Source organism: Hemiscyllium ocellatum, chromosome 13 (assembly GCF_020745735.1).
Source record: "Hemiscyllium ocellatum isolate sHemOce1 chromosome 13, sHemOce1.pat.X.cur, whole genome shotgun sequence".
Classification (NCBI taxonomy): domain Eukaryota; kingdom Metazoa; phylum Chordata; class Chondrichthyes; order Orectolobiformes; family Hemiscylliidae; genus Hemiscyllium; species Hemiscyllium ocellatum.
The window spans coordinates 3,971,883-4,101,784 of record NC_083413.1 but is presented as its reverse complement, the minus strand read 5'-3'; the positions used below and the strand labels follow the sequence as shown (position 1 = coordinate 4,101,784).

At 44.2% G+C, this 129,902-nt stretch overlaps 1 protein-coding gene across 3 annotated transcripts; it reads right to left on the bottom strand.

Moving 5' to 3' along the window:
• Window positions 1–10,302: 10,302 nt before the first annotated feature.
• On the bottom strand, window positions 10,303–98,683 carry LOC132821751 (transmembrane protein 255B). 3 transcript variants are annotated; one of them, XM_060834479.1, is made up of 9 exons: window positions 98,391–98,683; window positions 94,058–94,200; window positions 69,563–69,625; window positions 21,925–22,014; window positions 21,338–21,418; window positions 17,202–17,287; window positions 16,748–16,907; window positions 15,018–15,164; window positions 10,303–13,772 (listed from the first exon to the last, which is right to left on the bottom strand). In XM_060834479.1, the coding sequence occupies exons 1-9, from the start codon at window positions 98,422–98,424 to the stop codon at window positions 13,626–13,628; spliced, it is 951 nt and encodes a 316-aa protein (XP_060690462.1). In that variant the 5' UTR covers window positions 98,425–98,683; the 3' UTR covers window positions 10,303–13,625. The 3 variants fall into 3 exon arrangements, with proteins under 3 accessions (XP_060690462.1, XP_060690463.1, XP_060690461.1); XM_060834480.1 differs by lacking the exon at window positions 98,391–98,683 and adding an exon at window positions 97,616–97,844 and having other exon boundaries at window positions 15,018–15,167; XM_060834478.1 differs by having other exon boundaries at window positions 10,304–13,772; window positions 15,018–15,167.
• Window positions 98,684–129,902: the final 31,219 nt, after the last annotated feature.

Genomic DNA, 129,902 nt, shown 5'->3' with positions numbered 1-129,902 from the left:
ACGTCGGTGGTGGGCAAGTTGTTGGAGGGAATCCTGAGGGATAGGATGTACATGTATTTGGAAAGGCAAGGACTGATTAGGGATAGTCAACATGGCTTTGTGCGTGGGAAATCATGTCTCACAAAACTTGATTGAGTTTTTTGAAGAAGTGACAAAGAAGATTGATGAAGGCAGAGCAGTAGATGTGATCTATATGGACTTCAGTGAGGCGTTCAACAAGGTTCCCCATGGGAGACTGATTAGCAAGGTTAGATCTCATGGAATACAGGGAGAACTAGCAATTTGAATATAGAACTGACTCAAAGGTAGAAGACAAGAGGGTGGTGGAGGAGGGTTGTTTTTCAGACTGGAGACCTGTGACCAATGGAGTGCCACAAGGATCGGTGCTGGGTCCAGTATTTTTCATCATTTTATATAAATGATTTGGATGTGAGCATAAAAGATTTAGTTAGTAAGATGGCACCAAAATTTGAGGTGTCATGGACAGTGAAGAAGGTTACCTTAGATTTCAACGTGATCTTGATCAGATGGACCAATGGGCTGAGAAGTGGCAGATGGAGTTTAATTCAGATAAATGCAAGATGCTGCATTTTGGGAAAGCAAATCTTAGCAGGACTTATACACTTAATGGTAAGGTCCTAGGGAGTGTTGCTGAACGAAGAGACCTTGGAGTGCTGGTTCATAGCTCCTTGAAAGTGGAGTCGCAGGTAGATAGGATAGTGAAGGCAGTGTTTGGTATGCGTTCCTTTATTGGTCAGAGTATTGAGTACAGGAGTTGGGAGATCATGTTGTGGCTGTACAGGACATTGGTTAGGCCACTGTTGGAATATTGTGTGCAATTCAGGTTTTCTTCCTATTGAAAAGATGTTGTGAAACTTGAAAGGATTCAGAAAAGATTTACAAGGATGTTGCCAGAGTTGGAGGATTTGAGCTACCGGGAAAGGCTGAATAGGCTGGGGCTGTTCTTATACAGGTTTATAAAATCATGAGGGACATGGATAGGATAAATAGACAAAGTCTTTTCCCTGCGGTGGGGGAGTCCAGAATCAGAGGCATAGGTTTAGGGTGAGAGGGGAAAGATATAAGAGAGACCTAAGGGGCAACGTTTTCACTCAGAGGGTGGTACGTGTATGGAATGAGCTGCTAGAGGATGTGGTGGAGGCTGGTACAGTTGCAACATTTAAAAGGCGTCTGGATGAGTATATGAATAGGAAGGGTTTGGAGGGATATGGGCTGGGTGCTGGCAGGTGGGACTAGATTGGGTTGGGATATCTGGTCAGTATGGACGAGTCGGACCGAAGGGTCTGGTTCCAAGCTGTATATCTCTATGACTTTATGAATATGCTGTTCCAATAAGACACTTATTAAAATTACATCAACTTAATTTCAAAACCACACAGTCACTGCCTTCTTCTGTGTCTTCCCTCTTCTGGCTGCTTATTTCCCTGGTTCGTCATCTTTCTTACTACTGTGGGTATATTTCACATGAAAAGATACATTTGATAGAGTGTTTTCTAATTTCTTGGATCTGCGTTGATAGTTGCTCTCCAGTTTTCAAAATGCCTGTCTTTTTACATCCCCAACGTCGGATCACCTCATTGGTTCAATGTTGGCAAAACAATAATTCAAACTCCATTGGGTTTTAGGCATAATTCAGACTGGTTAAATTTGAATTGTTGTCAAAACGGCAACCAAAACTCAGATATCCATTTCTGAGCCAAATGTTACATACTTTCAGTTTTCGGGTACGTTCTGGGACTGCCATGTAATCATATATATAGGTGCTTGTAATCTCTCAGCTCAGAACAACATTCTAGCTCTCTCAAAGGTACAGTATACACTTTCGACTTCATAACAGCAGAAATTAGGCCATTCAGCCCATCGAGTCTGCTCTGCCATTCAATCATGGCTAATAAGTTTCTCAACCCTATGCTCCTGCTTTTTACCCATAACCCTTGATCCCCTTTGATACTCAACAACCTATCTACCTCTGTCCTAAATATACTCAATGACCTGGCCTCCACTGCCTTCTGTGCCAATGAATTCCACAGATTCCCCACTCTCTGGCTAAAGACGTTTCTCCTTATCTCTGTTCTAAAAGGGTCTTCCCTTTACTGTAAGGCTGTGCTCTCAGATCCCAGTCTCTCCTACCAATGGAAACATCTACCCAACATCCATTCTGTCCAAGCCAATCAGAAATTATTATTTTTTTAAATTAGATCCCCCCTCCTTCTAAATTCCATTGAGTATAGACCCAGAATCCTCAAACAGTCCTCATATGTTAAGCTTTTCTTTCTGGGATCATTCTCATGAACCTCCTCTGGACACGTTCCAAGGCCAGTACATCCTTCCTGAGATATGGGGCCCAAAACGGTGCACAGTACTCCAAATGTGATCTTACCAGAGCTTCAGAAGTACATCCCTGCTTTTATATCCAAGACCTCTCAAAGTAACTGCCATTATTGCATTTGCCTTCCTAACGTCTGGCTCAACCTGCAAGGTTACCTTGAGAGAATCCTGGACTCGAATTCCCAAGTCTCTCTGCACTCCAGATTTCTGAATTTTCTCCCCATTTAGAAAACAGTCCATGACTCTAATTTTCTGACCAAAGTGCATGGCCTCTCACTTTCCCATATTAGACTACATCTGCCACTTCTTTGCCCATTCTCCTAACCTGCTCAAATCCTTCTGCAGCATCCCTACGCCCTCAATGCTACCTGTCCCTCCACCTATCTTTGTATTATCAGCAAACCTAGCCAGAATGCCCTCAGTTCCTTCATCTAGATTGTTAATGTATAAAATGAAAAGTGTGATCCCAACACTGAGCCTTGAGGAACTCCACTTGTCACCAGCTGCCATCCTGAGAAGGACCCTTTTATCCCCACTCTCTGCTTTCAGCCAGACAACCAAGCTTCAATCCATGGTAGCACCTTGCCTCTGACACCATGGGCCCTTAATATATTCAGCAGCCTCCTGTGCAGCACCTTATCAAAGACCTTTCTGAAGTCCAGGTAGATAACATCCATTGACTGTCCTTGGTTTAACCTGCTTGTTACTTCCTCAAAGAATTCTAGCAGATTTGTCAGGCATGACCTCCCCTGGGTGAAACCATGGTGACTTTGCCCTGTTTTACCATACACCTCCAAGTTTCAGAATCTCATCCTTCACAATGGATTCCAGGATCTTACCACAGCCGAAGTTAGGCTAATCGGTCTATAATTTTATGTCTTTTGCCTGTCTTCCTTTTTAAACAGGGGTGTCACGTTAGCGATTTTCTAGTCCTCTGGGACCCTCCCTGATTCTAGCAATTCCTGAAAGATCACCATTAGTGCCTCCATTCTTCAGCTATCTCCCTTAGAACTCTGGGGTGTAGTCTATCTGGTCCAGGTGATTTATCCACCTTCAGGCCATTGAGTTTTGCTAGCACCTTCCCCTTGGTGATGGCTACCATACTCAGCTCTATCCCTTACTCACTTGAATTTTTGGGATATTACTCCTATCTTCCACCATAAAAACTGACATGAAGTAATTAGTCAGTTCCTCAGTCATTTCCTTCTTCCTCAATACGATCTCTCCAGCGTCATTTTCCAGGGGCCCAATGTCCTCTTTTACCCTTTATGTAGCTAAAGAAACTCTTACAGTCTTCCTTTATATTACTGGCTAGCTTACCCTCATATTTAATCTTCTCCCTCCTTATTTCTTTTCTTGTTTGTTGGTATTTGTGAGCTTCCCAATCCTCTAGTTTCCCACTGCCCTTCACCACATTATATGCTTTCTCTTTTGTTTTTATGCTATCCCTGACTTCCCTAATCACCCATGGTTGCTTCACCCTCCCTGTACCAGGCTTCTTTCTCCTTGGGATGAATCTCTGCTGTGTCTCCTGAATTACTCCCAGAAACCCCTGTCATTGCTGTTCTACTGTCTTTCCTGTGACACTCCTCTCTGTCCAGCTCCTCCCTTCTGCCTCTGTAGTTGCTTTTATTCAGCTGTAATACCGTTACCTCTATTTCTATCTTCTCCCTCCCAAATTGCAGAGTAAATGCAATCATACGATGATCACTGCCTCCTAAGGGTTCCTTCACCTTCAGCTCTCTTATCAAGTCTGCCTTATTGCACAACACTCAATCCAGTATTGCCTGTTCCCTCACCACAAGCTGCTCCAAAAGGCCATCTCATAGACATTCCACACATTTCTTCAAATCCACTACCAACCTGATTTTCCCAGTCCACCTGCATATTGAAATCCCCCATGATCACTACCTTTGCCTTTCATACACCTGGAGATAGAAAGGGTGTGTATCTTCTGCCCCAGCTCCTGACTACAATTTGGAGGCAACTTTTTAAAATCTTTTGTGGTTCCTCAATTCTGCCCACACAGCTCCTACACCATCTGACCCTAGTTTGTTTCTTATTATAGATCTAATTTCATTTCTTACTAATAAAGCAACTCCACCCCCTCTGCCACCTGTCAGTCTTTTTGATAGGATATATATCCTTGGATATTCAGCTCCCAATCCTGATCCCCTTACAGCCATGTCTCCGCGATGCCCACCTCAGCATACCTGCCAATTTTGATCTGTGCCACAAGCTCATTTACCTTATTCCTTATACTGCGTGTATTCAGATATAATACCCTCAGTCCTGTATTAACCGTACCTCTTCTCGTTGTTATTCATATGACCAGTGTACTTGAAGTTTGATTGCTAACCCTTTCCATACGCTGTCCTATTTGTGTCTGTGCTGGAGATTTTAATAACCACTTCCTGAGTTCTACACTCTTACCATCTTGGATTTTCGAATATCTCCATACCTGAACCCTCCCCCCTCATTTAGTTTCGAGCTCTGTCTTCAGCCCTAGTTATGTGATTTGCTAGATCTTTGATCCCAGCACAGTTCAGATGAAGACCGTCCCATCGGAACAGGTCCTTTTTCCCCCAGTACTGGTGTGCTAATGTCCCCTGAATACAAACCCATTTCTCCCACACCAATCTTTGAGTCACGCATTTAACTGCTTAAACTTATTGACCCTGTGCCAATTAGCTCATGACTCAGGGAGTAATCCAGAAATTATTACTTTTTTGGTTCAACTTTTTAATTTAGCTCCTAGCTGTTCATACTCCCTTCAAACCTCTGCCCTGGTTTTATATATGTTGTTGTTGATACCTCTGTGGTGAACGACCACTGGATCTTGACCCTCCCACTCCAACTTCATCTGCAGCCCCAATCCTGAACCCGAGCACCAGGCAGGCAACACTACCTTTGGGACTCTGTCCTGATTACAGAGAATTGTGTCTATGCCTCTAACCATACTATCCCCAATTACAACAACATTCCCCCCTCCCAACCACCACCACATGAATGGCTCCCTGCACCATGGTGCTGCGGCCAGTCGGCTCATCCTCCCTGCAGTCCCCATTCCCGTCCACACAGAGAGTAAAACTCTTGAACCTGTTGGACAAGAACAGCGGCTGGGGATCCTGCATCTCTACCTCCTGGATCCCTCTACCTGTGTCAGTCACAGCCACACCCTCCTGTCCCTGACCACTGGCTGAATTTGTGTTAGTCTAAGGGGTGTGACTGTCTCCTGAAACACAGCGTCCAGGTATCTCTTCCCCCTCCCCGATGTGGTGCATTGTTTGAAGCTCAGACTCCAGCTCATCGACACTAAGCCAGAGTGTTTCAGCAACCGACGTAAACTTTAGACGTGGTCACTGGGAACTACAATGGGGTTCACCAGCTCACACATCATGCAGGAACAACACATCACCTGATCCTCCATCCTTATTTAATTCAGTAAACCATGTAGTGGGCATAGCAACAGCATAGAGGGTGATGCAGTGTAAGTGGATACAAATGCTCAAATCGCTGTTGCATTTAGATTGAGCATGAAAAAAGTACTACAAGGAATTATGTAAAAAAAAACTTGTGATCAACAAGTAAATTATCTTCCAGTCGATGTTGTAATGTTTTACTGTGCATTAAATTTTGGCTTCCCTGTGTGGTTTCATTGAGTACGATTAAAATGTGGAGCTGGCTTTGCTTATACATGGAAATTGTGTGCACTGAGATCTGTTGGATATTATATGTATTTTGTTTCAGTGAGTGTACTAACAATTATTTTCCAGCATTGGGTTTTATTTTTTCCCCCCTCGCAGGCGAAAAGCCCAATAAGTGAAGGCTGTGTACCCATTCTACAAGAGGGAAGTCAGGAGATAGATTCAGGGAGGTAACAATGTCCATAGTGTTAAGGCTTTGAGAGAAAATAATAATGCAGAAAATGCTGCCAAGAGCCAGGTTTAATTTATATTTAAAAATTATAAATTACAAACTCTGTTATCAAGGCGAAATACTGTGGATGCTGGAAATCTGAAATAAATCAGAAGAAAAATCAGACCTGATTGAAAACATTAAACTCTGATTCTCTCTCCACATATTTTACCAGACCTGCTGAGTTTCTTCAGCATTTTCCACATTTTTCTCAGTTATAAACTGCTGTGTTCCCATCTAATCCTAGGTAATACGATGAGCCAAAGGCCTCTTCTGTGCGACGGGACAGTACGATTGAATTCTCTAACTTGCCTCAGTTATAAAACTGGTTTTGCGAATTGGGAACCTGTAATCTGTGAGAAAGTGAGCAATGCAGATGCTGGAGATCAAAGAGTGTGGTGCTGGAAAAGCCCAGCAGGTCAGGCAGCCTCTGAGAAGTAGGATAAGCTCTTCATCAGGAATGAGGCTTGTGGGCCATGGGGTTGAGAGAGAAATGGGAGGGGGATTGGACGCCTACTTGCGGAATGCTTCAAAGAACATCTCTGGGATACATGCAAGAAACAAACCAACCGTCCCATGGAACACTTTAACTACCCCTCCCATTCTGCCAAGGACATGCAGGTCCTGGACGGCCTCCACTGCCAAACCCATACCATCCGACGCCTGGAGGAAGAACGCCTCATCTTCTGCCTTGGGATCCTCCAACCACACGGGCTCAATGTGATTTCACCAGTTTCCTTATTTCCCCTCTGTTCTTCCCCCCCCCCCCCCCATCTTATCCCAGATCCAACCTTCCAACTCGGCACTGTCCTACCTGTCCCACCTATCTGCTCCACCCTCCTCTCTGATCTATCATTTTCACCCTCCCCTTCATCTACCTATCACATTCCCAGGTACCTTCTCCTCAGCCCCAACCCCCTCCCGTTTATCTCTCAGCCCCCATGTACCACAAGCTTCATTCCTGATGAAGGGCTTCTGCTCGAAATGCCGATTCTCCTTCTCTTCAGATGCTGCCTGACCTGCTGCGCGTGTCCAGCGCCACTCTCTCAAATCTTGTCATCTGTGTTCCATGGAAGTCAATAAAAATGAAAATTAGTCTTCCAATTGACAGTTAATTAGTCAGCAATGTTAGTTTTACATGCAGATTGCAAATCACTTTGAAAGTTTTGGAAGCACTTCTATTTGAAACCTATTTTGTTTCATTGCAGAAGAATTTCCAGATCTTAGGAAAGGTGTGATTGAAGGTGTGACTGCCAATGAGGCAGCGATAATCATTGCAGTTTCCATAAGACTTGAGTTCATTACCGATAATTGTTTGAATACGCAGAACATGAGTATGGCTGAGAAAAAAACATTTTTTTTTTCAAAATCTTTCATCTTGCACTCATCAGGACCATTTGCAAGAATACCAATAACATTTACACTATACAAGAGGGAGAATGCTGATTGGTTTGCAAATGGATTCTAATTGGTAGAGTGTTCTCATGGAGCATACATCCATTAGATGATGACTGACAGTTAACCGCCAAGATTTGTTTAAATTTTAATGCAGGCGGGTTGCCTCTGATTGGTCAAGCTGAGAAATGAATCAACTGTAACCTATTTTATTGAGTTGAAGGAGGTGCAGTGTGTGAACAATCTTATCAGAAAAGAACTGCAATTAGAAACTGTGTGCATCTGGAGAGGGCAGAGCACGCTGTTTGAACTTACATTGCTTCCTGTTCTCTTAAGTTTGCCACATTATGATCCAGACAGATTTCATCTGGTTGCAGACACACATCTATTTTTGGTCACTGTGTTTTGAAGTAAGATTAGTAGTTTGCCTTTGAAGAACTGAAGTTATCTGCCATTTGATACAATCCACCAATCTTTGGGATGTACAGCCCACGTGTATTGCAGCAGCCATGAAATCCATGTGCAACATTAATCATTTTTGTGATAGGTCACATGTTGGTTTGGTTTAAAAATAAGGGGAGCCCATTCAAAACTGAGATGAGGAAGCTTTTTTCTCCGAGGGTTGAGAGTCTTTCAAATCCCTTTCCTCAAAACACAATAAGTACAAAATCTTTACGTGTTTCCAAGGCAGAGGTTGATAAGGTTCTTGATGATCAACAGTTATGGATTGTCAGGATATGCAGGAATGTACATTTGAGGTTAAGGTCGGATCAGGTGTGATCTTATTGAATGGTTGAGTAAGCTGAATGGCCGATTGATGTGACTTGTCATACTCCTATATTGTTTTAATGGTACTGTCCCATTTGTAGCGAGCACCGCTCCTGTTCCCAGTGCACAGAGCCAGTGTGAACCTTTGCTCAAACATTCAAGATATTTTCCCCTTCCACACTCTCCTCATTCCTGAAGAAGGGCTCATGCCCGAAACATCGATTCTTCTGTTCCTTGGATGCTGCCTGACGTGCTGCGCTTTTCCAGCAACACATTTTTCAGCTCTGATCTCCAGCATCTGCAGTCCTCACTTTCTCCCAACCAATGTGGAGTCCTTGGAATCCTAACGTGTATATTGACGTCATTTTTCAGGGGTTTCAGTGCTCACAATTCCAAATATGTAGGCCATACATCCCAGGCACTGGCAGGTTATAATAAAGCAAAGAACTGCACATGCTGGACATCTGAACACACACAATTAGAAATTGCTGGAGAAGCCGAGCAGGTCTGACAGTATCTGTGGAGACAGAAATCGGGTTCATGTTTTGAGCCCAGTGACCCTCCTTCAGAACTGGCAGATCACATCAAGGTGCTGACCATACCCAAACAGCTTGGAAATCTTAAAGCAGTGCCCAACATTTTGAGGTGATACAGCATTTGCTCAATAATCTTAGGTGCATGAAGAATTATGCTGAAAGCCAATTTAAGATTGTCATTTTCACTCGCAGTGTGACAGAGAGAACACGCTGCGCATGTTTCAACTCAACATGATAGGTGACCGCCATTCTCTGGTTCATTTCTTAGCCAATCAGAGTCAACACTGCCTGTTTTTAAAATTCAGCAAAGCTTCTCTTTATGTCATAGAGTCATATAGAATGGAAGTGGCCAAATGGAAGCAGACCCTTTGGTCTAACCAGTCCAATTTCAAACTAAACTGTTCCCACCTGCTTGTACCAGGCCCCGTTCCCTTCAAATCTTTCTTATTCAAATGTCTTTTAAACATGGTGATGGTACCTGCATCCACCATTTCCTTTGGAAATTCAGTCCACACACCAAACCACTCTCTGTATAAAAAAAAGTTCCCCCTCGGGACCTCCTTGAATCTTTCTCCTCTCACCTTAAAAATATGCCCCTTAAAAATAGTCTTCAAATCCTCCACCTTAAGAAAAAGAGACCTGCCATTCACCTTATCTAGATCTCTTATGATTTTATAAGCCACTATAGGGCACACCTCAACCTCCTACGCTCTAGTGAAAGAAGTTCCAGCCTCTCCTTGTAGCTCAAACCATCCATTCCCATCAATCATCCCGGTAAATCTTTTCTGAACTCTCTCCAGTTTAATAATAACCTGTTGATATCATTTCACTGGTGCATTTTCCATGGCAGTGATATGCCAATCAGAGTGTACTTGCCAACCAATTAGCACTTTCCTCTTGTACAGTATCAATGTTCCTTTTCCTTTACATTGGTAGTTCCTGTGAATTGTCCAAATGAATGTAACACAGAAGGTTTTGACATTGTTTTTTTAGCATTGCTCAACTACAGAACAATCACGATTATCCAAATGAGACGGGCAGGGAGTATTTTGTTCGGATAACTGAGAGTTCAGATATGAGATTGTTTGGATAATGGATAACGTTTTTACTGGACCTTGAGATCTCGTTCAGATATTCCAGAATTTGGATAATTGATATTCAGACAATCGAGGTTGTTCTGTATACAGAACTTGGCATTAATTCGAGTATGTAATGATCTTCTCGCTATAAGAATTGGTCACTCAATTTCTGAGGTGTAATAAAATGAAAATTTCAAAAAACGTGGTAAGTTTTATTTTAAAATTTTAATAGTCTGTATTAATTAACATCACAATATGCTAGATCTCTTTCATACACTTTCAAGATGTATATGTATTAAAGTAGCAAATTCAGCATTATTTTCTGAATAGTTTGCTGAGATGTAGATCTGAAAAAGTGTTGCTGGAAAAGCACAGCAGGTCAGGCAGCATCCAAGGAGCAGGAGAATCGACGTTTCGGGCATGAGCCCTTCTTCAGGAATCGTGCTCCTTGGATGCTGCCTGACCTGCTGCACTTTTCCAGCAACACATTTTTCAGCTCTGATCTCCAGTATCTGCAATCCTCACTTTCTCCGCTGAGATGTAGGTGTAGAGTGAGGGCTTACACTTGGTAACACAAAACAGATGTTGAAGTAATTACTTTCGGAACATGAGTCACTTGATCCACAGAAGGTGCTGCACTCTCCACTTCCTGTTAGTCTCACATGAAGTTGATGTCAGATTGTTTTAAGATAAAGAGCTAGGATTCGACGTGAGGTGCAAAGTATTTATTTTCACATCCTGAGAGATCAGATCGTCAGGTCACAGCAGGAAACGGGGCGGTGTTGGGTCATTTCCCAGACTGGAGGCATGTGACCAGCAGTGTTCCACAGGGATTGGTGCAGGGCCCACTCTCTGTCATTTATATAAATGATTTGGATGAGAATATAGGGCAGCCCCTGTTTCCATGGAGTTGTTTTCTGAGGTTTCAGTTAGCTGCGGTTTGCTGCAGCCCAAACATATTATAGGGAACCTTCCAGAACCAAGGACCAGGAGGCTGCTGGGAAGGTAAATTTCCCATTTAAATGAATGGGGTCGTTCCTATCTGTGGTTTTTGGGTTCTGCAGTCGGTCTTGGAGCATATCCCCCACGGTACGGGAGGCATGGTTAGTAAGTTGGTGGATGATACCAAAACACGTGATGTAGTAGACAGTGAAGAAGGTTTTCTAAGATAGCAAAGGGATCCTGACCAAATGGGTCAATGGGCTGAAAAATGGCAGATGGAGTTCAATCTGGATAAAAGCGAGGTATTGCATTTGATAAAACAGACAAAAGAAGAGCTTATACAGTTAATGGTAGGGTCTTGGGTAGTGTTGTAGAACAGAGGGACTGAGGGATACAGGAACATAATTCTTTCAAGTTTGTGTCACATGTAGATAGAGTGTTAAAAAGGCATTTGATACGCTTGTCTTCATCACTCAGTCCTTTGGAGTGTAGGAGTTGGAGACATCATGTTCAGGTTGTACACGACATTGGTGAGGTGTCTTCTGGAATACAGTGTCTAGTTCTGGTTGCCTAGTTCTAGGAAGAATATTATTAAGCTGGAGAGGATTCAGAAGTGATTTACCAGGATGTTGGCGCATATGAAGGCTTGAGTTATAAGGAAAGGCTGGGACATTTTTCACTGGAGTGTAAGAGATTGAGAGGTGACCTTATAGGAGTTTATAAAATAATGAGGGATATAGATAGAGTTACTGGTGGGTGTCTTTTCCATGGATGGAAGAGTTCAAGACTGGGGGGGGGGGCACATTTAAAGTGAGAGGAGAGAGATTTTAAAAAAGACATAGGGCAAATGTTTTACAGAGGGTGGTTCATGTTTGGAATGAACTTCCTGAGAAAGTGTAGATGTGGGCCCAATTGCAACACTTAAAAGACATTTGGATAGGTATGTGAATAGGAAAGGTTTGGAGGGATATGGACCAGGAATAGCCAGGAGGGATTAGTTTAGTTTGGGACTATGTTCGGCATGGACTGGCTGGACACATAGTCTGTTTCTGTGCCGTATGACTCAGAGAAAAAGAGCAAGTAGGAGATAGGAAATTTATATAAATCAGCATCCAACCTTAATTGGATATTGTGTCTGGTTCACACTTTCGGAATTATGCATAACAGACAATGCATAAAATATTCAAAAGAATTATTCCAGGGCTGAAGAGGTTCAATTGCAGAGATAAATCGGGAAATTCAGAAGAGTTTGCTCTTGAAAGGGGAATTGAGAGGAAGGTTCGAGGAGGGGTTCAAGATTGTGAAGGGTCTGAACAGAGGGGACATGGAGAAACTGTTTGCAGCAGTGAAATGCTCAGGAACCAAAGGGAACAGATTGAAGGTCATTGACAAAAAATGGAATGACAACATGAGGAAAAACTTTCATGCAGGGACTGCTGAGGGTCTGGAATGCATTGTCGAACAGCACCTTCTCCCTATTCAGTTGCACATTCTTCTTCCTTCAATAATAATCCAATTCTCTTTTTAAAGCCTTGAATGAACCTGCCTCCACAACTGAATAAGGAGAAGGTGAGATAATGCCACTCGATGTATTGCTGACTGAGAAAGCCAAGGTCCATCACAGCTGATCTAGTTGTCTCCTTGTTTGCGGTCACCAATCTGTAATTCTGATTGGATATTATTGCAAAGGAAAGGGAGCATTGGAGCAAGACTCTTCAGAGTGCAGTCTCAACAGTATGGCCAGCAATTTGAGGGGAAGTAATTAGGAGATGCACAAAAAGATAGAGTTGAGGAACACTGTGAGTTAGAGGGCTATAGGGCTGAAGGAGATTATGGCGATAGGGAAGTGGCGTTGGAGCCAATACACATGAATAGAGGCAGCGGGGAGTGGGTGAACAGGACTTAGTGTGATTTCAGATATAAGCAATCATGTTTTATAGGCTCAGGTTTAAGCAGGATTCAGGAGGACAAGAGAACATGCAAGTTTAACCCTGAAGCACACAGTCCATTCAAGCCAGTGCAATGAGCGTGATGGTGCTTCAGAAACTGGAGTCCTGTTTATCTATATGATTCTTTTGCACCGTTCCTAATGGATTGAATCGGATTAGCTACAGATGATAACTGCGTATAGGAGTAGGAATGTTGTCCCATTCTGCAGTATTATAGGTACTTTCTTTATAAATGGATTCTATTAAACAGCTAATAGTTTGAAAATACCGTTTGCATGATATAAATATTTACAATGGTTTAACAGAGAGCCAATACTTAATATTATCTACATCATATGTACGACATACTGATGACACAATGACTAAATAAATCTATAGGGTAAATTTTAATCTTTTAATTCATTCAAAGAGATTTTGTGGAATTATGTTGCTGGGTGAAGCAGGAGAAGATGGTTTTGTTCAAACAGGCAATTCCAAGTCAGTAGCTATTAAACATTGAAATCAATAAAAATTGAAGACAAAGGTAATAGAAATCTGGAAGGATTTAGAACTTGCTGCTAACTCATTATCACCAGTTTCATATCCCTCAAAATCATTTCTTTGGTCTAATCTTTTTAAGCCTCAGATCTGAAGGCTCGACTTTTACTGCTGGAGCTGTTCACTTTACAACAGAAGCCGGTAATCACTGATCATATCGGATATCCCAGAGGTTTTTCTGGCAGAAAGTTATACAGTGGAGCAAATGGTGGAGGGTTGTTATCCATCTTCGTGTGGCTATGATTATAGCAAGGTAAAGATGTAGCTGCTGGCATTGACATGTAACAAACAGAGGGTCTCTGAGAGGAGAGAGGACAACAGTATTAATCCATATTTGTGTTTTTTAAAGTGCTATTATCCAAAATTCTATAAATGTTAATTGCAATGATCATAAACTCATCTTCTAACCAAAGTTACACTTTGATTATAGAAATGTATCTTCATCAGTGAGCTTTTATCACAGTCGTTATGAGCTAGAGACAGAGGAGTGTTTGAAAATGATTCTGTAAATTTGTCTTACGAAGGTACAAAGCCCAGTTCCTTACAAGGAGGCTACAGTATGAACATTTGGATTCCTGACCCATTTACACTGAAACAATGAAATCTCCAGCTGGGATTACAAGTTCAGAGACAGGATGACCCTCATGGGGCCAGTTAAGTTTGTAGGTTTTTAGCTCAAACACAGAGAAGTGAGATGAGAGGGACAATCCTGGACTTTTTTAAAATACAGGATGAGGGTATTGCTGTCATCAGACAGATAAGAGTCAACCACATTGCTGTGGGTCTGGAGTCATATGTAGGCCAGGTCAGGTAAGGATGATTCTTCTGTGAAGGACATTGGTGAACCAGATGGGATTTTCTGACAATCAACAATGGTTTCATGGTTATCATTAGACTTCTTATTCCTGATTTTGACTGAATTCAAATTCCACCATCAGGATCCAAACCCAGGTTCCCAGAACATTCCCTGGATTTCTGGATTAACAGTCCGGCAATAATACCACTAGGCCATTGCTTCCCCTGTATCAAGGTACCATTTGACTGGGACCTAATGGAGGTGTCTCAGATTATGAGGGCCATGCACAGGGTGAATACAACACAGCTGGTCCCAGTGGTTGAAGGGTCAATAACAAGGGGGGATAATTTTACATGGAAAGGAAGGATATTTAGAAGGAAACTGAGGAAAAGCTTTTTTCATTAAGAGGGTGGTGTGGGCTTGGAATGTACTGCATGGGAGGGGAGTTGAGAAGGGAAACCTTGTATTCTTTAAAAGGTATTTGGACAAGCACTTGAAAGGTGATAACATTCAAGGCGATTTTAAATTGATGTCAGTCCTTGAATGGAAAAAGAAAATATTTTTTCTTCACTGACTATTCCCAGATGTAGTGAAGTGTTACTGAATTCAACTAATCCATCATGAAGGGGAGACTTCAAGAGAAATAGGTTAAATGGTAAATTGTTTCCAACTTGCAGCAGATCTCAGGTGGAGACACTTAGGAATAATATGCAAACTTATAAACGTACAAATCAGAAAGGCAACATACCTGCTGTGCTATGTCGACACCTTGTTCTTGAAGAAGGAGAGGTGCTGAGGGAGATGTGCTGGGCTGGCTCTGTGTCTCCTCTTTAGCATTACACCTGGAATTGTGAAAGTTGAAGAGCTGGACACTAACATCAGGTGCAATGAGAGACTCCTCGAAAAAGCACAAGCAGAAGGTTTCAAAGCAAACAGTATCTTTATTGGTGAGGTAAGCACACAGTAGTTAATGTGCTGTCTTAAAACATATTCTTCCTATATTGCAAAGAGGTTGACAGTACAATGTTGCAATTAATTTTTAAAAATGCAATCAACTTCAAGAAAATGAATATGAAATGGAAAAAAATTTGGCACTCACAATGTATATTAGTTATATCTGCTAAATATTACAATAAGTACCACCATCCCACTGAAAATGATACACCACTCATGTAACTTTTCTGCTCCATAAAGTACAACCATTTTTATATCCCTTTAAATTATTGTGATTAAGCTTTATCATCTGTTAATACATCTGTTTTCAGTGGAGTTTTTTTCCACTGTACTTCCAATGCTTTAAAATGTAACTTATTTACTGAAACTTTAGCTTTGAACATTGTCCAGCATGGAATGTGACTAGTTTATTGGATAATTTAATAACCTTGTTCCTGTTTGGCTCCTAAAATAAACCATTCAGTTTACAAACCTCCTAAACTGGGATTAATTCCTACCATCAACACTAACGGTTTCTAGTCTTCACCAGTTGATTTACCCAATCAACGTCAGTTGTTAAATCTTCAGGGAATAACGGAAGAAATTTCAATGACAAATGCAACATACTGCTGCGTGGCAAGGCACTGATGTCGATATTGCCCAGTAGAATAGAATAGTCATAAAGTATAAGAAAGGTGACATGATGTGAACTGGACGACAATTATTAACTAGGGATATTTTTTAATATCATTTCACAGGATCTGGTTCTGCTGACTAGGCCAGCATTTATATCCCATCATTAATGTCCCTGGAGAAGTCAGTGGTGAACCACCATTGTCCCAATCATGTAGTAGACACGCTGTTTCGGTGTTCAAGGATTGTGACCCAGCAATACTGAAGGAATGGCAATATATTTCCAAGTCAGGATGGTAAGTGGCTTGGTGGGGGAAGTTTTGAAGGTTTTAGTGTTCCCATATATCATCTGCCCTTGAGCTTCTCAATGGTAGTAGTTGTGAGTTTGGAAAGTGATCAAGAGGGTTACTTTGTCATGAATGGTTTTGAGCTTCTTGAGTGTTGATGTTTGATTATAGCTTTACTGTATTGCATGCTGTATTCACCGGTAAGCATGTGTATGTTCCTGTTTTGTATCTTTACCAGGTTTCTATCCTTTTGCTAGTCCAGGTGCTGCTCTGGGCATGTCCTGCTGCACTTTCATTGAATCTGGACTGGAGCCCTGGCAGAGTGAGGGATGCTGGGCTGTGAAGTTATAGACTGTGGGTAAATACAATGCTGTTAATGGCTCTCAGTCCTCTGTGGGTGCCCAGTGTTGAGCAACTGCAGCTGTTTTGAATCCACCACAGCTGGCATGGCCGGAGTGTTATACAGCAGGCAGGAGGGGATAAATAAGCTATTTAAATGAGTAAAATATGCTACAAAACTGTAAGATCTTTCTCATAAGTGCTTTATGTAATCGTACAGCTGTACAGCACACAATAAAAACACTGACTGCTAACTGAAAGAAAGAATTATCTTTCCTCGTCTTACCGTGTTTTTAAAGTTCCCGAGAATAGCGGAGGTGGCAATTCCCAAAATGAAAGCAGATATGTTGAGTGTGGTTACCAGCCAAATCATGATGTATAAAGATTGAATCTCCTGGCAACTCTTCACTCCAACAAACTCAAAGTAATTCTTCAAATAATCACCACTGCAAAACAGAAAGAATAGTTTTCTACCACACACAAGTTGATGGAGTGATTTCTTACAGCAGGTTGTGAAGGAGCTTTTCTGATACAAATTTGATGGAACAGTTAGTCACTCGTTCACTGGGCTTCTTTCGCAAAATCTCACTGATCGAGGTCATTAAGGCAAGAGTTATCGGTCATCGGAAACAGTGTTTTTATAGAGACATCGAGTTACGCAGCACAGAAACAGACCCTTCTCATTCTCCACCGAAATAAGCGTGACCAATCAGTGCGGTACTGAGAGTTAAAATACTCACTTTGCACAATTGTACAATTCGCAGCAATAACAAGTGTTACTTCGCACTTTCAGGTTGCACGACTCTGTGAAAGTCTGGCAAGGCACCTGCTCCCAACAGAAAAAACAGGCAGATGTGAAACAATTTCCATCCATGGGTCATAGAAAACCTGAAAATACATGTTTAAAAAAAAACAAAATGAAGAAGGATCACTGAACCCAAAACATTAACTCTGATTTCTCTCCACGGCTGCTGCCAGATCTGCTGAGCTTTTCCAGCAATTTCTGTTTTTGTTTCTGAAAATAATTGTTGTTGATGATCATCATTATCTGATTCTGTTCGGGTATTGCAAAAAAGCACATCACAGCCAGCAGCTTCTGCATTGTACCTCGGAGCTGGAGTTACTCAACATCCTGGTGCGGTCACCGACTTGGCCAAGTCTCTCATGGTATTAGACGTGACAATGTTTCTCACATTCAAGATATAACTGAAATAGGAGGGTCCTGAGGTACAGTGTTGTTGACCTTAGCTCTGGGCCAGAAGCTCCAGGCTCAGGTTGAACTTCAGGATTTGATGGCCATGGAAAGTGGATCATCATGTGGCCAAGTGTGAATGAATTTCTGACATATGTCAGGCTTCACACATACATGTTTTAGGCAAATAATTAAAGCAGTTCCAATCTGCTGTTGACATCATATGGTGCTATCGGTAATAACTCTTTGTGTTTATTCGCTATAACGCTACACCTTCGTCCGAATGTTGTGTAGGCTTTTATTGACCATTGGACTTTTACACACAGAAGGAGACCATTCAGCCCATCATGTCAGCACTGATTAACAAAGCTCTAACTGCAGTATTCTCATTTTCCAGATCTTGCTCCATAGACCTGGAGGCTATGGAAATGCAAGTGAATATCTAAAAACAGCTCAAATATAATGAGAGTTTCTGACTCAACCATCCTTCCCGGCAATGAATCTCAATTTCCCACCACCCTCTGGGTGAAAGAGTTTCTCCTCAAATCTCCCCTTAGCTTTCTACTTCTTACCTTAAACCTCTGTCTCCTGGCTATTGACCTCTGTATTAGTGGATAAAGTAGGAGAAAGTGAGACAGGAGTCAAAGAGAGTGGTACTGGAAAAGCACAGTCGGTCAGGCAGCATCCTAGGAGCAGGAGAGTTGACGTTTTGAGCATAAGCCCTTCATCAGGAATGTGGGAGTGGAGCGGGGGCGCCCAAGGAGGCTGAAAGATAAATGGGAGGGAGGGGGAAGGTAGCTGGGAATACGACAGGTAGGTGAAGGTGGGGAAGGTGATAGGTCAGAGCAGAGGATGAAGCGGGTAGATGGGAAATAAGATGAAGTTCAAGAGAGCGGTGCCAAGTTGGAGGGTTGGATCTGGGATGAGGTGGAGGAAGGGGAGATAGGGAAACTGGTGAAATCAACATTGATCCTGTGTGGTTGGAGGGTCCCAAGGTGGAAGATGAGGCATTCTTCCTCCAGGCGTCAGGTGGCTAGGATTTGGTGGTGGAGGAGGCCCAGGATTTGCATGTCCTTGGGGGAGGGGGAGGGGGTGGTAAAGTGTTCAGTCACAGGGCAGTGGGGTTGTTTGGTGCATGTGTCCCAGAGGTGATCTCTGAAACATTCTGCAAGTTGGCGTCCTGTTTCCCCAATGTAGAGGAGACTACACCCTAACCCTAACCCTAATTCTCCCTGCACCTCTACACACGACCTCTACTGTGTCCATTGCTCCCGCTATGGTCTCCTCTACACTGGGGAGACAGGGAGCCAACTTGTGGATCATTTCAGACAGCATCTCTGGGACACATGCACCAACCAGCCCCACCGCCCCTAGGTGAACACTTCAACTCCTCCCCCACTCCGCCTTGAACATGCAAATCCTGGGCCACCTCCCTCGCCAAATTCTAGCCACCCAACGCCTGAAGGAAGAATGCCTCATCGTCAGCCTTGGAGCCTCCAACCATACAGGATCAAAGTTGGTTTCTCCAGTTTCCCTATCTCTTCTACCCCCACCTTATCCTGGATCCAACCCTCCAACTCAGCACCACCGTCATGATTTGTCCCACCTGTCCATCTTCCTTTCCACCTATCCGCTCTAGCCTCCTCTCTGACCATTCACCTTCGCCCCTACTTTCACCTACCTATCACATTCCCAGCTACCTTCCCCCCAGCCTCACCTACACCCTCCCATTTATTCTCTCAGCTGCCTTGGGCCCCTCCCCTTATTCCTGATGAAGAGCTTATGCTTGAAATATCAAATCTCCTGCTCCTCTGATGTTGCTTGACCTGCTGTGCTTTTCCAGTAGCACACTTTTTGACTCTTCATGGAAAAAATGCCTTCCTATCCACCGTCTCTATGCCCCTCATAATCTTAGATACCTCCACCAGATCCTCTCTTAACCCTAGACTATCCAATCTTTCCTCCCAGCTGAGACCCTCTCGCAAGACAACATCCTGCTAAATCTCCTCTGTACCCTCTCTACCATAATGCCATTCTCCTATAACGTAATGTCCAGAACTGCATGTAGTACTCCAGTTGTGAATGAATCAGTGTTTTATTCCACATGCTTTTTGTTTAGAGAATATAAACAAAAAATCCCATTCACTTCTGGGACATGGGTGTCACTGGCTGGGCCATTATTTATTTGCCCATCCCTAGTTGCCCCCCTCTGAAGTGTTCAGAGCCTTCTAGATGGCTCTGAATAAACTTAAGGATGATATGATAGATAATAACTTGGGCGGGATTAATTTCCCAAAGCTTTCTCCACATGTAAAAGCAGGAGAAAATCAGGCAAATGTTGTGGCAGATAAGGAATATCTGGAATGGTCGAAGAGAATAGAACCATAAAACTTATCCAAAGACAAATGAGGCTAGTATTGAGGGAGCTTGGGCAGCATGGTAGGCATAAGGGTTTTAACAGGTGGTTGAAGATGTCTGCAAAAAGGAAAAGTGAAAGATAGTGAACAAAAAGACTAAGGTGTGGGAAATACAAGAGAAATTCCTGACAACACTGGACATCCTTCATCACTACCTTGGGCGGCAGGGTGGCACAGTGGTTAGCACTGCTACCTCACAGCACCTGAGACCCGGGTTCAGTTCCCGACTCAGGTGACTGACTGTGTGGAGTTTGCACATTCTCCCCGTGTCTGCGTGGGTTTCCTCCGGGTGCTCCGGTTTCCTCCCACAGTCCAAAGATGCGCGGGTCAGGTGAATTGGCCATGCTAAATTGCCCATAGTGTTAGGTAAGGGGTAAATGTAGGGGTATGAGTGGGTTTCGCTTCGGTGGGTCAGTGTGGACTTGTTGGGCCGAAGGGCCTGTTTCCACACTGTAAGTCTAATCTAATACCTCCTACAGATTAATTAGGGAAGGACAATAAATACTGGCTGAACCAGTAAACCCAATTTCCCATGAGCAGAAAGAAATAAAATGGCTTTGTGTTTGGACATAGGCATTACACAGTCCAGTGCAAAAATTCACCAAAGATCCTCAGACAGCACCTTCCAAACCTACAACCACTTCCATCTAGAAGGACAAGGGAACGCTACCACTTACAAATTGGGACACATGCACCAAACAATCCCACTGCCCTGTGACTGAACACTTTAACACCCCCTCCCCCTCCCACTCTGTCAAGGACATGCAAGTCCTGGGCCTCCTCCACCACCAAATCCTAGCCACCTGGCGCCTGGAGGAAGAACGCCTCATCTTCCGCCTTGGGACCCTCCAACCACACAGGATCAATGTTGATTTCACCAGTTTCCCTATCTCCCCTTCCTCCACTCACAATCTCGACTTGGAAGTCTGTTACCACTCCTTCAGTGTCGTTGGGTCAAAATCTTGGCATTCCCTCCCTCAGGGCATTGTGAATCAACCTATACCACATCTGCTGCTCACGTTAATTTCTTGCATTTCCACGTCTTAGAATGTATTGTTACAGATATTCAACTTTGTAACTATAAAAATATTGAATTATTTTTGTTTTATGTTTTTATATATTTTGGTTCCCTTCATTCTGCAAATGAAATCCATCTCTGCCTTTAAATCAACCTACAATAAGACAAAACTTTGCCTCAATTTTCAGACAAAATTAAAGTTACAAACAGTTTCTGATTATTGCTTATTCATAAATTACTCCCACTTACAGTTGCCAGGTAATTGTCATAAATAAAGTTCTGTCCACTGGTGTAATACTGGCATCTCCCTGCACGCAATGGTCTTAAATCCTAGGAACAAAACATGCTTTTAAAAAAAAATCAATAATGTCATCATTCAATAAATTTCAAAAACAATCCAAACCAACATCTTCATCAAGAGAGTTTTGTCAACAGATTACTAACAAAAGTTGTTCCCATTCCCTATCACTGATCTTATCACACACCCTGTATCTGACGTGCACCCACGCCCACATTCCCTGAGGATTGATTTAAAAAATCCCATTTCTGCTTTACGGCCTGTTCTACACAGAGTTGTTGATTTGTCCCAACTCTCAGCCTCTGTTTCTGACCTCCAACTAAAGGGTCACAGAGAGATCCCTCTGTTTTACAAAAGTTCTCTGAAAGATTGGATTAAGTAGTTGGTGCCTCAATCTAACACCTGATTTAAAGATCAGGAATAATGCTGCAAAGTTTAAGGTGAGATGAGTGCTGCAAGAGAGACACACATCCACCTGCTTGTTGAGGACCGGTATTTTTGTAACATGCTGCTCGATTGAAAGATAAATGTGACTCACAATGCTGACAGCTGTGAAGACACCATCCACAATGACACAGATGAAAGCTCCAATAATTCCAAAACTGAGGAAGGTGATGGCTGCAATCAGCTGTCGTGTGAAAAAGGAAACAAATGCAAATTAAAAAGTGAACTGTTTCATTATTTTAGTATGAAACTCAAAAGGCACTTTCCTTTTATGAATAAATGCTTAATGCTGAGCAATGATGGGTGTTACAGTTTCTGACAGTACAACTTGTGACTGATTTATTGTAGTGATGTGTAATGAGATACAGTGAAATATGTTGTTTTGTGTGCTCTACTGGGAGACTGTACCCTACAAAGTGCCTCAGGGTTGCAGGACCAAGTGGTACAGCCACAGAGAAGGTGCACAGAGAGAGAGAGAGATCAGAATTAACATTTGAGAGGTCTATTCAAAAGTCTGACAATAGAGGGCAAGAAGCTGCAGTTGAATCTGTTGGTACGTGTTTTCAAACTTATATATCTTCTGCCCGATGGAAGAGAATGGAAGAGAGTATAACCGGGGTGGGAGGGGTCTTTGATGACATTGGTTGCTTTCCCAAGACAGCAGGAAGTGTAGATGGAGTCAATGGATGGAAGGTGGGTTTGTCTGATGGACTGGGCTGTGTTCGCAACACTCTGTGGTCTTGGGCAGAGCAGTTGCCAAGCAGTAATGCAGCTGGACAGGATGCTTTCTATGGTATATCTATACAAATTGTAAGAATCTTAGTGGACATGCTGAAGCTCCTGAGGACGCAGAGACATTGTTGTGGTTTCTTGACCATGATGTCAACGTGGGTAGACCAGGACAGATGGCTGGTGATTGTCATTCCCGGGAAAGTGACGCTGTCAATCATTTCTACCTCGGCCCCGTTGATAGGGACAGGGGTGTGCCCTCCACTCTGTTTCCTGAAGTTAACAATCAGCTCCTTCGTTTTGTTGATATTAATGGAGAGATTGTTGTCTTGACACCATGCTACTCTCAATCTCCTTCCTGGTCTCTGCCTTGTCATTGTTTGAGATCCAACCTACAACAATGGTGTCGCTAGCAGACTTGTAAATGGAGTTAGAGCTGAATTTGACCACACACTTGTGAATGCATAAGGAGTATATTAAGGGGCTAAGAACGCAGTCTTGTGGGAGACCAGTATTGATGATTATGGTGGAGGAGATGCTGTTGCCTATTGTTCCTAGTTGTTGCATTCCATGGATCAGGAAGTTGAGGATCCAGTTACAGAGGGAGAGATGAGTCCTAGGCCTGAGAGTTTGGAAGTCAGTTTGTTTGGAATGATGGTGTTGAAGGTGGAGCTGTAGTCAGTAAGTAGGAGCCTGACGTAGGTATCCTTGTTATCCAGATGTTCCAGGGATGAATGTAGGGCCAGGGAGATGGTGTCTGCTGTGGACCTGTTGCAGTGGTAGGCAAATTGCAAAGGATCAAGGTAATCTGGTAGGCTGGAGTTGATGTGGGCTATGACTAATCTCGCAAAGCACTTCATAATAATAGAGGCCAGAGCCACCAGGTAGGAGTCATTGAGGCACACTGCCTGATTTTTCATTGGTACAGGGATGATGGTGGTCTTCTTGAAGCAGGTGGGGATTTCAGATTGTAGTAAGGAGAGGTTAAAGGTGTCTGCAACTACTCCCACCAGCTGGTCCACACAGGATCAATGTGCACAGCTTGGGATTCCACCCAGACCAGTCACTTCCCATGGGTTCGTTCCTATCTAACATCTGCGGTAGTGACCACGGGTGCAGGTCCATCCTGGGCTGTTGGGATAGGTAACAGCATTTCACTGATCTTCTGTTCAAGGTGAGTGCTTATCTTTATTTATATTGTGTCTTTAATGCAGTGAACAGGAGTATGATGGCATTTGGTGCAAGTTTGGACCCTAGCGGGAGAGTTTTAGATCACCTCAGATGGGAGTGTGTCAGAATAGTCAAGTCTAAAGGCGATGATGGCATGAGTGAGGGTTCAGCAGCACCTGAATGTAATGTCATGAAGGTTGCTTTAGTAATGGTGCTAATAGTTAACTACAATATCAAGACTGCAGACAGTCAAGCTGAACCTGGGACAATTGCCATGGAGTGGGAGTTGGTGGCTAGGGAACTGAATTTGCGTTGGGCAAATTGAATGGTTTTGGTTTCCAAGTATTTAGTTGGAGTAAATTTCGGATCATCCAGAACTGGCAGCTGGACAAGCAGCATGCAAAGAACTCCAAGGCACTGGGTGGGTTGAGAGAAGCTGTTGTGCCGGTGTCATCAGCATACGTGTAAAAACGTGTTTGGGTGGTGTGGCTGAGGGGAAGACTGCCATGAGGAGGAAGTAGATCGTGATCCTTAGGGTCACCAGAGTGAAGGATACAGGACTGGGAAGAGAAACCTCTTGTTATTGCATGTCACTCGCTACAGTAATTAGCATGTGGATGTTTGTGGAGTGGGTCGTTTGCACTAAGTACAGCTGATGATGAGTGAACTGTGTTTCTTGAAGGTAGAAAGCTCCTCAGTCTGATTTGTACCTGCTTCCTCCAACTTTCCATCCTCCTGTGACATCTCATCTTTTAAAAAGGCACGTGCTCATTCTGAGATTCTTACAACACCATTCAAGTTTGCATTGTAAGGTTATCTTGTGAATTAAATTTTTAATAGTAGTTACGAATCTCACTCACATCGTTTCTCCCAGTCAGGGACGTTTCGCAGTTAAATCTGTTTGCCATTCTGTGAGGGTTGAAAGCATGATGGTTGCTTTCAGAATGATGGGATATAGCAACTGTAAACTTCCACTTCCTCCAGCCCCACTGTCTGTCCTGACAGTGAAGACAGCAGCAATCACGTTAAGAAAGGCACTAAAGGTGAGCAGTTTCCACCCACACAGAATCTCATTCAGGGAGGTCCCACTCAATGATGAGAAGATTAAGTGAAGACTCTACGGGGACTGACCACTTTGACTGAATTGCTTTGCACAGAAGTCCTGCCCCTGCATTACCAATGTTGGATGTGAAGGGGCTGAGATCTGCTGAATTGTGGCCCTATGCTGTTTGTTTGTGCTAGCCCTGGGTTTTGTGTCGAGGTTACATCAAGGGCAGGACTTGTTCCAAGCTGCCCCACTGCTGAAAACCTACTTGGGAGATTCTGTAAATAAATTCTTTAGCATCCTAGACAAACAAGTCCCACTTAGTGCAGTGTCATTTTGGAATATATTACAAAGTTCAAGCAGAACAAGACTGAACAGTACAGTAAACACAGACAGTTTAATGGTGAACTCGACCTCCGACTCAATAAATAGATGTCTCCTTCTCCCGAAAGTCCAGACAGTTGTGTGTAATTTTAGCAGATGATATTGCTAGCTATTTTCTTTGTCATTTCTGCAATGTAAGTATTCTACAAAATTATGAGAGGCATAGATATGGTGGATAGTCAGAAGCTTTTTCTCAGGGTTGAAGTTTCAACTACAGGGGAGCGCAGGTTCAAGGGGAGAGGGGGAAATTTTAAGAGAGATGTCCGAGGGAAGGTTTTCATACAGATAGTGGTAGGAGCCTGGAACACATTGCCTGAGGAGGTAGGGAAAGCAGGCACATTGGTGACATTTAAGAGGTATCTGGATGGTTACATGATTAGGGAGGGAATAGCGGGATATGGACTGAATAAGGGCAGAAGGTTTGATTTTTAGTTTAGTTAGGGCAAGATGATTGGCACAGGCTTGGAGGGCTGGAGGGCCTGTTCCTGTGCTGGACTTTGTTCTTTTTGTTCGGCATCTCTATGTCTTGCTGAATTTTACCACATTCTCATGTTTTACTGGATCAGGTTTATGGTGCCCACATGACTATTCTTAGAATCTAACGTTAAAGGAGTTCAGCTCTGGTATTCGCTTTAGCTAAGCTTGGTGCTTGTTATTGTTTCCCCAAGTTATCTTAAGTCCCAGACAATATCTTATTCACATAGCTTTCATTCGGAGCATTACATTGAGTTGATATTTCTCTACTTTGAAACATCAAACTCTTTAGCTGCATTGGATAGATTTTCCCAGAGTGCTTTTCATCCAAAGCTAATGCTTCTCTGCTGGCAACCAAAATAAAACAGAATATAAAATATGGGAAGTGTAATTAATAGCCAGGACAATTTGAGAAATAAAGGAGAAATCGAGAACGTTAACTTGGAGGAAATCAGAGGTTATGTGAAAAGATTAGCAGAAAGCATTGAACCCTAAAACCATTAATTTTAAAACTCTGATCTTTTTACATTCTCAATGACCTTGCACCTTTATTAACTCTATTACTGCCTCCAGAACCACAATTCTGGATTCCAATAATTCTGGCTAGTTATAAATTTCTGATTTTAATTGTTTTCAGCTGCCTGGACTCAAAGCCTTGGAAGTTAATCTCGATCCCTGTCTACCTCGACCTCATTTTCCTCCTTTTTTTGTTTTGGATATTTTTTATTCAGAAAAGAAAATTTTTAAAAGTTTTTTTTTACAAAATTACAAAAGTAATACCAACAAGTATAAACACCAATATGAAATTAAATAAGAAAAAAAGAAAAAGAAATAAATAATAACCGAAACAACAAAAAAAAAGAGAAAAACCCAACTAACTACTAATCAATTCTATAAACAACCAAAACATAAAATAGGATATCATACATTACTAGTGATATACAACAAAATAATTAAATAACTTGGTACAGGCTCAAAATAGATTTATCTCAAGTCATAATAAAACCCATATTTATACGGGATTCCTCCTCCCGGGGGTTCCTGAACCAGCCAGAACCATTACCACAGCTAGACAAAAGCCCTCGACAGTGTGACCAAAATATCCGTGTCGATATAGTTCAAAACGTGAGGAAGTCAAGGGGGATATATTCCATGATTAACCTGTGCCAGTTCAAAGGTCCTGGAGGGCCTTCAGCTGACCAATTCACTAAAATATTCTTCCTTGCACAAAAGGAGAGAAAGGTAAATAATCTCCTCTCGTGCACATCCAGGGAGGGAAAATCTGAAGAGCCCAAAAGTAGGGACACTGGACCCAATCTAATCTCAAGATCTGTGTCAGGGCATTCGCTACTCTATCCCAATACCTGCGGATCTTATGGCATGTCCATAGACAATGCGTGAGAGTGACAACTTCTGTTTTTACATTTAGGACATATTGGGGACTCTCCTACCTTGAATTTTGTGAGTCGTTCAGGTGCCACATGAGCCCTGTAGAGTATCTTTAATTGAATAGCCTGAGTTCTATTACAAATAGAGATCTTTTTGGCATTTTCCCAGATGTCCTCCGACATTTCTAAAGAGATTTCAAACACTAATTCTTGATTCCAGGCTTTAAATAATCGTTCCATGTTCTTCGATACCTTATATAATGAGTGATAAAGAATACTGACCGAGGGCGGCCCCATCAGCCATAGCACTCTCCTTTCTCTATCCAATTTGTAGGGATTAACTATCAGTGTGGTCTTCTTTAGTATATAGGCTCGTGTTTGGCAATACCAAAAAAAGTCCCTGTTAGACAGACCAAACTTCTGCAGCAACTGCTCAAAGGGTCGGTGTTTGTACAATGTGTGCAGGAGGGTTTCCTGACACAATATGTCGACAGGCCAACAAGAGGGGAGGCTATATTGGATTTGGTTCTAGGTAATGAACCAGGCCAGGTGTTAGATTTGGAGGTAGGTGAGCACTTCGGGGACAGTGACCACAACTCGGTGACTTTTACTTTAGTGATGGAGAGGGATAATCGTGCGCCACAGGGCAAGAGCTATAGCTGGGGCAGGGAAATTATGATGCTGTGAGGCATGACTTAGGATGTGTGGATTGGAAAAACAGGCTTCAAGAGAAGAACACTAATGAGATGTGGGGATTGTTCAAGGAGCAGCTACTGCGTGTCCTCGATAGGTATGTACCAGTCAGGCATGGTGTAAAGGGCCTTGTGAGGCAGCCGTGGTTTAGTAAGGAATTGGAGTCCCTTGTGAAAGGGAAGAAGGCGGCATATGTAAAGATGAGGCGTGAAGGTTCAGTAGGGGCGATTGAGAGTTATAAGGTAGCCAGGAAGGAGCTAAAGAGGGAGCTAAGAGAAGCGAGAAGGGGACATGAAAAGTCTTTAGCTGGTAGGATTAGGGAAAACCCAAAGGCTTTCTATAGGTATGTCAAGAATAATAGGATGACTAGGGTAGGTATCGGTCCAGTCAAGGATAGTAGTGGGAAGTTGTGTGTGGAGGCGGAGGAGATTGGAGAAACATTAAATCAGTACTTTTCATCAGTATTCACTCAGGAACAGGACACTGTTGCTGATGTGAATATGGAATCACAAATAATTAGAATGGATGCCCTGGAAATATGCAGGGAAGAGGTTTTGGGAATATTGGAAAGGATGAATATAGATAAGTCTCCTGGGCCTGATGGCATTTACCCCAGGATCCTATGGGAAGCTAGGGAGGAGATAGCAGAGCCATTGGCCTGGATTTTTATGTCGTCATTGTCAACGGGAATAGTACCAGAGGACTGGAGGATAGCTAATGTGGTCCCATTGTTCAAGAAAGGGAGTAGGGATAGCCCTAGTAACTATAGGCCAGTGAGTCTGACTTCAGTGGTGGGCAAAGTCTTAGAGAAAATGGTAAGGGATAAGATTTATGAACATCTGGGTAGGAATAACGTGATCAGGGATAGCCAGCATGGTTTTGTGAAGGGCAGGTCGTGCCTCACAAACCTTATTGAGTTCTTTGAGAAGGTGACTAAGGAAGTGGATGAGGGTAAAGCAGTAGATGTTGTGTATATGGATTTTAGTAAGGCGTTCGATAAGGTTCCCCATGGTAGGCTAATGCTAAAACTACGGAGGTATGGCATTGAGGATACATTAGAGGTTTGGATTAGGAATTGGCTGGCTGGAAGGAGACAGAGGGTAGTAGTTGATGGATTATGTTCATCTTGGAGCGCAGTTACTAGCGGTGTACCACAAGGATCTGTTTTGGGACCATTGCTTTTTGTTATCCTTATAAATGATCTAGAGGAAGGACTTGAAAGCTGGGTAAGCAAGTTTGCGGATGACACAAAAGTCGGTGGAGTTGTGGATAGTGAGGAAGGAAGTGGTAGGTTACAGCGGGATATAGATAAGTTGCAGAGCTGGGCGGAAATGTGGCAAATGGAATTCAATGTAGCTAAGTGCGAAGTCGTTCACTTTGGTAGGAATAACAAGATGATGGATTACTGGGCTAATGGTAGACTGCTTGGTAGTGTGGATGAGCAGAGGGATCTTGGTGTCCATGTACACAGATCTCTGAAAGTTGCCACCCAGGTAAATAGTGCTGTGAGGAAGGCATATGGTGTACTGGGCTTTATTGGCAGAGGAATTGAGTTCCGAAGTCCTGAGGTCATGTTGCAGTTGTATAAGACTCTGGTGAGGCCTCATCTGGAGTATTGTGTGCAGTTTTGGTCGCCATACTATAGGAAGGATGTGGAAGCTTTAGAACGAGTGCAGAGGAGGTTTACCAGGATGTTGCCTGGAATGGTAGGAAAATCTTATGAGGAAAGGCTGAGGCACTTGGGGCTGTTCTCATTGGAGAAGAGAAGGTTTAGGGGAGATCTGATAGAAGTGTATAAGATGATTAGGGGTTTAGATAGGGTAGATACTAAGAACCTTTTACCGCTAATGGAGTCAGGTGTTACTAGGGGACATAGCTTTAAATTAAGGGGTGGTAGGTATAGGACAGATGTTAGGGGTAGATTCTTCACACAGCGGGTTGTGAGTTCATGGAATGCCCTGCCCGTATCAGTGGTGAACTCTCCTTCTTTATGGTCATTTAAGCGAGCATTGGATAGGCATTTGGAAGTTATTGGGCTAGTATAGGTTAGGTAGGATTCGGTTGGCGCAACATCGAGGGCCGAAGGGCCTGTACTGCGCTGTATCCTTCTATGTTCTATGTTCTATGACATCATAACCTCCCCATCGAACAGGTCTCCCAAGCAGGAGATACCTCTGGGCTTCCAAGTTTTAAATGCAGCATCTGTCAGCCCTGGCTGAAATCCTGATGCTCCCACTATAGGAGTATAAGGGGAGGTTTTTTGCAGGTTACCCTCATCTTGTCGCATTATCCTCCAGGCTTTAATTGTATTTAATGCAATAAATAGTCCATGATAGCTCTCATCTTGTCCATAAATAATTAAATAAATTAAAGGGGACATTTTGCTTGGGAGGTCTCAATATCTAATCAGATTGTGGGTCACAAGAGACCCAATCAATCAGCTACATAGGATAAAAAGGAGCTTAACTGATACCTCCTGAAGTTTGGAAAGTCCAGTCCTCCCCTTGCTTGTGGAAGCTGCAGCTTTTCTAATTTGATAAGGGGCCGTCTTTGATTCCAAATAAAGGAGGAGCCGAGCCAGCCGTAGAGCTTACTCAACGCCTGTCTCCGCAGCATCAGGGGGAGCATTCTCACAGGATAGAGAAGACGAGGTAGAATATTCATCTTAACTAGGGCTACTCTGCCTAACCAGGATATGGGGAGATTGCCTCAGCGTTGAAGGTCCTGCCTTATTTTCTCTCATCAGAGCACAAAATTGGCTTTATACAGCTGACCAAATACTGGAGTAGCAGTTCAGGCAGCATCTGAGGAGCAGTAAAATCGATGTTTTGAGCAAAAGCCCTTCAGATATTCCTGATGAAAGGCTTTTGCCTGAAACGTCGATTTTACTGCTCTTCGGATGCTGCCTGAACTGCTGTGCTCTTCCAGCACCACTAATCCAGAATCTGGTTTCCAGCATCTGCAATCACTGTTTTTACCGAATACTGAGTAATAAAAATACCTAAGTATAGAAAACCTTCCAGTGACCACCGAAAGGGAAAGCAAGATCCGTCTGGTAAATTGGATACACTAGCAAGACCTTCCAATGGCATGGCCTCCGATTTCATAAAACTGATTTTATAACCTGAGAACAAACCAAATAGATTGACCACTTGAATTAATCAGGGTACAGATATCAAAGGATCACTTAAGAAAAGGAGGACATCATCCACATAGAGAGCAATTTTATGGTTACCCGAACCAACCCTCTGAGCCGTTATGCTCGGGTCAGTTCATATAGCTTCTGCCAGTGATTCAATCACTAGCTTGAATAATAATGGTGAGCGAGGACATCCTTGATGACAACCCCTACCAACACTGAAGCTATCCAAACCTAAATCATTGGTGATGACAGCTGCTTTGGGATCATTATTTAATAGTGAAACCCATTTAGTAAGTACCTCTCTGACACTGAACCTTGCCAGCGTATAAAAAGGACATGGCCATTGTACCCGATCAAATGCTTTCTCTGCGTCCAAGGAGACAGCTAAAACTGGTATTGTTCCCTGTTGACAGGCTTGTATCATATTTAAGACCCCTCTAATATTATTCGTTGATGTATGGCCCTTTATAAACCCCGTCTGGTCCTCTTTTATGATATATGGTAAGACCCTCTCCAATCTTAATGCTAACGTTTTAGATAGTGGGCGGCACGATGGCACAGTGGTTAGCACTGCTGCCTCACAGCGCAAGGGACCTTGGTTCAATTCCCGCCTCAGGCAACAGTCTGTGTGGAGTTTGCACATTCTCCCCGTGTCTGCGTGGGTTTCCTCCGGGTGCTCCGGTTTCCTCCCACAGTCCATAGATGTGCAGGTCAGGTGAATTGGCCATGCTAAATTGCCTGTTGTATTAGGTAAAGGGGTAAATGTAGGGGAATGGGTGGGTTGCACGTCGGTGGGTCAGTGTGGACTTGTTGGGCCGAAGGGCCTGTTTCCACACTGTAAGTAATCTAATCTAAAAAAAAGGAATTTAAAAACCAAATTTAGCAAGGATCTGGGTCTACATGATGAGCAATCTTCTGGGACCTTTCCTTTTTTTTAAGAATGAGAGAATTATTTGCTTCTCTCAACGAAGGCAGGAGACAGCCCTGAGTGTGTGAGTGATTATCCATGAATTTAAGTGGACCAGCCAGTTCCCCTAAAAATTCTTTATAAAACTCAACCTGGAATCCGTCTGGTCCAGGCGTTTTGCCACTCTGGAGCTGTCTAATTGCGTCGAGTACTTCCTGGGTAGTTAGGGGGGCATTCAAGATCACTACCTGCTCCAAGGTTAAACCCAGAAAGGACAAGTTTTTAAAGAAGGACTCCATCCTCCATCCAGTTCTATCCTCACAGTCCTGCGATTTATACAGTTCAAAATAGAACTTTCTAAAGGGTGTATTAATCTTTTTACAATCACAAGTCAGAGTACCAGCACTTTCTCAAATGGACATAGTGGCTTAAGGAGCCTTTTTATTCCTAGCAAGATACGCTAGGTATCTGCCATGCTTGTCACCATATTCATATAATCTCTGCTTTGCGAATAATATTTCCCTCTTTGCTGTTTGGGTAAGTGTGGTATTGTAGGAGAAAGTGAGGACTGCAGATGCTGGAGATCAGAGCTGAAAATGTGTTGCTGGAAAAGCACAGCAGGTCAGGCAGCATCCAAGGAGCAGGAGAATCGACGTTTCGGGCATGAGCCCTTCTTCAGAATTCCTGAAGAAGGGCTCATGCCCGAAACGTCGACTCTCCTGCTCCTTGGATGCTGCCTGACCTGCTGCGCTTTTCCAGCAACACATTTTCAGCTAAGTGTGGTATTCACTTTGTAGCTTGATAACAGAGGGCCTGTCAACATACGCTGTCTCAGCTGCCTTCAGGCAAGCCTCGAGCAGGTGCTGTTGCTCTCCCTTTTGTCTTTTCTGGGTCACAGAATCTGAGATGATTGAACTTCGCGCATAAGTCTTAATGGTCTCCCACATCATCGATGGGTTACTGGTCGTGCCTGAATTAATTTCCAAAAAGATTTTGAATTCCTGAGAAAAACATTTTATAATTTGCTATCCTCCAATAAGAAAGAATCCATACACCAATGTCAGGGGCCTGTCCCATTGTCCCTAGTCTTGACTTCCACATACACTGTGGCATGATCAGAAATAACTATATTACCTATTTTACAAGACCATATGGAATTCAGAAGGGTCAAGGGAGCAAAGAACATATCAATTCTGGTATGGCACTTGTGTGGGTTAGAATAGAAAGTAAAGTCTCTACTCTGGACATGAAGGCACCTCCACACATCTACTAGTCCTAGCTCCTTATTCAGATCTGCAAGTTGTCTAGATCTCTGAAATATACCCATAGTACTCTTAGGTATCCTCCCTGTCTCTGGGTCCATAATACAGTTAAAATCTCCTCCTATAACTGTATGGCGGACCCCAAAAGCCATCAACTTAGTGAACGCTTCCATTACAAATTTAAATGGGTGCGCTGGGGGGGGGGGGTAATAAAGATTCAAAATTCCATACTCCTCTCCATATATTAGGGCTTTGATCAGTATATACCGTCCAGACTAATCTTTTATCTGGCTTAACATTTGGAAAGGAAGATTTTTCCGAATGAGAATGACTATTCCCCTACTTTTTGAACTGAAAGGTGAGAAAAAAGCCTAATGGAGCCCACCCTGTTGTAGTTTTAAGTACTCTTTGTCAAGTAGAATGGTCTCCTGTAAGAGAGCTCTGTCAATGCTTTCCTTTTTGAGACTTGATAATAGCTTTTTCCTTTTGATTGGTGAATTACTCCCCTTGACATTCCAAGTGCACCACCTAAGCAAATGGCTAGCCATGATCGTCTGAGAGCCCCCAGGAGGAAGAACCCCACCCAAAATACCTTGAATAAAAACCGTAGAAAATTCACAAATGAAAAAATTCTTTAAAACATTTGCACCAACACAATTAAAAACTATTCCTAAGTTAAAAAAAACGCAAAACATATTTGAAAGGAGACTTTCCCCCTTGCTCCCGGCGGCGTGATTAGCTGTCAGTAACCCCACCACAACCTCTCCTAACTAGGGCCCTGCCCTCAGCTCAGGCATTATAGAATGGAGTAGACAAATTCAAGCGTTCTATAAAACCAAAGTTAAAAGTGTGTCCCATCCCCACACACACAAATCGAATAAGCGCACGACTTGTAAAAAGGAAACCAAAGAGAAAGTAAAGAACAAGCTTCCCCCCACCCCCAGAGAAAAATAACGGAAAAGAGATGAAGGAAAGATTGGGAGGGGGGCAAATTAAAATCGTTATCCATATGGTTTAAGTACCGCAGTCTATTTAAGAGAGTCCAGGAATTTTTAAACTTTTTTCGGCGATCCAAAGTTATATACGGATCCTTCATGGCTAAAGCGCAGCATTGCCGGGTAACGCAAGGAGTATTGGATATTTAGGTCTCTCAGACGCTTTTTCGCCTCATTGAATGCCCTCCTCTTGTGGACCATGGCTGGAGAAAAGTCCTGAAATAAGATTATTCTGGAACCCTTGTGCATCACGGCCTTTCGCAGGACTCTGCAGGCTTCCAGGAGCATTTGTTTTTCTCTATAACATTGGAGCTAGAATAGAACCAGGCAAGGGGCGCTGGTCCGACCCGGGTCTGCGTACAGCAACCCAGTGGGCCCACTCCACCCGCAATTGGCCTGGTCCCGACTCCAACTTTAATATTTGTTGGAGCTGTTACTCCAGAAAGTCTACAAGCTGTCCTTCCTCTTCCCGTTCGGGAAGGCCCAGCAACCGAATATTTTTCCAACGGCCCCGATTGTCGAGGTCGTCGATGTGCTCCTCCAGGGTCCGGATTCGCTGCTCGAGAGCCCGGACCTGACCCATGGCTGACTTGGCAGCACAGTCTCCGAGGCCGTGACCCGTCGCTCCGCCCTCCAACGTGCTGTTCAAGTTTTTCGATTTCTCTGTCTAACATGACAGTAACAACTCCCACCTGGACTGGGACTCCTCAATAAAGGCGTCGATCTTCTCTTGGAGTTTGGTAATCCTGGAACCTGCAGCAGGTAATCCCCCCTGAGGTGCCTGAGGACGTCTCTGCTGCTGCGGGAGGGGGAGGGGGTGGGGAGGGGTCTCTGCCCGTTGCGAACTGCAGGAGTTTTTGCCCTTAGTCATTTTAAAAACAACACTAAACTGTCGAAGTTTGATGTAAAATGACTAACTATGCTGGGTAAAAGCTATCCTAAATGATTTAAAGTGTGTGGTGGAGGTGGGCAGCTCACTCTGCCCGAGTCTTAGGCAGAGCACTACTGACTCAGAATGAGTGCCGCCATTTTGAATCCCCCTACTTTCCTCCTTTAAGGCACCTATTACAACACAATTATTTAACCAAGCTTTTCATTATCAACCACTTGTGTGAAATGTTCTATGATAAATCGCCTGAGACACTTTGTGTGGTAAAAGCTGTACAGTATATTTAAAAATTGAGGTGCATCGATGTGTCTGTGAAGATTTTTCAACAAGACATTTGGAACATTGAACTGAATATATGAATTCAAAAGAAAACACATGATTGCAGCAAAGTGTTTGTGTGAACCCTGTAATGTTTATGGATAAAGCATTCAACCCAGGTGAATAACGGTCTGGTATGGCAACAAGGAGAAAGTGAGGACTGCAGATGCTGGAGATCAGAGTCAAGAGTGTGGTGCTGGAAAGGCACAGCAGGTCAGGCAGCAGCCAAGGGCCAAGGACTGCCAATATCTGCCAGTATTGAATAGTGCAGCAGACCTGATAGACTGAATGGCCTAATTTCTGCTCCTATGTCTTATGGTCTTATGCTCGGCCCAGGACAGTAAGAAAGCACAGGCCAGACCATCACAGTCCTCGCTTCCCGTAGAAACCTTGGATATATTTGATCTGGCCCTGGGGACTTATCTATCTTGATGCTTCCCAGAATTTCCATCATATCCACACAGCCCAGACTGTCACAGAAGCCAACCTCTCATCCATGGACTCCATTTCCATCTTGTTGCCAGGGAAGGACTGCTGACTGGTGAAGGAGGGCAGGTTTCAGATACGTAGATCATGGGGCACTTTCCGGGGAAGGTGGGATCTGTACCTGAAAGACGGGTTGCACTTAAACTGGAGGGGCACCAATGTCGTGGGTGGGAGATTTGCTCGAGCACTTCAGGAGGATTTAAACTAGTTTGGCAGGGGAATGAGAACCAGAGGAGAGGGTAGTTGTTGAATGGGCAGAAATGGAATGCAGAGAGTCTGTCAGCATGGATACACAGTTGTGAGGGCAAAGGGATGGATCAAAGTATGTCTGATTTAATGCAAGGAGTGTCAGGAATAAGAGTGATGAACTTAGAGCATGGATCAGTACTTGGAACTATGATATTGTGGCCATAATGGAGACGTGGATTTCCCAGGGGCAGGAGTGGTTGCTGGATATTCCAGACTTTAGATCTTTTAAAAAGAACAGGGAGGGGGGTAAAAGAGGAGGGGGAGTAGGATTGTTAGAGAGTACATTACAACTGCAGAAAAGGAGGTTGCTGAGGGATTGTCTACTGAGTCAGTATGGGTGGAAGTCAGTAACAGGAAAGGAGCAATCACTTTATTGGATGTTTTCTATAAAACCCAATAGCAGCAGACAGATGGAAGAACAGATTGGACAGCAGATCTTGGACTGGAGCCGTGGATGACAAGAGCAGAGGAGCTTCTTGTCAGGAGGAAGAAGGAAGCTTTCTTAAGGTTGAGGAAGCAAGGATCTGGCACGGCTTTAGAGAATTACAGGGTAGCTAGGAAGCAACTCAAAAATGTACTGAGGACAGCAAGGAGGGGAAAGGAAAAGCCTTGGTGGGAAGATTTAGTGAAAACCCAAAGGCGTTCTACACGTACATGAGGAATAAGAGAATGATCAGAGAGGTGGAGGGTCATCAGGGATAGTGGAGGGAACATGTGCCTGAGGTCTGAAGAGGTAGGGGAGGCTCTAAATGAGTTTTTTGCTTCAGTATTCACCAGAGAGAGGGACCTTGTTGATAGTGAGAACACCGTGGACCAGGTTAATAGGCTTGAACAGATTGATAATGAGGAAGTGGATATGATGGAAATTCTGGTAAGTATCAAGATAGATAAGTCCCCAGGGCCAGATCAAATCTATCCAAGGTTTCTACGGGAAACGAAGACTGAGATTGCTGCGTCTCTGGTGATGATCTTTGCATCCTCACTCTCCATGGGAGTAGTACCGGAGGATTGGAGGGAGGCAAATGTTGTTTCTCTGTTCAAGAAAGGTAATAGGGAAATGCCTGGGAGTTACAAACTAGTCAGTCTTACATCTCATGTACTGGAAAGGATTCTGAGAGATAGGATTTATGATTATTTGGAAAAATATTGATTAAAGATAGTCAGCATGGCTTTGTGAGGGGCAGGTCATACATCCCAAGCCTTTATTGAATTCTTTGAGGATGTGACAAGACAAATTGATGAAGGTCGAGCAGTGGATGTTTTGTATATGGATTTCAGTAAGGCATTTGATAAGGTTCCCCACAGTAAGCTCATTCAGAAAGTTAGGAGGAATGGGTCACATGGAAATTTGGTTGGTTGGATACAGAATTGGTTGGCCGAAAGGAGACAGCGAACGGTAGTGGATGGAATGTATTCTTCCTGGAGGTTGGTGACCAGTGATGTCCCACAGGGATCTGTTCTTGGGCCTCTGCTCTTTGTAGTTTTTATAAATGACTTGGATGAAGAAGTGGAAGGGTGGGCTAGTAAGTTGACACAAAGGTCGATGGCGTTGTAGATAGTGTTGAGGGCTCTTGCAGGCTACAACAAGACATTCTGTTTCCTGAGGAAGGACTCATGCCCAAAACGTTGATTCTCCTGCTCCTTGGATGCTGCCTGACCTGCTGCGCTTTTCCAGCAACACATTTTCAGCTCTGATCTCTAGCATCTGCAGTCCTCACTTTCTCCTACAACAAGACATTGACAGGATGCAGAGCTGGACTGAGAAGTGGCAAATGGAGTTCAACCTGGATAAATGTGAAGTGATTCATTTTAGAAGGTCGAATTTGAATGCTGAATACGGGGTTAAAGACAGGATTCTTGGCAGTGTGGAGGAACAGTGGGATCTTGGGGTCCACAAACATAGATCTTTCAAGTTGTCACCCAGGTTGATAGGGTTATTAAGAAGGCGTATGGTGTTTTGTCTTTCATTAACAGAGGGATTGAGTTTAGGAGCTGGGAGGTTTTGCTGCAGCTCTATAAAACCCTGGTTAGAACACACTTGGAATAATGTGTCCAGTTCTGGTCACCTCATTATCGGGCGGATATAGATGCTTTAGAGAGGCTGCAGAGGAGACTTACCAGGATGATGCCTGGATTGGAGGGCTTGGCTTACGACAAGAGGTTGAGTGAGCTTGGGCTTTTCACACTGGAGAGAGGGAAGAGAGGTGACTGGATAGAGGTGTCCAAGGTAATGAGAGGCATGGATACAGTGGATAGCCAGAGACTTTTCCCCAGGGCAGAAACGGCTCTATCGAGGGGTCATAATTTTCAGGTGATTGGAGGAAGGTGTAGGGGTCAGAGATCGGTTCTTTACACAGAGGGTGGTGGGTGCATAGAATGCACAGCCATGTGTGGTAATAGAGTCAGAGACATTGGGGACATTTAAGCAACTACTGGACAAGCACATGGACAGCAGTAAATTGAGGGGTGTGTAGGTTAGGATGATCTTAGATTAAGGTAAACGCTTGGCACAACATTGTGGGCCGAAGGCCCTGTACTGTTCTATGTTCTATATTCTATCATCAAAGACCACTCCCACCCTGGTATCGCTCTCCTACAACCTCTTCCATCAGGGAGAAAGTGCAGAAGCTTGAACACAGGCACCAACAGATTCAAGAACAGCTTCTTCCCTGCCATATTAAACTGCTGAATGGACCTCTCTAATTTCAAATGATGTTGATCTTGCTTTGTGCATGTTCTGTGCAGCCGTAACCTTGCATTTCTCTCTCTATCTAAGTACACTATCATCTGTATCATGGGTCGAAAAATGTGCTGCTGGAAAAGCACAATAGATCAGGCAGCATCCAAGGAGCAAGAGAATCTACATTTCGGACATAAGCCCTTCATCGTTCTGTTTTTGTTCCCAAACTGGATAACCCCCATTTATCCACATTAAATATGTTTGCTCACTCACTTGAATTGTCCCAATGAGACCGCAGTATCTCTGCAAACTCCTCACAGCTCACCCTTCCACCCAGCTTTGTGTCATATGCAAAACGGGAGATTTGACAGGTAGGTTCCTCACTTAAAACATGAATCCAGGTTGTGGATAGCTGAGGTCCAAGCACTGATCCCTGTAGTACCACACGGCCTTCTGATCAGAAAAAGATCCCTTTATCCCTACTCTTTGTTTCCTGGCTGCCAGTTTTCTATTCATTTCAATAGATCATTGCCAATGTGCTTTCATGTTTTGTGTTAATCTCTTCTGTGGGACTTCGTCGAAAGCCCTTCTGAAAGTCCAAATGAACCTCGTCCACTGGCTCCATCTCATCAACTGTACTCGCTACATCCTCAAAGAATTCCAATAGATTTGTCTAACATAATTTCCCTTTTATAAATCCATGCTGACTATGACAATTAGGTGCAGTAATGCCATAATTTTAACATTGTCTATTGAGTGAGACTCGATGGTTAGACCAGGAAGGGGATGTTCTTCATCTATACTGGACTGCCCCAGGATTGATGGAGCCCTCACACACATCAGCACCAATCCTGCAGGTCCCCCTTCCATGGCACACACCTTCCTGATTCGCGCTAACACTGCTGTGGCTTCACTGTTGCTGGGTCAACCTCCTTGATATCCCTGCCTAACAGTTGTGTGAGTGAGGCTACACCACACAGACTGCTCTGGGTCAAGATGACAGCTCATCACCATCTTCCGAAAGCCAATGACAACAGATGCTAACCCTGACACCACTCTGTTCAAGTACTTCAATGAAAATCATGACATGCTACAAAAAAACTGAATGAAATGATGCCCTTACTCATTATCACAAATTCCTGGCAATTAAAATCAAAATGACAGATCTGTACTTTATTATCGACCACAACAGTTCTCAAGAAAAACATAAACAGCACCAGAAGTTTGGAAAGAGATCTGTCCCTCCAAAGTTTATAACATGTTGGATGATCACAGTTTGTGGAAGACAAGCAAATTGTTTTTGAACAATTGTGTTATATTAAATGTTTATTTACAGCCTGACCAGATAAGTGCACAATAACTTATTTAGCATCTTTTCTGGTTTTACTGGAACAAATGTGGAATTTATTTTTCAGTCACTTTCAAATTATTTGCCCAGATCAAAACCTCAATAGACCATAAGACATAGGAGTGGAAGTAAGGCCATTCGGCCCATCGAGTCCACTCCACCATTCAATCATGGCTGATGGGCATTTCAACTCCACTTACCAGCGTTCTCCCCGTAGCCCTTAATTCCTCGAGACAACAAGAATCTATCAATCTCTGCCTTGAAGACATTTAGCGTCCCGGCCTCCACTGCACTCTGCAGCAATGAATTCCACCGGCCCACCACTCTCTGACTGAAGAAATGTCTCCGCATTTTATGTTCTGAATTTATCCCCTCTAATTCTAAGGCTGTGTCCACGGGTCCTAGTCTCCTCGCCTAACGGAAACAATTTCCTAGTGTCCACCCTTATCGACACCCCTTCATCTTTTCAATCATTGATCTTAGCTGAAAATGTGTTGCTGGTTAAAGCACAGCAGGTTAGGCAGCATCCAAGGAACAGGAAATTCGACGTTTCGGGCCAGAGCCCTTCATCAGGATTCCTGATGAAGGGCTCTGGCCCGAAACGTTGAATTTCCTGTTCCTTGGATGCTGCCTAACCTGCTGTGCTTTAACCAGCAACACATTTTCAGCTCTGATCTCCAGCATCTGCAGATCTCACTTTTTACTCGAATCATTAATCTTCGACAGCTCCTGGAGTCCAATATGTCTGTTTATGAAATTGTTTGCGACATACACAAAGGGATGTTCACACTATGTTGACAGCAATCATTTAATACCCAGAAATCATTACAAATTAATGTGGCACCTACATTTGCCATGCCAATGACTTTTATAATTCTTTCTAACTCAATTACATAGAAATACATAGAATTTATAGCTGCTGCCCTTCCATCCTACTTTACCTGACCCTGCCAGCAGGCAGCCTCTGGAAGGACATTGATGGTGATAGCTGTTGTTGTGAAAGTAATTTCACACACTTGTTGCTAAGGCTGACAATGTTATATGATCAAACGTTCTCTTTTTAGATGAGAAACTGTGCTGAGAGCCTGTGGTTTGTGATTCACAGTTTAATTCTATGCAGAAAAAGGCAGAAAACCATTTTGATCAGTAAAGGTACAAGGATCAAAAGTTACAGGGAGAAGGCAGGAGAATGGGGTTCAGAAACATGATCGAAAAGTAGAATGGCCTCATTCTGCTTCCATATCTTATGGTAAACTAACCTATTTATTTCAAATAGTTAAACCACTTTTTGTTTTATATTAGATTTCCTACAGTGTGGAAACAGGCCCTTCAGCCCAACCAGTCCACACCGGCCCTCTGAAGAGTAATCCACCCCCGTCTGACTAATGCACCTAACACTATGGGCAATTTAGCATGGCCAATACACCTGGTCTGCACATCTTTGGATTGTGGGGGGAAAACGGAGCACCCAGAGGAAACCCACGCAGACACAGGGAGAATGTACAAACTCCACACAGGAATCGAACCTGGGACTCTGGTGCTGTGAGGCGACAGTGCTAACCACTGAGCCACCGTGCTGCCCCAGAAGCAAGGAGTAATCTGATAGATCCATCTTGCCACAGAATGAAACATATGTTCTGCCTTTACCTCGGTGGCTTTCCTTTAGAAGTCAGTTTAGAATCCACACCACTGCGATGGCCAGGAATCAAACCCTGGTTTAACTGCTTGGAAAGCAGCTACGCTCACCACTGTACCACCACTGCCCCGTTTCATAAATAATGCACATATGTTTCTCCCCGAGGAATGTGACTGATTGACTGACTATACTAAGAAGACCCATATTGCACTTCAAAGGAGAATTAGATCATTAAATTCTTTTCTCTTGACAGTTCAGATGACAAGCTTGGTTGATACCCAACTCCACTGTCAGCCTCTCCTCACCATGGTCTCCTCTCTGTTCCTCTTTAACATCTTCCAATTGCCCCCACCCCCACCCCAACCACATCATCCCAGCTTCTCCTTTGAATATGTACCCTCCAGATCCCCACACCACATCCAAATCCCTAACCAACATCCAATCCCTAACCAGGACAGTCATGATGAGCCACGATCTTGAACATTTTGGTGAAGGTACCTCCTGCTGTGCCTTTTGGCTATTAAGCTCCAGGTTTTTTGTAATTTATTCATGGGATGTAGGTGTTGCTGGCTGGGCCCAGCATTTATTGCCTGTCCCAAGTAACCCCTTGAGAAGGTGGGGTGAGCTGCCATCTTGAACCACTGCTGTGGGTTGACCCACAATGCCCTTAGGGAGCGAATCCAGGATTTTGACTCAGCGACAGTGAAGGAACGGCGATATATTTCCAAATCAGGATGGTGAGTGGCTTGGAGGGGAACTTAAGGTGCTTCTAACCCAGCTAGAAGAGAGGAATGGGTGACCACTTCTGCTGTCAATCAAGGTCTGTCCTGGATATCCACTGGAATCCACTATACCTTTCCCACTGTAGGAGCCTGAACTGCTTCTCATTCTCTGTTAGCAAAATTCCTTCTGGGAATAACATCTAGCCAATCTAATCCTGATTCCCTCTCACTACCTCCCATAGAAACTTCCAGTTGGCATTGTCATCTGCCAGCCCTCTATAAAGGTCATCCTCTGACAACAGCCTGAGGAGAACTTTCATCTTTATCTCAACACTCTACTGAGCTGGGATATTGACTTGCTATTTTACCAAATCCTGAGCCATATTCCAAAGTCAGGGCCCATTCCTGACGTTGGGATATCTCCCCCTATTCCAGGACAGGTCCCTATAGAGAGGTCTCCAGCAGCACTGTAGCCGGCCTCTCAGAGGAGAGCTGGGTCGCTGGAGAGATTTCTACTGAAGACTTCAAGGAACTTCAGGACATGAATGTTTAGGGAGCTATTAGGTAGAAAGAGTATGGCCAGCAAAGTTATGATAAATTGCCCATGGTGTTAGTCAGGGGTAAATATAGGATAGGGGAATGGGTCTGGGTGGGTTACTCTTTGGAGGGTCGGTGTGTACTTGTTGGGCCAAATGGCCTATTTCCATACTGTAGGGAATCTAATTTTTAAAATGTTCTCGTTACATGTCTAGCTCGGTCAAATGGGACCTGTTGCTTTGACCACCCCCGCAACATAGCAGTCCCTGACTGCACTGCCTTATCCTGAGCTGCGGATGATCCCGGGCACTAAGCTGATCGAACCAAATGCAGCAAGTACCTGGGTCCTACTGGCTGGCCTGTTTACCTCCAATGTAAAGCCATTAAGGGAGCTCACCCATTCGGTTTTGTTATCGATGGATTATTCTGATTGTCGATCTGCTCCAGCTGAAGCCCATCGAGGTCGGGAAGGCTAACCAGCCTGCGAGGCTCAGAAAGCCTAACAGCCAAAGTTTAACCCAACATCAGGAAACAAATTGTACCCCCACCCCAGCCTGGTAAATGAGATTCCCGCCTGCCCTTCGAAACTCTCCCAGGCCTGAAAGCTCTACCCAACACTGCATTACATCCCTGAGAATGTTCACAGAATTACAGTTTCCCATTGTGGCTTTGTGCAAAATGTGGTAATACTTTCTGATAATTAATGCCACAAACAATGCCTGAAGCCAGATGCCAATGAGAATATTTAGGGAGATTTTCATCTCCACCAAGTTTGCATCCGGTTTCAATGTTTGTCTTACAGGCTGAAGGAGAGGCTGAGAGAATTTATCATAAACTAGTCTCAGAAACGGACCAGCGCAACATTCTTAGCAGAGAGTCTGTCCGGGGGTTTGGCTTGCTTCCTGAAATACATCTCTGTAGTGAACAGAATAAAACAAATCCTCCAATTATATCTCACTCATTATGTCCTTAATGAACAATCTAAGCATATTTCTTTCCAGCTGCAATATTCCAGTAAACTCGACACTTCATTCATCTTTTTAAACTCTGCTTTTCAATAAAAAGGCTAGCTTTTATTGGCAGGGGATGGAGTATGATTGTCTTGTGTCCAGGGCATTGGTAAGACTGCACCTGGGTCACTGTGTCCATCTGGTCTCCTTTCGGAAGGAGGGATATCCCTGTACTGGAAACTTCACCGGGATAATTCCTCATTGTAAAGAACAAGAGGGAATCTAATTAAACCCTCTAAGATTCTGAGATGCCTTGAGAGGGTCAGTGCTGAGAGGTTGTTTCTCCTTATGGGGGAAATTACAATTTGGGAATCACAGTTTAAAAATGATGAAGTCTCCCACTTGAGACAGATTGAGAGGGAAGGTTTTTCAATCCAGGAGAGATTAATCTTCGGGGCTCACATTCCCAGACAGCACTGGAGGCACGTCACTGACTCAGCCGTGAATATATTCAGACAGATTCTGTTCCTGGTCCTATTGCTTATAATTGTGTAAAACAACCCGTCCCTCCCTCCGTAATAACCTTTGAGACAAAATTATTTTTAACCAGACTTTCCAAGTGGATGATCCATCTTGACCTCTTCCAGTGGTTACCAGCATTACCGATACCCATCTTCAGCCAATTCGATCCACTCCATGTGCTAGTAAGAAACAGTTGGAGGTCTGAATACTGGAAGAAAGTGAGGACTGCAGATGCTGGAGAGCCAGAGCCGAAAAGTGTGGTGCTGGAAAAGCGCAGCAGGTCAGGCAGCATCCAAGGAGCAGGAGAGTTTCATGGGGTTTCATCCATTGATGAAGGGCTTATGCCCAAAACGTTGACTCTCCTGCTCCTCGGATGCTGCCCGACCTGCTGTGCTTTTCCAGCACCACACTTTTCGGCTCTGGATGCTGCAAAGGCAATGGGCCCTGACAACACTCTGACAATAGTACTGAAGACTTGTGCTCCAGAACTTGCTGCTCACCTAGCCAAGTTCTTCCAGTACAGTTACAACACTGGCATCCACCTGACAATATGGAAAATTGCTCTGGTACATAAAAAACAGGGCAAATCCAACCCAGCCAATTACCGTCCCATCAGTGTCCTCTCCATCATCAGTACAGTAATGGAAGGGGTCAGTAACAGTGCTAGCAAGTAGCACCCTCTCAGCAACAACCTGCTCAGTGACGCCCAGCTTGGGTTTCGCCAGGGTCAGACAGCTCCTGAGGAGCTGAAGGAGCAATTAAAATTGGGATGATCAAGAGGCCACTAAAGGAGGAAAGAAGATAAATCTCAGAGGGTTACTGGACTGAAGGAGGTTGTAGAGATCAGGACAGTGGAGGCCAAAAAGAGATTTAAAATGAAGGTGGAAATTTTAAAAGGAAAGCCTTGCTTAGCCAAGAGTCAATGTAAGGCAGTGAGCACAGTGGTAAGGAATAAGAAGGACTTCATGTGAGCTTTGGATGATCTCAGGTCCACAGAGGGTGGAATGTGGGAAGTTTTCGAGGAGTGAAGTAAGATTGTGAGTTGTAGAAGCTATAAAGTCAGAAACAAGGGTTTCGGGGTTGAGTCAGGAGGAGAGAGAGTCACATCACCGAGGTCAACGCAGACAACTGTAAAACTGCAGTGGCTCTGTTCATTTCAGCCAGGCTCAGGACATGCATTACCAGGAAAAGCAAGAGAATGGCACTAGATAATAATGCTGATTGGAAGAGTTGGTACAGATATGATGGACCGAATAGCTACCTTATGGGCTGTAACAGTTCTGTGATCAATTTCCCCTCTCAGAGTTAAATATATAATCAAAGCTCAAGCTCTAGAGATATCATCTTGTCCGTTGGATCGTGAGTATATCATACCTTGTCAGAGAAATGTCTCAGTGCCTTTGTCAGGTTTGTCAATAATTTTCATCATGATTTTGTGTATAAGTGGCTCAGTAATTTATTTCAACATGCGCTACATGACAGTGCTGCATGCTTCCAGACAGCAATCACTGACGTTCCGCAGTGTGGGCAGAGCCAGGGCGTCCTATTGGGTGAGGGGTGAACAGACAGGATGTCCCCTTTACCCTGGATGACCAGAGGCAGCCACAGCACTAAACTGTGCTGTCTGGGGTCAGAGGTTACCACCTGGGGTGGCACGGTGGCTCAGTGGTTAGCACTGCTGCCTCACAGCCCCAGGGACCCACCCTCAGGAGACTGCCTGTGTGGAGTTTGCACATTCTCCCCGTGTCTGTGTGGGTTTCCTCTGGGTGCTCCAGTTTCCCCTCTCAATCCAACAATGTGCAGATTAGGAAGGACTGGCCATGGGAAATGCAGGGTTACAGGGATAGGGTCAGGGGGGAGAGGCGCGTCCAGTGACCCTTCCTCAGAACTGGCACAGGAGCTGGTTTAATTCCATGTTGGGGTTTTCTCACCGGCTGACATGTGTGACATGTTTCTGAGAGCTGCTACGAAGACCTGACAATAGGGGTTTCACGTGGAGTACTCCCAATACTTATTTATGGTGTCAGAGCAGCACTAGCGAACACTCCCCAGTCCTGATCCACAGCTCCATAAGGATGTTTGCACTTTCTCATTTGAACTTGAGTGGAGCTCGTTCATTCTCAGCTTCAGTGTGAGCTGTCGATGTGAGCTCAAACTTGCTAACTGGATACATAATTGGCTTAACGGCAGCAGGCAGATGGTGATGGTGGAGGGTTTTTGAACTGGATCCCTGTGTTCCAGGGGAGTCGATAGTGGGTCCACTTTCATTTGTCTTTTCTACAAATGATTTGGATGAGAATAGAGGAAACATGGTCAGCAGGTTGTGTGTAGAACAGAGAGACATGGGGTCAGGTACAAACTTCTTTGAAGTTTGCATCACAAGTAGACATGATAGTTAGGAAGGCATTTAGCATGCTTGCCTTCATTGGTCAGACATTTGAGTATAGGACATTGGTGAGGCCTTTTCTGGAGTATTGTGCACAGTTTTGGTTGCCGTGTTCAGGAAGGATATTATTAAGCCAGAGAAGGTTCAGAAAAGATTTACCAGAATGTTGCTGCAAATGTAGGGTTTGAGATATAAGGAAAAGCTGGATATACTGGGACTTTTTTCACTGGAGCATAAGAGGCTGAGGGGTGACCTTGTACAGGTTTATTTAATCATGAGGAGTATAGATAAGGTGAATGGCAGGTATCTTTTCTCTAGGATAGAGGATTTCAAGATTAGGGGGCATAGATGTAAGTTTGCTCACTGAGCTGGAAGGTTTGATGTCAGACGTTTCATCACTATACTGGGTAACGTCGTCAGTGAGCCTCCAGTGAAGTGCTGGTGTTATGTCCCGTTTTCTATTTCTGTTTAATTTTCCATAGGTCAGTGATGTCATTTCCCGTGCTGGCAATGTCATTTCCTATGTTGGTGATGTCATTTTCTGTTCTTTTTCTTAGAGGGTGATAGGATCCAAATCGATGGTATTTGTTGATAGAGTTCCAGTTGGAATGCCATGTTTCCAGGAATTCTCATGCATGTCTCTGTTTGGCTTGTCCGAGGAGAGACGTGTTGTCCCAGTCAACTAGGGGGCATATTTTTAAGGCTTGAGGAGAAAAATTTTACAAAGACATGAGAGGCAACATTTTTATACAGAGAGTGGTTCATGTGTGGAATGAACTTCCAGAGGAAGTGGTGAATGCGGGTACACTTACAGCATTTAAAAGACATTTAGATACGTACATGAATCAGAAATGTGTGAAGGGATATGGGCTAAGCACAGGCAGGTAGGACTACATTAGTTTGGGGTTATGGTCAGCATGGAGTGGTTGGACCGAAGGGTTTGTATCCATACTCCACGACTCTATGACTCACTTCACCCTGGATCTACTTCCTGAGCATCAATTCATGAAGATGTGCCAAATACTTCCTTTGAATGATCCCCATGTCTAGAGGATTGGCCAACTTTTAATGTCTGCTTGTTGTATTATGGTGACCTCTGCTGATGGATGGACTTTCTTAAGATTCTGCTCTGGTCACCACACATGATGGAAAAATATCTGTAACTGTTCCATCTTTTTAATCTCATTCCAATCTGCTGTGAATATCGGTGAATCGATTACTTTGACCCCAACCGAGTCATTCCCAAAGAGTACATTGACTCTGTCCTTTTTTAAGGATCTTAAGAACCCCTACTACCACAGTTCCAGACAACATGTCATACGCTCACTGCACCGTGACCAATAGAATTGCAGCATCCTCTCCACTTACACACACTCACTGCACTGTGTTATGAAGATATGGGTGTATTGTACCTTTAAGAGAGTTAAAAGCCAGCAGTAACAGCACCAAGTACTCTGAGAAAAAGAGACAATGTAACATGTGCTCTAGCTTCTAGGGTAGCTGGTTGCCGGGAAATGACAAAACAGATTCAAATTAGGCCAATCAGTTTAAATTATACCCCCAAAAATACCAAACTCCAATCAAGTTTGAATTGAGTATATTGACAATCTTAAAAGCCAATGATACAATCCAATGCTTTGGGGATATAAGACCAGTGAAAATCGAACAGTTGGGAGGAGAATGCTTTCCTTTATTGGTCAGAGTATTGAGTACAGGAGTTGGGAGGTCATGTTACGGCTGTACAGGACATTGGTTAGGCCACTGTTGGAATATTGCCTGCAATTCTGGTCTCCTTCCTATTGCAAAGATGTTGTGAAACTTGAAAGGGTTCAGAAAAGATTTACAAGGATGTTGCCAGGGTTGGAGGATCTGAGCTATAGGGAGAGGCTGAACAGGCTAGGGCTGTTTTCCCTGGAGCGTCGGAGGCTGAGGGGTGACGTTATAGAGGTTTACAAAATTATGAGGGGCATGGAAAGGGTAAAACGGCAAAGTCTTTTCCCTGGGGTGGGGAATTCCAGAACTAGAGGTCATAGGTTTAGGGTGAGAGGGGAAAGATATAAAGGAGACCCACAGGGCAACTTTTTCACACAGAGGGTGGTACGTGTATGGAATGATCTGCCAGAGGATGTGGTGGAGGCTGGTACAATTGCAACATTTAAGAGGCATTTGGATGGATATATGAATAGGAAGGGTTTGGAGGGATATGGGCCGGGTGCTGGCAGGTGGGACTAGATTGGGTTGGGACATCTGGTCGACATGGACGGGTTGGACCGAAGGGTCTGTTTCCATGCTGTACATCTCTATGACTCTAAAAGCTACAATTTGATCTATGGTATTTTCCAGAGCAAGGTAAGTGGAGGAATCGTCAGAGATTGTTGAACTTTTAATTTATTCCTTTACTTTCCCAGTTTAAACTACAAAAGACTTTGATGTAAACTATTACCTTTTTTTAATTTTTCTACTACTCTATGAAATAATGCTCAACTTTTAATCTCTCGTTCCTCTTACAACTTTGTATCTAAGCTTTTTTGTACCTAGCTCCCTTAGTACCTAAGATGGCACCGTGTGTGACAACATTATACACTTTCCACTGTACTCCTGTACATGAGTACACAGGACAATAAAATCTAAAATCCTTTGAGTTCCCCATTCAGACTTATAGATACCTCAGTGGGTCTCATAGGCTTCCCTCACAACCTGCAGCATTCTGAATGAAGATGTCTCTCATTCCAATGAAATCACTGGGCCTTCCATTTTCACCTCCAGTCTCAGCAGCTGCCTTTCTGACTGGAGAACAAAGAACAAAGGAAATTTACAGCCCAGGAACAGGCCCTTTGGTCCTCCAAGCCTGAACTGATCCAAATGTACTGTCTAAACCTGTCGGTCAATTCCTAAGCATCTGTATCCCTCTGCTCCCCATCTACTCATGCATCTGTCCAGATGCATCTTAAATTAATCTACCGTGCCTGTCTCTACCACCTCTGCTGGCAATGCGTTCCAGACACCCACCACCCTCTGTGTGAAGTACTTACTGTGTGTATCCCCGTTAAACTTTCCACCTCTCACCTTGAAAGCATGACCTCTCGTTATTAAATCCTTCACCCTGGGAAAAAGCTTATCTCTATCCACCCTGTCTATACCCTTCATGCTTTTGTAAAGGGGATCTTTGTACATTATCACTGTCCCTTTCTTACTCTGGTTTCTTGCCTTTCAATCATCTCTGTCTTAGTTCTGGCAGGCAATGCTAATTCGATCAACTGGTGTTTGTAACCTTACCTACATTTGTCAGGGACGTTTCTTTATGGTTGACCCACAATGCCATTAGGGAGGGATTTTGACCCAGTGGCACTGAAGGAACGGTGATATATTTCCAAATCAGGATGGTGATGGCTTGGAGGGGAGCTTGGAACAGGTGGAGTTCCCATGTACCTGCTGCCCTTATCCTTTGAGATGGAAGTGGTTGTGGAAGGTGCTGTCAGAGGATCGTTGGTGAATTTCTGCAGCGCATCTTGTCAATAGTACTCACTGCTGCGACTGTTGGAGGAGGAGTGGATACTTGAGAATGTGGTGCCAATCAAGCGGGGGCTGCTTTGTCCTGGATGGTGTCAAGCTTCTTGAGTGTTGTTGCAGCTGTCCCCATCCAGGGCAAGTGGGGAGTATTCCATCACACTCCTGACTTATGCCTTGTAGATGGTGGGCAGACATGTCAGAGCCAGGAGGTGAGTTACTCACTACAAGTTTCCTATCCTCCGACCTGCTGTTGTATTTATAAGAATAGTCCAGTTGAGTTCCTAGTTAATAGTAACTCCCAGAAATGTTGATAGTGGAGGAAAATGTGATGGTAGCACCATTGAATGTCATGTGACAGTGGTTCATTTCTCACTGCTTGGAGATGGTGAATACTTAGTATTTGTGTTTTTAAATATTACTTGTTGGCCAAAGTCTGGATATTGTTCAGATCTTTCTGCATTTGGACATGAACTGTTCCATTTTGTGAGAATTTGTATCATTGGGAAGATCATTATGAAGCAGCTGAAGATGGTTGGGCCTAGGACACTACCCTGAGGAACTCCTGCAGAGATGTCCTGGAGCCAACAACCACAACCATCTTCTTATGTGCAAGTATGACTCCATCCACTGGAGTGTATGCCCCCGATACCCAATGATTCCGATTTGCTAGGGATCCTTCATGCTACACACAGTCAAATGCAGCCTTGATGTTAAGGGCTGTCACTTTCACTCTCACCTCTTGAATTCAGCTGCCTGCATCCACACTCCTTGCTGCACAGAACAGTGTCAATCCCCCTGACAATATTAGCTTCCTCACCACCACGATCCTTTCTGCCCTCCTGCTTGAATAGCTTCCTGTATCAAGGCACCAGGGTCATTTCGTTTGGGTCAGCATGGTGGCTCAGTGGTTAGCACTACTGCCTTACAGTGCCAGTGACCTGGGTTCGATTCCAGCCTCAGGTGTCTATCTGTGTGGAGTTTGCACATTCTCCCCGTGTCTGCGTGGGTTTCCTCCGGGTGCTCCGGTTTCCTCCCACAGTCCAAACATGTGCAAGTCAGGGTGAATTGGCCAGGCTCAATTGCCCGTAGTGTTCAGGGATGGGTAGGTTAGGTGCATGAGTCAGGGGTAAACGTAGAGTAACGGGGTAGGGAACTAGATCTGGGTGGGATACTCCTCAGAGGGTCGGTGTGGACTTGTTGGGGCGAAGGGCCTGTTTCCACACTGTAGGAATTCTGTGATTCTTTCTGCAAACTTCATGAACATGTAGATATCAATCTTAGGACTAAAGGGATCAAAGGGTATGGGGGAGAAAGCAGGAACAGAGATTGATTTGGATGATCAGCCAGGATCCTATTGAATGGTGGAGCAGGCTCGAAGGGCCGAATGGCCACCTCCTGTTCCTACCTTGTATGTTTCTCTGTTTTCCACCTGCTTTGTAATCTGCCAGTAGTTCCAATCAACATGATCTTTAAAACTGCAACCATTTTCCACACAGTCCCTTGGTTTAAAGCAATCCTTCTTCCAGTTTTAGTGCATGGGAATGAAGAATGTAGATAGCTGTGATCTTTACATGATCACCACCTTAGCACTGGGGTTTGGCCTCTGGGGACTGAGTGGCTTTATCCATGATATTAAGGACATACTGTTTTGCTGCTTTCACTTTCGCCCCACCAACACCTCACCACATGGCGACAGAGAACCTAACATGGGAAACTAAAGGTTTGTGTTATTCCCACTGTCTGGCATGAATGGCATGTTTTACAAAATAAACTGTCCCACATGCTTCTGAAGATCCAGCCAGTAAACACACTGACTTCTCCAATTCCGATCTATGCTGCCACAGGAATTTACCAAACTATTGTTAATGATTCTTAATGATACTTGGGCAGTCCCACTATCTGGTGAACCACAATCCAGTCTTCACCCCCGGGTCTGGGAAGAGATCTCCACTTCCCCATCCAAATCCCGCTTCTCCCTCCAGAATTCCCTCAGCTTTACGTTTAGTTTGAAATCACATGACACCAGGTTATAGTCCAACAGGTTCATTTTAAATCACAAGCTTTCGAAGACTTCACCTAACAAAGGAGCAGCGCTCTGAAAGGTTATGATTTCAAATAAACCCGCTGCACTGTAACCTGGCGTCATGGGACATTTGACTTTGTCCACCCCAGTCCAACGCTGGCACCTCCACATCATGTTTAGATTAAGCTGATTGGGTTCCTTTATTCTAACCAACAATGTGCTGAGCATCAATCAGAGAAGGTTAATCAAACACCTCCTTCAGATTATCCAGATACACCAAACGGTTTCTATAGATAAACAGCTGTCTGTCTGCAGAGTCAATTCAGTCTCCAGTGATGGACTTTCTTTCATCATAGCTTGGATCACTCCACAAGGAGAACCTTTTCCAGTAACTACTCTGTCTCTCTCTGACCTCGTTGTCGTTCTGTGACACCTGGAGAAACTACAAACTTCACTCCTGCCCAATCATTCCCTGGGAAGCGATCATTTACAGGGAACCTATTTCGAGTCTGCTAATTACAATTCCAGACATTAGGTCACACTCCAGGTCTACCCATCACAAAGGCTCCAGAATATACTCTCCGCTGATAACATTTATTTCAACTTTGGGATGCATGGCACTGTTTGGTGAAAAAACCCATCCCTTTTCCCAGCACCTCTCACTGTGACAATAGCTTACCTTGCTTCACTCAAAGAATAAGGAGTTACTTTTCCTTTGGACAAGAATCCCCTGTACCTTCCCTGTACCTTGTTTACCTTCCTCACACTCACAGCGGTGTTTGGTCTCATTGCTTCATACAGCAGGGTCCGTTGTACTCTCAGTCAAAGCTCTTCTCTCTGTGGATGCAGATAATCCTCTCAAATTTACCCGGCAACTTCCAGCAATCGGCACAAAACTCATTTAGTTCATTCATGGGCTAGGGGCATCGCTAGCTAGGCCAGCATCCCTCATTGCCCAGAGGGTAGTTAAGAGTCAACCACATTGCTGTGGGTCTGGAGTCACATGTAGGCCGGACCAGGTAAGGATGGCAGATTCCTTCCCTAAAGAACAAAGAAAATTTACAGCCCAGGAACAGGCCCTTCGGCCCGCCAAGCCTGAGCCGATCCAAATGTACTGTCTAAACCTGTCGGTCAATTCCTAAGCATCTGTATCCCTCTGCTCCCCACCTACTCAAACATTTATCCAGATGCATCTTAAATTGATCTACCGTGCCTGCCTCTACCACCTCTGCTGCCAATGCGTTCTAAATGCCCACCACCCTCTGTGTAAAGTACTTGCCGCTTGTATCCCCCTTAAACTTTCCACCTCTCACCTTGAAAGCGTGACCTCTCAATATTGAATCCTTCACCCTGGGAAAAAGCTTGTCTCTATCCACCCTGTCCATACCCTTCATGATTTTGTAAACCTCAATCAAGTCCCCCCTCAATCTCCTTTTTTCTAATGAAAACAAACCTAACCTACTCAACCTCTCTTCATTGCTAGCACGTTCCATACCAGGCACCATCCTCATAAACCTTCTCTGCACCCTCTCCAAAGCGTCCACATCCTTTTGGTAATGTGGCGCCCAGAACTGTACACAGTATTCTAAATGCAGCCGAACCAATGTCTTGTACAATGTTAACATGACCTGCCAGCTCTTATACTCAATGCCCCGTCCGATGAAGGCAAGCGTACCATATGCCTTCTTGACCACTTTATCCACGTGTGCAGCAACCCTCAGGGTACAATGGACCTGCACTCCCAGATCTGTCTGCCCATCAACTTTTTCCAAGGCTCTTCCATTCATTGTATAATTCGCTCGATAATTAGTCTTGCCTAAATGCATCACCTCACGTTTGTTGGATTGAACTCCATCTGCCACTTTTCCACCCAACTCTCCAGTCTATCTATATCCTCCTGTATTCTCTGACAGTCCCTTAAGCTTTCTGCTACTCCACCAATTTTCGTGTCATCTGCAAACTTGCTGATCATACCAACATTGCCCTCTTCCAGATCATTAATGTATATTACAAACAACAATGGCCCCAGCACTGACCCCTGTGGAACACCACTGGTCACCTTTCTCCATTTCGAGAAACTCCCTTCAACTACTACTTTCTGTCTCCTGTTGCTCAACCAGTTCTTTATCCACCTAGCTAGAACACCCTGCACACCATGTGAATTCACTTTCTCCATTAGTCTACCATGGGGAACCTTATCAGATGCCTTATTAAAGTTCATGTATATGACATCAACAGCCCTTCCTTCATCTATCAACTTGGTCACTTCTTCGAAAAACTCTATTAAGTTGGTAAGGCACAATCTCCCTCGCACAAAACCATGTTGCCTATCACTGATAAGCCCATTCTTTTCTAAATGTAAATAGATCCTATCCCTCAGTACCTTCTCCAGCAACTTTCCCACCACTGACGTCAGGCTCACTGGTCTGTAGTTACCCAGAATATCCCTACTACCCTCTTGTACAGGGGGACAACATGAGCAACCTTCTAGCCCTCCAGCACCTCACCTGTATTTAAGGATGCCACAAAGATACCTGTCAGGCCCCAGCTCTTGCCTCCCTCAGCAACCTGGGATAGATCCCATCCGGTCCTGGGGATTTGTCCACCTTAATAACCTCTAGCCTACCCAACACATCTTCCCTACTTATGTCAACAAAAAAGGGCATGAGTGAACCAGATGGGTTTTTCTGACAATTGACAATAGATTCATGGTCATCATTCCAGATTTCTATTGAATTCAAATTCCACTACCTGCCACGGCAGGATTCAGGTTGTTTTTGGGGAACTTCAACTTTGTATAGCTTCCACTAATGGTTCATCACTAGCAAGAATAATAATGGTGAGAGAGGACCTCCCTGACCATATCCCCTGCCACACTGAAGCTATCCGAACCTAAACCATTGGTGATTACGGCTGATTTGGGATCATTATATAATACTGAAATCCGCTTAGTAAATACCTCTCCGACACCAAACGAATAAAAAAGATATGGCCATTCTACCCGATCAAATGCCTTCTCTGCATCCAAGGAGACAACAATGGCGGCACGGTGGTACAGTAGTTAGCACTGCTGCCTCACAGTGCCAGAGACCCTGGTTCAATTCCAGCCTCTGGTAACTGTCTGTGTGGAGTTTGCACATTCTCCCCATGTCTGTGTGGGTTTCCTCCGGGTGCTCCAGTTTCCTCCCACAGTCCAAAGATGTGCAGGTCAGGTGAATTGGGCATGTTGAATTGCCCATTGTGTTAGGTGAAGGGGTAAATGTAGGGGAATGGGTCTGGGTGGGTTGCTCTTCAGAGGGTCGGTGTGGACTTGTTGGGCCGAAGGGCCTGTTTCCACATTGTAAGTGATCTAAACTAAACCCAGTATTGTTCCCTGTTGACAGGCTTGTATCATATTTAACACCCCTCTAATATTATTAGTTGACCACGGCTCTTTATAAACCCCATCTGGTCCTCTTTTATGATGTCTGGTAAGACACTCTCCAGCCTTAATGATAATATTTTAGAAAGAATTTTGAAATCCACATTTAGTAAGGATATGGGTCTATATGCTGAGCAACTGTCTGGGACCTTTCCCTTTTTAAGAATGAGAGAGATATTTGCTTCTCTCAACGAAGGCAGCAAGCAGCCCTGACTATGTGAGTAATTGTACATATTTGTGAGTGGCCCGGCTAGTTCCCCTATAAACTCTTTCTAGAACTCAACCTGAAATCCATCTGGTCCAGGCGCTTTGCCACTCTGAAGTTGCCTAACTGTGTTGAATACTTCCTGGGTTGTCAGGGGGGCAGAGGGAGCTGTGGTTTATTAAAGAAGTTGAATCTCTTGTCAAGAGGAAGAAGAAGGCTTATGTTACGATGAGACATGAAGGCTCAGTTAGGGCGCTTGTGAGTTATAAGTTAGCTGGGAAGAACCTAAAGAGCGAGCTAAGAAGAGCCAGGAGGGGACATGAGAAGTCATTGGCAGGCAGGATCAAGGAAAACCCTAAAGCTTTCTATAGGTACGTCAGGAATAAAAGAATGACTAGAGAAAGATTAGGGCCAATCACAGACAATAGTGGGAAGACAATGTCGCTGAGGGGAATAGTGAGATATAGACTATTAGACTAGACGGGATTAAGCTTCACAAGGAGGTGGTGTTAGCAATTCTGGAAAGCGTAAGAATAGATAAGTCCCCTGGGCCAGATGGGTTTCTCTGGGAAGGTAGGGAGGAGATTGCAGAGCCTTTGGCTTTAATCTTTATGTCATCATTGTCTACAGAAATAGTGCCAGAAGACTGGAGAATCACAAATGTTGCCTCCATGTTCAAGAAGGGGAGTAGAGACAATCCTGGTAATTATAGACCAGTGAGCCTTACTTTGGTTATGGGTGAAGTGTTGGAAAGGATTAGAAGAGATAGGATTTATAATCATCTAGAAAGTAATACAATCTGATTAGGGATAGTCAACATGGTTTTATGAAGGGTAGGTCATGCCTCACAAACTTTATTGAGTTCTTTGAGAAAGTGACCAAACAGGTGGATGAGGGTAAAGTGGTTGATGTGGTGGATATGGATCTCAGTAAGGGGTTTATAAGGTTCCCCACAGTAGGCTATTGCAGAAAATACACCCAATCGATTAAGGGCGATTTAGCAGTTTGGATCAGAGACTGGCTAGTTGAAAGAAGACAGAGGGTAGTGGTTGATGAGAAATGTTCATCCTGGAGCTCAGTTACTAGTGGTGTACCGCAAGGATCTGTTTTGGGGACACTGATGTTTGTCATTTTTATAAATGACTTGGATGAGGGCATAGAAGGGTGGGTTAGTAAATTTGCGGATGTGACTAAGGTCGGTGGAGTTGTGGATAGTACCAGAGGATATTGCAGGTTACAGAGAGACATAGTTAAGCTGCAGAGCTGGGCTAAGAGGTGGCAAATGGAGTTTAATGTGGGAAAGTGTGAGGTGGATCCTTTTGGAAGGAGTAACAGGAATACAGAGTACTGCGCTAATGGTAAGATTCTTGGTCGTGTGGATGAGCAGAGAGATCTCTGTGTCCATGTGCATGAATCCTTGAAAGTTGTCGCCCAGGCTGATAGGGTTTTTTTTACATTAGATTCCCTACACTGTGGAAACAGGCCCTTCGGCCCAACAAGTCCACACTGACCCTCCGAAGAGTAACCCACCCAAACCCAGTCCGCTACCCTGTATTTACCCCTGACTAATGCACCTAACACTACAGGCAATTTAGCATGGCCAATTCACCTAACCTGCACATCTTTGGATTGTGGGAGGAAACCGGAGCAGACACAGGGAGAATGTGCAAACTCCACACAAACAGTTGCCTGAGGCAGGAATTGAACCTGGGTCCCTGGCGCTGTAAGGCAGCAGTGCTAACCACTGACCATTAGCTTTTACTGGTAGAAGGATTGAGTTTCGGAGCCATGAGGTCATATAGCACCAGCTCTACAAAACTCTGGTGCATCCACATTTGGAGTATTGCATACAGTTCTGGTTGCTGCATTATAAGAAGGATGTGGACGCTTTGGAAAGGGTGCAGAGGAGATTTACTAGGATATCGCCTGGGATGGAAGGAAGGTCTTACAAGGAAAGGCTGAGGAACTTGAGGCTGTTTTCGTTAGAGAGAAGGAGGTTGAGAGGTGACTTAATTGAGACATATAAGGTAATCAGAGGGTTAGGTAGGGTGGACAGTGAGAGCCTTTTTCATCAGATGGCGATGGCTAGCACGAGAGAACATAGTTTTAAATTGAGGCGTGGTAGATATCGAACAGATGTAAGTTGTAGTTTCTTTAATCAGAGCATAATAGGAGCATGGAATGACCTGCCCTCAACAGCAGTAGACTCGCCAACTTTAAGGGCATTTAAATGGTCTTTGGATAAATATATAGGTGATAATGGAACAGTGTAGGTTAGATAGGCTTCAGAGTCACAGGTCAGTGCAACATCGAGGGCCGAAGGGCCTGTTGTGCGCTGTAATGTTCTATGTTCAAACCCAGGTCCCCAGAACATTACCTGGGTGTCTGGATTAACATCTTCGAGGAGAAAGTGAGGTCTGCAGATGCTGGAGTATCAGAGCTGAAAATGTGATGTCTGGATTAACAGTCCAGCGATGACACCTCTCGACAATCACTTCCCACCTCGTGTCAATGGAAACACTGAGGCTTTAGACATCATTTTCTCACTCGGCACTTTCCTTTCTGGCCTGGGAAGGAGACTGTGGGTCCATCCCAGCTTTCCTTCCTTGTCCCCCGACTCCTTGCCTTTCTTTCACCTCCCCAGCTTCACTCCTACCCCCGTTTGTGAGGGTGATCTGAAAAGGGGGAGGATTTGTGGACCAATTTGGAATCATAAGAACCTCCTAGTTTCCTTTGTGAGTTCTTACATATGGGAGTTGGCGAGGGTGGGGGGTTGGAATGAATATTTACATTCTTCCCGGAGAATTATTCCCTCAGGGTCTTATGTGTATCCTCTATCTTTAATGCCACATCTAACAGTCACAATTATTTTGCTTTCCCCTCTCAAACTCTATGTAAGTGTATCCAGGCTGTTTCTGGATATTCTGGAATTTCTGCCTGTACATGCAGAGAATAGCCCTTTCATTGTTCAACCTCCTAACCTACAGAAGCCTCCTCGAAAGCAAGATATCAACTCATGTGCCCTGCCCGTCAGCCTGATTTACATAAACAGTAAGCAGTTTTCTTTAGCCTACCTCAGCTTTCACTTATAAACACATTTAAAGTGTCTCAGTGTCCCTTTCACCAAATTGTGGGAGATGCTGAACTGATTTAAACAGCTTGGATCAGAGTGTGGCCTTTCCTTGTCAGAATATCCCCACATAGCTAGAGAGTCCTTCTCCTAATTGTCGTGTTTTAAGCTTCCATTACTTTTCTCTCCCTTTTGTCTGAAATGCACATTCATTGCCTTTCTCTATCCTCCTAAGTGCTGCATCTCTCCATCACCTCTCCCTCTGAAGTGCACTTTCCCTTTCTTTATCCTCAAGCTCACATTGATTTTAAGTTTAATTTCCTTTTGCATTTCAAGTTCTTCATTAGTGACTGAACTCTCACGAACATAACTGACTCACCAAATGGTTTGTATTGTTGTTCTTCCAATTTCAAAAGCTGAGCCATTACATCCATCATATCTACTTTCCTAGCACCTACTTTTCAGTCTAACCCGAACTCTCCAGCCAATTCTATTCATCTAATGCTGGCTAGTCTTTGTGAATCATTGAGGGATAAATCTTCCTCTTCCCAAAGAGTCATAGCAACTGCAAAGATATTTTGGTCTAATTCTGCATAAGAAACCTGGTGCATTTCTTTTCATCCTTTTCCATTTGTTAGCACTCCACTTCCAATTAAGGAGTGTCCTGGACGAACCCCCAATCTCTGTGACAACCAAGGCCATCTGTTGAGTAGATTGTCATTCTATTCTGACCATGCCAGGATGCAGCAAAACATAGAATGTAGAACATAGAATATAGAATGTAGAATGTTACAGCACAGTACAGGCCCTTTGGCCCTCGATGTTGCGCCAATCTGTGAAATTAATCTGATGCCCAACTAATCTACACCGTTCCATTATTATCCATATGTATGTCCGATGCCAATTTAAATGCCTTTAGCATCAGCGAGTCTACTATTGTTGCAAGCAGGCTGTTCCATGCCCTTACTACTCTCTAAATAAAGAAACTATCCCTGATATCTGTCTTAAATTTTAAAGCTATGTCCCCTCGTGTTAGCCTTAACCATCCAAGGAAAAAGGCTCTCACTGTCCACCCTATCTAACCCTCTGATTATCTTATATGTCTCTATTAAGTCACCTCTCAACCTTCTTCTCTCCAATGAAAACAGTCTCAGTTCCCTCAGCATTTCCTCGTAAGACCTTCCCTCCATACCAGGAAACATCCTTTAAATCTCCTCTGAACTGTTTCCAAAGCTTCCACATCCTTCCTATAATGCGATGACCAGAACTATACGCGATACTCCAGGTGCAGCCTAACCAGCCTAACAGCTAAAGCATGACTTCGTGACTCTGAAATTCAATTACCCCATCAGTAAATACCAACATACCGTATGCATTCTTAACAACCCTATCAACCTGGGCGGCAACTCTCAGGGATCTATGCACCTGGACACCAAGATCTCTTTGTTCCTCTACACAGCCAAGAATTTTACCATTAGCCCAGTACTCTGCATTCCTGTTACTTCTTCCAAAGTGAACTACCTCACACTTTCCTACTTCTCAGCCCAGCTCTGCATCTTATCTGTGTCCCTCTGTAACCCATAACATCCTTCGGCATTATCCACAACTCTGCCAACCTTAGTGTCATCTGCAAATTGACTAACCTATCCTTTTATGTCCACATCCAGATCATTTATAATGATGGCAAACAGCAGTGGACCCAAAACAGATACTTGTGGCACACCACTGGTTACTGAGGTCTAGTATGAACATTCCCCATCAATTACCACCCTCTGCCTTCTTTCAGCTAGCCAATTTCTGATCCAAACTGATGAACCACCTTCAATTCACTCCATATTTTGTGCAGTAGCCTATCACGTGGAACCTCATCAAACCCCTTACTGAAGTCCATATACACCATATCAACCACGTTACCTTCACCCACCTGTTTTGTCACCTTCTCTAAGAACTCAATAAGGTTAGTTAGATAAGACCTACCCTTCACAAAACAGTGTTGACTAACCCTAATCAAATTATTCCTTTCTAAATGATTATAAATCCTATCTCTTAAAACCTTTTCCAACACTTTACCCACAATCAAAGTAAGGCTCACTGGCCTATAATTACAAGGGTTGTCCCAACCCTCCTTCTTAAACAAGGGAACAACATTTGCTATCCTCCAGTCTTCTGGCACGATTCCTGTTGACAATGATGAAATAAAGATCAAAGTCAAAGGCTCGGCAATCTCCTCCCTGGCTTCCCAAGGATAAATCCCATCCGGCCCAGGGGTCTTATCCAGTTTCAGATCTTCTAAAATTGCTAAAACCTTTTCTTTATCAACCTCAATCTCATCTAATCTAGTAGCCTGTATCTCCGTATTCTCACTAACGTTGCCCTTTTCCAATGTGAATACTGACAAAAAGAATTCACTAAGCACTTCCTCCTATGTCCTCAGATTCCACTCTCAACCTCTCACTATTGTCTTTGATTGGCCCTAATCTTACTGTAGTCATTCTTTTTTTTCTTGATAGATCTATAGAAGGCCTTATATAACCGTAGTTTTCCCGGTATTACCAAGTATCTGTTACAAATATGAATTTATTACAAAAACAAAACTTTTTCAATAAAAATACAATAATTAAAATACATAGTTATTAATATAAAAACATAACATTTAATCCCCAAACGTTTAAAACTCACGCTCTTCAGGAAACTTGGAAGCAAAAGAATACAGCACACAATGTTCTGGAATCTGTTGCTCTGACGTTCTGGCACATTTAGTCAAGTAATTAATTATGCGTCACTGTCTTTGAAATTTCACAGATGCAGTTTACTGAGAAAATACCATCTCAAGATGTTTCTTCACTCACTCTTTCAAAAAGTTTCACCCTGAAGTGATGCTTTTCAGAAATGAGAGCAATCAGCTAGGCAGCTTGTTCATGCTAAGCTTTCCTCCAAATCAGCTGGTGCTTAGTGAGCTTCTCTCCAACTGAACCAAATAAAACAAGCCCCCGTCCAAGCTGGTCACTGTACAAAACAGCCCTAGCTGGGTCAGCAGCAAAGCAAGCAGGCACCGTTATATATTAATGATCTAGATGAAGGGACTAGGGGCATTCTAGCGAAGTTTGCCGATGATACGAAGTTAGGTGGACAGGCAGATAGTACTGAAGAAGTGGGGAGGCTGCAGAAGGATCTAGTCAGTTTGGGAGAGTGGTCCAGGAAATGGCTGATGGAATTCAATGTGAGCAAATGCGAGGTCTTGCACTTTGGAAAAAAGAATACAAGCATGGACTACTTTCTAAACGGTGAGAAAATTCATAAAGCCAAAGTACAAAGGGATCTGGGAGTGCTAGTCGAGGATTCTCTAAAGGTAAACATGCAGGTTGGTCCGTGATTAAGAAAGCGAATGCAATGTTGTCATTTGTCTCAAGAGGGTTGGAATATAAAAACACCGTTATGCTACTGAGACTTTATAAAGCTCTGGTTAGGCCCCATTTGGAGTACTGTGTCCAGTTTTGGTCCCCACACCTCAGGAAGGACATACTGGCACTGCAGCGTGTCCAGCAGAGATTCACATGGATGATCCCTGGAATGGTAGGCCTTACATACGAGGAACAGCTGAGGATCCTGGGATTGTATTCATTGGAGTTTAGAAGATTAAGGGGAGATCTAATAGAAACTTACAAGATAATACATGGCTTGGAAAGGGTGGATGCTAGGAAATTGTTTCCGTTAGGCGAGGAGACTAGGACCCATGGACACAGCCTTAAAATTAGAGGGGGTCAATTCAGAACAGAAATGCGGAGACATTTCTTCAGCCAGAGAGTGGTGGGCCTCTGGAATTCATTGCCGCAGAGTGCAGTGGAGGCCGGGACGCTAAATGTCTTCAAGGCAGAGATTGATAAATTCTTGATGTCACAAGGAATTAAGGGCTACGGGGAGAATGCTGGTAAGTGGAGTTGAAATGCCCATCAGCCATGATTGAATGGCGGAGTGGACTCGATGGGCCGAATGGCCTTACTTCCACTCCTATGTCTTATGGTCTTATTGGTCATATGGTATCTAGGGACTCTTACTGAAAACAAGGTCCACTTTCAGTGACCTAGCAGAAGTGGAAATCTTTATTCAGCTTTACGTTGTAAAGGATAAAATAGATTGGAAACAGACACTTTATGGTGTGACAGTTGATGAGCAGTGGAGGATCTTCCATGCAATTTTTCAAAGTGCTTCCGGTGAGAAGGAGGGACTGTAAGAGGAGGGGTAATCTGCCGTGCGTGTCTAAGGAAATAAGGCAGGCTATCGAAGCGAGAGAGAAGGCATACAAAGTGGTCAGAAACAGCAGGAATCTAAAAGACTGGCAAAACTTTAAAATCAACAGAAAGCCACAAAAAGATCTATAAAGAAAAGTAAGATAGAGCATTTGAAAGAACCAGCACAGAATATAAAGATAGATAGCAAAAGTTTCTATAAATATGTAAAATGATGCTGTTGGGACCACAAATTATTTCTAATTTATATAAATGATTTGGAGTTGGGGACCATGTGTACGGTATTATACCTTCAAGCTCAGTGAGCTAACTTACATACTTGTTGAGGGAGGATCTTATAGAAACATATAAAATGATGAAGGGAATCGATAAAACAGAAATAGATGGGATGTTTCCCAGTGGTAGGTGAGGCTAGATCAACGGGACATAGCCTCAAGGCTAGAGGAAGCACGTTTAGAAACGGAACTGAGAAGGAACTGCTTCACCTAGAGGGTTGTTAATCTATGGAATTCCTTGTCCAAGAAAATAGTTGACGCAACTTCAGTAATTGCTTTTAAAGCTAAGGTAGATACATTTTTGAAAAATAAAGGAATTATGGAATATGGTGAAAACACAGTTAAGTGGAGCTGAGTCCATGAAAAGACCAGCCATGTTCTTATTGAATGGTGGAACAGGCTCAAAGGGCTGAATGGCCTATTCCCTGTCCCTATTTTCTATGTTTCTGAAGAAGTCATAGTCACCATTTAAACATTAACTCTGTTCCTCTGTCCACAGATGCCAGACCAGCCAAATGTTTCAAGTATATTTGGTGTTTATTTCAAAGAGTTTTAGCATCTTCAATATTTTGCTTCAATTTCAGGATCAGACTTCGTCAGCTCTTACAGCACTTATTTGAAAAACCCTCAGATCGTTAATGGTATAAAAAAAGTTTAATGTGAACTTCATACAGCCTTTAAGAATCTTTGAGACAAATTGCACGTTGTTTTACTTGAACCCATGCAGAGCTGCTAATAGCACGACATGCTTGACTACAGTCAAATATAACTCACACACGCTGAGCAAAACTGTTTTAATGTATATCCAGCTGGGTCATCTGTATTTGAAAGCCCAATTGGTTTATTGGAAGGAAGTGCTGTAGAAGGACTAACATGAGGGGATATGAGACAGTCTTGGCAGAGGAGAGTAAGAAAAATCCAAGGAGATTATACAAGTACATTAGAGCAAAAGGGCAGCTAGAGAGAGAGAGAAGGGTCCTTAAGATCAATGAGGCCATCTTTGTGTTGAACCCCAGGAGATGGGAGAGCTAATAAATAAATATTCTGTGTCAGTTTTTTACTGTTGAGAAAGAAGCTAGAGAACTCAGGGAAATATTGATGTTTTGAAAACAATTCACATTTTGGATAAGAAAGTGCTAGAGATCTTAGAAAACATGAAGGGGGATAAATCTCCCAGACCTGATCAAATGTATCCCAGGATGTTGTGGGAAGTTAGGGAAGAAATTGCAGGACCCCTAGCAGATATGTTTGTATCATCTATAACCACTAGTTAGGTGCTGGGGGACTGGAATGTGGCTAATGTTATGCCATTGTTTAAGAACAGCTGTAAGGAGAAGCCTGAAAACTATACACCCTAAGTCTGACATCTGTGGTGAGTAAGTTGTTGGAGGTGATTCTGAAAGATAGGATTTACATGCATTTGGAGATGCAAGGATTGATTAGGGATAGTCAGCATGGTTTTGTGTGAGGGAAACCATGTGTCTCAAACTTGATTGAGTTTTTGGAGGATGTAACCAAGAAGATTGACAAGGACAGAGAGGTAGACATTGTTTACTTGGACTTTAGTAAAGGTTCCACATAGTAGACCAATCAGTAAAGTTAGATCACATGGGATTCAGGATGAATTTGTCAATTGGATACAAATTGGCTTAACAGCAGGTGACAGAGAGTGATGGTGGAGGGTTGTTTTTCAGACTGGAAGCCTGTGACCAGCAGTGTGCCACAGGGATCAGTGCTGGGTCCACGTTTGTTTGTCTTTTATATAAATGATTTAGGTGAGAATATAGAAAGCATGATGAATAAGTTCACAGATGTCACCAAAATTGGTTGTACAGTGGACAGCGATCTTGATTAATTGAGTCAATGGGCTGAGGAGTGGCAGATGGAGTTTAATTTGGATAAATGTGAGATATTGTATTTTGGTAAAATAAATACAGGCAGGACCTATACAATTAATGGTAGGGCCCTGCATAGTGTTGTAGAACAGAGAGACCTAGGGGTTCAGGTACATAATTACTTGAAACTTGCACCACAGGCAGACAGAGTGGGGAAGAAAGTGTTTAGCATGCTTGCCTTCATTGCTCAGAGCTTTGAGTACAGGAGTTGGGATGTCATGTTGAGGTTGTACAGGACATTGGTGAGGCCTCTTCTAGAGTACTGTGTCCAGCCCTGGTTACCCGGCTATAGGAAGGATTTTATTCAATTGGAGAAAAAAATTATCAGGATGTTGCTGGGAACAGAGGGTTTGACAAAGAAAGATAGATTGGATAGACTGAAACATCTTTCGCTTGAGCACAGGAGGTTCAGGAATGACCTTATTGCGGTTTATAAAATTACGAAGAGCATAAATAAGGTGAATAGCAAAGGTCTTTTGCCTAGGGTGGGGGAGTTCAAACATAAGGCGCATATTTTTAAGGCGAGAGGAGAAAGATTTAAAAAAGACATGAAAGGCAACTGTTTTATAGAGAGGATGTGTGGACTGAACTGCCAGAAGAAGTAGTGGGTGCAGGTACAGTCACAAGGTGTAAAAGATATTTGGGTAAGTTTGTGAATTGGAAGGGTTTGGAGGGATATGGGCCAAGCACAGGCATGTGGGACTAGTTTAGTTTTGGAACCATGGTCAGCATGGACTAGTTGAACTGAAAGGTCTATTTCTGTGCCGTATGACTCTATGAACATAAAGGAAAATGCAGAGATGAGGAAAATTATGCATTTTATAGGTACAAAGGCAATATTAGCAAATTGAAACCATACAACTGAAAGGAGGTCTTATGGTACTGTAGGTAGTGTCCCTGCCTTGGAGCTAGAAATCCTAGCCTAAGTTTTAATGGCCATGACAGGCGTGTTAATTGTGGTAGCCAAGCAACTTGCAAAACCATCGGACACATTCCGATGGTTTGTATGAAATCTGGAGCCTTGATGGTACATTACTCCAGACTACAACTGATGGGAAGTCCATGCTGCTCCAGACACTGACCCTCCCCGTGTGAGTGATAACTATTGAGACCACCAGTACTTTTCTTTTTCTCAGTTTTGTTTTGGAATTGCGAGCTGTAGTTCTGGACTGAACATTGAACAGCAGCTTGTCTTTAATTAGAAAGGAGAGAACATAAAGACTGATGTTTGTTATTGGGGGTCTGGCCTGGAAAGACAATGCAGGTTAGTTACTGCTCGAAGAACACTATAGATGATTCAGTATTGGCATGTCCTTACACTCAGGAGCTGGCAGTAGCTGGATGTTCAATTGGTCAATCAGGGAAGGACTGGCACTGACCAGCTAACCCCAGCAACTGCTGAAAGGAAAACAGAAACCAAAACTGACCTGGATTTGGAAGAAATGGGGCCAAGGGTGTGCTGTGGGTAGTACAGATTTGCTATTTTGTTTCTTTCTAATTTATAAAAATGAGTTTTGAGATTAATGGGAGTATATTTTTAAGAAGTTATTAAAAATCTTTGAATTTGTGTTATGTGGTTTGGCTTATTCTATTTTACCTTTTTTTTGTAATAAACTTCTTTATATTATTGAAGCAAAATCTGCAGCATTGCTGCTTATCTTTCAGTGAGAGACAACTTTGTTAAAACTAAATCAAAATGTGATCTTGCAAGCCAGGTCTCTGTCTGAAATTGATTGGTGATAATATCAGCTGGGATCATAACACAAACAATGATGCAATGTTTTGGCTTGGTGTTCAAATTGCAACAATCCAGGTCAAGCCTCTCCCAGGACTCAAAGTGAATTCAAGCCTCCTGAGCATGTTTGGTATGTATCCTTTGACTGTTACAAGAGCACACTGCAAACCCACAGGAGGTTTTGTTTGTTCAGTGATTATCAGGCGTTCGGGCTACATAACCAGCCCAGCTCAGCTGTGACCGAGTCAATATGGCTTGGCACCTCCCGGTCTGGTCTTTTGTTCTGTCACCTGATGCTCAGGAGTTTCCAAAAGCAGCTGAAAGAAAGTGTTGAGCTTCTTAGCAAGACGCACCTACACAATCCACATGTTTCATGAGTAAAACATTGGTAAGGAGACTGACTCCTCTTTCATTCCTCAACTGATTCCAGACACATTTATCATAAACATCCCATAAATAAAGGAATTTCTAACATCTAACACCACAGCATAAACAAAATCTCTCTTTTTCATTCAGAAAATTAATACCATTTATTCACAAGAACTACACCTGTAACATCACTGCTGTGAGTATAGTTTATTCTCCTCTTCGAGCATATAGGGTCACTTTCCAAATATTTAAATCACAAACTACTAAGGCGTATATTTTTTTCTTTTTACTGGAAGGGACAGCAGATATTGGTTGGAGATATGAATAGACCATTAAATAGTCATCTAGTGTGGGGCATGCTATTAATAAGGAAATGAGTCAAACTAATAACGTTGGCAACAGGGTTACTGGGGTGACTCTATTCTGTATATAGACTGGTTAAACTAATTGTGCATTAAAGCTGTGGAGGATGACAATCATAGAATCCCTACAGTGTGGAAGCAGGCCATTTGGCCCATTGAATCCACATCAACTTTCTAAAGGACATCCCACCTAGACGACCCTATCCCTGTGACCCTGCATTTCCCATGGCTGACCCACCTGGCCTGCACATCCCTGAACACTATGAGCAATTTAGCACGGCCAATGCACCTGACCTGCACATCTTCGGACTGTGGGAGGAAACAGGAGCAAACTCACACAGACACGGGGAGAATGTGCAAACTCCACACAGGCAGTCACCCCAGGGTGGAATCGAACCCAGGTCCCTGGTGCTGTGAGGCAGCAGTGCTAACCACTGTGCCACCGTGATGAGTTTCTGGAGTGCATTAAGAATGGTTTTATTGAGCAGTATGTTGAGGAGCCAACTGGAAGACATTGTATCTTAGATCTAAAATTAAATAGCATGAAAGGGCCAATTAATAAGCATCTAAAGGGGACGTTAGGGATGAGTGTCCGCATTGTGAAAGAATTTTACATTAGGTTTGTAAGCGAGATAGTTCAATCTGAAGCCAAGGTGTTAAATTTGAATAAGGGAAATTATAAAGGTGTGAGCCATGAATTGATTGAGATGGATATGGGAAAATATCTTTAAGGACAGGATTCCATATAAGCAATGGATCCATTCCTTCAAGCTGCAAGAAGTCAGAAGTGTTCAGTTCACTCCGACCAACAAAAGAAGGAAAGGATTAAATAGGCTTAGGAAAAGACTTCTATAGCTGCCAGAGAAAGGAGATTAGTGTTTTTAGAATAGAGCAAAGGAGGACCAAGAAGCTGGGTGAAAGGGAGAATAGATTACGAATGTAATCTTGCAAAATGCATTAGAACTGATAACTGTTCAGCATGGACGAGTTAGACCCAAGGGTCTGTTTCCGTGCTGTGTATCTCGATAACTCTATGAAAGTTTCTGTAGGTGTGTAAAAACGTTTGGCCGAAACAAAAGTGGTTCCATTATAGTCAGATGCTTTTACCATTATCGTCAGATGCTTTTACCATTATAGTCAGAGTCAGGAGAATTTAAAATGGGAAATAGAGAAATAAAATGATTATTTTGTCTGTTTTCTCTGAGGAAGATACATGAAATCATACAGAACACGGGTAAATAGGGAGGAGAAGATTTGAAGGATATTAGTATTTATAAGAATGTCATACTGGAGAAATTAATGAAGCTAAAAGTTGATATGTCCATCTCAGATGATGTCCATCTCAGAATGTTGAAGGTATAGAGATAGTTGATGCATCGGTGAATTCCTTCCCAAATTCTACAGATTCTCGAAGGATTCCTACAGATTAGAAGGTTACAAATGTTATTCCATGAATTAAGAAAGGGGCGAATGTAAAAACAAGGAATTAGGACTGTCAGCCCTGCACCTGTAGTCGTGTAACAAGTAGATTCTATTCTAAAGGATGGGATAAATAGACACTTGGAGAATAATGACCTGATTGGATACAGTTAGCATGTACGATCTTCTCTAGGGCACTCAGAAATGGGCAATAAACGCTGGCCCATCCAATGACACCCACATTCCATGAACAAATAAAGAAATTTAAGTGATTATTAAAACACCTTACCAGCTGCTTCCGATTTTCATCCAGGAAGAGTCCCAGCAGTCCCAGAAATGATCCAAAAGCAAGCTTTGGAAAAAATATGAACATAGCAATGTGAGTTACATTTATTCTAAACATAACGTTTTTTTACAGCTACTATTGCAACAAACTCAGATGAGATAATGTGTGACATTGCTGTGACTTTCAGAGTTGTATTTTAGTCCTGGTCTCTTTTAAGAGAGAGATTGGGCAAGGGATGGTGAGCAGAATGTGGGCATGTAAACAGCTGGTGAGGCATTGGGTTTTTTTTTAAGTTGGAACAATACAAGCAGCCTGATGGGTGCTGTCAACTCTCACAGATCAAGATTTCCAAGGTTTTCTTGCTTCTAAGTATAGTGGAAGCTGCTGGAGTAAGCTATTTTCTCCCTCTCTCAGTTACAGATAGAAACTGAAGTTTCTCTTCCTACTGCAGGTGTTACATGTGAGAAAATCTGTTTTCTAAATTTGTCTTTTTGCTAAGGGTGTATTTATGGGATGTTCCTGTATTGCAGCAGTTAATTAGTAATAGTTACTGTATCTATTATTCCATTATTCTACGTTATTCTAAGTTCTTCTTTCTTTGGTTGTAATTTAACGATAGTGTTTGAATAAATTGTGTTTTGCTTAACATCAATTAGATTGATCAGTTGAATTGTGTCTGGAACACCACGCTTTCCATTTCCTTTTAAAATAAGAACAAGTTTGGGTCTAGGCTCCCTCCTTCAAATATTTCAAGGGGACCTAGTCTGGTCCATAACAAACGTGAGTATTCAGCTATTTTAAGGATTCCACCTGTATGAAAATCCATCACAGCAAGTTGCAGAACCCTGTATTCTGTTTAACTATTTGGTACATAGTAAATTTTTAAAAAAGGAAAGAATTCAAATGATCAACTCAGGACAAATAGGTGTTCTTTGTTGAAATCACAGATGTACCACAGGAGAAAGCAATGCACCTGTTTAAAAAGGGACAGATGGTTCAGTGGTCATGCTTTAGCCAGACGAGACTATTGTACTAAAATATCTTTGCTGCTCTGTTTTTAATGCAGAGTGGTCACAAAAAGAGTGCATTTTAATTTTGATGTTTTGTTAAGATTTTAGAGAATATTATAACATGAGGCTGAGCTGTTTCAGTTTGGTTAATTATTGTTAAGACTTCATTGTCCCCTTTCATATTGCAAATTCAGAAAATGCTGATCTCTACCAAAGTTGCCACTGTAATTTTGACTGTACAATTTACAAGTTTATGGATTGTATAAAACTTGATAATGTCATAAATAGTGAACAGAGTAACAGACAGCAAGATGACTGAGCATGTTGAAATAGGCAGACACAATTTAGTGTAGTTAAATGTGTGACTGTCTTCATACTGATAACCACCTTGGCAAGGAAGGAATAAGGAAATTCAGAGATACTTTCAGCAGCTAACATCATTTCTAGAGTTTCTCCATTCACAGGTAAAGCACACCTTTGGACCACCACCCACCCCTCCACGGCCTGGTTCAACAGATTCAATCAGCTCCCCAGTCACGAGCACGAAAAGTGAAGAAGCTAACAACAGTGAAGAGGAAGTCTCTATGCTTTTTGTCAGTGGCCTTCCTCTGGACATTAAACCACATGCGCTTTACCTTGTCTTTCGATCATTTAAAGGATATGAAGGTTCATTGATCAAGCTCACATTAAAAGGCCATTGGCTTTGTTACATTTAACAGCAGAGCAGGAGCAGAAGCAGCAAAGAATGCTGCATTCACCGTGCCTGCAGCATTTCACATGCAATGTGCTGGTATCCTCCAGCTGAAGCATCTCCGTAGGGATGGAAGCCTCGTCAGTTAAGTATTTACCTGCGCTTACACAAGAATTCAGGTTTCTCTGCGGAATGGTGTGCAAGGACAGACTGGATTTTGTTTTCAGGTTGGACTTTACTGAAGGAGATTTTGAATAACTGGCTCATTTCCACTCAACTTGAAGGGGATGAAGGGTTCACTAAGAACTATGGATTTAAGGACATTACTGGTGAACTTTTTCCCATGTGGGATGATCCTAGAAATTCTATTTACTGCATAGGCTAGTAATTTTTGTTTTTATAATCACTGCATGTTGTGTATCGATAACTTGCCTAAATACTGGCTGTCAGAATCTTATGAAAGCTGGTAGTGCCATCTAGGTGATTATCATGAAATGATAAAAGGTGGGAATGAGAAAGTGTATAAGGTATGAGCAGTTAGGGAAAGAGTAAAGTTTTGGGTTGTGTAACAAAAGCTCAGCTAGCATGACTTTGACCTGATAAGAACTTGCAGTAAACAGTGAGATGCTGGAGGCAGGGGTAGCGGTTTAACGAGGTAAAGAACATCCATTGTATAATGCCAGTTAAGGAGGTGAAAAGCATCCATTGTGTAATGCCAGTTAACAAGGTAGAGAACATCCATTGTGAAATGCCAGATGACTTAATCTTTACCATTGATGCTCACTGACTATAACAGTCCCCCAGTCAATATAGACGTTGCCTTATTTGGATACTGCTCCCTGTATGTGACTATATAAGTCATCAAGAATCTGCTGTTCAAGAGAAGACCGAGAACTCATGTCTCTGTGCACATGGGTGATTGTTCTCTCTCCCTCCAGGGCATGGAATAAAGATATATTGTGCCTCTGTGCCTCTGAATGTTTGCTTCAACTTGATACGAGATAGGAAAATGGAACGACAAAATTACCTGCACTTTGAGCTAATTTTGCCCTCCCAGATCTGGAGCAGCTTTTTTTTAGCTGCACTCTCGAGTTCTGAAATAATACTTCAGCTTTTTTTCCATCTATTGCCCGCTTCAGCCACAATACCACACTCTTTTCAAAACCACTTTGTATGTTAATTCTATCCTGATTTTCAAATCACTTATTTAAACCAAACTCCCTTGCTCGGCTTTCCCTGTGCTACCATTCAACAACATATTTTTCCCCTAACTTCTTTCTTTATTATTTTGGTTTTGATGTTAACTTACACCTTCTAATTACTGACTCACTAAAACACAAATATGTTTTCCCTTATTCTACTTACTTAACATCTGGTCAAATGTTTTTAGTAATTCCATATATTCAACCAACACTCATTTATTTTAGCAATTCACTCTGATATCCCTATTAAACATGGGCAGCATGGTGGTTCAGTGGTTAGCACTGCTGCCTCATAGCACAGAGACCCGGGTTCAATTCCCGCCTCGGGCAACTCTGTGTGGAATTTGCACATTCTCCCTGTGTCTGTGCGGGTTTCCTCCCACAGTCTATAAAAAAATGTGCAGGTTAGGTGAATTGGCCATGCTAAATTGCCCATAGTGTTAGGTGTAGGGGAATGGGTCTAGGTGGGTTGCTCTTCGGCGGGTCGGTGTGGACTTGTTGGGCCGAAGGGCCTGTTTCGACACTGTAAGTAATCTATTCTAAACATATTAAATGCAACTTTGTAAATCTATATTACTATCATTGATTAACCTCTGTCTTTTCACCTATAGTAGGGTTTGTATCTAATATTATGGCCTTTAGATGTTTACTTAGTCACGGGATTGGTTTATTGGTTTATCTTATAGTGACCCTTACCATTCAGTAATCAGCCCTGCAATGGCCAGTTGTTTCGGAAAATACCCATCCAATGCATCACACAGGTGTATCCTAAATTCCCTCTGCCACAGACCAGCAGTCAGTCAGATGCTGGGACACCACAGATGGCCTGTGCTCGATTTCAGTGATGGTTAGATTGGATTTTCATTTAGGAGGGCAGTGGCATTAGTGATTTTGTGTTTACCTCGAGCGTGTCCAATTAGCTTTTACCGTGATCATGGCTGATCCAAACATTGAAGTCTATAGGGTTTATATTTCTACCTTTTGGTCGGTCAGATCTTTATAGATTTTCTTTTCAAAGTAACTGATGTTGGTTATGCTTCATTCACACACAGTAGTTGGAACAGCACAGAGCAAGAGAGGTTTAAAGAGCCATCAGCCTCTCATTGCTGCTGTCTGCAGGTAATTCAGGCATTAACTTTGTATGGATAAAAAAGCCTATTCTACAACTGAGTGTGCAGCCCCAGTTGACCACTGCAATAAAAGTTGATGGGGCATACAATGTTAAACTAATGGTCGTTAAGGAACTGAATCTTACTGAGGGCAGCTGTGAGTTCCTTCACATCGGTATGTCAGCAACAAATATTCCGGGAGGCAAGGATTATGGTGCATTTCTGAAAGTACCATTGCACTTTATGACAGGATGCCCTTGAATCAGCAGGCCAACCATGGAGAGAGAACAATCTTTTGGGAATATTTTGCATAAACTCCAGAGCTGGAGTGAGTAATGATGCCTCCGAAATCAGCTGCTTTGTCATCATGGAGGATACAAGCAAAACAGTTGCTCTAAGATAAATGTCGAATAATCATCAGATTTGAACCTCAGAAAATAGGGCCAGTGTTCTTCTGTACTAGCTTTCCAGTTCAATTTCCATATTCAGGGATCTCCACTAGCTCTGTCCCATGTTGACTTAAGAATTCTGCCTCATCTCACTGTCTCTTTCATCCTTTTAGTCAAAGTTGTGATAGACCCAAGATGGTCAGACATTTCCCATGATTACTATGTTGGCCAACAGTAAAACATTACTTTCCAAGATAGCAGGAAATCTCTGAGACTGACTTCAGCAATTCACTCATTTTCGAAACTAGGGAGAACCATGGGTTTCTCAAAGGAAATGGCCTATCAAAGATTTATAACATTTGCAAATAAATACCAGATGACAATCAGGGAACCATCCAAGCCTGGTGTTAATTTTAAATATCTGATCTTTTCAGTGAACTGAACATCTGGCACCATGTAAGCTCATGGTCGGGGGTCCATTTCAGGCTGTGATGAGGAGAAATGTCTTCACCCAGAGAACGGGGTGTGCCTGCGGAATGCACTGCCACAGAAAGTGGTGGAGACCAAAATATTGAAAGTTTTCAAGAAGGACAAAGTTAAAAATCGCATAACTAGTTACCTGGTGAAGCAGCAGTGCTCCGAAAGCTAGTGCTTCCACATAAACCTGTTGGACTATAACCTGGTGTTGTGCAATTTTTACCTTCATCCACCCCAGTCCAACACCATTTCAAGAAGGAGTTACATATAGTTCCTGAGGACTAAAGGGATCAAAGGATATGGGGAGAAAGCAGGAACAGGGGACTGAGTTGGATTATCAGCCATGATTGTATTGAACGGGGGAGCAGGCTTGAGGAGCTAAATGGCCTACTCCTGTTCTTAGTTTCTATGTTTCTGTGTGCAGTTTGTTAGACAATAAATAAAATTATTTTTCCTTAACTTCAAACAATCAACTTGAATCTAGTTGATTAATTTTCATCCTAATCGTTCTGCTGCCAATGCCTCAGAAAGGCTGCCCAGCAAATTGGCACTGTAGTTTAAAATACTGATATATCCACAAATTCCTGTTAAATGTTCCAATGATCTGAAACTCAATTTGGAAGCACAGATACAAAACTGTAGAACAGGTTGTAAGATAGCACAAAACTGCCATCTGATTTATGATGACTTCAACACTCAAAACACAAGCAAAATTTGCAATCTCTTTAAAAGGTCTGTGGATTCTGTAATTGATGATATAAAATTTTAGGAAGGTGCTTTTAAGAGTTTCTCTCATTGTTGAGGGATTGTAAATTGTAATTTTCTTGAATAGTTTGAAATACTGAGCCATGCAACTAGGCAACACTTCACCTGGAAGCAGTACCAACAGAAAGGAGTTCAATGTAGGAAAACCCTGTGGCTTGTAGATGTAAGAGACAACTTCTGACAATACATAATTGCAGTGGGAATAGAATAGAGAAGACATAGTTGCCAACCAGTCTCCCATGGGGAACCTTGCAGAACGCTTTACTGAAGTCCATATAGATCTGCCCTCATCAATCCTTTGTTACTTCTTCAAAAAACTCAATCAAGTTTGTGAGACATGATTTCCCACGCATAAAACTATGTTGACTATCCCTAATCAGTCCTTGCCTTTCCAAATACATGTACATCCTGTCCCTCAGGATTCCCTTCCAACAACTTGCCCACCACCAACGTAAGGCTCACTGGTCTATAGTTCCCTGGCTTGTTCTTACCGCCCTTCTTAAACAGTGGCACCATGTTAGCCAACCTCCAGTCTTCCGGCACCTCATCTGTGACTATCAATGACACAAATATCTCAGCAAGAGGCCCAGCAATCACTTCTCTAGCTCCCCACAGAACTCTAGGGTACAGCTAATCAGGTCCTGGGGAGTTATCCACTTTTATGTGTTTCAAGACATCCAGCACTTCCTGCTCTGTAATAAGGACATTTTGCAAGATGTCACCATCTATTTCCCTACAGTCTATATCTTCCATGTCCTTTTCCACAGTAAACAATTATGCAAAATGCTCGTTTAGTATCTCTCCCATCTCCTGCATCTCCACACAAAGACTGCCTTGCTGATCTTTGAGGGGCCCTATTCTCTCCCTAGTTACCTTTTGGTCCTTAATGTTTTAGTGAAAACCCTTGGATTCTCCTTAACTCTATTTACCACAGCTGTCTCATGTCCCCTTTTTGCCCTCCTGATTTCCCTCTTAAGTATACTCCTACTTCCTTTATACTCTTCTAAGGATTCACTCGATCTATCCTGTCTATGCCTGACATATGCTTCCTTCTTTTTCTTAACCACACCCTCAATTTCTGTAGTCATCCAGCATTCCCTACACCTACCAGCCTTTCCTTTCACCATGATAGGAATATACTTTCTCTGGATTCTTGTTATCTCATTTTTTAGATTAGATTAGATTACTTACAGTGTGGAAACAGGCCCTTCGGCCCAACAAGTCCACACCGACCCACCGAAGCAACCCACCCATACCCCTACGTTTCACCCCTTACCTAACACTACGGGCAATTTAGCATGGCCAATTCACCTGACCCGCACATCTTTGGACTGTGGGAGGAAACCCACGCAGACACGGGGAGAACGTGCAAACTCCACACAGTCAGTCGCCTGAGTCGGGAATTGAACCCGGGTCTCAGGCGCTGTGAGGCAGCAGTGCTAACCACTGTGCCGCCTTTCTGAAGGCTTCCCATTTTCCAGCCTTTATCCGCAAACATCTGCACCCAATCAGCTTCTGAAAGTTTTAAACCGTCAAAATTCGCCTTCCTCCAATTTAGAACTTCAACTTTTAGATCCGGTCTATCCTTTTCCATCACTATTTTAAAACTAATAGAATTATGGTTGCTGGACCCAAAGTGCTCCCCCACTGACACCTCCGTCACCTGCCCTGCCTTATTTCCCAAGAGTAGGTCAAGTTTTGCACCTTCTCTAGTAGGTACATCCATATACTGAATCAGAAAATTGTCTTGTACACACTTAATAAATTCCTCTCCATCTAAACCCTGAACACTACAGCAGTCTATGTTTGAAAAGTTAAAATTCCCTACCATAACCTCCCTATTATTCTTACAGATAGCTGAGATTTCCTTACAAGTTTGTTTCTCAACTTCCCTCTGACTATTGGGAGGTCTATAATACAATCCCAATAAGATGATCATCCCTTTCCTATTTCTCAATTCAACCCAAATAACTTCACTGGATGTATTTCTGGGAATATCCTCCCTCACTACAGCTGTAATGCTATCCCTTATCAAGAACACCACTCCCCTTCTTCTCTTGCCTCCCTTTCTGTCCTTTCTGTAGTATTTGTATCCTGGAACATTAAGCTGCCAGTCCAGCCCATCCATGAGTCATGTTTCTGTAATTGCTGTGATATCCATGTTCTTAACCATGCCCTGAGTGCATCTGCCTTCCCTGTTAGGCCTCTTGCATTGACATAAATGCATTTTAATGTATCAGTCCTACCTTGTTCTCTGCTTTGTCCCTGCTTGCCCAGTCTGTTTGACTCGCTTCTTTTCTCAACTATACCAGTCTCAGATTGAGACCGAGACTGAGACTGACTCAGTCTCTTTGCTCACCATCTCCCTGAGTCCCACCCCCACCAACCCCCCTCCACCCCCCCATTATTATAGTTTAAATCCTCCCGAGCAGCTTTAGCAAATCTCCCTGCCAGTATATTAGTCCCTTTCCAATTCAGATGCAATCCGTTCTTCTTGTACAGGTCACTTCTACCCCAAAAGAGATTCCAATGATCCAAAAATGTGAATCCTTCTCCCATACACCAGCTCCTCAGCCATGCATTCATCTGCTCTATCCTCCTATTCCTACCCTCACTAGCTCGTAGCACTGGGAGTAATCCAGATATTACTACCTCGAGGACCTCCTTTTTAAATTTCTGCCTAACTCTATATTCTCCCTTCAGAATCCCAACCTTTTTCCCTTCCTGCATGTCCTTGGTGGAGTGGGAGGGGGAGTTGAAGTGTTGAGCCACGGGGTGGTTGGGTTGGTTGGTCCGGGTGTCCCAGAGGTGTTCTCTGAAACGTCTGTTGGGGAGAATCTGCTATCGGGGTACCTACATTGGGGCTAGGGAGGGGAGCACCATTATTAAAGCAGACACTGTCAGATACCAGCTAAAACACAGCCATGTAAAGTAAACCCAGCCACTGCAGGACTGCCTGCCTGGGGCCACATTCCTGGGGGATTAGAACATGTCCGTCAGTTTCAGATCATCCTGCTACACTCTCATTGTTAATAAAGGAAACCGGTAACTATCGGATAGTGTAAATCGCACCGATACCACACTTGATTGATAAAGTACTTGCTAATGCCCCCGCTGACGTCAAACTCATTCGGGTCCTATGTTAAATGATAATATCTGTATATTCAACTATGGAGAACTATTGTGAACGCCCAGACAGCCAGGCGCATGGCAATGAGGAATCCCTTCCAACAATAAACTTTTAATTTACAAGATCGGAAACTGCCGAACCCAGGATGTCTACCCATTGTTCGGCACAGCAGGAGTGGGACAGGTATCTCGGGGCAGCCAATAGAGACACTAATCCCTTCACAGACAGGTGAACCAACCAATGAAAGAGCCGAACAAGGGGAACCTGACCGGGAACTCGAGGAAGCGCGAAGTATAACTGCACCAGATCCGAAGGGAGAGGGAGAACGCCTTCTCCAACGAATTTGCATGCTTTTGAATTCGTTGTATAGTTTGCCAGTCTTGATTCTGTAATAAACGGTGTTTTTGCTCCAAACTCTAGCCGGTTTGATCTCTCCTTCCAACGAACACGTAGAGACGAGACCATTCGGTTTCCGTCACAACAGATGGTGAGCCTGAACGTGGGAAGGGAAAGAGACGACCGCAAGTTGGCCACGTTGGCGGACCGGAGGGCAGACAAACTTTCGGCCGAACTTTTAAAAGGTGAGGAAGCGCCTGTTAAAGCAAAGGCTTCCACTAGGTAAAATTTTTCAGTTAGTCAGTCTTTGTCTGCTCCCTGATCCTCACCAACACAAACAGTACTTTTAAATCAGTTTGGCAGCAACGTTGCAGAGTCCATACTGGTAAGCTATTTTCTCACTTCTTCACTAATACCTGCCTGTTATCGCGGTACTGAAGTGACTAATTGATCCATGGCTAGCCTTAAGTTAATGCGCGCTTTTTGAGTTTTACGCGTGGATTTCGGATCCTGGACGCGGTTTTTGAGTTAAGTTAATGCGTGGATTTCGGATCCTGGACGCAGCTTTTTGAGTTTGAGTTTTACGCGTGGATTTCGGATCTTGGACGCGGTTTTTGAGTTAAGTTAATGCGTGGATTTCGGATCTTGGACGCAGCTTTTTGAGTTTGAGTTTTACACGTGGATTTCGGATCCTGGACGCGGTTTTTGAGTTAAGTTAATGCGTGGATTTCGGATCCTGGACGCAGCTTTTTGAGTTTGAGTTTTACGCGTGGATTTCGGATCCTGGACGCGGTTTTTGAGTTAAGTTAATGCGTGGATTTCGGATCCTGGACGCAGTTTTTGAGTTGAGTTAAAGTGTGTTCTTCCCGGAGGTCACAAGTGGTTCCGGCAGCCCAATTTTCAGAGGTGACAAAGTGCTCTGACGGGCAATTTTCAGAGGTAACAAAGTGCTCTGACGGCTAATTTTCGAAGGTAACAAGGTGCCCTGATGGACTGTCTTCAGAGGTAACGAAGGCTCTGACACGCGAGACGTCCAGTACTGCCCAATTTTCAGAGGTGACGAGGTGCTCTGACGGACAATTTTCGAAGGTAACAAGGTGCCCTGATGGACTGTCTTCAGAGGTAACGAAGGCTCTGACACGCGAGACGTCCAGTGCTGCAGTAATTTTCTTCTGAATGGGGGATTTTGTCGGGCTCGACGCGCTAGTGGGGAAAAAACTCTGGGTCTGAGTTAAGGTACAGCGTGGCTTACGGAGCCTGGACGCTTTTTGAAATTAATTAATACAGCGCTGACCGCACTTCACTGATTGGATCCTTTCTCTTTTTAATAAGCACTTTAACTCTGACAACTATCGATAGACACACTTGCTGCTAGCATCCTAAGGGGACAGAGGACGGATCTCATCTCCTGGTTAGGGTTTACCTGCACAGGCGTTTGCCTTAGACCGGTTGTTAAGAGCAGAGATCTGCCACGCGAAGGTCAGGCTTTTGAAAAACGCTCTGTTTTTAAAGCGGTACCCACCAGGGGAGATCCGTCATGGGGGACTTGAACTTTGGACCACCGAAAATGACCCAATTTCGACCATTACGCCCCGGAGTGCCCTGGTGGCACCTCACGGTTGGCACAGACGTAACTTGGCATGCCCATTTATTACTGGACAGTGTAACAGTGCACAAGACAGCACTGGATCAAGTGTTTAACCAAGCGCCCGCCCAAAAAAGACCTGATATTGACCAAACTAAAAGAGACCCTCACAAATACGGCGCTAATGAACAAAATTTTAAACGGTCTCCTAATCTCGCCGCAATATTCAGTGCGGCAAACAATAGCCCTAGGAAAACCCCCTACTGATTGGGCACCACTGACCGCTGATAAATCCCCGGGGTGGAAAACGAAACTGTTAATCACATTCAACCCGCAGTGGCAAGGGGGCCACTGTACCTCCACCACAGCCCCAGTCATTTCGGACGCCCCTGCCAAACATGTCACTAAAACTGGGGACAAGGGACTGCGACAGGCTGAGACGAGAGTACGGACACACCAACAGTATGCATGGATTGGCATGTATGTGGATGAAAACCAGTGTGGGGCCGGCCCAGTGAGAGAGGGCGTGAGTGAGTGAGTGCAGTGATTTTTAACAGCCGTGGCGAACGGAGGTGTCGCAACAAATGTTTCAACCCAGGACTCGGTGTACAGTGGACCGGCACCGACAGCCTGAGTGACGGACAGGGACCGTGGGAAGCCGCCCAGCAGCCAAACGCAGTTTTACTGGTGTCGGAGTACGTGAGTATTGTTCCCTACACTTAGCGGTTTGGGATTGATCACTTAATGGTCTGGGATTTTTCTCCATAGTCTCGTCTTGATTTTTAGGATTAAATACCGCTTGTTCCCCCACTATCACTTTTAATTACTCTTATACTTGGAAAGGAATACCTGGATGTAGGGAGGGGGCGCAGGAAGGGATGGTGGAGCTTTTTTTTCTATTTTTAATAACACTACGGTTGTGGAATCCTAAGACGGTAAATCCCGGGGTGTCCCGTGCTCACCCTAGTTTTGGCGGGTCACCCTTCTCTGGGCGGGTCACCTTAGTTCTTGGCGGGCTTTCTTGCTTTTGGCGCAAAGGCCCAGGTTGGGCGGGGCCAGCTGACTTTTGGCGCGAACGCTCAGTTGGGGTGGTGCCCGTTCGCTTTTGGCGCGAATGCTCACTCTTGGCAGGATCGCACAGTCTAGAAGGGGCTGCTCGCCTGCGGACGTTCCGCCACCCCATTACCTCAACTACCGCGCCACCACTACACCGATGGGTCTCTCAAGCGTCATTGCCCTACTCCAGGGGATTGCTCGATGCACAGGTCCTCTTCAGTTACTGGGATGTCGATATGAATCATGCCTCTAACCACATCTTCTCTGACAGGTTGTACCTTTCTAACTCTACCGTCCCGACCAACAACATGCGCAATGCCATATCGCCATATTGTGCGTTTTCATTTACAACGTTTTGTATGTCCAGTGGTTGGCCGTCCCACTGCCCGAATATCCCCCAGCCCACTTATCTTGTCTCTCTCTTTTTCCCCCGCTGGTCACAGGCCTCAGGCCTCCAGCTAGGACGTGCTACTCAGCACCCAGCAGGGTGCTTGGCCCATCTCTCTTCCTCGCGGCCGCTCACTCATCTTTTCATCCGCCGACATGGGTGTTTAGGCCATCCCTTTTCCCCTCGTGTTCACAAAGTGCCAAGAACGAGGGGGGGCCCACCTACTCCTTCTTCCGTCTATGCCCTCCACATTTTTCTGCCCCCTCTCACGAACCCATTTTTATCTTTTCTCCCAAGTCCACAGATGTTTTCATTCGCTAAAGCATGATGGACGCTCATTTTAAAGCAATTTTCTCCTGCTACTTGTCCCCCCTCCTCAACTTTGCGGCTAGGGAGGGTTGAGCTACTGCTGCCACAGACACTGCCATTTCCAGTCCCTAAAGCGGGTATTGGCAACCATGCGGGTTGAAGATGCCAGCCAGCCTACCTGTCTGAGGCTACACTCTCCAATGCTTTGAACATGCAACCTGTAACTGCCAGTCAGTACCAAACCTTCCCATTGAAATCTCGTACAGACTCCTCTTGCCAATTGTACTGCCCTATCCTACAGCCCCGCTCCCCATTCCCCACGCCATAGTCACGCACCTTCATCGTTTTCTCCCAAACCCACACACTTTATGTTCACCGCCGGATCTGAGGTCGTCTTAGTTCTGTCTTTCATTCAGCTTGCATGAATTCAACTGGGTCTTGCTGAATAGAAGATCCGCGGATCCTTACGCTCCATCTCTTTTAAGGTTTTCAGCTCCCTGAGGTTTTCTACCAGGACACAGTCACTCATCTTCTGGCCTCATCTCTCCATTAGGGCATTTCACTCACTATGCTTCCACTGCCGTGCTCTGCGCCCCATCTTCTTTCCAAAGTCTTATGCTCCCTGAGGTTTGCTACCAGGATTCGTCACGTCATCTCCAAATAATAAATGGTGCCACCGCCACTGTAAACTTAAAGGTTCCCGACCCCTCTGTTGCACTGTGGGCGCTCACACCTGCCTTTCATTTTTCTGTTACACTCCTGGCCAACGCTCTCTTTTGTCCTCCACCGCACCTACAGTATCGGCAGCACTTTGCCGTCACCTTTTGCTTGAAGGCATTATACATACCATCGCCTCCCACAGGGATCAATACTCAGCTCCTGCCCAACTCCTTCAGTCTCTTCAACTGCGAGTAGTCCTCTCCAACTCATCTGTTCGTATCTTTTGCAAGGCGCTGGTTCGCGCTGAGAACAGCAGGATCACCAGGTTCCTTTGTGATTCTTTTCCCGGGGTATCTTTTAAAAGCTGTTACTTCCCTCAAACTGCCCGCAGTACCTGCGCATTCTCTTTTGTCTATGCCACACGGCCCTTCACACACACAGATTCTTGCATACACAAGGATTATACTTACACCTCTTGTTCTGTATCTCGTTTGGGGGGACAAGTCCCCTCAGGCAAACAGTCCAATTTCGTCCCACCGCAAATCTCCTAATTGCCCAGAGTTTTACATTGTCCCCCTCTCCATAATCATCATCATCATATCTTATACTGAGCTGGCTGGAAACACATAGGCCACCGCACGCACCACTTCTCTCATTGCTCCAGGTCAGCGCAACCTAATATATCCCTAAAGTCACTCGATGAGACGGGACCTGACGGGGAGGTGCAGAAAGATAGGGGATCATGCAACCCCACCTTGGCACGGTTTCTACGTAGGGTTTGGGTTGCTGCCCTTCTACACCGACATGGCTCTGTTTCACTGATATCTTTGCTCTTCTGGTACTTTATTCTGCTGTCTAAACTCTTCATTGGGCCTTCTCTTGGGAGGTCCACCTGGTTTATCATAGACTCCGCTTCGAGCGGGCAAATAGCCGCCAGGATAAGTTTGTGCCCTTCAGCTGGTGACTCAACCCCTTTTTATCTACATTGGTCTTTCTCCATTGTATAGGCGCCCTTCTCGATGTTACCAATACTGTCTGCCTCACAGTCGCGGTTCGCTCCAATATCATACCCAAGTGTCTGGGGGCGAAAATCCCCGCCCTGCCTGCTAGATGGGGTCCCGGCCGCCTTGAGGCTTACGCTACACGCCCTGAGAGGTTAGGGCGATCTCCTGCGCTGTGTCTTCCCTAACCACACGGTGGAAATTTACCTGCTCTATTGTCTGTTGCCACAGAGTTGATGGGGATCCTCATCATTTCCACATTAATGACCCTTATCCTAAACGGTCTCCATGGGTGACTCATCAAACGATTGTCCTACGACAACCCCATTGGTTGTGCGCCCCGAGCACGGGCAGTTCCCCGGGGTGCAAATCGAGATTGCTTGCGCCCCTTACCGCGCAGTATCAAGGCGTACCGTAGGCCTTCCCCTATGCAGTCTATTGTAGTTCCCTTCTCACTATTACCAATCCCACTTCCCTCTCGAGGGACTTACTCTATTTTTTCGACACAACTCCTGGACGAATGTTTTTACACTTCAAACATTGCGTTTTAAAACATACAGGCGCCTGCGCTCCTGCAGCTGCTAGTATACATTCCTACCGAGTCAGAACTGCCACTCGTACTATCTTGCATTTATATCAGTGTCCCGACTTTCATCTACCCCGTGTAGTGCTGCTGCTCAAATGGACACGGATTATCCTACTAATTGTCTTCCACACTATGCGCACACTTGATTTTAACTTTGTCAGAATATTGCGACTTGACACCGTTTGCGTGACTGCTCCCCGCAATTACCTCACCGACACTGGACCAGTGTCATGATTACGTTTTTTACATTTTTCCTCTGCCTCTTCGTAATTCGACGAACATTAAAACACCTACAGTATAATCTGGCTACCCCTGCCTCGACTGCCTTTTTGTGGCAGCCCGTGCTGGGGAGCCTTTTTCTCTGATTTGAGATCACGAATCCCTCTGACTACCTTTGTGTACAGTTGTACCCTTTCCCTTACATGAAACCACTCCTTCTACCTCACACAGAGTTCTCTCTATTTTGATGTGACTCCTTTTTGTGGAATACTGCCACATACAGGTCCGCGACTCATAAGAATAGTTAAGGCTTTCACACTACCGTCATTATTTTCACCATGGTCTTTATATCTGCCCCCCATTCCTCTTACACAAATGGTTGAGTACACTCTTCCTGGTTGCATTTGACAGTCCACATGAGCACAGACCTTATGCTCAGGAGTACTGACTGGAGACTTTGGGCACTGCCTCCCGTCCATTCCGGTCTCCCAGACATGCCACCCCAAAGACCCCTTACAACACAACACTTTATTTCCCATAGTAGTCACATAGTTCCTGACTGACCCCGCCATATATCACCCTGGTGATGCGGGGACTCCTTTTTACTGCATTCCCACAGCCCCATCTCACTGATTTAAAGGTGCTGAGGTATCATTACTTTTCAACCAGACCCCCATCCGTTGAGCTCCACCAGGAGACGCCGCTGCCACCAACTCCAACAACACGACAGCCTGTGTGTGACCTCCTACAAACGGACAGGGACATATCCAATACATGCTGTAATGCGACGTCCGCTCGTGAGCCATGATACCGGGTTTCTTGCTTACGGCTGGTTGCGATAAGGGCTGGCGAGTGGGGACCTCCCAATTCTTTTCCCCACTGGTATATTACCGCCGTTCCATGAGCTCGCGGGTTGGGCGTAGTAAATTCTATCTCACCGGTGCGGGTCAGCTCCCTCAATGACTTTCTTTCGCATTCGTCTGATCCTGTTGTACTCATGACTAACTTTTCATCTTCATGTACGCTAAATGAAGCCTGGTTGTCCAAAGAGCCCCCACTTATTTATTTTGCCCATTTAAATTGGGGATATGGGAATTGATCCTTCCATAACAGCAGGGGGGGGTGAGATGTACTGTGTGCCTTAGCAATTGAGACACTGCTGTTCTCGCAAGCAGCCTTTGCGGACTGTCCAGTATTCCTGACTGGCCTCAGCCACCCTCAGAGGCCACTGACCATGCTACTGAGCTGCCCATGCCTGTCCTTGGGGTGGTGAAATGGATGTCGCCATCTATTACTCAATGCAGCACGACTGGTTAGCCAATGACGGGTAAGATCCCTCGGGCGAGGGACAACCTAAGACAGGCACAGTCGCGCATTGACATCGGAACGCGTGGCCTCCGTTCGTCTCCATTTGATGAGATTTCTGCCTGCTTGCATCCGTGTCGGACGGTTGGACAGCACTGCTGCTCTCTGGAGCATACTGCTCTACGGGACCACCGGGGCACACTACAGTTTCACACTGGGTTTCAGATCTCTAGCGGGTACCTAACTGCTGGTACCAGGCTGTTCCTACTCCCTTTCCAAACTTACAACATCTATTTACATTTGCCGGCTCTTTGGACTACAGACTTGCGTTTACTAAATGACTTACTCATTCTAACGCACTCGCGTACATTTCGCCAGCTCTGAATGACTTGTTGCAATGCTTGTCTAATCCTGTGCTTTTCGTTATTTCTGCAGACACTGCCTCAATTACTTCAACTATTAGTTTAGCTTAGCATGCAGCTGTGACTATCTATTGCTTAACTGTGTAGCGGCGCGTTTTTCAGGGCACCCTTCATCCCCATATGACTGTCTCCTTAGAACCGGTGAGTCTGGTCGATACAACACCGGACACCGGTCGCCTCGTGGGGTTGCGTTCCTTACGGGATAAGGGGGTGTGGCCTCTTTCGAGGCCAAGGGAGGGAATGTTGGGGAGAATCTGCTATCGGGGTACCTACATTGGGGCTAGGGAGGGGAGCACCATTATTAAAGCAGACACTGTCAGATACCAGCTAAAACACAGCCATGTAAAGTAAACCCAGCCACTGCAGGACTGTCTGCCTGGGGCCACATTCCTGGGGGATTAGAACATGTCCGTCAGTTTCAGATCATCCTGCTACACTCTCATTGTTAATAAAGGAAACCGGTAACTATCGGATAGTGTAAATCGCACCGATACCACACTTGATTGATAAAGTACTTGCTAATGCCCCCGCTGACGTCAAACTCATTCGGGTCCTATGTTAAATGATAATATCTGTATATTCAACTATGGAGAACTATTGTGAACGCCCAGACAGCCAGACGCATGGCGATGAGGAATCCCTTCCAACAATAAACTTTTAATTTACAAGATCGGAAACTGCCGAACCCAGGATGTCTACCCATTGTTCGGCACAGCAGGAGTGGGACAGGTATCTCGGGGCAGCCAATAGAGACACTAATCCCTTCACAGACAGGTGAACCAACCAATGAAAGAGCCGAACAAGGGGAACCTGACCGGGAACTCGAGGAAGCGCGAAGTATAACTGCACCAGATCCGAAGGGAGAGGGAGAACGCCTTCTCCAACGAATTTGCATGCTTTTGAATTCGTTGTATAGTTTGCCAGTCTTGATTCTGTAATAAACGGTGTTTTTGCTCCAAACTCTAGCCGGTTTGATCTCTCCTTCCAACGAACACGTAGAGACGAGACCATTCGGTTTCCGTCACAACACGTCCCACAAGTAGGTGGCCTGTCTCCCCAATATAGAGGAGGCCACATCGGGTGCAGCGGATGCAGTAAATGATGTGTGTGGAGGTGCAGGTGAATGTATGGTGGATATGGAGGGATCCCTTGGGGCCTTGGAGGGAAGTGAGGGGGGAGGTGTGGACGCAAGTTTTGCATTTCTTGAAGTTGCAGGGGAAGGTGCTGGGAGTGGAGGCTGGGTTGGTGGGGGGTGTGGACCTGACGAGGGGGTCACGGAGGGAGTGGTCTGATCAGAGTGGTGCTGGAAAAGCACAGCAAGTCAGGCAGCATCCGAGGAACAGGAAAATCGACATTTCGGGAATAAGCCCTTCATCAGGAAGAGACAGGAAGCCTCCAGGGTGTAGAGCCCCTGGAGGCCTCCTGCCTCTATTCCTGATGAAGGGCTTTTGCCCGAAACATCGATTTTTCTACTCCTCGGATGCTGCCTGACTTGCTGTGCTTTTCCAGCACCATTCTAATCTAAGCTCTTGCACTACCTGCCTATCTCTCTTACCTTTCCTGGAGTTAACCCATCTCTGTGACTTTATCTGCAACTTTTCTCCCTTCCTGTAACTGCCGTCCATCACACCCCCTTGCTCTTGTAAATTCTGCATTGCCTCTAACTGATCCATTCGATCTGATGGGATTCACAACTAGCGACATTTATTGCAAATATAATCCCCAGTAACACGTAAACTCTCCCTAAACTCCCACATCTGACAAGAGCATATCACTCTACTAAGGGCCATTTTTGCTTCTTTCAATCTAATCCTAAGGGACAGGATTTACATGTATTTGGAAAGACAAGGACTGATTAGGGATAGTCAGCATGGCTTTGTATGTGGGATGTCATGTCTCACGAACTTGACAGAGTTTTTTTGAAGAAGTAACAAAGAGGATTGATGACGGTAGAGCAGTGGATGTGATCTATACGGACTTCAGTAAGGCATTCAACAAGGTTCCCCATGGGAGACTGGTTAGCAAGGTTAGATCTCGTGGAATACAGGGAGAACCACCCACTTGGATACAGAACTGGCTTAAAGATAGAAGACAGAACATAGAACATAGAACATAGAAGGATACAGCGCAGTACAGGCCCTTCGGCCCTCGATGTTGCGCCGACCGAATCCTACCTAACCTATACTAGCCCAATAACTTCCAAATGCCTATCCAGTGCCCGCTTAAATGACCATAAAGAAGGAGAGTTCACCACTGATACGGGCAGGGCATTCCATGAACTCACAACCCGCTGTGTGAAGAATCTACCCCTAACATCTGTCCTATACCTACCACCCCTTAATTTAAAGCTATGTCCCCTAGTAACACCTGACTCCATTAGCGGTAAAAGGTTCTTAGTATCTACCCTATCTAAACCCCTAATCATCTTATACACTTCTATCAGATCTCCCCTAAACCTTCTCTTCTCCAATGAGAACAGCCCCAAGTGCCTCAGCCTTTCCTCATAAGATTTTCCTACCATTCCAGGCAACATCCTGGTAAACCTCCTCTGCACTCGTTCTAAAGCTTCCACATCCTTCCTATAGTATGGCGACCAAAACTGCACACAATACTCCAGATGAGGCCGCACCAGAGTCTTATACAACTGCAACATGACCTCAGGACTCCGGAACTCAATTCCTCTGCCAATAAAGCCCAGTACACCATATGCCTTCCTCACAGCACTATTTACCTGGGTGGCAACTTTCAGAGATCTGTGTACATGGACACCAAGATCCCTCTGCTCATCCACACTACCAAGTAGCCTACCATTAGCCCAGTAATCCATCATCTTGTTATTCCTACCAAAGTGAACGACTTCGCACTTAGCTACATTGAATTCCATTTGCCACATTTCCGCCCAGCTCTGCAACTTATCTATATCCCGCTGTAACCTACCACTTCCTTCCTCACTATCCACAACTCCACCGACTTTTGTGTCATCCGCAAACTTGCTTACCCAGCTTTCAAGTCCTTCCTCTAGATCATTTATAAAGAAGGTGGTGGTGGAGGGTTGTTTTTCAAAACAGAGGCCTGTGACCAGTGGTGTGCCACAAGGATCGATGCTGGGCCCACTACTTTTCATCATTTATATAAATGATTGGGATGTGAACATAAGAGGTGTACTTAGTAAGTTTGCAGATGACACCAAAATTGGAAGTATAATGGACAGCGAAGAAGAGTACAATAGGATCTGGACTAGATGGGCCAATGGGCTGAGGAGTGGCAGATGGAGTTTAATTCAGATAAATGCGAGGTGCTGCATTTTGGAAAAGCAAGACTTGGCCGGACTTATACACTTAATGGTAAGGTCCTAGGGAGTGTTGCTGAACAAAGAGACCTTGGAGTGCAGATTCATAGCTCCTTGAAAGTGGAGTCACAGTTAAGATAGTGAAGGTGTTTCGTATGCTTTCCTTTATTGGTCAGAGTACTGACGATAGGAGTTGGGAGGTCATGTTGCGGCTGTACAGGACATTGGTTAGGCCACTGTTGGAATATTGCGTGCAATTCTGGTCTCTTTCCTATCGGAAAGATGTTGTGAAACTTGAAAGGGTTCAGAAAAGATTTACAAGGATGTTGCCAGGGTTGGAGGATTTGAGGAGAAAGTGAGGACTGCAGATGCTGGAGATCAGAGCTGAAAAATGTGTTGCTGGAAAAGCGCAGCAGATCATGTAGCATCCAAGGTGCAGGAGAATCGAAGTTTCGGGCATATGCCCAAAACGTCGATTCTCCTGTTCCTTGGATGCTGCCTGGCCTGCTGCGCTTTTCCAGCAACACATTTTTCAGCTTGGAGGATTTGAGCTATAGGGAGAAGTTGAATAGGCTGGCGTTGTTTTCCCTGGAGCATTGGAGGCTGAGGGGTGACCTTATAGAAGTTTATAAAATCATGAGGGGCATGGATAAGGTAAATAGGCAAAGTCTTTTCCCTGGGGTAGGGGAGTCCAGAATTAGAAAACATAGGTTTAGGGTGAGAGGGGAAAGATATAAAAGGGACCTAAGGGGCAACCTTTTCCCACAGAGGATGGTACCTGTATGGAATGAGCTGCCAGAGGAATTAGTGGAGGTAGATACAATTACACCATTTAAAAGGCATCTGGATGGGTACATGAATAGGAAGGGTTTAGAGGGATATGGGCCAAGCGCTGGCAAATGGGACTAGATTAGGTTAGGATATCTGGTCGGCATGGACGAGTTGGACAGAAGTGTCTGTTTCCGTGCTGTACATCTCTATGACTCTGTGACTAGACTCTAAATGGTTTAACTGCACAGCAGCAAACTGCATTTGACCCAAAGATAATATTCATCTTTGATCGCCCAGCATTTGCCCTGAACTGAAGAAAAAATGGTTGAATACATTGTACTCCACAGAAAACATCAGTCAAAATAACTTCTTGATTTCTAAACATGGTCAGCGTGCCTGGAAAAGTAATGTAAGTCTTATGTTTGCAAGGCCTCTCTCTCTGTCCTTGGATTCAGTCCCAAAATGCGTAACATAGTTCTTGCTCCAAATGAAGTGACATGTGGTTTCAACTATCAATTTAACTCCCCATGTAGAGAACCCATAGGTTAAATAAAAACATTCATTGCTTGTTATTGTATCAGGTTCACGGGATATATAGTTAGCTCCTGTGTAATCTCCTTGAGGTGCCTTAGGTTATAAACTGCAAAACAGATTCATTAAACAGTGAACAGTAGCAAAGATATCCAGTGAGTTCCACAGTAATATACAGACTTCGATGTGCTTTCAAATATTGAAAATAACAATTGTAATGTAGACCGCTTTCAAAACAGGGCCTAAATTCATAGCCCTGTGCAGTCCCCTGCCTATCCCTCCATATTGGAACCATACCTTCTGGAAATTGACTGAAACAAAGGAAATGTATTGATTAAAACCAGGTCGCACTGACAATCAAACATCTACTCTTAAACAAAAAGGTAAAAGCTGCCAGTGTCTTAACTGAATAGTTTAGTCTATTCCTGAAAAAAAAACTTTCCACTTTCAAATGATTTGGACAAACTGAGCCTAGGGCCAGTCCAGTCAGTTTCCCCACGAGGGCTGCCAGCCAGAGGAGGTGAGTTTCCCTCCTTCATGTGACCCCTTGGGCTCTACCCACCTTCCCCTAACAGTCCACCCACTCCACAGGGAGAACTTCTCTTCCATTCACCACTCCAACTCTGACCAGCTACATTTCCCATTCTGCTGCTCCTCCAGGGCAGAAGCAGTAAAGTGTACGAGTGATGCTTACTGGGTCTGTTTCACCTTCTATAACTCAAACTATCTTTACTCCGAAACCCCAACCATTGAGCCACATCCTGATCCAACAGCTGTTCCAATGTGGTGGCCTCATGGGTTTCCTGATCTTGGGAAATCCCAATTTGACTGGCTTCAGGGCAGATGGCTTTCTCCTTGGCATGCTCCTCCTCACCATCCCCCCCAACTCTTTTGTTGGGTCTCAAGGAATCTGATTAGACTAGACTAGACTAGATTAGACTAGACTTACAGTGTGGAAACAGGCCCTTCGGCCCAACAAGTCCACACCGACCCGCCGAAGCGCAACCCACCCATACCCCTACACATACCCCTTACCTAACACTACGGGCAATAGTAGCATGGCCAATTCACCTGACCTGCACATCTTTGGACTGTGGGAGGAAACCGGAGCACCCGGAGGAAACCCACGCAGACACGGGGAGAACGTGCAAACTCCACACAGTCAGTCGCCTAAGTCGGGAATTGAACCCGGGTCTCAGGCGCTGTGAGGCAGCAGTGCTAACCACTGTGCCACCGTGCTGCCCACTGTGCCGTGATGTTTGATATAAGCCAGCCCAGTGAGTCTAAAAGATCATCCCATTACTTCACGGTGCTCACAGTGTTAATCTCGTGCATTTCACCTCTTTTAAAAGTTCATTCATGGCAGATGGGAATCCCTAGCCAGCTCAGCAATTACTGTCTATCCCGAATTGCCCTTGAAAGGAGTGGTCTGCTTGGCTGTTTCAGAGGGCAGGTAGGAGTCAACCACCATAAGATATTGGAGCAGAATCAGGCTGTTCTTCTCATCCGGTCTGATCCGCCATTTGAATCATGGCTGATACGTTTCTCAACCCCATTCTCCTGCCTCTCCCATAACCTTTAACTAATCAGGGACCTTCTGTCTCTGTCCCAGTCTTCGCGAGTTCTTTGGAAGGAGAGACCGCACCAGCTTCTTTAGTTTGGAGCAGAGCACCGTTTATTTTACAGAATCAAAACTGGCAAACTATACAACGAATTCTACAGCATGCAATTCGTTGGAGAAGGCATTCTGTTTTCTCCTTCGGACCTGGCTCAATTATACTTCGCGCCGCCAGGAGTTCCCGGTCAGTTCTCCCTCGTTCGTCCCCCTCATTGGTCAGTACACCTGAGAGCGAGGGGGTCTGCGCCTCTATTGGCCGTTTCGAGGTGCCTGTCCAGCTCCCGCTGTGCCAGACAATGGTACAGCCATCCTGGGGTCGGCAGTTCCAACCCTGAAATCAATAGTCCATTGTTCAGAGTATTGATCTCATTACTATGTGTCTGACAGGCTAGGCGTTTTCCGTAACAGAGTCAATGGTTTTCCGCAAGCGAATTAACAATCATTATTATTTATCATGGGTTTCGATGGGAATCTATTCTGGTAGGTATATTAACAGATGCTTTAACAATCATGTACTCCGATAGCGCAATTCACACCGTTCGACAGTTACCGGTTCCTTTATTAGTCATGAGTTCTCAATGGGGCAGTCTGATACTGGCTGACATGATCTAATCAGCGAGGAATGTTACTTCAGACAGGTAGCCCTGCAGTTGCTAGGTTCTCCCCCATGGCTGTGATTAACTGTTTGGGGACTGGAACTGGTAATGTCTGCTGTAGCAATAGTGCTACCCTCCCTAGCCCCACTCTAGGCAATCTGATGGTGTATTCTCCCCAACACTTAAATGAACTTAATGACTTTGCCCTCACAGCCCTCTCCGACAATGAGTTTCATAGATTCACATAGACGGTGGTGTGTGTATGGAATGAGCTGCCAGAGGAAGTGGTGGAAGCTGGTACAATTTCAGCATTTAAAAGGCATTTGGATGGGTACATGAATAGGAAGCATTTACAGGGATATGGGCCAGGTGCTGGCGAACAGAACTAGATCAATTTAGGATATCTGGTCAGCATGGACAAGTTGGACCGAAGTTGTGCTGTACATCTATATGATTCTATAAGTAGAATGGATATAACATGCAACTAAGCTCATTGCATTTAAATTCAGAGAATATTGCTAACTATTCAACAGTCACATCTTAAAGCATATGATGGCAACCACAGTTAATTCCAGCCAGGTAATAAATTATATAAACGAATGTGTATGGCTATATCTAAAAGGGAAGTATTCAGAAATCATTATCCGAAACACATGTGAATCTGGATCCCCTTTTTGCTGTAATTCTGGAACCAAATTGAAACAAAGCTTTAATACAAAGCTTTGAGGGCTTTCCCTGTTGACAACATGTATGGAGTAAAAAGGAGGGGTATATAAACTTCATAGCTAACCCCATCTCCTACATATTAGTTGCTAGATCTTTGGTAACAGGGGAGATCATCATTTCCTCTGGATCTCACTATCTTCCCAATTGGAACTGAGGAACGAGGAAGTGTGGGGATACAGATGCATTGCAATTAATCTAAATACATAAAACTGCACTCGGTGTCATCACCAATGTTCTTTAAGTGAGTGGAAGTGGCTTTGGGGTATTTACATGGAGTTGGGGAATATTACATATTCCCATTCACGGGAATTTCTCATTTTGACTTACAATTATTCCAGATGCATAGCCGATGATGCTGATATTCTCTGTCCTTGTTTCAGTGAAAATCCCAACGGCAGTAATGACAAGTGAGAGGAGAAGCAGGATGCTTGAAAGCCATACTGCCCTTTTTTTCCTTTTCATCAGTAACTCTGAAAAAGGAAAGTCCCAGTCACTTTAATCCTAAACAATATATTAGTTTTCTTTTTAATGACAGATTACATTCACAAAGTCAACCTCGCAATGTCTGCTGTCTAATTAAATCGTAGTTACATAAAAGGTTGTGAAACATTTTGATACTTGTACATTCCAGAGAGAAATTATTTACAACACATACTTTCAATTTTAATCAGAAAATAAAAATCTGTGGATCTGGAACCAATTATATTTAGAAAAGACTGGGTATGAGCAACAGATTTTGTTCCTTAAAGGGCGTTAAGATTAGATTACCTACAGTGCGAAAACAGGCCATTCGGCCCAACCAGTCCACATCAACCCTCTGAAGAGTAACCCACCCCAGTCTAATGCACCTAGGACTATGGGCAATTTAGCACAGCCAACTCACCTGACCTGCACATCTTTGGACTGTGGGAGGAAACCAGACCACCTGGAGAAAACCCACACAGACACAGGGAGAATGTGCAAACTCCACACAGACAGTTGCCTGAGGCTGGAATTGAACCTGGGATCCTAGTCCTGTGAAGCAGTAGTGCTAACCACCGAGCCACCATACCATCCCATGAACCTGATCATTTTTCACAACAATCCAGTAATTCCATCGTCACCATGAACAATACTAATTTTTTATTCCAATTATTTAATTAAATGTAAGTGTGTACACATACTCAAAAGAATTAATTCTGGCCTTTTGATAACTATAACTGATTATTATAATCATTACTATAACCAACACTATAACTATTCCTAATCTATATGATATTGCATGAAGATCATATGGGATGTTCAGTAAATCTCTTGTGACTGTTTCAAAGGAGACAAAATTCACGTTGTTAGCCCAATGTATACAGGACAGAATGAACAGATTTTATTTACAGCAATTACATTTTTAATTTTCAATGGATTAAGTAGTTACGGACAGCTGGCTGAAAAGAGGAGTTAAGGCTGAGATGAAGTCCGCCACAATAATGTTAAATGGCAGAGTTGACTCAAGAAGTTTAATTGCCCATTCCTGTTCCTACTTCTTATAATCTTAAATTTTCAGCAAAATTTGTTTTTTGTTGCCATAATTGGCATAAGCTGCTGATGCTCGTTACACTCTGTAGGACAAATTCTGACTGCATATCCTCTCAGGAGAAAGTGAGGTCTGCAGATGCTGGAGTATCAGAGCTGAAAATGTGTTGCTGGAAAAGCACAGCAGGCCAGGCAGCATCCAAGGAACAGGAAACTCGACGTTTCGGGCATAAGCCCAAGGGCTCATGCCCGAAACGTCGAATTTCTTGTTCCTTAGATGCTGCCTGGCCTGCTGTGCTTTTCCAGCAACACATTTTCAGCTCTGCATATCCTCTCAGCAATGATACTAATGTAAATCTCGTTGGAGCCATGTCGAGTGGTTCTGGGGGTGAGTGAACAAAATGGGGGCTAGTGCAATGCAGCCCAAGTGAACCACATGAACACACGGAAACAGGAACAGCAGTCCGAGCTTCCCACTGAGCTCCATATAATATACCTCATCAATTATCCAATAATCTCCTTCAGACCCTTTAAGGCTAGTATATCCTGAAGAAACTATTTAGAACCTGTGCTGTACAAGTTAGACTGATCCTTTCACAAATTTTACAAGCTGGTCCCAGTGACAGTGAGGGCACCTCTCACCAGCAGCATTAAAGTCCAGCTGTTTTCTCATTCCAATACATTGAAAATCACTGGATTCATGAAAGTAACTATGGGACGGATTGCTATTCTGACCAGAAAGAAATATTTAGCAGTGTTTCTCGGGGGTGATATTAACACCTCTGATCTTTTGATTTCTATTAATGGACTGGACCTCTGTGCAGACAGAATAATTTCAAAGTTTGCAGATGACAATGAAACTCAGAAATGTAAAAAGTGTGAGGAAGACAGTGGCAGACTTCAGGATGAAATGGGTGCACACGTGGCAGGTAAGATTGAACACGCAAGTGTGAAGTGAATCATTTTAATAGGAAGAATGGGGAGGAGGTGATATAAAAACCGCATGGTACAATGTTAAAGGGTGTGAGAATAGAACTACCTGTGGAAGTACCTACAGATTTCTTTGAAGGGAACAAGGCAAAATGAGAAATAGCTTCAGGGATCATGGGCTTTCCTGACAGAAGTGTAACATGCAAACAGAAGGAAATTATTCCAAAAAGACCAACAGAATATGGAGGACATGAGATTTTGTAATGGAAAACTGGTTTTTACTCAATTTTTTTTACTGCAAACAGTGTACTGCTACAATCACATGTTGATATAACACAGGGATATACTGTCCCTCCTAAATGGGCATTGCCAAAGTCTATCACTCACAGAAATATTCTGAGAAAATGCATTTTCTTACTCTTATATTTCTGTAAATGTTTTGGTTGCAGAAATATTTAAACCTTTAAATGCAGCAACAAATATTCTATATTTTAAGAATCTAACAACAAATTAAATTTGGGGAATAAATAAACGGGTACGGAGCAGAATAAGCTTTTCAACCCCTTGAGTCTGGTCAATAAAATCATGGTCAATCTGAATGTGACACATTCCTGTCAAATCAGTCTCTGGGAGAAGAGTTACACCAGCTCATGACTCACTGAGTGAAAAAAGCCCTTTGCCTGAAATGGGAGACCCCTTATTTCTAAACTGCATCCCCACTTCCAGTCTTTCATGCAAAGCAAATCCATTGTTTCAACAGCTGCCTTGTTAAATCCTCCCAGGATTTTATATGTCTCAATAACATCACCTCCTCATCTTTGAAACTCCAAAGGCTCAGTGTGTACAAATAAAAACCAGAAGAACTGCAGGTGCTGTAAATCAGAAACAAAAATAGAAATTGCTGGAAAAGCTCAGCAGGTATGGCAGCATCTGTGGAGAGAAATCAGAGTTAACTGATCTGCTCCGGTGACCCTTCCTCAGAGCTGTTCTTCAGAGGGAAAATCTCTGATTTCTCTCACAAATGCTGCTAGACCTGCTGTGCTTTTTCCAGCAATTTGTTTTTGTACCAGTCTGTCCAATCTTTCAAACCCTCCACCAACACTATTGCAGGCATCACTAAACCTTCCCTAAACTGCTACTAACACATGTACACCCCTTCTTAAAGTAGAAAAGCAAACCTACACAAAAAAACCCTGCAATGCAATGGCATAAAAAGTTACTGAACAGACATTAGAGGAGACAGAGAAACATAATTAATGTTTCACAATTAAGACCATTTCACTACAAGACTTTTAACTAATATCACCTTCAGTTGCTCAGCTTTGAGGTCACAGTCATTTCATGTAAAATATAAATTTTACAAAATGGAACAATGGCATGCATAAAGAAAATAAATTGTTTAAAATTGAACAGAAAGACCCAGGAAGACACATCAGACTAACGTACATTTTTTGAGAGATCCACCAATATTTTTCTTGTCTATTTCAGGTTTATCCGACCCTTCCAAAACGAGCCCATAAATTTGGCAAGTGTTTTGACCAAAAGGACAGACTGTCTTCTTGATATTTTAAAATTTCAACCCGGCAGGTTGAAGGAAAATATTCACATTCGCAAAAATTCGTTCAGCGAGATTCCAGCCACACGTTAAAAACGGAGAGATGTTTGTTTTTCAAAGTTCACTCTTTTCCAAAACCTGTCGTTTGTAGCAGATTTTTTTTTCGGAGGAGAACTTTGTAAATAAACAAAAACAAATCCTTGATCCTGGGGATTTTACAGGAAGGGCTCGACTACAAACAAACTCCAACTATTGTGGCCGGGAATATTTTGTGCAGATCTGAAATCTGCAAATTACATGGAATGGTATTTCAGAGTAAAGGCATCGAATGACATGCAGAAGATGGTCTTTAATTTGCCTGGAATTTGTGTTTTTATTTTGGTTTCTGAGCCGATGAGGGAATGTGAGTCGCTTTGAGTGGAGGCTGCGGGACAGAAAGTGTTGCTTGTTGTTTCAGTGAATGAACGGGTCGAGAATGTCTGAGAATTTAATGTCTGAGAACAAAACAAAAATGCAGGAAGTAAGTAGTTTTGAGCACAGACTCTAGTATCTGCAGTAAATTTGCTGTTACCACTTCATGTCACCGTTCACCTGATAGAATAATTATCCAGTTTATAATTTAAATAAACGGTTCCATAATTGCCATGAACAAAGTCATCAACTCACCTAGGAGGTGAAATCGGAGTTGTGTTTGTTGCATCTCTCTCTGTCTGTCTCCTCCTCAACTGAATGCTGCAGGACAGGACGCTAGAGTCCAGGAAGGAGCTGGTTCTGGACTGAGGACAGACCACCTCCTGCACTCACCCAGAGCACCCCCAGGGCTAAAGGGACCTCCGCTTCCGGCCCCTGGACACGCAAGATCTCACCCAGAGGAGAAAGTGAGGACTGCAGATGCTGGAGATTAGAGTCCAGAGAGTGGTGCTGGAAAAGCACAGCACGTCTCACCCAGAGTCGTCACCCCCGAGTTGCATTCTGCAGCCCCCCCTGCCGCTCCCCAATACAGAAACACCCAGACAACTTCACATCCAGAAACAAACCGTTCTGAGGAAGGGCCACTGGATCTGAAACTCACTCTGCATTCTCTCTCCACAGATGATTAGAGATAAAAAAAATCTGCAGATGCTGGAATCCAAAGTAGACAGGCAGGAGGCTGGGGGAACACAGCAAGGCAGGCAGTATCAGGAGGGAGGGGGAACACAGCAAGGCAGGCAGTAGCAGGAGGGAGGGGGAACACAGCAAGGCAGGCAGCATCAGGAGGGAGGGGGAACACAGCAAGGCAGGCAGCATCAGGAGGGAGAGGGACACAGCAAGGCAGGCAGCATCAGGAGGGAGGGGGAACACAGCAAGGCAGGCAGCATCAGGAGGGAGAGGGACACAGCAAGGCAGGCAGCATCAGGAGGGAGCGGGACACAGCAAGGCAGGCAGCATCAGGAGGGAGAGGGACACAGCAAGGCAGGCAGTATCAGGAGGGGGGGGACTCAGCAAGGCAGGCAGTATCAGGAGGGAGAGGGACACAGCAAGGCAGGCGGCATCAGGAGGGAGAGGGACACAGCAAGGCAGGCAGCATCAGGAGGGAAGGGGAACACAGCAAGGCAGGCAGTATCAGGAGGGAGGGGAACACAGCAAGGCAGGCAGCATCAGGAGGTGGAGAAGTTGATGTTTCGGGTGTAACCCTTCTTTCGTACTGGGGTGGGTGTAAGAGGAGCTGCAGACAAAGGCGATGGCGGGGCAGGGTGGTGAGGTGGGGATAGGTGAAGACAGGTAGAGGGCACGACCTGGTTGATCAATGGGAGAAATGAATCCGGTTGGTGGCAGGGAGCAGTGGGAGGGAGGGGGAGGGGCTGGGTTGGGAATCAGGGAATGGGGAGTGAGGTTATTTGAAATAGGAGAACTCAATGTTGAGTCCTCCGGGCTGTGGACTGCCCAGGCGGTAGACAAGGTGTTGTTTCTCCAATTTACACTGTCGTTTGGTTTGGCAATGGAGGAGGTCAAGGATGGTCATGTCAGAAAGGGACTGGGAAGTGGAATTGAAATGGGCGGTGACTGGGTGATCTGGCCAGCCCCTGCATGCCCAGCTGAGATGCTCAGCAAAACATTCCCTAAGTTTATGTTTGGTCTCCCCACTCTGCCAATGTAGTCATTGATTTAACGGTGGAGGAGTTGGGGCACAGTGCCTGTGTAGCTACTGAAGAGGGACTCTGAGATGTAGCCAACAAAGAGGCAGGTGTAGCTGGGGTCCATCGGGTACCCATGGCCACCTCCTGGATTTAGAGGAAATGGGAGGAGTTCAAAGAAAAATTGTTGAGGGTGAGGACCAGTTCATAGAGGCGGAGGAAGGTATTGGAGGAGGGAGACTGGATGGGGCTGTTGGAGAGGAATATCCCTTTAGGGAAGGAAACTGCCATCCTTACCTGGTCTGGCCTACATGTGACTTCTGACCCACAGCAATGTGGTTGATTTTTAACTGCCCTCTGGGCAATTAGGGATGAGCAATAAATGCTAGTCTAGCTAGTGACACCTTCATCTCATGAATGATTAAAAGAGAGTATTGATCAGTAAGGTGGCCTTTGTGTGGAACTGCAGAAAATAGGGGAGATACTAAATGAGTATTTTGCATCAGTATTTACTGTAGAAAAGGATATGGAAGATATAGACTGTAGGGAAATAGATGGTGACATCTTGCAAAATGTCCATATTACAGAGAAGGAAGTGCTGGATGTCTTGAAACGCATAAAAATGGATAAATCCCCAGGATCTGATCAGGTGTCCCCTAGAACTCTGTGGGAAGCTAGAGAAGTGATTGCTGGGCCTCTTGCTGAGACATTTGTATCATCGATAGTCACAGGTGAGGTGCCGGAAGACTGGAGGTTAGTTAAAGTGGTGCCACTGTTTAAGAAGGGCGTTAAAGACAAGCCAGGGAACTATAGACCAGCGAGCCTGACGTCGGTGGTGGGCAAATTGTTGGAGGGAATCCTAAGGGCAGGATGTACATGTATTTGGAAAGGTAAGGACTGATTAGGGATAGTCAACATGGCTTTGTGCATGGGAAATTATGTCTCACAAACTTGATTGAGTCTTTTGAAGAAGTAACAAAGAGGATTGATGAGGGGACAGCAGTAGATGTGATATATATGGAGTTCAGTAAAGCATTCTGCAAGTTTCCCCATGGGAGACTGATGAGCAAGGTTAGATCTCACAGAATACAGGGAGAACTAGCCATTTGGATATAGAACTGGCTCAAAGGTATAAAACAGAGGGTTGTGGTGGAGGCCTGTGACCAGTGGAGTGCCACAAGGATCGGTCCTGGGCCCTCTACTTTTTTGTCATTTACGTAAATGATTTGGATGTGAGCACAAGATGTACTGTTAGTAAATTTGCAGATGACATCAAAATTGGAGGTGCAGTGAACAGCGAAGAGGGTTACCTCAGATTACAACAGAATCTTGACCAGATGGGCCAATGGGCTGAGAAGTGGCAGATGGAATTTAATTCAGATAAATGCGAGGTGCTGCATTTTGGGAAAGCAAATCTTAGCAGGACTTATACACTTAATGGTAAGGTCCTGGGGAGTGTTGCTGAACAAAGAGATCTTGGAGTGCAGGTTCATAGCTCCTTGAAAGTGGAGTCGCAGGTAGCTAGGTTAGTGAAGAAGGCGTTTGGTATGCTTTCCTTTATTGGTCAGAGTATTGAGTACAGGAGTTGGGAGGTCATGTTGCGGCTATACAGGACATTGGTTAGGCCACTGTTGGAATATTGTGTGCAATTCTGGTCTCCTTCCTATCGGAAAGATGTTGTGAAACTTGAAAGGGTTCAGAAAAGATTTACAAGGATGTTGCCAGGGTTGGAGGATTTGAGCTATAGGGTGAGGCTGAACAGGCTGGGGCTGTTTTCCCTGGAGCATCGGAGGCTGAGGGGTGACCTTATAGAGGTTTACAGAATTATGAGGGGCATGGATAGGGTAAATAGACAAAGTCTTTTCCCTGTGGTGGGGGAGTCCAGAACTAGAGGGCATAGGTTTAGGGTGAGAGGGGAAAGATATAAAAGAGACCTACGGGGCAACTTTTTCACACAGAGGTTGGTACGTGTATGGAATGAGCTGCCAGAGGAAGTGGTGGAGGCTGGTACAATTGCAACATTTAAGAGGCATTTGGATGGGTATATGAATAGGAAGGGTTTGGAGGGATATGGGCTAAGTGCTGGCAGGTGGGACTAGATTGGGTTGGTATATCTGGTCAGCATGGATGGGTTGGACTGAAGGGTCTGTTTCCATGCTGTACATCTCTGTGACTCTATGACTTTAATTAATTTGTTCATTTCTCTGGACCCATGGTTTTATAGGAGAGAGAATGGGAGTCTGGGGTCCCCAGAGTGGCAATATGAATTTGTTTGTATTGTGAGAGCTTCACTTTCAGAGCGAGCAACCATAATCTTGCTTGTGGTTTAGAATAATCGAGAATTAAGTTTTGCTGAGGGGATATTCCCTAGGTTTGAAAGTGTTTGATTCTGTTCAAAGATGCAAGAGCAACTTCTCCTCAGGAAAGGAGTTAATTCAGAACAGCTGAAAACTAGGGTATCTCAGTGCAAGAGTTTTAGTTTGAAAATTCCAGACCAGATTCTAACCAGAAAAGCTTTAAATAACCCAGAAGGTTAGAATCCCTGTTAGGGTTATTTCAAGCTTTAAGAAGTTTAATCTGTCATGTAAATAATCAAGGAAATTGCTATCAGCCTCTCAAGACTTGGAATTGAAAGGAACAATTCTGGATTAGTGGTGCTGGAAGAGCACAGCAGTTCGGGCAGCATCCGAGGAGCAGTAAAATCGACGTTTCAGGCAAAAGTCCTTCATAGTTAAGTCAAATCTATAAGGTGTGATGAAGAGTGAACTCTCGCTGGTATTTGAATACTGTAAGGTGATGGAATTTTTGTGTCTCCAAAACATTAGTCTGAGTTTCTGGATTATTCTTCCTTTGCTGCTATGCCTCTATTAGTGTGAATTGACGGGAAGCAGAAAGTAAGGGTAAATGGGGTATTTTCAACTTGATCGCCTGTAATCAATGGCATGTCACAAACAGTGCTACAACCTCAGCAAGAGGTAGACAAGGAATGCGCTGTCTTTTGCTAGCTCACCAGTCCCACAGCTCAGAACATAAATGTATTTGTTTTACCCAATTCCAATTGTATGGCCAGTTGCCTGTTTTCTCTGAACAAGTGGGTTACTTTGTTGTATAGGATGAAGTAAGTATTGTAGCAAAAAATGATCTTGGATCGGAAGAAGTCAAATCCATAAGGACAGAGGCAAGAAATACAAGTGGAAGAAGACAGTGGTGCCCCTACTAGGACAGAGAATAAATGAGGAGAAATGAGAGCATGTAACAAAGACATAAATTAATTATGGGTGACTTTAATCTTCATCTAGATTGGCAGAGATAGGATGAACTCATTCAAAAAAATCAAAGAACGGCAAATGCTGGAAATCAGAAACAAAATCAGAAATTGCTGGAAAAACTCAGCAGGTCAGGCAGTATCCTTGGAGAGAAAACAGACTTAATGTATTGGATCTAGTGACCTTTCTTCAGAATGTTTTGTTGTTAAAGAATTCATAGTGTATTCGGGATAGTTTCCTAAAGCAGTATGTTTTGGATCCAATCAGGAATTAGTCTATTTTGGATCTGGTGATATCTACTGAGGCAGATTTAATAAATTTTCTCAGAGTAAAAGTAAACAACAAAAGATCCTAGGGGGTTTGACAAGGGAGGTTTGTAAAGGTTGTTTCTCCTTGTGGGAGAGTCCAGAACTGAGAGCATCATCTCAGAATAAGTGGTCACCCATTTAAGAGCAAGATGAGGAGGAATTTCCTGTTAGAGGGTTGGGAATCTGTGCAATTCTTTACCCTAGAGAGCTTTTGAAGTTGGATTGTTAAGTATATTCAAGACTGAGAAAAGCAGATTTTTAACCAGTCAGGGAATCAGGGTATTGGGAAAGGGGCGGCACGGTGGCACAGTGGTTAGCACTGCTGTCTCACAGCGTCTGAGACCCGGGTTCAATTCCCGACTCAGGCGATTGACTGTGTGGAGTTTGCACGTTCTCCCCGTGTCTGCGTGGGTTTCCTCCGGGTGCTCCAGTTTCCTCCCACAGTCCAAAGATGTGCGGGTCAGGTGAATTGGCCATGCTAAATTGCCCGTAGTGTTAGGTAAGGGGTAAATGTAGGGGTATGGGTGGGTTGCGCTTCGGCGGGTCGGTGTGGACTTGTTGGGCCGAAGGGCCTGTTTCCACACTGTAAGTAATCTAAAATGTAGTTGAGGATTATCAGAACAGCCATGATCTCACTGAATGGCAAAGTTCCATAGTCTTACGGTTTATCCCTCAGGAAACAGTGACCATAACATGATGGAATTTACCATTCAGTTTGAGATGGAGAAACTTGGGTCAGAAACAAATGTGCTAAACTCAAATAGACTGTGGACTGAGGGCAGGTCTGGCTGGAGTATACTGGGAAGGGGGATTAGCAGCAAAGACATTGAAGAAACTGAGCAGACATTTAGGAAAATAGTTCATGGCTCACAGCAAAGACAGATCCCTGTGAGAAAGAAGAATTCTAGGAAGGGGTTATGCCAACTTTGATTTAACCAGAAAACGTAATGATGGCATCAAATTGAAAGAATAAAAATGTACAATGTTATAAAGGTTAGTGGCAAGTGAAAGGATTGGGTAAGTCTTAAAAATAAATAAAAGGTGACCAAACAAAAGAGGGAGAAGACAAAACTTTGAGAGTGCACATGTAAACAGCAAGAGCTTCTTTCAATACATAAGAAAAAACAAGAGAGGGACTCAAGTGAGTATAGGCTCCTTAGAAGAAAACGGCTGGGGAAATAATAATGGGAACCAAGAGGTGGCAGAGGAGTTAGTTAAATACTTTGCATCAACCCTCACAGCAGATTATAATCATAGCAATTCCAAAATTTCTCAATAATCAAGGGGCAAAAAGAGGAGCAGGATCAATTGCAACAACTATCATTGGAAAAGATTTACTAGAGGCAAGTTCCCTGGACCTGAGACGATAAATGCTAGGATTTTAAAAGGAGTAGCAACAGCGATAATGGATGCCTTAAATTGTAGAAAAGTCCTAGACAACTGGAAAACATAGATGCAGAAAGTGAATGGACTATAGCCGAGTCTGAAGATGTCACAATGTAGTTGGGAAGGCATGTGATGAAGATGACACAGAGGGATGTAGACAAAGTCAAGCAAGTGAGCCAAAAATAGCAGGCGGAAAACAACACAGGAGTATGCACTATGGCAGGAAGTGGAAAGGAGCTGATTGTTATTTAAATGGAGAAAGACTGGAGATTTCTCCAGAAAGATTTGAATGTCCTTGTACATATATCGCAAAAACTTAGCATCCAATTTCAGCAGATAATAGTCAAGGCAAACGGAGTGTTGGCCGTTATTTCAAAAGAAATATTAAGTTCTCCCAATAGGAACACAGAAGGAGGGCAATTACCTTCTCCAGCCTGTTCCATCATTCAATAAGATGATGACTGATTTGCAGCCTAGCTGTATATACTCCACTTTAGAACATAGAACATAGAAAAGTACAGCACAGAGCAGGCCCTTTGGTCCACGATGTTGTGCCAAGGATTATTCCTAATCTAAAATAAAATAACCTAACCTAAGCATCCCTCAACTCACTGCTATCCATGTGCATGTCCAGCAGTCGCTTAAATGTCCCCAATGACTCTGCTTCCACCAGCACCGCTGACAATGCATTCCATGCATTCACAACTCTCTGCATAAAGAACCTATCTCTGACCTCTCCTCTTAACCTTCCTCCTAATATCTTAAAACTATAACCCCTCGTGCCAGTCAATCCTGCCCTGGGGAAAAGTCTCTGGCTATTGATTCTATCCATGCCTCTCATTACCTTGTCTACCTCGATCAGATCACCTCTCTTCCTCCTTCTCTCTCTCTAGAGAAAAGTCCAAGCTTCCAAAATGGATCACTTTGCATTTATCCAAGTTGAACTCCATCTGCCATTTCTCAGCCCAGCTCTGTATCCTATCTATGTCACGCTGCAACCTTCAATAGCCCACGATACTATCAACGCACCTCCAACCTTTGTGTCATCGGCAAATTTACTAACCCACCCCTCAACCTCCTCATCCAAATCATTTTTTAAAACTACAAAGAGCAGAGGTCTAAGAACAGAGCCCTGCGGGACACCACTCAACACTGTCCTCCAGGTAGAATACTTTCCATCTACAACCATTCTCTGCCTTCTGTCAGTCAACCAATTCTGAATCCAGATAGCCAAATCTCCCGGTATCCCATATTTCCTGACTTTATGAATGAGCCTACCATGGGGAGCCTTATCAAATGCCTTGCTGAAGTCCATATACACCACATCCACTGCTCGACCTTTGTCAACCTGTCTTGTCACCTCCTCAAAGAACTCAATAAAATTTATGAGGCAAAACCTGCCCCTCACAAAGCCATGCTGCCTGCCTTTAATGACAAGCCACTTTGTCTCATATCCCTCAATAACAAAATAATTACCAATAAAAGATTTTAAATTAACTATTGATCTAACAGCAAATGTTACTCTTTCAAACAAGTCTAAAAAATTGGTGGAACATGATTCCTCCATTACAAAATCAAATGACTTATTTCCAATTACCTTGTGTATTCCTAAGTGCACAGCTTTAACAGTTTAATGATCACTTCTAACACCTTCAGTAATTAATTATCATGTTAACTAGACAATACTTTGTGTTTTCTGCTCCCCTTCTTAAATGGAGAGATTATATTTCTGCTTCCACTCAGATGAATCAAGGGCATCTTGGATATTGGACACCAACCATTCCTTTTCACACACCTGGAGAGTTGTGAGTCACAGCTCCATCAGTTTGTTCAGTACTGCATCCCTGGGAAAGATCATTTCACCATGTTCCTCTCTCTCCCTTCCACCTCTGATTGGCAGTGTGAGATATTGTGGTTTAGGTTTTCTTTATTAACTCACTCACCAGCTCGCTATACTCATTAATACCAGTTCTCGTTCCTTCATTCATAATCCTTTACTAACCCATTGTTTATTATAATACGGGTTAATTCCTCAGCTGGCAACCACCTGATGAAGGAGCAGTGTTCTGAAAGCTAGTGCTTCCAATTAAACCTGTTGGATTATAACCTGGTGTTGTGTGATTTTTAACTTCGTACACCCCAGTCCAACACCTGAATCTCCAAGTCGTGATGGTTTCATTCATTCATTTACAAAACTGCATTTTGTAGTATATTTGGTCTATAACATAGACTAAATTTATAACAACTCTTTCTAATCAAAGCAAACCTTTCAAACCTATTACACTGTACTGCATTTTCACACTTTATCAGCCCTTGCTACAAGCAGTGTTTACCTCTGAATACGTGTTAATATCGTAAAGAATACCATCTCTGCCATCATATCTCCACAAAACATTATAATATTAATCAGCCCTTACCAACCAACTGCTGGACCTCAATACATTACAGAACACCAAATAGTTTCCACAATTAGCGTGTCTTGTTAAATACCTTTTATCTGGGCCAATATCCCTTTAAGAAACTGACTGTCAAAACAGTGTTTAAGTGAAGTTGCATGAATGAATGAAACTCACACCAGCAAATAGTAAACAAACAAACAACCAAGAAAATTTACAGCCCTTCAGCCCTCTGAGCCTGAGCCAATCCAAATGTACTGTCTAAACCTGTCGCACAATTCCTCAGCATCTGGATCCCTCTGCTCCCCACCTACTCATGCATCTGTCCAGACACATCTTAAATGAATCTACCATGCCTGCCTCTACCATCTCTGCTGGCAACGCGTTCCAGAACCCCCTACCCTCTGTGTGAAGTACTTACTGTGTGTATCCCCCTTAAACTTTTCACCTCTCACCTTGAACGTGTGACCTCTCGTTATTGAATCCTTCACCCTGGGGAAAAACTTGTCTCTATCCATCCTGTCCATACCCTTCATGATTTTGTAAACCTCAATCAGGTCCCCCCTCAATCTCCTTTTTTCTAATGAAAATAAACCTAACCTACTCAACCTCTCTTCATAGCTAGCACCTTCCATACCAGGCAACATCCTCGTAAACCTTCTCTGCACCCTCTCCAAAGTGTCCACATCCTTTTGGTAATGTGGCGACCAGAACTGTACACAGTACTCTAAATGCGGCCGAACCAATGTCTTGTACAAACCTCACAACCCAGCTGCAGTAATCAGTTTAATATACTTTTTCTTTTAATAAGTTCAGGTACAATTCCTAACTTATATAGAGCATGTAGGTCCAGTATTTTTACTAACATTTACTAACTCAAAAGACAAAAGGACACACATCTCTTAATTATGCGAGCCAACTGTACAGACATTCTTAATCCCATCAGAAGTAGCAGCCAGCACTTAGCACATTTTAAACCATCTCCTGTCTCTCAGGAGCCCCTCAAACCTTTGTGTAACATAAATAAAACAATGTAACACTACAGTAATGGGATTTTAATACATGTAAGAACACCTGATGAAGGAGCGTCGCTCCAAAAGCTCATGCTTCCAATTAAACCTGTTGGACTATAACCTGGTGTTGTGTGATTTTTAACTTTGTACACCCCAGTTCAACACCAGCACCTCCAAATCATGTAGAAAAGGGCTCTTGTAAGAATTGTATTTTGGGATTAAATTGCCACTCCAATCTTGGGATAGTTGGGGTTTCTGATTAAAGAGATTATTTTCGCCACTCACTGATTTCCATCATTATTTGAAGACAATCCCAGAGCAGCTACTCTGTATATACACAGCAGATTATATTTTGTATCCTCCATAGTGAAGGCTGAAGCAAAGTATTTCATCTGCCACTTTTTATTTACCAGTAATACCTTACTCTCACTCCAGAAGGCCAACACTCATTTTATTTCCTCTTTAGATGCCTGTTAAAACTCTTGCTATCTGTTTATACGTTTCTAAATATTCCCTATATCTGCTGTTACTTCCTTTTTGGTTACTATTCCAGTTCACTCTATTAGCTCTGATTTCATGTCCACACACAGTGCCCTTATTTAGATAGAATCATAGAATAGAATCCCTACTCTATGGAAGCAAGTCTTTTGGTCCATCAAATCCACACCAACCCTCCGAAAAGCATCCTATCCAGACCCACCCTATCCCTGTAACCCTGCATTTCCCATGGGTAACCTATCTAGCCTGTACATTCCTGGACACTCTGGGCAAGTTAGCACGGCCAATGTACCCTAACCTGCATATCTTTGGACTGTGGGAATAAACCCACACAGACACGGTGAGATGAGCAAAGTCCACATAGACAGTCACCTGAGGCTGGAATCGATCAGGTCCCTGGTGCTGTCAGATGGCAGTGGTTATCACTGCTGCCTCACAGTGCCAGGGACTCTGGTTCGATTCCCATCTCAGATGACAGTGTAGAGTTTGCACATTGCCCAAGTGTCTTCGTGGATTTCCTTCAGGTGCTCCGGTTTCCTCCCACAATGTGCAGCTTAGCTGAATTGACCATTTTAAATTGTCCATAGTGTTAAGTATATTAGTCAGAGGGAAATGGGTGGGTTACTCTTCGGAGGGTCAGAGTGGACTTGTTGGGCCAAATGGCCTGTTTCCACACTGTCGGAAATCTAACCTAACCACTGAGCCACCTTGTTTGAAATATCTTCTTCCATTCCAACTGGATATAAAATCAATCATATTCAGTCTGAGGCCTTTAATGCATCCTGCCACTTCACACAATGCCAGAACCAGAACGTGCTGCTGTAAGAAACTGTCTTGAAAGATTCTATGAACTCCATAGCAAGACTGCTACCGATAATCTGATTTTCCGTGTTTATGTGTAGATTCAAGCCACCTATCCCTTTATACAAGCAGCCAGCACTTCTCCTTGGATACTTCTGATGGACAGGAATGTTTTGATATTTGTCACAAAGAAAATCTGTGGATGGTGGGGGTAGGTCAGAATGTGCAACTTGAAACATAAACAGATGAACCATGACCTTACTGAATGGCAAAACAATCTTGAGTTGCCCTCAGCTCCTTTGTGTCTGATGGACAGTGTGTTACTAAGGGTCATGTATACCATTCTCTCGAGTGGCTTTTTTCACTTGCTATCCCTCATCTTCACTCAAAATATTCTATATCCTCATCTCCTGAAACAAGATCTCTCTAACTATTTCCCTAATGCTATCCTTAATTAACAGTGCTATCCCTCCACCTTTATCCTGCTTCCCGTTCACCCTGAATGTTAGAATCCCCATCAATATTCAGGACCCAGTCTTTGTCCCCCCACACCATGCTAAGGGCTATCAGATCATATTTACGCACTTTGTTTTGTTTGCTGTGAATGCTATGTTCATGAAAATCTTAACTCTATCTCTAAGCATGGCTCCATAAACTCTCACGAAAAACTTAATAATGTGCGTTCTGGAATTTTCAATTCTCCAGCCTCAACTTGTATTTGGAGGAAAGCATTTTAAGATTCTGCTGTCTAATAAATTGCCTTCTGATATCATTCCAAATTGGTTAGATTTAATTTTAAGACTTTGCACTAAGCTTTTGTCTGAGAGGAAATATTTCCAATCTAGTGATCAATGCCTTTGATCTTCTCAAACTGTTCAATTAGAGTAATACATAAAAACATAGACAATAAGAGCAGGAGTAAGTCATTTGGACTCCTTGTTCTTCTAAACTCCCATGACAACAATCTGATCTGATTCAATCCTTCCTCATGCATTTGTCCTGCCATCGCAGGAATCAGTCTGGTAAACCTTTGTTACACTCCTACTATAGCAAGATCATCCTTCCTCAGATAATGAGACCAAAACTGTACACGATATTCCAGCTATGGTCTCACCAAGACCCTGTATAGTTGCAGCAAGACATTCCTACTCCTGTACTCGAATCCTCTTGCTGTAAAGGTCAACAGATCTTTATCTTTGTTACTGCTTACTGCACCTGCACACCTACTCTCAGTGACTGGTGCATGAGAACAGCTAGGCCTCATTGAACATTCCACTCTCTCAAAGCCATTTAAGTAATAATCTACCTCGCTATGTTTGCTACCAAAGTGGATAAAAACCTCATATTTATCCACATTGTACTGCGCCTGCCAATGTTTTGCCCTCTCACTGTTCAAATCACATTGAAATCCTTTTCCTAGCTCACCCTCTCACCCAGCTTCATATCGTCTGCAAATGTGGAGATATTACATTTAGTTCCAATCTGAATCATTCGTTTATTCTGGGAGTTTCTGGGGTCTCAGTACCTGATCTCTGCAGTACCCCATTAGTCACTTATTCCTACTCATTGTTTCCTATCTGCTGAACAATTTTCAATCCATCCCACAACCCCAATCCACATACTTTAATTTTACGCATTAACCTATTATGTGGGACTTTGACCAAAGCCTTTTGAAAAAATAAATAAACAATATGAACAGCTCCCCGATCAGCTCTCAAAGAATAAAGAACCTGACAGCACAGGAACAGGCCCTTTGGCCCTCCAAGCCTGTGCTGATCCAGATCCTTGATCTAATCTGCCGCCAATTTTCTAAGGATCTGTATCCCTCTGCTCCCTGCCCATTCACGTCTCTGTCTAGATATATCTTAAATGATGCCATTATTCCTGCCTCTACCCCCTCTGCTGGCAACGCATTCCAGGCACCCACCACCCTCTGCATAAATTACTTTCCACACATAATAAAATAAGCTTCAATCTGCAATTTGAGAGGGAGAGGGTACAATCGGAAGTGACAATATTTCAGTTGAATCAAGGGAACTATGGAGCTATGAGGGAGGAGCTGACCAAAGTTCAATGGTGCAATACCTGAGCAGGGATGACAGTGGAGGAACAGTGGTGGATATTTCTGTGTATAATGCAAAAGTTGCAGGATCAGTTCATTCCTAAAAGGAAGAAAGATCCCAGGAGGAGGCATGGGCGGCCGTGGCTGATGAGGGAAGTTAAGAAACATATAAGTTAAAAGAGAAAAAGTATAACATAGCAAAGATAAGTGGGAAAACGGAGGACTGGAAAGCTTTTAAAGAACAACAGAGGATTACTAAGAAGGAAATACACAGAGAAAAAAATGAGGTACGAAGGTAAACTGGCCAAAAATATAAAGAAGGATAGTAAAAGTTTTTTAGGTATGTGAAAGGGAAAAAAATGGTTAAGACTAAAATTGGGTCCTTGAAGACAGAAACAGGGGAATATATTACAGGGAACAAAGAAATGGCAGAAGAATTGAATTGTTACTTCTGATCTGTGTTCACTGGGGAAGACACAAACAATCTCCCTGAGGTAACAGTGGCTGAAGGACCTGAACTGAAGGGAAGGCTAATAGCATGATGGCCTTCATAACAAGAGGGATTGATTATAGAAGCAAAGAGGTTCTTCTGCAGCTGTACAGGGCCCTGGTGAGACTACACCTGGAATATTGTGTGCAGTTCTGGTCTCCAAATTTGAGGAAAGACATTCTGGCTATTGAGGGAGTGCAGCGTAGGTTCACGAAGTCAATTCCTGGAATGGAAGGATTACCTTACACTGAAAGACTGGAGCGACTGGGCTTGTATACCCTTGAGTTTAGAAGACTGAGAGGGGATCTGATTGAGACATATAAGATTTTTAAAGGATTGGACACTCTGGAGGCAGGAAACATGTTTCCTCTGATGGGTGAGTGCCGAACCAGAGGACACAGCTTAAAAATACAGGGTAGACCATTTAGGACAGAGATGAGGAGAAACTTCTTCACCCAGAGTGGTGGCTGTGTGGAATGCTCTGCCCCAGAGGGCAGTGGCGGCCCAGTCTCTGGATTCATTTAAGAAAGAGTTGGATAGAGCTCTCAAGGATAGTGGAATCAAGGGTTATGGAGATAAGGCAGGAACAGGACACTGATTAAGGATGATCAGCCATGATCATATTGAATGGTGGTGCAGGCTTGAAGGGCAGAATGGCCTACTCCTGCACCTATCGTCTATTGTCTATTATCTCCCTTAAACTCGTGACCCTTGTAAATGAGTCCCCCACTCTGCACCGTCTCCAAAGCATCCACATCCTTTTGGTAATGCGGCGGCCAGAACTGTACGCAATATTCCAAATGTGGTCGAACCAAAGTCCTATTCAACTGTAACATGACCTGCCAACCCTTGTACTCAATACCCTGTCTGATGAAGGAAAGCATGCCGTGTGCCTTCTTGACCACTTTACTGACCTGTGTTGCTACCTTCAGGGAACAATGGACCTGAACATCCAGATCTCTCTGCACATTAATTTTCCCCAGGACTTTTCCATTTACTGTATAGTCCGCTCTTGAATTGGATCTTCCAAAATGCATCCCCTTGTATTTGCCCAGATTGTGCTCCATCTGCCATTTCTCTGCCCATCTCCCCAATCTATTTATATTCTGCTGCATTGTCTAACAGTCCCCTTCACTATCTGCTACTCCATCAATCTTAGTGTCATCTGCAAACTTGCTAATCAGGCAACCAATAGCTTCCGCCAAATCATATATATATCTATATCTATATATATATATATCACAAACAACAGTGGTCCCACACGGATCCCTATGGAACATCACTGGTCTCCATTTTGAGAAACTCCATTCCACTACTACTCTCTGTCCCCTGTTGCCCAGTCAGTTCTCCATCCATCTGGCTAGAACACCCTGGACCCCATGCAACTTCACTTCTCCATCAGGGCTGAAAATGTGTTGCTGGAAAAGCGCAGCAAGTCAGGCAGCATCCAAGGAGCAGGAGAATCGACATTTCGGGCATAAGCCCTTCTTCAGGAATGAGGAAAGTGTGCCAAGCAGGCTAAGATAAAAGGTAGGGAGGAGGGATTTGGAGGAGGGGTATTGGAAATGCGATAGGTGGAAGGAGATTAAGGTGAGGGTGATAGGCCGGAGTGGGGTGGGGGCGGAGAGGTCAGGAAGATGATTGCAGGGTAGGAAGGTGGTGCTGAGCTCGAGGGTTGCGACTGAGACAAGGTGGGGGGAGGGGAAACGAGGAAACTAGAGAAATTTTAGTTGATCCCTTGTGGTTGGAGGGTTCCCAGGCGGAAGATGAGGCGCGCTTCCTCCAGCCGTTGTGTTGTTATGGTCTGGCAATGGAGGAGTCCAAGGACCTGCATGTCCTTGATGGAGTGGGAGGGGGAGTTGAAGTGTTGAGCCAAGGGGTGGTTGGGTTGGTTGGTCCGGGTGTCCCAGAGGTGTTCTCTGAAACGTTCCGCAAGTAGGCGGCCTGTCTCCCCAATATAGAGGAGGCCACATCAGGTGCAACGGATGCAGTAAATGATGTGAGTGGAGGTGCAGGTGAATTTGTGGCGGATATGGAAGGATCCCTTGGGGCCTTGGAGGGAAGTGAGGGAGGAGGTGTGGGCGCAAGTTTTGCATTTCTTGCGGTTGCAGGGGAAGGTACCGGGAGTGGAGGTTGGGTTGGTGGGGCGTGTGGACCTGAGGAGGGAGTCACGAAGGGAGTGGTCTTTTGGAATGCTGATAGGGAGGGGAGGGAAATATATCCCTGGTGGTGGGGTCCGTTTGGAGGTGGCGGAAGTGACGTGGATGATACGATGTATATGGAGGTTGGTGGGGTGGTAGGTGAGGACCAGTGGGGTTCTGTCCTAGTGGAAATGGATAGGTCTAGGAAGGGGAGGGAGGAGTCTGAGACGGTTCAGGTAAATTTGAGGTCGGGGTGGAAGGTATTGGTAAAGTGGATGAACTGTTCAATCTCCTTGTGGGAGCACGAGGCAGCGCCGATACAGTCATCGATGTAGTGGAGGAAAAGGTGGGGGTGGTGCCAGTGTAGTTGCGGAAGATGGACTGTTCCACATATCCTATGAAGAGGCAGGCATAGCTGGGGCCCATGCGGGTGCCCATGGCAACTCCTTTTGTTTGGAGGAAATGGGAGGATTGGAAAGAGAAGGTGTTCAGAGTGAGGACCAGTTCCACTGACACCCTCCTTCAATTAGCAGTCATCTGGGACCTCACCCATGTTCAGGCTCTCCTAGTTATGTTCACAAAGAATTTCAGTAGATTTGTCAAGCATAAAATCCCTTTTGTAAATCCAGGCTGACTGTGAATCTAATTCCTCAATTGTTTTCTAATTGCTCTGCTCTAAGTGCCCTTTTTAAAATGTGGGGTTACATTAGCTACCCTCCAATCTGTGGGATGTCCCAGAGTCGAAAGAATCTTCGAAGATGACCACCAACGCATCCTCTATTTCAAGAGCCACTACCTAAATTACTCTTCAATTTTCGAGTCAACATAAGCTGGTTCTGTGCAATCTCCCCTACTAATTATATGGTTTAGAGGTTTGGCATTCCTGCCAATATTTTGCTGCAGATTTGCTGAGGCTACAAAAACTGCAGATGCTGGAATCCAGCGTGGACAGCAGGAGGCTGGGGGTAACAGCAAGGCAGGCAGCGTCAGGAGGGAGAGGGACACAGCAAGGCAGGCAGTGTCAGGAGGGAGAGGGATACAGCAAGGCAGGCAGCATCAGGAGGGAGGGAAACATAGCAAGGCAGGCAGCATCAGGAGGGAGAGGGACTCAGCAAGGCAGGCAGCATCAGGAGGGAGGGAAACATAGCAAGGCAGGCAGCATCAGGAGGGAGAGGGACACAGCAAGGCAGGCAGCATCAGTAGGAAGAGGGACACAGCAAGGCAGGCAGTATCAGGAGGGAGAGGGACACAGCAAGGCAGGCAGTATCAGGAGGGAGAGGGACTCAGCAAGGCAGGCAGCATCAGGAGGGAGAGGGACACAGCAAGGCAGGCACTGTCAGGAGGGAGAGGGACACAGCAAGGCAGGCAGTATCAGGAGGGAGAGGGACACAGCAAGGCAGGCAGCATCAGGAGGGAGAGGGACACAACAAGGCAGGCAGTATCAGGAGGGAGAGGGACACAGCAAGGCAGGCAGTATCAGTAGGAAGAGGGACACAGCAAGGCAGGCAGTATCAGGAGGGAGAGGAACACAGCAAGGCAGGCAGCATCAGTAGGAAGAGGGACACAGCAAGGCAGGCAGTATCAGGAGGGAGAGGGACACAGCAAGGCAGGCAGCATCAGGAGGGAGAAGGACACAGCAAGGCAGGCAGCATCAGGAGGGAGAGGGACACAGCAAGGCAGGCAGCATCAGGAGGGAGAGGGACACAACAAGGCAGGCAGTATCAGGAGGGAGAGGGACACAGCAAGGAAGGCAGCGTAAGGAGGGAGAGGGACACAGCAAGGCAGGCAGCATCAGGAGGGAGAGGGACACAGCAAGGAAGGCAGCATCAGGAGGGAGAAGGACACAGCAAGGCAGGCAGCATCAGGAGGGAGAGGGACACAACAAGGCAGGCAGTATCAGGAGGGAGAGGGACACAGCAAGGCAGGCAGTATCAGGAGGGAGAAGGACACAGCAAGGCAGGCAGCATCAGGAGGGAGAAGGACACAGCAAGGCAGGCAGCATCAGGAGGGAGAGGGACACAACAAGGCAGGCAGTATCAGGAGGGAGAGGGACACAGCAAGGCAGGCAGTATCAGGAGGGAGAGGAACACAGCAAGTCAGGCAGCATCAGGAGGGAGAGGGACACAGCAAGGCAGGCAGTATCAGGAGGGAGAGGGACACAGCAAGTCAGGCAGGATCAGGAGGGAGAGGAACACAGCAAGGCAGGCAGCATCAGGAGGGAGAGGAGCACAGCAAGGCAGGCAGAATCAGGAGGGAGAGGGACACAGCAAGGCAGGCAGCATCAGGAGGGAGAGGAGCACAGCAAGGCAGGCAGCATCAGGAGGGAGAGGAGCACAGCAAGGCAGGCAGCATCAGGAGGGAGAGGAGCACAGCAAGGCAGGCAGCATCAGGAGAGAGAGGGACACAGCAAGGCAGGCAGCGTCAGGAGACAGAGGAACACAACAAGGCAGGCAGCATCAGGAGGGAGAGGGACACAGCAAGGCAGGCAGTATCAGGAGGGAGAGGAACACAGCAAGGCAGGCAGCATCAGGAGGGAGAGGGACACAGCAAGGCTGGCAGCATCAGGAGGGAGAGGGACACAGCAAGGCAGGCAGCATCAGGAGGGAGAGGGACACAGCAAGGCAGGCAGCATCAGGAGGGAGAGGGACACAGCAAGGCAGGCAGCATCAGGAGGGAGAGGGACACAGCAAGGCAGGCAGCATCAGGAGGGAGAGGGACACAGCAAGGCAGGCAGCGTCAGGAGGGAGGGGAACACAGCAAGGCAGGCAGCATCAGGAGGGAGAGGGACACAGCAAGGCAGGCAGCGTCAGGAGGGAGAGGAACACAGCAAGGCTGGCAGCATCAGGAGGGAGAGGGAAACAGCAAGGCAGGCTGCATCCGGAGGTTGAGGGAACACAGCAAGGCAGGCAGGATCAGGAGGGAGAGGGACACAGCAAGGCAGGCAGCATCAGATGGAGATGGACACAGCAAGGCAGACAGCATCAGGAGGTAGAGGGACACAGCAAGGCAGGCAGTATCAGGAGGGAGAGGAACACAGCAAGGCAGGCAGTATCAGGAGGGAGAGGAACACAGCAAGGCAGGCAGCATCAGATGGAGATGGACACAGCAAGGCCGACAGCATCAGGAGGGAGAGGGACACAGCAAGGCAGGCAGCATCAGGAGGGAGAGGAACACAGCAAGGCAGACAGCATCAGGAGGTAGAGGAACACAGCAAGGCAGGCAGCATCAGGACGATGGGGGAACACAGCAAGGCAGGCAGCATCAGGAGGGAGGGGAACGCAGCAAGGCAGGCAGCATCAGGAGGGCGAGGGACACAGCAAGGCAGGCAGCATCAGGAGGGAAGGGACACAGCAAGGCAGGCAGCATCAGGAGGGAGAGGGACACAGCAAGGCAGGCAGCGTCAGGAGGTGGAGACGTCGACGTTTTCAGGTGTAAACGTGGGTGGCTGGGTGGGTGCAGGGGGTGCTGCAGAAAAAGTGGTGGTGGAGGCAGGGTGGTGAGCTGGGGATAGGTGAAGACAGGTTGTGCCTACGACTTGGTTTGTCTTTGGGAGGAATGAATCCGGTTGGTGGCAGAGAGGGGGAGTGGCCTGGAGGGTAATCAGGGGATGGGAAGGGAGGGGATTTGAAATTGGAGAACTTAATGTTGAGTCCTCTGGGCTGTAGACTATTTTGCTACAGACCATTTCAGGTTAGAATATCCTTTCTGAGGTGTGATGCTGAATCCATATTCCACATGAGATCTAACCAGCTGTAATTTAATTCCATCCATTCATTCTTCAGCGCTCCTGGGATCATTAGTCATTTGTTATCTCTCTGTCACTAAATGGCACACTAGGTTATAATAGTTTCTGTATTTGGAACTTGAACTCACTCTGTTACCAGTGTTTTTAAACACACTGATCAACTTTGTCGGTTCAAAATCAGGATAATTTCCCACACTAGATTCCATCAGCCATAGCTTTTCATTATCAATCTATCAAAGTTGTTTTGTTGGCAGGATATCAACAAAAAAACACAGTTAATTCAAACTCCTAGATACACATACATTTCTACTTAGCTATGACTGTATACATTTCAGAATTCTTTTTTAAAAGTTAACTATTACCACATTATTTAGCAATAAATCAGAAAGTGTTGACACCTCTGTAATTGTTACACTAACTGTAAAATTGTGAGATCACATGTGCTTTCATTCAAAGGGTGATGTCTCAAAGTCTAAGTGGAGATGTCCTCAGCCAAGTCCAGGTGGACAGCTGTCGGTCAGGGCATCCCAACACAGACAAGTCTGTCAAGGACAACGTCAAGGTAAGGGCTTGAACATGGTCAGTCAGCCATAGGGCAGTCAGGGTTAGGGGAGTGGGCCTCAGTTGGTTCTGCAGGTCCTGAGCCACCAAAGCAGGGATTAGGTGTATGTCAATCATTGCAGCTGCACAGAGACCAGCCAAGATCTGGTCACTTATCAGGCAGGTCACTCAAGGGCTGAGTCATGGTCAGTTCACAGAAAGGCAAGGGGAGTTATCAGGAGTCACAACTGTAATCGGAAAAGTTGGGAAAGTCAGTTGTAAGGATTGGAGGCAGCATGGTGGGATGCAGAGCGGATGAGAACTGTTAAGGAGTTAACTCAACATAATGTGGTAGACAATAGTGCAAAGGAGGACCTTGCTTTCTGTGTTGGTTAGTTATTGAGGGCCACCATTGTCCTTCCTCCCTTCAGCAGGGACACTGTGCATCATCATAGATGGCACTCAGCTGCAGACATGGGGCTTGGGGGGTGAACCGGAGAGATAAAGATTTACGTGGAAGAGTTGGGCAGGAATGTGTGACAGTTCAGAACTAATAGAGCAAAGGAGAAAGGAACATGAAGGTTTGGGGAGTCACTGAGATTGGCTGAGCCTGGGACTCACTCTGTGAAAAGTGACCTATTTTGCCTTTAATCTCAGCTGAATCGTAATTGCACAATGGAAGGGGGAACTGGCTGCCACTGCTCCGCAGAGGTTTTTTTTTACCTCTCTGTGGGAGCAAGTTGCAATTGTTGGTGATGTGAAACCCTTGAGAGGGAGATGGCCATTAATCAGTCACTTCCACAGAACAGGGTTAAGACATCTGTAAATATCTAACTCTGTGGGTAAACTGGAGGCAGTGATAAATCTGAATGAGAAAGAAATCTAGCTGAATGATAGTGGATAAAACTTCTCTGGTTAAGAAACAGGGCTAGAGAGCTAAGATTAGTCCCGAAGTCCTGAGCACACAGGCAGCCTGCAGCACCCACTTCCCACAAAATGAACAAATAAAAAACATGTAAATCTTTCCAAATCACCATAAAGACTAATTTATCTTCCATCTGGGTAAAAACAATGACTGTAGATGCTGGAAACCAGAGTCTAGATTAGAGAAGTGTTGGAAAAGCTCAACAGTTCAGGCAGCATCCAAGGAGCAGGAAAATCGACGTTTCGGGCAAAAGCCCTTCATCAGGAATACTGATCTTCCATCTGTGCTCACTGAATTCAATCTTCTAACATTAGACTTTTAACTGAATATTCTATGTTTAATACTCTGTGCAATTGATTGATTAGTGTCTTAAGAAAGTACAAATTATTTCAAAATTATGAATATGCTTATTTTACAATCAACATTTAGAGTTTTGCAATTTGTCATATGGCTCATTTTTAATGTGACCAGGGTGTGTGTGTGTGTGTGTGTGTGTGTGTGTGTGTGTGTGTGTGTGTGTGTGTGTCCGTCCTCACGCCCCAACCAATATCCCTCCCCACACCAGTACCAATGCACATGCATGTCAGTGCATGTTTGTACACACACACACACACACTTGCACTCTTTTCCTGCAACGTTTTCTGTATATACAATAGAATAGACAATAGGTGCAGGAGTAGGCCATTCTGCCCTTCAAGCCTGCACCACCATTCAATATGATCATGGCTAATCATCCTTAATCAGTATCCTGTTCCTGCCTTATCTCCATAACCCTTGATTCCACTATCCTTGAGAGCTCTATCCAATTCTTTCTTAAATGAATCCAGAGACTGGGCCTCCACTGTCCTCTGGGGCAGAGCATTCCACACAGCCACCACTCTCTGGGTGAAGAAGTTTCTCCTCATCTCTGTCCTAAATGGTCTACCCCATATTTTTAAGCTGTGTCCTCTGGTTCGGCACTCACCCATCAGCGGAAACATGTTTCCTGCCTCCAGAGTGTCCAATCCTTTAATAATCTTATATGTCTCAATCCGATGCCCTCTCAGTCTTCTAAACCCAAGGGTATACAAGCCCAGTCACTCCAGTCTTTCAGTGTAGGTAGTCGCGCCATTCCAGGAATTGACCTCGTGAACCTACGCTGCACTCCTTCAATAGCCAGAATGTCTTTCCTCAAATTTGGAGACCAGAACTGCACACAGTACTCCAGGTGTGGTCTCACCAGGGCCCTGTACAGCTGCAGAAGAACCTCTTTGCTTCTATATTCAATCCCTCTTGTTATGAAGGCCAGCATGCTATTAGCCTTCTTGACTACCTGCTGTACCTGCATGCTTACCTTCATTGACTGGTGTACAAGAACACCCAGATCTCTCTGTACTGCCCCTTTACCTAAATTAATTCCATTGAGGTAATAATCTGCCTTCCTGTTCTTGCCACCAAAGTGGATAACCATACATTTATCCACATTAAACTGCATCTGCCATGCATCTGACCACTCACCCTGTAATCTCCTAACAGCTTCCTCACATTTCACCCTGCCACCAAGCTTAGTATGTTTTAATAGATCACTATTTTATACCCACCACCACCCCTAGCCTTCTATTCAAATGACTGATTTTCCTGAATAATCAACATGGTCATCTCAAAATCCAACATTTCTGTCCATTATTGCTGATTATTACTTTTTATTTGCAAAATATTTAGTATTGTTACTTGTTACAGATGGTTAGCTCTATCTGTTTGTGCTGATTTTATTTGATTTGATTTATTGTTGTCACACGTACCTAAGTACAGTGGAAAAGTTTGTTTTGTGAGCAGTACAGACAAATCATAGCAAACAAGGACGTACAGATAATAGTGCACTTAGACAGAGTGAGACATACAGGATTACAGCTGCACAGGAGGTGCACAAAGCAAAAGCAACATCATTTGGAGTTAGAGTGGTCCATTCATCGTCTAATAACGGCAGAGAAAAAGCTGTTCTTAAACTTGATGGTGCATATGTTCAAGTGAATGTATCTTCTGCCTGACGGAAGAGGTTGGAAAAAAGCATTACCAGGGTCAGAGGGGTCTTTGATGATGTTGCAGTCTTTCCATGGCAACGTGAAGTGTAAGTGGGGTCCATGGATGGGAGGCTGGCTTCCGTGATGGTCTGGGTGTACACACAACCTTCTGTCTTGGGCAGAGCAATTGCCATACCAGGCCGTGATGCACCTGGATAGAATGCTTTCAATGTTGTATCTGTAGAAGTTGGCAAAGGTCATTATGGACGTGCCAAATTCTCTGAGCCACCTGAGGAAGAAGAGATGTTGTTGTACCTTCTTCACCGTCTCACCTACATGGGAACTCCAGGACAGATTGTTAGTCATGTGTGAATTGTAGTGTTGATTGTCCCCACAATTGTACCACATTATGCATCACAGTTAAGCTTGCTACACTCTCCTGCCTGTAAAGATCCAATTCCAGGAAGAGTCTCTGGATGGTGATGTAGAGAGCGCTGGCTAATGTTTGTCTTATTTCTACGTATAGCTGCATAATCTCTGCAGCAGAGATCTAATTGAGCATAGGTTGGTACATGCAACTCTGGTATAAGTTTGAACTGCTCGCTGTGTTAAATTTGAAAATGACATGATGAATGCAGCTGTAAAACGAGTTTGAGATTGTTTTAGGATTGATGTAATGCCATTTACTTTAAGTACATAGCAGTGTATCTCAAAAATATGCTTATTAGTGCTCCCAGATTAACATGGATTATCTCTCACTTGCTATCTCATACGCTGTCACAGTTTTGTTCTGGTCTGCTGATTTATATTAGTATTTTGAATTTGCTAAGACTGGAAGTCACTCAAATCATTAGGACTGCCAACTCCAGACCCCATGAAGTCTCGTGGCTTCAGGTTAATATTGAACAAAGAAGCCTCCTGCTGATTACCACGTCTTGTCTCCCTCGGTCGATGAGTCAGTACTCCTCCATGTCGACCAACACTTGGAGGAAGCCCTGAGGATGGCAAGGTCACAGAATGTACTCTGAGGAGGGATTTCAACATCCACGAGTGGCTTGGCAGCAACACTACTGATTGAGCTAGTCAAAGAACAAAGAACAATCCAACACAGGAACAGGCCCTTCGGCCCTCCAAGCCTGCGCTGACACATTTTGCCCTTCCATACTAAAGCTGTCTTCACTGACAGGATCCTATCCCTCCATTCCCTTCCCATTCATGTATCTGTCCAGGTGCTCCTTGAATGTTGCTATTGTGTCTGCTTCCACCACCTCCTCGGGCAGCACGTTCCAGACACTCACCACCCTTTGTAGGAAAAACCTGCCTTACCCATCTCATTTAAACTTATTCCCCACTTTCAACCCCCAAACTGTCCCCTCGCACCTTGAACCTGTGTCCCCTCATAACTGACCCCTCCACCCTAGGAAAAAGTCTCATATTTCCCATTCTATCCATGCCAATCTTATAAACTTCTATCAGGTCACCCCTCAACCTCCTGCATTCCAATGAAAACAAACCTGGTCTATCCACCCTCTCTTCATTGCTAAAATCCCCAAAACCAGGCAACATCCTGGTAAACCTTTTCTGTACCCTCTCCAAAACATCCACATCCTTCTGATAGTGTGGTGACCAGAACTGTATGTAATATTCCAAGTGTGGCCTAAGTAATGTTCTGTAAAGCTGCGTCATAACTTGTCTATCCTCATACTCATTGCCCCTTCCAATGAAGGCAAGCATGCCACAGACCTTTTTTACTTCCTTATCTACCTGTACTTCACCTTCAGTGATCTATGGGCCTGTACACTCAGATCCCTCTGCAAATCAATACTCCAAAAAGTTCTGGTCAAGTCAGGGAAATAGCTGCTAGATTGGGTCTGTGGCAGATGGTGAGGGAACCAACAAGAGGGAAGAACATACTTGATCTCATCCTTACCAATCTGCCAGCTGCAGATACATCTGTCCATGACAGTTTAGGTAAGAGTGGCCACTGCATTGTCCTCGGGGAGATGAAGTCCTGCCTTCACATTGAGAATACCCTCCATCGTGTTGTGTGGCACTATCACTGTGCTAAATGAGACAGACTTCATGAGGCGCTGTGGGTCATTAACAGCAACAGAACTGTACTCCAGCACAATCTGTAACCTCATGACTTGGCATGTTTTGATGATGCTGTTACTTTAAGAAAGTCCTTGGTTTTTTTTGAAGAGGTGTTGTAAAGGCAAAGGTACTGATAAGTCTAGTTTAAGAGGCCATTGGGTTATTTTTAAAAACAGTTTAACAATGGAAGGCGAGTGACCACTTCTGCCAGTTCAGGCTTTCTAGGTTTTCTTCAGCTGTAGCAGTCACTCTGCGTGAGTACAGAAGAATTGCAAGCTTCAGGAAAGGATTCCTCTGACTTCCTCTGAAATCTCTCTCTGGGTGTTGTTCCCTCCTGCCTGTAAGAATCGGTGTTTGAACCTACCTTTCTACTTTGGGATGGGTTTATGGGATGTCACTGTATGGAACAGTTAATTAGTAATAGTTACTATATTCGGTCGATTCAGTTTTCCAATAATTAAGTTATTATAAATTCCACTATCTTTTGTTCATGTTTCGACTGTTGTGTTTAAATAAATTGTGTTTTGCTTAAAGTCAAGTGGTTTACCCAGCTGCATCACTCCCGATATATCCACCCACATCTACCTTTAAAACAAGAAAAAGTTCGGGCATAGATTACCTTCTCAAAATATTTTGAGGGGGGAAGGCCTGGTCCATAACAATATCTTCAGTCAACCATTACCATCAAGTCAGGGATCAAACCTGGTTCAAAGGTGTGTGCAGGGGGACATGCCAGGAGCAGCACCAGGTATACCTGAGGATGAGGTGTCAACCTGGTGAAGCCACCAATCAGCATAAGCTGCAAGTGATAGACAGAGCTAAGCGATTCCACAACCAATGGGCCAGATCTAAGCTCTGCAGTGCAGCCACATCCATTTGTGATTGGTGGGGGACGATTAAACAACTCACTGGATAAGGCGACTCCACAAATATCCCCATCCTCAATGATGGAAGAGCCCAGAATATCAATGCACAAGAAAATAGCGAAGCTTTCACAGCCATCTTCAGCCACAAGTGCCGAGTGAAAGATCCATCCCGGCCTCCTCCAGTGGTCCCCAGCATCACAGATACCAGTCTTCAGTCAATTCAATTCACTCCACGTGATATCAAGAAACAGTTGGAGGCGCTGGATACTGCCTTCTTATATATTACTGATTAATTGCGCAGTAAGGTAAGATTTAGAATATGAAAAGGGTTACGAAGAATTGTGCTGTATTTAATTCACCAAGGCTCCTGAGATAACACCTTCCAAACCCATGACCACATCTATCTAGAAGGGCAAGGGCAGCAGATACATGGGAGCATGAATACTTTCAAGTTCTCCTCCAAGCTCTCACCAACCTGACTTGGAAATATATCATTGTTACTTCACTGTCAAATTCATGGAATTCCCTCCCTAAGGGACATTTTGGGTCTACCTAAAGCACATGGACTGAGGCAGTTCAAGAAAGAAGCTCACCCCCACCTTCTCAAGGGACAAATAGTGATGGACAATAATGGTGGCCCAGCCAATGATGCCCACTTCCCAGGAGAAAATAAAAAGTGTTTATTAAATATTTTAATTTTTTTTTTGGAGGATTGTTTGTATAGTTTCATAAATTTTATTTACATGGAATACACCTGTTTGGATACACCATGTAGCCGTCATACCCTGAGGTGGGACTTGAACCCAGACAGTTAGTCTGGAGGGAGGGACATGTCACATCATCACACCTGCCTTTTCGCAATTCAGTTAAGGCAGCCAAGGAAGAGAAAGGGATTATTATCTCAATGAGTTAAGCAGATGCTTGGGGTGAATTGATTAATTTTGTGATAGGGTGGATAACAGAGGGCAGCATAAAGCAGACAGTCTGTGAGTTAATGGAGTCATGTTCCACCTGCCACAAACATACGGCAAAATGGGCTAATTAAAAACCTTCTTTGAGTTGAATTGAATTTATCTGAATTTATTGTCACGTGTACTGAGGCACAGTGAAAAGCTTTGTCTTGCAAGCAATACAGGCAGATCACAGAGTTAGGTAGCATTGACAGTAAATAATAGGTAAACAGCAGCAAAAACAAAAACACAGGTACAGGTGAATGTTAAAAGTTTGTGAGTCCGTTCAGTATTCTAACAACAGCAGGGTAGAAACTGTTACAAAACCAGCTACCAGTGTGTGTGTGTGTGTATGTGTGTGTGTGTGTGTGTGTGTGTGTGTGTGTGTGTGTGTGTGTGTGTTCAGGCTTCTGTACCTTCTCCCCGATGGTAGATGTTGTAGAAAAGCATTGCCAAGGTGGGATGGATCTTTGAGAATGCTGGCGGCCTTTCCTTGACAGTGCCTGGTAGATGGATTCTATAGATGGGAGGGTGGCCTTTGTGATTGTCCGGGCCGAGTTCACCACTCTCTGTAACTGTCTCCAATCTTGAATGGTACCGTTGCCATACCAGGGAGTGATACATCCAGACAGAATGCTCTCGATTGCGCACCTAGTCAATAATGAATTCCTTGGTTTTGCCAGCACTGAGAGCTAGGATGTTCTGAGTGCACCATTTTTCCAGGTCTTCCCACCTCTAGTCTGTAGTCAGTTTCATCACCATCTGAGATTCGAACAACTGTGGTGGTATCATCAGTGAACATGTAAATGGCATTAGTCTGGTATTTGACGACACAGTCATGGGTATACAGCAAGTACAGTAGGGGGCTGAGTACACACCCCTGGGGGGGTCCAGTGTTGAGTGTTAGTGAGGATGAAATATTGTCCCCAGTTTTCACTGATTGTGGCCTGTGGGTCAGGAAACTGAGGATCCAGTTGCAGAGAGTGGGGGCTTAGTCCGAGATCACTAAGTTTTGTCATCAGCCTCGAGAGGATAATAGTGTTGAAGGCTGAACTGTAGCCAATGAGTAGGATTCTTACAAAGCTGTTCTTGGTGTCAAGATGTTCCAGGGAGGAGTGAAGGGCAAGTGATACGGCATCTGATGTGGATCTGTTGGTCCGATAGGCAAACTGGAGGGTCAAGAGTAGTGGGGAGGCTGGAGTTGATTAATGTCATGACCAGCCTTTCAAAGCACTTCACAACCACTGTTAGGGTCACTGGGCGATAGTCATTGAGACATTCCACATGAGTCTTCTTAGGCACAGGGATGATATTGGCCCTTTTGAAACAGGCAGGGCCAGTGGCCTGCCGCAGGGAGACGTTGAAGATGTCTGAGATCTCTGCCAGTGGATCTGCACATGCTCTGAGTGCACAGTCTGGTACTGGTTTGTGGAATGACCTGTAAGACTGAGTATGCAATAAACTTTATCCACAAAAAAGATGTCTTGCTTTCTGTTTCACCAACTGATTTGTATCTGAATTGATGTTTGGGAACATTTGATAAAACACAGGGTACAGACGCTCTCTATCTCAATCTACCCCTTCCCCAGGCAATTCATCCAAATACCGGATTTCCCAAACCTGTTTACCTGCAGCATGGGAGGCTGAAGGGTGGCTTCATAGAGATTTACAAATGATGAGAGTCATGACTGACAAGGGCCTTTTCCCCAGAGTGGGGGAGGGTTCAAAAGTAGGGGTCATATTTTAAAGGTGAGTGGAGAAAGATTTAAAAAGGAGATGGGGACAACTTTTTCATACAGAGAGTGGTTTGTGTGTGGAATGAACTGCCAGTGGGAGTGGTGGATGTGGATACAGTTACAATGTTGAAAAGACATTTGGATAATGACATGAATACCAAAGGTTTGGAGGGATTTGGGCCAAGCGCAGGCAGATGGGATTAGTTTGGTTTGGGATTATGATCAGGATGGACTGGTTGGACTGAAGGGTCTGTTTCCACGCTGTATGACTCAAGACTTACACCTTTGGATTTCAAGGAACATTTCACTGCCAGCCGAGAATAATGTTTCCTGACCATATGCATCTGGGTGATTCGCCTGCAAAAACATCTTTTCTCCATAAATGATAATTACAAAAAAGATCCCAGATGATTTTCTGCGCAAGCTGCTTAAAAATGAACCATCCAAATGCTCCAAACTAAAGCAAAAGTTTCAGAATAGGGGTCATATTCACTGGTTGAATAAAGTTACTGAGCTTGGTGCAAAATGGGGAACAAAACTGAATGATAAATAAAAAGGAGATAAAATATTGATGATAAAGGTGATAAATAAAATATTGAAGCAAAATTTGAGGTGAAATTACAAGTTATATTTATAAAATAACCACTGGCTTTAGCAGGTATACCCGTGGCAATGTGCCTAAATTCAAGCTGCATACCAGTGCAACTTTATGAGCAAAACATAGACCCATCCATGTCTATGTTTGAAGATTCCCACTTACCTTAGATCTATGCCCCTGGTTACTGACCCCTCTGCTAATGGAAATAAATGTCTACCTATCCAACAACACAAAGTGGCCAAGCAGAGTCTCTCTCCCTCTCTCTCCCTCCCTCTCTTTCTCCCTCTATCTCTCTCTCTTTCTGTCTGTCTCTCACTCTCTCTCTCTTTCTGTCTGTCTGTCTCTCTCTCTCACACACACACACATACACAGACACACACACACACACACACACACACTACTACAGACCCCTACACTCACACAGACCCTCTCTCATACACATGCACCCTCTCAAAGATTTATACCCCTTTACATTCACAGTCACACACATACATACACTCTCTCACAGACACTCATATTCATACACATATAAGTTTGTGGTGTGAATTTGTATTAGCAGAATTATAGTTTATTTCGCTCAAAACTGCATGAATCCATGTAAGATTCTGTAAATCCCTTTGTTAGATTAGAATCAGTCTGAACATTGGAGCACAGACAACCTCACACAGGGCACTCACACCTTCTGACATGACGTGGCACTTATTGTTAAAATTCACTTGAGAATGTAACTTTTAAAAAACATTCTGGGATTTACATATGAAAGAACACATGGTCATTCTAAAAGATGAGAGATTTAACAAACAATCCAGGTCTTTTTCAATATACAATTTCAGTTACATCACACTGTAAACTTTTGCTATAAATTCTGTGTCTTACAATTGTGTCCTCCACAAACACCTGACGAAGAAGCTAGTGCTTCCAAATAAACCTGTTGGAGTATAACCTGACGTTGTGTGATTTTTAACTTTGTACACCCCAGTCCAACACCGGCATCTCCAAATCATATCTATCCACCCAGTCTATGCCCCTAATAATCTTACAAACCTCTATCGGGTCCCCTCTCGACCTTCATTGCACTGAGGAAAACAACTCCTGTATCTCATGGGCTTTACTTTTTCTGACTGACTGCGATATAGCACTTTGCCTAATGTCTTACAAAACTCAGGCAGATAACATGCTCTGTACTACCCCCCATCCCCCCATCCCCCCATCAATCTTCATTGTTACTTCCACAAAGGATAGAAGCACTACAGTGTTGAAGCAGGCCATTTGACCCATCCCATCCAAAGAGCATCCCACTCACACTCCCTGTAACCCTGTGCTTCCCAGGCTCATCCACCCTAACCTGCACATCTTAGGACTGTGGGAGGAATCCAGAACACCTGGAGAAACTCCACCTAGACTCAGGGAGAACATGCAAACTCTACACAGACTGTCACCTAAAAGTGGAATTGAGCCTATAACCCTCGTGCTGCGAGGTAGTGATGCTAACCACTGAGCCATCGTGCCAAATATATTAACAAAACATAACCTTTCCTTAATCAAACTGTGCTGACTATCCTGATTAATTTATGACTCTCTAAGTAATAGTTAATCCTAACTCACAATATTGATTCCAGTCATTTGTCCAACTCTGACCAGCCTGACTGACCTATGATCACGTGCCCTTAGCCTTTCACACTTTTTGAATAATGCTACAACAATCACTGACCTCAATCTTCTGACGGATGCTCTGTTTGATTGGCATTACATCCATAAGCATCCATTCCCTCCACCACCGACCCTCAGTAGCAGCAGCACTGCAGAAATTCATCAATAATCCTCAGACAGCACCTTCCAAACTTACATCTAGAGGGACAAGTGCAGTAGATACATGGGAACACTCCTTCCTGCAAGTTCCCATCCAAACCATTCACTGTCTGCCTTGGAAATATATCCTTCACTGTCACTGGGTCAAATTCCTGGAATTCCCTCCCTAAGGGCATTGTGGGTCAACCCACAGCACATGGACGGCAGCGGTTCAAGATGGCATCTCTCACCCCCACCTTCTCAAGGGGCAACTAGGGACAGGTAATAAATGCTGACCCAATCAGTGAGGGAATTAAAAAAAGATCAATATGTTATAGGCAGCAATTATCTGCTGGATTTAACTGATCTGAAACAAGGAATTTACAAATACTAAGATCATTCATTAATTTTTTTTCATTCATGGGATCAATGGCATCTCTGGCTAGCTCAGTATTTATCAC

Coding starts and splice junctions, on each gene's coding strand:
- LOC132821751 (XM_060834478.1), bottom strand. CDS start 98,424: ATGCAACAAACACAACTCCGATTTCACCTCCTAG. Junction 94,201..98,390: donor ACTCCGATTTCACCTCCTAG/GTGAGTTGATGA, acceptor TTCCTTTTTCAG/AGTTACTGATGAAAAGGAAA. Junction 16,908..17,201: donor GAATTGTACAATTGTGCAAA/GTGAGTATTTTA, acceptor TCTGTTTTGCAG/TGGTGATTATTTGAAGAATT.